The 144,179-nt window shown below is 42.6% G+C and overlaps 2 protein-coding genes and 4 long non-coding RNA genes across 7 annotated transcripts; 3 read left to right on the top strand and 3 right to left on the bottom strand.

Annotated features, from left to right (window-relative positions):
• Positions 1 to 22,749: 22,749 nt before the first annotated feature.
• LOC117559070 lies at positions 22,750 to 25,104 on the top strand. Its single transcript, XR_004570917.1, has 4 exons — positions 22,750 to 23,010; positions 23,460 to 23,522; positions 23,955 to 24,078; positions 24,920 to 25,104. It is a non-coding gene; the product is annotated as an uncharacterized LOC117559070 (long non-coding RNA).
• A 470-nt stretch (positions 25,105 to 25,574) lies between these two features.
• Positions 25,575 to 28,597, bottom strand: LOC117559074. Its single transcript, XR_004570922.1, has 2 exons — positions 28,356 to 28,597; positions 25,575 to 25,722 (listed from the first exon to the last, which is right to left on the bottom strand). It is a non-coding gene; the product is annotated as an uncharacterized LOC117559074 (long non-coding RNA).
• A 21,352-nt stretch (positions 28,598 to 49,949) lies between these two features.
• On the top strand, positions 49,950 to 122,342 carry hs2st1b (heparan sulfate 2-O-sulfotransferase 1b). The gene is made up of 7 exons (XM_034235704.1): positions 49,950 to 50,073; positions 97,655 to 97,893; positions 119,488 to 119,573; positions 119,917 to 120,055; positions 120,891 to 120,988; positions 121,653 to 121,810; positions 122,116 to 122,342. Exons 1-7 carry the CDS (start codon positions 49,950 to 49,952, stop codon positions 122,340 to 122,342), a joined length of 1,071 nt encoding a protein of 356 aa, XP_034091595.1.
• LOC117559071 lies at positions 58,906 to 60,304 on the bottom strand. Of its 2 annotated transcripts, XR_004570919.1 has the most exons (5): positions 60,232 to 60,304; positions 59,894 to 60,151; positions 59,571 to 59,676; positions 59,379 to 59,490; positions 58,906 to 59,291 (listed from the first exon to the last, which is right to left on the bottom strand). It is a non-coding gene; the product is annotated as an uncharacterized LOC117559071 (long non-coding RNA). The 2 variants fall into 2 exon arrangements; XR_004570918.1 differs by having other exon boundaries at positions 58,906 to 59,490.
• Positions 71,353 to 79,616, bottom strand: LOC117559073. The gene is made up of 3 exons (XR_004570921.1): positions 79,578 to 79,616; positions 71,525 to 71,694; positions 71,353 to 71,444 (listed from the first exon to the last, which is right to left on the bottom strand). It is a non-coding gene; the product is annotated as an uncharacterized LOC117559073 (long non-coding RNA).
• Positions 93,305 to 95,585, top strand: LOC117559067. The gene is made up of 3 exons (XM_034235713.1): positions 93,305 to 93,406; positions 93,942 to 94,832; positions 95,195 to 95,585. The coding sequence occupies exons 2-3, from the start codon at positions 94,542 to 94,544 to the stop codon at positions 95,540 to 95,542; spliced, it is 639 nt and encodes a 212-aa protein (XP_034091604.1). The 5' UTR covers positions 93,305 to 93,406; positions 93,942 to 94,541; the 3' UTR covers positions 95,543 to 95,585.
• Positions 122,343 to 144,179: the final 21,837 nt, after the last annotated feature.

Below are 144,179 nucleotides of genomic sequence, written 5' to 3'. Positions count from 1 at the left end.
AAGTCCCGCCTCCATAAGCCCCGCCCCTTCCACCGGAAGTCCCGCCCCCACTTCCGGTTTTTTCAAAATAAAATTAAAAAATATTTTAAAAATGAAAAAAATAAAAATGCTGCCCCTACCGGTCGCCCCCGCTTCCGGTTTTCAAAATAAAATTTAAAAAATATTTTTAAAATGATAAAAATAAAAATGCTGCCCCTACCGGTCGCCCCCGCTTCCAGTTTTCAAAATAAAATAACATGACATTTAACAACCATGAGAAAAATAAAATGCTGCCCCTGCCGGTTTTCAAAATAAAATTTGAAAATAATTTGAAAATGATAAAAATAAAAAATGCTGCCCCTACCGGTCGCCCCCGCTTCCGGCAAAATAACATGAAATGTAACAACCAAGAGAAAATAAAATGCTGCCCCCTACGGTTTTACAAAATAATAATTTTATAATGAATCACATATGCATAGGATCAATGTCCCTGCCACCTAGTCACTTCCTGTGCGCCTGTATACAGCAGTATTGACTGCAACTTACAAATACTTGCAAATAACATGAAATATACAACCATATATTTTAAAAGTAATGTCTCAGCTCTAAAGAGCAAGGTCCCGCCACCTAACCACTTCCTGTGCCCCTGTATACAGCAGTATTGACTGTAACTTACAAATACTTGCAAATAACAAGAAATATACAACCATATATTTTTAAAAGTACTGTCAATCTCACTAACTCTCTCTCTCTGCTATTCTCTGCCGTGAAAAGTTTGGTGAAACAGTCTGAAGACAAGCTAGGACACGTCATAAAACCCCCCGACATCCTCTGCAGGCAAATGGTAGGGCGATGGGGAGGGGGGGAACACACACACACACACACACATTTAAATTCAGAGGATGAAAAAGCAGAAAACATAACTTGTTTTGTAAAACGGTCAGCACGTCAGTTTCAAGAAAGACGTTTGCATACATAAAAAAGTGTATCTTACAGTTCCTTTTGTGAGAGAATTACACACAAATCTGCAGAGTGTCACTAAAAAGTTGTAACACAGGGACTGACATTCTGTATGGGGTTTCACACGGACACAAAGTCTACTTCATTATCTACTTTTGTCAGCTTGTATACACAAAAGTGTATCTTTCAGTAACTTTCTCAGAGAATTTAAGCATAAATCTGTCAAAGATTCTTAACGAAATCTACTTCATTATCTACTTTTCAGCTTTTATACACAAAAGTGTATCCTTCAGTAACTTTCTCAGAGAATTTAAGCACGTCAGTTTCAAGAAAGACGACAATAATTAGTAGTTAGACATTTTGGATATCGTGCGTTCTGGCAGTACTATTCCGGTCATTGGGAAACTTTTTGGGACCCATTTAAAAGAGAAATGTTCTCTGTCGTTCTTAATGCAAAAACAAATCATCTCTACTCCCTTTGGGTGAAGTCCAGGAATGTTCTCGGGGGGAGTGGACACTTGCTGTTACATGGCATAAAGCTTCTGCAGTGTGCCAATAAATGTATAGTTTCCCTAAAGCTCCATACATTTACACATATTGACTAATGACTCAGCACATGAGGGGTAAATACAAAACAAATCTAAATATCACCAATTATTCCAGAATGTGACTAGAATAGAGTCTAGAGAATGGACCCAGGCTTTGTCTTCAGCCATCAACTAAATAGGGGCGTGCTTTTTTTTTTGAATCACCAGTATGTTACTCACCATTGAAGACAGTGTTGAGGGGGCAAGCAAAGTGTACTCAGCGGCAGATTGCATGGAAGCAGAAAGGCCTGGCTCAGACACCATGTCTCCAAAGGTTGACGGGGAACTTCCAACCAGTTCCATCACCTGTTTAGCTTGAGGGAATTTAAACACCATTAAAAATATGGATTACAGAAAAACAATATATGTAGTAAATCGGGTAATCATTAATAAGGGGGAAAATGTGCAAGTCTAACCTGAGTCTGGCATGAGCACTTGATCAATAAGGTGGATGACGATGTCCTTCTTGAGCACCATCTTGATGCCATTGACTGTTAAACTCTCGCCATCACAGCCTTGAAATCAAAGTAACGCTTCTAAAAACATATATTTTAGAAAAGTAATGTTAGTCATGTCAAGTTATCAAGACTGCTGTGTTTCATCGAAACAGTGTACAGAGCAGAAAGGGGAACATTTGTCGCCACATTAACATACCGACTCCTCTATCAGTTTTTGCATACATAAAAAGTGTATCTTACAGTTCCTTTTGTGAGAGAATTACACACAAATCTGCAGAGTGTCACTAAAAAGTTTTACACAGGGACTGACATTCTGTATGAGGGTTTCACACCTGAGCTGCTGGGGGGAGGGCGTTGAAAAGGGGGTGAGTATGTTTTGGCTCTCTGGTGTGTTAAGAGTCACAGTCTTAAAGAAAAATCTGGTCAGAAAAAGTACTTAACTTTCTACCAGTTGTAAATTGTCTTACTAAATTGGTTTGAATCCTACTTAAAGGACAGAAACAACTTTGTTTCTATAGGTAAATACACATCTGAGTTGACAAATATGACATGTGGGGTTCCTCAAGGCTCCATCTTGGGGCCTCTTCTCTTTAACATCTACATGCTACCACTGGCTCAGATAATGAAGAACAACAAAATAAGTTACCATAGCTATGCAGATGACACACAAATTTACGTAACAATTTCACCAGGAGACTATGCTCCAATTCAAACACTGAGTAAGTGCATTGAACAAATCAATGACTGGATGTGTCAGAACTTTCTCCAATTAAACAAAGATAAAACTGAGGTAATGGTTTTTGGAGCCAAGTCAGAACGTATAAAAGTTAGCGCTGAGCTTCAGTGTGCAATGTTCAAAACAACAGATAAAGCCAGAAATCTAGGTGTAGTCATGGACTCTGACCTGAGTTTCAACAGTCACATTAAAACTGTTACTAAATCAGCCTACTATCACCTAAAGAACATATCTAGGATTAAAAGACTAATGTCACAGCAGGATTTGGAAAAAACTTGTCCATGCTTTTATCTTCAGTAGACTCGACTACTGCAATGGTGTCTTCACAGGTCTCACTAAAAAATCTATTAGGAAGCTGCAGCTAATTCAGAACGCTGCTGCTCGAGTCCTCACTAACACTAAGAAAGTGGATCACATCACTCCAGTTCTGAAGTCTTTACACTGGCTTCCTGTGTGTCAAAGAATAGATTTCAAAATACTGCTGCTGGTTTATAAAGCACTGAATGGTTTAGGCCCAAAATACATTTCTGACCTCCTGCTAAATTATGAACCATCCAGATCTCTCAGGTCTTCAGGGACTGGTCAGCTTTCTGTCCCCAGAGTCAGAACTAAACATGGAGAAGCAGCGTTCAGTTATTATGCTCCAAATATCTGGAACAAACTCCCAGAAACCTGCAGGTCCGCTGCAACTCTGACTACTTTTAAATCCAGGCTGAAGACTTTTCTTTTTGTCGCTGCTTTTAATTGAACTATTCATATCTTAGACTGCACTGTAACTTTTATCCATGTACTTTTTCTTTTAATGTTTAATTGCACTGTAACTTTTATCCATGTATTTTTTCTTTTAATGTTTATTTTATTAGCTTTTCTTTTTAATGACTGATTTTAAATGCCATTTTCTTAATCTCTTTCATTTTTTGTAAAGCACTTTGAATTGCCTTGTGTTGGAAAGTGCTATATAAATAAACTTGCCTTGCCTTGCCTTGCCTTACATATAAAAAAAGTAAGAGACTTACTGTTTCCTTTGTGAGAGAATTACACATAAATCTGCAGAGTGTCTGTAAAAAGTCTCAAAATCACAAACTGCAGACGCCTCAAGGAGAGACCTGAAAAGATCCATGCCGAGTGGGGGGAGAAGAAGAAGACTAATAACCAGCAGTTGACTGAAGCCAGGGACTTTTTTCTTTAAAGTAAAATAAAAATGGGAAACTACTATGCAAAACGCTCTGTATATATTGATCAGAATGTAGTCAATACCCTTTTAATAAGTGTGGTGATGAGGACGATTGAAAACAGAACGAGTAGTGACCCCTGTGTAAACAGAATGGCTGAAGTTTGTAAACTAGAAGACATTTTGGCTATCGTGCGTTCTGGCAGTACTATCCCCGGTCATTGGGAAACGATTGTAAACGAAACATTTAAAGTGGTCCTGGAATCTTCATTTTCCGAAACATTCTGTAACATTATCTCAGAAATGAAACAAACATCAAAAGTGTATCATGTGCTCTCAGTGTATGCTCTGTTTGTAGATGTAATGCATCTATGTGCAGAAAGCAGCATACACATGAATATTCTGACTGAAGTGAAAAAACTCCATCACGATATCTCCAGTCATATGGGGAATTCTAAGCTGGAGACGGTCCTGCGGATGTTGCAATCAGTATAACTATTTGATTTTGGGTGTGAAAAATAAAAAAGTGTTTTTTACATTTAAAAACTGTTGTCTTCATTATAGCAAGGGGGAGCGTGTCTCATACATGTGTATTACAGTCCTTCTTTTTGTGTTTTTCAGTGTTTTTCTGTGTGTCTGTGTGACAAAGCACAAATCATTTCAAACAAACCCTGAATCAAATTTAGAGAGGACCATTAAGAGTCAGATTCTTAACAAAATCTACGGACACAAAGTACTTCATTATCTACTTTTCAGCTTTTATACACAAAAGTGTATCTTTCAGTATATTTTTGAGAGAATTTAAGCATAAATCTGCCAAATGTTTCAAAAACAGCCTTGTTTCACTGAAATAGCCTCAAAATCACAAACTGCCATTAAGAGTCAGATGCTTTTACGGAATCTAATAAAACAGAGTATTTTCTACAGATGACTCCTCCCACTCAACGCAATAAGTCCCATCCCATTCAGCAAATCATATAAAACTAAGGACCCCCACTAAGACGACCGTTGAAAGTAGCCATGAATCTGAGAAAAACCAAGTCTGATATAGCCTTCCCTTATTATCACCAGGATAACGGATATGGGCTTAATGACTGGATGTTACAAAGTAAGGGGGAGGATGTTCCCGAAGAAGAGCCCTCCTCTATATCATATCCATGTAAGGTCTTTAGGACAAAAGAGGACCACGATAACATGACATATGAAGAATATCTTTCTTTAAAAGATGGTATTATAGATAACCTTGATAGAAACAGTATATCTCATACCACTCGCCAAGATCGCAAACGACAATTAGCAGAAAAGAAAAAGTAAAGAAAAAACGAAGAAAAATGAAAAGGAGAAGAAAAATGAAAAGCAAACGCAGAATGCGAATGAAAAGAAAAGGACGGAAAACCAAAAAGACAAAACGAAGGAAGGTGAAAAGAAAAAGGAACAAAGTGAAGAAATGTAATGGTGGTGTTGTTGAGTCATTACCGGATCATAATAATATTATAGATCATCTACCGCTAACCGACTGCTGCGAATGTGTTGAACAAATACCAAAAGCAATGGCAGAGCTTTGCTTCAATATAATGAGAGAAAAAGCACGATACTGTGGAATTGCCCAAATTGGTGACAGTGCCAGAACATGCATTAAAAGAATGTTGGAGGATTTCTATTCTAGTATCGGTTGTCATTACATCGAAGGATATGCCAAAACGTGTGACGACATAGACAAAGCTTTTGAAGACAATTATATGGTACCTGTCCTTACAGCTAAACAAATCCTACGCCAGGTATTCAACAGACCACAAGAAGCACAAGAAGCCCCAGAAAGGATTACATTCAGAGCTAATAACGGTGAAACCGAAGAAGAAGCAAAGCAGATTATAATCGTTGCGGGTGAAAGGATAGAGAATTTGCATGTGATGTTAATGCATTTATCTGATATAAAAAATGCATTTGTTTACTTCCAAGAGACCCCTAAACATCTACTTGGGCAATGTGAATTGAACGATAAACCGATCACTGTCAATGAAACGCGGAGAGAAGCAGCAGTGCAAATCGTTAAGTCTATTACCTTGTATGCACTACGGCATTAACTTGGTCAAATGTAATGTGTTTTTTATGAAAGTGTGTTGAATGTTGTGTTTTCAATTAAACAACCATTACAAAATGAAAATGTGTTTTTTTTTTTTTTTGCTCTCATATATAGTAATAGTATTGTAAACGAAACATTTATAATAAATCTTCGACAGGCTGCCACACAGCCTGCAGTCCGTCACCCCGACCCTCAGTATGTGCACTAAAGAATGGGCAAAGATTACGGCTTTTTCGGTTTTCTAACCACCATTAGGCGTCTAAAAAAGAGTTGGTTTTACTGAGGCACCATTTTTTTTGCACGTAATGGATGTCCTGTGGTGCTGGTCAGTCAGAGTTGAATAGGCCTGCGTCAGGGGTTCACACCAAAAGCCATAAAGGAGTCTTTTGTCATTGATGAGCGAGGTCATCTCTCTCCTCCACTGGCCAATAAACTTTCACATTCTCCACTTTTTTATGATTTTGTTTAGCTCACGGACCCCAAACAAAAGTGCAAAGAATTGAATTAATCACAGGGAAATGAATAAAGGATTAATTTGCATTGATTTTTGCTCCACCACAAATGGAGTCATTTTCTTGACCATAAGGACCTGAGATGTGCACCAACCTGGTGACCAAATACAAGAAGCATCTGACCTCTGTGCTGTCCAACAAGGGTTTCTCCACCAAGTACTAAGACATGTTTTGCAAGGGGATCAAATACTTATTTCCTCCACTATATTTGACTCTTCACTTGCTGTAACAAATATGCATTTCCTCTCTGTGGGACGAATAAGGGTATTCTGATAATTCCTCATACATACTCCTTTAAACCATTTTTTAAAAGTTAAGACATTCAATGGTAACCTTGTTAACAGAAGTGGCAATAACAGAGTGATATTGACTTTTAGTGATTTATTTATTATGCACTTTTTTCCTACAGGTGTGGCTTGAGGAAGGAACACAGCGGCGGAGGAAAATGCCACAATGTCAATGGGGGTACATGAGCCAACCACCTTAGGTATAAAGGCAGGGTTGGGCTTCAGCAACACTCTCGTTTGCCCCGGGGCAAACTGAGTGCACGAAGGATGTACAGGCAATAAGGCTGTAAAACTCCTGAGCTCTGTGAAGTGTTTTTACTTATCTTTTTTATGTCTTGAGTATATTGTATGTTGCATTATTGGAGAAGCTTAGGACCCAGGGTTAGGTTTAGGATTTTCATTGCCTAAACAACGCTGTTGTGCATACATTATGTCAATACAACTTGGTATGTTGAATTGAAACTTGTGTCCAACAGTATAATCAACCAGTGCTGCTATAAACTGCCATCACGTCTCCCCCTGCCATGGAGCTTATAGCAGCACTGGTTGATTATACTGTTGGACACAGGCCTTATTGCCTGTACATCCTTCGTGCACTCAGTTTGCCCCGGGGCAAACGAGAGTGTTGCTGAAGCCCAACCCTGCCTTTATACCTAAGGTGGTTGGCTCATGTACCCCCATTGACATTGTGGCATTTTCCTCCGCCGCTGTGTTCCTTCCTCAAGCCACACCTGCAGGAAAAAAGTGCATAATAAATAAATCACTAAAAGTCAATATCACTCTGTTATTGCCACTTCTGTTAACAAGGTTACCATTGAATGTCTTAACTTTTAAAAAATGGTTTAAAGGAGTATGTATGAGGAATTATCAGAATACCCTTATTCGTCCCACAGAGAGGAAATGCATATTTGTTACAGCAAGTGAAGAGTCAAATATAGTGGAGGAAATAAGTATTTGATCCCCTTGCAAAACATGTCTTAGTACTTGGTGGAGAAACCCTTGTTGGACAGCACAGAGGTCAGATGCTTCTTGTATTTGGTCACCAGGTTGGTGCACATCTCAGGTCCTTATGGTCAAGAAAATGACTCCATTTGTGGTGGAGCAAAAATCAATGCAAATTAATCCTTTATTCATTTCCCTGTGATTAATTCAATTCTTTGCACTTTTGTTTGGGGTCCGTGAGCTAAACAAAATCATAAAAAAGTGGAGAATGTGAAAGTTTATTGGCCAGTGGAGGAGAGAGATGACCTCGCTCATCAATGACAAAAGACTCCTTTATGGCTTTTGGTGTGAACCCCTGACGCAGGCCTATTCAACTCTGACTGACCAGCACCACAGGACATCCATTACGTGCAAAAAAAATGGTGCCTCAGTAAAACCAACTCTTTTTTAGACGCCTAATGGAGGTTAGAAAACCGAAAAAGCCGTAATCTTTGCCCATTCTTTAGTGCACATACTGAGGGTCGGGGTGACGGACTGTAGGCTGTGTGGCAGCCTGTCGAAGATTTATTATAAATGTTTCGTTTACAATACTATTACTATATATGAGAGCAAAAAAAAAAAAACACATTTTCATTTTGTAATGGTTGTTTAATTGAAAACACAACATTCAACACACTTTCATAAAAAACACATTACATTTGACCAAGTTAATGCCGTAGTGCATACAAGGTAATAGACTTAACGATTTGCACTGCTGCTTCTCTCCGCGTTTCATTGACAGTGATCGGTTTATCGTTCAATTCACATTGCCCAAGTAGATGTTTAGGGGTCTCTTGGAAGTAAACAAATGCATTTTTTATATCAGATAAATGCATTAACATCACATGCAAATTCTCTATCCTTTCACCCGCAACGATTATAATCTGCTTTGCTTCTTCTTCGGTTTCACCGTTATTAGCTCTGAATGTAGTCCTTTCTGGGGCTTCTTGTGCTTCTTGTGGTCTGTTGAATACCTGGCGTAGGATTTGTTTAGCTGTAAGGACAGGTACCATATAATTGTCTTCAAAAGCTTTGTCTATGTCGTCACACGTTTTGGCATATCCTTCGATGTAATGACAACCGATACTAGAATAGAAATCCTCCAACATTCTTTTAATGCATGTTCTGGCACTGTCACCAATTTGGGCAATTCCACAGTATCGTGCTTTTTCTCTCATTATATTGAAGCAAAGCTCTGCCATTGCTTTTGGTATTTGTTCAACACATTCGCAGCAGTCGGTTAGCGGTAGATGATCTATAAGATTATTATGATCCGGTAATGACTCAACAACACCATTACATTTCTTCACTTTGTTCCTTTTTCTTTTCACCTTCCTTCGTTTTGTCTTTTTGGTTTTCCGTCCTTTTCTTTTCATTCGCATTCTGCGTTTGCTTTTCATTTTTCTTCTCCTTTTCATTTTTCTTCGTTTTTTCTTTACTTTTTCTTTTCTTTTCTGCTAATTGTCGTTTGCGATCTTGGCGAGTGGTATGAGATATACTGTTTCTATCAAGGTTATCTATAATACCATCTTTTAAAGAAAGATATTCTTCATATGTCATGTTATCGTGGTCCTCTTTTGTCCTAAAGACCTTACATGGATATGATATAGAGGAGGGCTCTTCTTCGGGAACATCCTCCCCCTTACTTTGTAACATCCAGTCATTAAGCCCATATCCGTTATCCTGGTGATAATAAGGGGAGGCTATATCAGACTTGGTTTTTCTCAGATTCATGGCTACTTTCAACGGTCGTCTTAGTGGGGGTCCTTAGTTTTATATGATTTGCTGAATGGGATGGGACTTATTGCGTTGAGTGGGAGGAGTCATCTGTAGAAAATACTCTGTTTTATTAGATTCCGTAAAAGCATCTGACTCTTAATGGCAGTTTGTGATTTTGAGGCTATTTCAGTGAAACAAGGCTGTTTTTGAAACATTTGGCAGATTTATGCTTAAATTCTCTCAAAAATATACTGAAAGATACACTTTTGTGTATAAAAGCTGAAAAGTAGATAATGAAGTACTTTGTGTCCGTAGATTTTGTTAAGAATCTGACTCTTAATGGTCCTCTCTAAATTTGATTCAGGGTTTGTTTGAAATGATTTGTGCTTTGTCACACAGACACACAGAAAAACACTGAAAAACACAAAAAGAAGGACTGTAATACACATGTATGAGACACGCTCCCCCTTGCTATAATGAAGACAACAGTTTTTAAATGTAAAAAACACTTTTTTATTTTTCACACCCAAAATCAAATAGTTATACTGATTGCAACATCCGCAGGACCGTCTCCAGCTTAGAATTCCCCATATGACTGGAGATATCGTGATGGAGTTTTTTCACTTCAGTCAGAATATTCATGTGTATGCTGCTTTCTGCACAGAGATGCATTACATCTACAAACAGAGCATACACTGAGAGCACATGATACACTTTTGATGTTTGTTTCATTTCTGAGATAATGTTACAGAATGTTTCGGAAAATGAAGATTCCAGGACCACTTTAAATGTTTCGTTTACAATCGTTTCCCAATGACCGGGGATAGTACTGCCAGAACGCACGATAGCCAAAATGTCTTCTAGTTTACAAACTTCAGCCATTCTGTTTACACAGGGGTCACTACTCGTTCTGTTTTCAATCGTCCTCATCACCACACTTATTAAAAGGGTATTGACTACATTCTGATCAATATATACAGAGCGTTTTGCATAGTAGTTTCCCATTTTTATTTTACTTTAAAGAAAAAAGTCCCTGGCTTCAGTCAACTGCTGGTTATTAGTCTTCTTCTTCTCCCCCCACTCGGCATGGATCTTTTCAGGTCTCTCCTTGAGGCGTCTGCAGTTTGTGATTTTGAGACTTTTTACAGACACTCTGCAGATTTATGTGTAATTCTCTCACAAAGGAAACAGTAAGTCTCTTACTTTTTTTATATGTAAGACAATTTACAACTGGTAGAAAGTTAAGTACTTTTTCTGACCAGATTTTTCTTTAAGACTGTGACTCTTAACACACCAGAGAGCCAAAACATACTCACCTCCTTTTCAACGCCCTCCCCCCAGCAGCTCAGGTGTGAAACCCTCATACAGAATGTCAGTCCCTGTGTAAAACTTTTTAGTGACACTCTGCAGATTTGTGTGTAATTCTCTCACAAAAGGAACTGTAAGATACACTTTTTATGTATGCAAAAACTGATAGAGGAGTCGGTATGTTAATGTGGCGACAAATGTTCCCCTTTCTGCTCTGTACACTGTTTCGATGAAACACAGCAGTCTTGATAACTTGACATGAGTAACATTACTTTTCTAAAATATATGTTTTTAGAAGCGTTACTTTGATTTCAAGGCTGTGATGGCGAGAGTTTAACAGTCAATGGCATCAAGATGGTGCTCAAGAAGGACATTGTCATCCACCTTATTGATCAAGTGCTCATGCCAGACTCAGGTTAGACTTGCACATTTTCCCCCTTATTAATGATTACCCGATTTACTACATATATTGTTTTTCTGTAATCCATATTTTTAATGGTGTTTAAATTCCCTCAAGCGAAACAGGTGATGGAACTGGTTGGAAGTTCCCCGTCAACCTTTGGAGACATGGTGTCTGAGCCAGGCCTTTCTGCTTCCATGCAATCTGCCGCTGAGTACACTTTGCTTGCCCCCTCAACACTGTCTTCAATGGTGAGTAACATACTGGTGATTCAAAAAAAAAAGCACGCCCCTATTTAGTTGATGGCTGAAGACAAAGCCTGGGTCCATTCTCTAGACTCTATTCTAGTCACATTCTGGAATAATTGGTGATATTTAGATTTGTTTTGTATTTACCCCTCATGTGCTGAGTCATTAGTCAATATGTGTAAATGTATGGAGCTTTAGGGAAACTATACATTTATTGGCACACTGCAGAAGCTTTATGCCATGTAACAGCAAGTGTCCACTCCCCCCGAGAACATTCCTGGACTTCACCCAAAGGGAGTAGAGATGATTTGTTTTTGCATTAAGAACGACAGAGAACATTTCTCTTTTAAATGGGTCCCAAAAAGTTTCCCAATGACCGGAATAGTACTGCCAGAACGCACGATATCCAAAATGTCTAACTACTAATTATTGTCGTCTTTCTTGAAACTGACGTGCTTAAATTCTCTGAGAAAGTTACTGAAGGATACACTTTTAATAAAAAGTGAAAAATAAAAAAAAATAAAAGCTGAAAAGTAGATAATGAAGTAGATTTCGTTAAGAATCTTTGACAGATTTATGCTTAAATTCTCTGAGAAAGTTACTGAAAGATACACTTTTGTGTATACAAGCTGACAAAAGTAGATAATGAAGTAGACTTTGTGTCCGTGTGAAACCCCATACAGAATGTCAGTCCCTGTGTTACAACTTTTTAGTGACACTCTGCAGATTTGTGTGTAATTCTCTCACAAAAGGAACTGTAAGATACACTTTTTTATGTATGCAAACGTCTTTCTTGAAACTGACGTGCTGACCGTTTTACAAAACAAGTTATGTTTTCTGCTTTTTCATCCTCTGAATTTAAATGTGTGTGTGTGTGTGTGTGTTCCCCCCTCCCCATCGCCCTACCATTTGCCTGCAGAGGATGTCGGGGGGTTTTATGACGTGTCCTAGCTTGTCTTCAGACTGTTTCACCAAACTTTTCACGGCAGAGAATAGCAGAGAGAGAGAGTTAGTGAGATTGACAGTACTTTTAAAATATATGGTTGTATATTTCTTGTTATTTGCAAGTATTTGTAAGTTACAGTCAATACTGCTGTATACAGGGGCACAGGAAGTGGTTAGGTGGCGGGACCTTGCTCTTTAGAGCTGAGACATTACTTTTAAAATATATGGTTGTATATTCATGTTATTTGCAAGTATTTGTAAGTTGCAGTCAATACTGCTGTATACAGGCGCACAGGAAGTGACTAGGTGGCAGGGACATTGATCCTATGCATATGTGATTCATTATAAAATTATTATTTTGTAAAACCGTAGGGGGGCAGCATTTTATTTTCTCCTTGTTATTTGCAAGTATTTGTAAGTTACAGTCAATACTGCTGTATACAGGGGCACAGGAAGTGGTTAGGTGGCGGGACCTTGCTCTTTAGAGCTGAGACATTACTTTTAAAATATATGGTTGTATATTTCATGTTATTTGCAAGTATTTGTAAGTTGCAGTCAATACTGCTGTATACAGGCACACAGGAAGTGACTAGGTGGCGGTGTCTCGCAGATTACACCCATATCAAGACGTCTCTTGGCCATTTCTCTCGACTTGAGAAAATATTGAAGAGTGAGAAAGACGTATGGCTCTTATTTATCTAACCCTAACGGATGAGGGGTGAGTGGTGGGGGATGTGTGTGTGTGTGTGTGTGTGTGTGTGTGTGTGTGTGTGTTCCCACCATTTGCCTGCAGAGGATGTCTGGGGGTTTTATGGTCCCCACACCTGTCTTGACTGTTCACCAAACTTTTCACGGCAGAGAATAGCAGAGAGCGAGAGAGAGTTAGTGAGATTGACAGTACTTTTAAAAATATATGGTTGTATATTTCTTGTTATTTGCAAGTATTTGTAAGTTACAGTCAATACTGCTGTATACAGGGGCACAGGAAGTGGTTAGGTGGCGGGACCTTGCTCTTTAGAGCTGAGACATTACTTTTAAAATATATGGTTGTATATTTCATGTTATTTGCAAGTATTTGTAAGTTGCAGTCAATACTGCTGTATACAGGCGCACAGGAAGTGACTAGGTGGCAGGGACATTGATCCTATGCATATGTGATTCATTATAAAATTATTATTTTGTAAAACCGTAGGGGGCAGCATTTTATTTTCTCCTGGTTGTTACATTTCATGTTATTTTGCCGGAAGCGGGGGCGACCGGTAGGGGCAGCATTTTTTATTTTTATCATTTTCAAATTATTTTCAAATTTTATTTTGAAAACCGGCAGGGGGCAGCATTTTATTTTTCTCATGGTTGTTAAATGTCATGTTATTTTATTTTGAAAACCGGAAGCGGGGGCGACCGGTAGGGGCAGCATTTTTATTTTTATCATTTTAAAAATATTTTTAAATTTTATTTTGAAAACCGGAAGCGGGGGCGACCGGTAGGGGCAGCATTTTTATTTTTTTCATTTTTAAAATATTTTTTAAAGTGGGGGCGGGGCTTATGGAGGGGCGTGACTTCCGGTGGAAGTGGGCGGGGCTTAGGGAGGCGGGACTTCCGGCGGAAGGGGCCGGGGCTTAATAAGTAGGGAGAGGTGTGACCTGTCACACCACCTGTCACTTTCTATGCATACTAATGAGATTGAAGTGGTATGTGTATAACTACTCCTGCGTGAGAATGGTAGGCTTGTACAGATTCATGCTGGTCAGTTTTTCCGCAGTATGGTAGAGAATCTGAGACACAGAATGACTTCCACAACCTCCTCTCATGTCAGCACAAGAGAAATCCCATTACATGGCCGGGAGGCCCGGGACAATCAGCTAATCCAGGACATGAAAGTTATCCATCCTGGAAGTTGGCCTGAAGAGGAGTTAGACGTACAGTATGGGGACGTAGAGGTGCTACGTTTGTGCGAAGTGCTGAAAGTGGACAGAAGAGAGACTGTTCAGGGCTTTCGCGAATACAAGGAAACCAGGGCATCCCGTACACCTGCTGCCATGGAGCCTCTACTGAAAGCAGTCCGAACCATCGCTGTCTCCACTAGTGAGTGTGAGCGGGCATTCAGCTGCATGAACGATATCCTTACTGCAAAAAGGAATGCTCTCTCTGTCAGCCGACTGTCCAGCCTGGTTTTCATTAAATGTAATGGACCATCACTAGGACAGTTCAATCCGGAACAGTATGTGAGGTCCTGGCTGGCAAAGGGAAGGAGAAGTGCTGATGAAAGAGCCTGTCCAGCTCCAGCCCCTGATACTGATGTCCCCAAGGCCTTCTGGAGCCTTTTCTAACAATGTGAAGTATATTGCAAAGCAGCTCACCCAGTGAGAAGACTTTTGGCATAATGTGCCGATTTGTACAGATCCTGGAGATAGAAGGACTTCAGACCAACCAGGGAGTTATCTGATCAGCTTGGTGTTCAATGTAACTCTTTACCATGGCTCAGACTTTGTTACTTGCAGTTACAGTTTCTCATTTTAGATTGTGCAAATTTTGCATTTGTTTTTACATGTTCTTTGTTCATGCTCTTTATCATTTTTCTGAGTTGGAAAGTTAGATTGCATCATAGTTTACTTTATACATATTTGTATTCTTCAGTGGTGAAGTATATTGCAAAGCAGCTCAGCCATGTGAGAAGACTTTTGGCACTTTTTCGTTTTTCGTTTTCTGAGTTGGAAAGTTAGATTGCATTCAAAATGTACAGAAATACTTAATTTTGTTAAAGCTTTTTATAAAAAATGCTTCTGACCAGAGCTTTGTTTCCTTGTCATTAATGTTGAACACCACCAGAGGGGCTCTCACCTGAAAGGTCTGCTTCATGTGTCTTCAGCAGAAGATCTAGACTTTGATTGCTATATTTTCAGTTAATATTGACCTTACTGAGCTTTAGCCATATCCGCTGCCTATCATAAAAAATGTTAAGTACAGTGAACCTTTCTAAAATATACAGTAGTAAAGAGACAAACCCACCAGCATTATAGTAGCCAAATTCTTGTTTGTGGGCTGTATATATAAAATTGACTTGAAAAAGTTGCTGATTTTAGAGTACTGGCACCTTTTTCATTCCAATTCAAGCACTGGTATTGACAATATAGTAATGTTACTGGCAGGACTGTTGATACTGATCCATAACTGAAACTAATGCGCAAGTATCAGCCGTATCTCACGTTACCTAATGCAACTCCACACTACGTCTTACGGTGCTGTGTACCGGAGGGGAGAGAGAGAGGAGCGAAGAGGGGGAGAGAGAGAGGAACGAATGGGGGAGAGAGAGAGAGCAGCGAAGGGGGGAGAGCAAGCCCCCAGGAAGTGCGCCGGACTCTGAGGAAAATATTCGTTGTGGCCAAACTGCGGTACTGCACTTCCGTTAGGTTGCTGGGCCCGGAAACACTTTTTCCCATTGACTTACATTGGGAAAGAGTGATCTGTAAATCGTTGGATAATTTCTTTTTGAACTAAATAAACTACCCAGTATGAACACTTGTATAGCCCTTATTAAAAACATTCGGTCCTCAAGTTGTAAAATGTGCTAATAACGTTATTCTGAGAGTTATTTTCCTCTGCATTATGAACGTGCATAAAACATGCGTTTTACCTTTACCCATGGATGCACAATAAGAACGGACCCATATCGCCTTACCGTTCGGGTGTTCAGAGCAGAGCTCCCTGTCGGAGCGACAGAGAGTGATGTGAACAGAATTGTTTTTCTGTCGCAATATTATTTAAGGAATCGTTGAGCTAGCTAACTAGCATACATTGTCACTATCTGCTAACGTTAGCTTTAGCCTTTGTTTTCTAATAGTTTTTTTCATAGGCTATAAACAGAGGTGGTATAAGTATAGATATTGTACTTGATTAAAAGTAGAAGTACTCAGATCTTGTACTACAGTAAAAGTAGAAGTACTCAGATCTTGTACTAGAGTAAAAGTAGAAGTCCTCAAATCTGGTACTTTAGTAAAAGTAGAAGTACTTAGATATTGTACTTGAGTATTTATATATATAGCCTGTGTTGTATATTTATACACGCAAATGAACAACCTTTGTTGTCAAAAAACAAATAACAAGTTGTAGTGTTTATTTTAGTGTTGTTTTATGCTTATCCACATTTTGATTTCAGAGCACATGGACAGGAGAATGCTGGTCACAACATAAAGCTCAACAGTGAAGCTGGCAATGCTGAACAAAACCATATAGAGTTATAATATGTATTCAGCTGAAAAAGTCAAAGCTCTACGAAAATATAATTAATAATATATTGCACATGGTTGGTATTTAACAACAAGGGGTGTTATAGTCTGTGTTGTAGTGTGTGATATTGGTATTTATGGTAACATTTTACACCTTTCCTTCAAGTACTATACGTTTTAGTTACTTGAGGGGTACTTAACATGAATAATCACAGTTACTATCCTTTTACTCCATCACATTTCAAAGAGAAATAAGCTATTGTTATTTTAACCCCCCCACAGTAATCCATCATCAGCTTTACTTTTTAGATAAAGATTTAAATCACAATTGATCATAACTCAAAATACATATATATTTGTATATTACCAAGTGGTTTCATGTACAACCCACAAAAGTATCATGTTAAATGAAGCTCTGTTGCTTGGATATCACTAGATCCTGTTATCCGCGTAATATAAAAGTACATAACGATTTAAATGTGTACATTAGCATAATTACTAGCTAGCCGCTAGCTGCATGCTAACTGCCGCAGCCGCCTCGTTCATATCAAATCCATCATAACAATCCAGTACCATGCTGTCATGAACGTGCGGTGCTTGATGTGAACGAGCCTTTGGGGGGCGTGGTTAAAGTTGCGCATGCTCTATGAGCGCACATACGGGTACTTCTCAGGCCAACACACTCTCACTCCATAATCGTCCAGGAGCGACGTTTGGTCAGGGTCCCGTGGTGTGCAGTTGTGATGCTCCTAGGCTCCTTCAGCTTCATAAAGGGACGCAAATAGCTTTCAACTGATTGCAATGTATTCCCATCTGCGGCGGGATTTGACGCTCATGGAAGCACGGCATTCGTTTGGGTCGGCTGCCCTTAAAAGGCAATGTGAGCGTCCATTCCCATTGGATAACGGAGAATTGTACACCCGGAAGTAAGTATTCCCCTTACTGTCGATTGATTTTACAGTGATATCTGCACTACTCATCGACTAAAAAACACCAGATTATCCTTGTTAATTACACAACATTGATTGGTTTAAATTGTGTGCAATGCTTTTGTATTTTTCCCCTTCGATTCGGAGAAACAAATATTTTTTCGGAGTAAAGGATGGCTACACTACCCAGAATCCCCAGCTATCGTTTAGGACTACACCATGTGCTCTGTTTGACAAACCCCGTTTTTTTCACCATTCATTCCAATGGCTGGCGTCTATGTCACGTGATCTTCAAATTTCTCCCTGCAGAAAAAAAAAACATGGCCGAACTTCGTTTTATTCTCAGTGGAAAATGCCTATTTTAAAGTTAGTTTGGCCATTAAAATGCGTTGATGTCATTTGATGCGAGAAATATGAGTTGTTATTTCAGATTATGTGTGCAGTGGATTACGAAGATTACTTCAGGAAATTGCGTCCATAGAACGTTTTCATTGTTACCAAGGTGGTTGCTAGGGACGCTGCTATCGATATTATTTCTGTTATGTTGTGTAACTGTTTAATGGTGTTATCTTTATTGCTACCCCCTTCCCCGTCAATGTATAGCGCAAACGTATTAGTTTAACAAAATCCGCATCTAAAGATACGTTATTTTCCCCTGTGCAATTCCAGTCTCACATCTCACAGCACATCGTCATTAACAAATACCGGAAACAGACCGAAAACATTTAAAAAAAATAAATAATAATACTTTATTCCGAGTGTGCTTGCTTTTCTCTTTGAAAGTCATCACATAACGGCATTTTAATACACGGTTCGGCTGCATTAAATATTAAATATCTGCCGTAGTTCTGTATTTATAGAGCCCTGATGAGAAGACTTCTAGACAAACATGAGGAACTGAAAACGTGACGTGGATCATACATATATCAGCAATTAAACAACATCTTACATTTCTTTTCACACAATACGTCTCCTTGCAGTATCAACACTAATTCGGCTGACTTTTATATTTGATCCAATTGGTAGATAGGCTGTATTTACACCATAAAGGTGCACATCTGATATATAGGGACACCTAGTGGTTAAAGCATGTTATTGAAATGTATTATTTTTATTATTAGATATTAATAGGATCCCTATGAAGTATATTCATTACTCGTTATTCTCTACTAATAGATTATTAAAGACTGTATATAATGACTATTTTGCACATCCCTTTCAAGATTTCAAGATTTTCTAAGGTTTATTGACATATCATATTCACAAACGGTGTAGTTATGCATTGAATGAAAAACTTGGGTCGCAGGTTCCTCAATAGTGCATTATAAGACATCTATCAATATTTGTGCATACCTCCAGCAATGTTAACTATGTTGAAGCACTTATTTGAACTGATATTATACATATGTATTATACTCTTATAAGATGTATGTCGATATTTCATCTCCGGCCTTGTCAGGTATTGAACAATCAATAAATAAAGAACACAGAATTGTTAAATATAAAACACAGAATTTGTGTGATTATACTAAATGATTTACAAATAAACATCACTGCATATTTACAACTGTTACACATGCTGATGTAACGCAAATGTTTCCAACTTGGGATCAATAAAGTATATCTTATCTTAAAACTGATCGATGGCTACTGCCATATTTGCAAAATGTGCCTCTGAACCTTGACAAGTGCATGTTTCAGGCTTATCAATTAATGTAATGTAATGTTATCAATTAACAACAGGAGGGGTCACAAACATAAGACCAGCTGTTAATTAAAGCTCTTCTGACCTTAGCTGGCATGTGGGTATACATATTAATGCTGCCCATTATGGGCAGAAGCAATTTTCACCCATTTATTAATTATATGTTTTAAATTTGAGTGTTTCCTATCCCCTAAACCTCCAGGGATGTACACAGTTTAATACTGGCAACTTCTTATTATGGGAAATATGAAAACGTCTTTTAAAACTACAACACCCAGTAGAGACGTGCCATAGATGGAGAACATGTTGCGAAACACAATAGCCAGCATGTGTAGTTCTGGGGACGGGGTGGGGGAGGGGGGGACGCGGTGCACCCGTTCAAATCCAGTTTTGGACAGTCTGCCGTGGTTCCATCCCATTTCAAGTGCTGTTCGACGCTCGGCGTAACCCTCGGAGCACACTCTCCAATCACAGAGCTTGAGGACTATCACGGGGTTTGTCAAGCGAAGCAGAGAGAATACTTACTTCCCGGTATAATATTCTCTAAAGCAAATGAGCTGCTCCGACCCTCGGTCCTGACGGACTCCAACTTGTGTTTATTAATCAAACAAATAAATAAACACAAGGATAATTATGTGTTATAGTTGAGTAAATGGAGAATTGCACAGGGGAAAATAACGTAGGCTATCTATGCCACAATTTTAGATGCGGATTTTGTTAAACTAATAAGTTTGCGCTGTGGACCAACACATTGACGGGGGTAGCAATAAAGACAACACCATTAAACAGTTACACAACATAACAGAAATAATATCGATAGCAGCGTCCCTAGCAACAAGTTAATAATAATAAAAGACATTAAGAAAAAGGCATTTTAAACAGTCATTAAAAAGCAACACAATCTACCTGCATTGCATTACTCTAAACGTGTAATAACGTGCTTTAACCAGTAGGTGGTTTGGGTTAAAAAGCTGTCAAGTTTACAGTGTTAACAAAATAAAATATACTGCTGTTTCTGGTTTAGTTTACGACGGATATATTTAGTTATTGTTTTGATATTTGTAACACAAAAGCGATGTAAAAAACCCACAGCAACACAGAAAATATGGTCTTAACATGACCCAGCGGTCTAGTAGTTAATAAAAAACAATAATATCAAAAGAAAATATTACTACTAACTTTATTGTGAAATTCAAACTGAACGGTAAAATAATAGTTTCCGGTCTATTCTGAGCCCGATCTCTGTAGATAAATAAAAATAAAGAACTACGACAGATGTGTAATGTAAGGGAAACTTCTGTGTAGCAATGCAGTGGGAGTCACCGACTCAGGAAGGAGACACGGTAGAGCAGGAGCTTTGATGTCAAACACTGATGATTTATTTGGAGTTTCGGCCGGAGGATTCACATCACAAGTCACAGCAGTCACGGTGAGACTGCACGGGTTGGTTGCCACGTCAATTCTGGAGCGCCCCTCTCTCGTTAGCCTATTTAACTGGTTTCACAGAGAGTAATCAACATATTTTTATAAAATAGCTTAGACAGTTGGGCACACTGTCACTTATGGCCTCGAAGATTTCATACCTTGGAGTCCACAAACAACAAAGAAGGAAGTGTCCCAGTGCACCCACAACAATAGACCATCTGTGACCTAGTGTTGCCCGGTCACAGAATGGGAACAATAACATTATGGCTGAAGCAGCCTATCTCCTTAAAGGAGATAACAGACGTCAGGGTTGGTCATGTACCTCATATCTAGGAGTCTAGGACAATTATTTCCCTAACATGTAATATATTTAATGCAGCCGAACCATTTATCACAATGCATTCGTGTGATGACTTTCAAAGAGTAAAGCAAGCACTGCTGAATAAAGTATGATTTTATCTTTTACGAAACGTTTTTTTTTCCATAATGGAATGCAGTTGGGGGTCAACCAATCACAGAGCTTGAGAACTAATCACGGGGTTTGTCAAACAGAGCACATGGTGTAGTCCTAAACGATAGCTGGGGATTCTGGGTAGTGTAGTGTTTTCTGCCATCCTTTACTCCGAAAAAATATGTGTTTCTCCGAATCGAAGGAGAAAAATACAAAAGCATTGCACACAATTTAAACCAATCAATGTTGTGTAATTAACAAGGATAATCTGGTGTTTTTTAGTCGATGAGTAGTGCAGATATCACTGTAAAATCAATCGACAGTAAGGGGAATACTTACTTCCGGGTGTACAATTCTCCGTTATCCAATGGGAATGGACGCTCACATTGCCTTTAAGGGCAGCCGACACAAACGAATGCCATGCTTCCATGAGCGTCAAATCCCGCCGCAGATGGGAATATATTGCAATCAGTTGAAAGCTATTTGCGTCCCTTTATGAAGCTGAAGGAGCCTAGGAGCGTCACAACTGCACGCCACGGGACCCTGACCAAACGTCGCTCCTGGGCGAGTATGGAGTGGGAGTGTGTTGCTCAGGCATGACGGGTAATCTGTGACGTTTCGCACTTTTAAAAGTTGGGCCATTTTATCTTCATGCGCCAATGAGCAACTCTCATAGGAATGCATGAGGCCCTGCCTCCCACGCTGTATCCAGTTCTTATTATACATCCATGGGGGCGAGAGATGTAATACGGTTTCCTGATAAACATTTTGTTTGATAGGCCTCAGCTGTGGAGAGTATGTGCTGCAGGGAGGTGGAAGCACCTCGCACAACGCACCCAGGAACGAAATTTAGCTCCGGTCCTTTTCCTGTTATAGGGAAACTGTGGACTCGATGTCCTGTGTAAGAAATTAAAATCAATGTTTATATGGCGTAATTTAGATTAAATATATTCTTATAATTAAAGCTGTTTTATTCTGAAAAATTGGAAGTTCACACACACTTTTAACTTCAAACTTTTATTCTGAAAATTCTTCATTTCCGGTTAGCATTAGGATGTGGCTAATGTTACGTTTTGAAAACGTGAATTGAAGGTGAAATGACATGTGGTGTTGTACACTAAACACACTGTCTTTAACACTCATTTATTGACGCCGCAATACTGTTATAGGGAATGTTTAAATACATTAGAATGCTGTAATTAACAACAGAAAAACGACAGGAATTGCCTCGGACCCGCCCCCGTCGACGCCGGCCAATAGGAGAAGACTACAGTTGATCACCCGTGATGGACAGGGAGAATCGATAGGCTTGTTTGAGACGAGCAGCAGCTCGCCTCGAAAGTAGACGAGAATAGCCGATCACAGCCGGGGGAGGTCTCAAAAAGCCAGTAGCGTGGGGAAAACATGAGGGGAAGCCCATAATACGTCCTTTCTTTTGGGTCGGGGGCAAGCCCCCAGGAAGTGCGCCGGAGTCTGATGAGAATATTCGTAGTGGCCAAACGGCGGTACTACACTTCCGTTTGGTTGCTGGGCCTGGAAACACTTTTTCCCATTGACTTACATGGGGAAAGAGTGGTCTGTAACTCGTTGGATAATTTTTTTAAAACTAAATAAACAACCCAGTATGAAGACTTGTATAGCCCTTAGTAAAAACATTCGTTCCTCAAGTTTTAAAAATGTGCTAATAACGTTATTCTGAGTTATTTCCCTCGGCATTATGAACGCGCATCTAACCCACGGGACCACGCTGCCCGGCACGTTCATGTGATGTGACGTGTTCAGCACCTTCCCCTTCACACGCGGTCACGTTCAGTGTTCACTGTCACGTCACTGAGGCTAAAGAGACAACGCTTTATATATACAGTCTATGCTAACAACCGACAACAGTTTGCTCCAAAAGGTAAGATACGAAAACATATTTATTTTCTAACCTGCCTAATGTCGCTGTATGTAATGTAACATGTTCTCATATAAAAGAGTAAATAAGCCAAACCACTCATCAGCAACCGCTACTAATGTTGGGTGTTTGCACAGTAATTTTCCATACTTTTCATAGTTAACCAAAATGCTAGAAATGTATGCATGCCAGCAGTTCTGCAATGTTAACTCTGTATGCATTAGCTAACTTTCTAGAAACCAGACTTTGCATTTATAATTCGTTTTATATATATATATATATTTAAAATCTATAAATGTGAGATGAAAAAACAAAAAATGACATATCTTTTTCACAACTAATTTCCAATGCAATGTCCCTACCATTGTAAACGACGATGCATACAGAATCTTCAAGAACACATATTATTTTAAAGAGGCGTGAAGAGCTAATCATTTGTACTTTATTTATAGATGGCAGAAATAGCCGGATCGACATCCAGAAGGAAAGTGGGCCTCCCGCCATACTTGGACAAGGTGCTGTATAGTTTTTATAAGAATTTTTATTCATTTTGTTTCAGTAATTTTTTGATTGCATACCCTTTACTTTCATATGGCAAAAACAAATATATTGTACCTTATTTTTACATCTGATAAGTGAAATCAGTTGATTGTGACCTTATCACAAAAAGTCAGTGACTTGATACATCCTGCTTCGTAATAATGCATGAAATCGTCATGCATTATTTAATGTAATATTAATATATAATCTTAATCCTTATAAAGTTTCATCATGATTCTATATACAAGTATAGAGTTATATGTAATATAATATACAAATTAAACTTGTGTAGTCTTAAAAATATGATGAAAATGATATGACAACTCAGGCTACATGTACCGCCTTTTTCTAAAAGATGATCACCAGTAACCACTTTTTCCTTTTTCAATATATTTTATTCTATCTAGGTCCCAATGTGTGGATAATAGGGAGCAGCTACGTTAGACGTGGGGAAGAAAGAGCCAGACACACCATGGGAAGCAACCTGGGTCTCAATTGCCGTGTGTGGTGGTTTGGCAAGGGTGGTCTGAGGTGGAGGAACCTTCTTCCCTTTTTCTATTAGTCCTTGAGAGGAAGAACATTCCCGGATGTCCTGCTCATCCACTGTGGCGGCAACGACCTTAGCAACATCAAAGGTGTGGAGCTTGTCACAGCGATGAAGCAGGACCTGCTTTCCCTCAGTGACAACTTCTCAGAGATGAAGATAATTCTATCTTCTATCAATGAGAGATGTCACTGGAGGAAAGCCAATCCGGGAAAGCTGAACAAGGCCAGAATGTGGGTGAACAGAGAGATGGGTAAATGTGTTAGTGGTTTGGGTAGAGTGTAAGGCATCCTTGCATTAAGTTTGACTGCCCTGGCATATTTCTAAGAGATGGAGTTCATTTCACCAATTTGGGAAATGATATGTTTTTAAGTAACCTTAAACAGTCCCTTGAGGCTACAATCTAAAGTGGTTCTGCATTTTGGATTATAGCCTCAACAGGATATGTATATTTAACAAGAATAACTTTTAAATTTGACAGGGCAGTCCTCCTTGTAAGGATGTCTTCACTTACTCACACTATTTGTTTTAAATGTGTAATTTAATTTAATTGTTCACTCACATTCTGTGTTCTTCCTCTCTCTTAAACTTTAGTCCCCTTGTCTTTTTCTCTCTTTCCCTCACTCATCTTAGTCCCCTTGTCTTTTTCTCTCTTTCCCTCACTCATCTTAGTCCCCTTGTCTTTTTCTTTCTTTCCCTCACTCATCTTAGTCCCCTTGTCTTTTTCTCTCTTTCCCTCACTCATCTTAGTCCCCTTGTCTTTTTCTTTCTTTCCCTCACTCATTTTAGTCCCCTTGTCTTTTTCTCTCTTTCCCTCACTCATTTTAGTCCCCCTGTTTTGTTTCTCTCTTTCCCTCACTCATCTTCCCCAGCCTCACCCAGACGACGAGACGGTGTACAGAGAGGAGGTCGAAAACCTGACATCTTGGTGCCAGGATAACAACCTCCATCTCAACGTCAGCAAAACCAAGGAGCTGATTGTGGATTGCAGGAAGCAGCAAAGAGAGGGACACGCCCCCATCGCCATCAATGGGACTACGGTAGAGAGAGTCAGCAGCTTCAGGTTCCTCAGTGTCCATCATGGACACGGCTGCATCACGGCCTGGTACGGCAGCTGCACCGCCCTCAATCGTAAGGCTTTCCAAAGGGTGGTGAAAACTGCACAGAACATCACCAGGGCGGAGCTGCCATCCATGGAGGACCTTTACTCCCAGCGGCTCAGGAAGAAAGCCCTCAGTTTGTTTATTTTAGAAATGTTTTGGCACATTTGTTCCAATTCTGCTAATGGTATATTGCAGGATATTTAAGTCTCCCATGTACTTTTTAAATTAATAATAGTATGTTCATCTTGATGTTTAACTTGTAATATTGTAATCATCTTAGTTAGAAATGCTGTTTCCACCCCATCCTCTGCTGCTGAATGATTTTATATATTGTTACTTAAAGTGCTTGTCTTTGATATTATAATGATTACACCAGAAAGTCACTCTTTGTGAGATTTATTTGTTCACATTTTTCCCAGCCACAAGATGATGTTCATTCATTGGAGGCCTCAAAGCTGGGTGAAGGTATTGATGCACTGCAATGCAATGCAATCCTTTACAATAGCATTCCACTATGGTTGGGGATGTCTGTAAAAAAAGGAGAAATAATCTTAAACCAAATAAGTGTCGCAATATAGGGAAACAAACTGACAAAAACATCAATTAGATCAGAATACATTTACATTGTTACAGCAGAAAAGAGCCAAAGACAGCCTAATGTTACTTAGAGTATGCATAAAAGTATTAAAGATTCAAAACAAGAAATTATCATTTAAAAAAAATACACATTTCACAAAATACACATCCAGCAACAACAGTTTGGAGGATTTAGCAGCCTGGTATATTACAGTTTTAGCGGCATATTTATATATTTATTTATATATATATATATACACATGGTTGGTATTTAACAACAAGGGGTGTTGTACTGTGATATTGGTATGTATGGGAACATTTTACACCTTTCCTTCAAGTATTATACGTTTTAGTTACTTGTGGGCTACTTAACATGAATAATCACAGTTACTATCCTTTTACTCCATCACATTTCAAAAAGAAATAGGATATTGTTATTTTAACTCCACCACAGTAATCCATCATCAGCTTTACTTTTTAGATAAAGTTTTAACTCACAATTGTTCATAACAGGCTTCAACATATACATTTGTATATATTACCAAGTGGTTTCATGTACAACCCACACAAGTATCATGCTAAATGAAGCTCTGTTGCTTGGATATCACTAGATCCTGATGTCAGCGTAATATAAAAGTACATAACGATTGAAGTGTAAGTTAGCATCATTTACTAGCTAGCCGCTAGCTGCTAACTGCCGCCTCGTTAATATAAATCCAGTACCATGCTGTCATGAACGCGCGGTGCTGTTACGTGTACGCAAATTCACGTGCTTAATGTGAACGAGCCTTTTGGGCGGCGTGGTTAAAGTTGCGCATGCGCTATGAGTGCACATACGGGTACTTCTCAGGCATGCCGGGTAATCTGTGACGTTTCGCTCTCTCAAAAGTTGGGCCATTTTGTCATCATGCGCTAATGAGCAACTCTCATAGGAATGAATGAGGCCCCGCCTCCCACACTGTATCCAGTTCTTATTATACATCCATGGTCAGGGGTGTGGTGGTCAATGTAATAATGTAACCAGATCAGTGGCGCCTCCAGAAATTATTCATAGGGGTGGCCAAATGGGGCCACTGAAAATCTTGGGGTGGCCCACCAAAACCAAGCATTTAATTGTTGTAAAAGTATAGACTAGATGAAAACAATGGCAAAGAGAATCAACTACTGATATACTTTGGTTTCTTATTTTACATTTTCTGATACTATTCATCTGAAGTGAATATAATACGGAGAGTTAACATTTTACTTCAAACAACATTTAAAAGAACCTTGTTTTGTGTTATGTATACATGTGTTGGTGATTTATTGTTTTGTTTTTTATATATGCTAGATGTTCTTTCCTTTTAAAAAGACAAATACAGCTTAATTTAAATAAGTTCCTTTATTGTAAGGTGCAAAAATGTTCAGCATTCTCAACACATACAATACACAACAGCAACACAACATGTTCTTCAGTTATATTATGTCTAGGTTATAAATTGTTTTAGACTGAACAAAGCTGTTTGTGTCACACTGGGATCAAAGGTGATTGACATGACTTTATTAAATCAAGTTTTAAAACATGACTATTTTATTTCAACAGGACCCAAAAACACAAGGGGTATAAAATGGTAAATACATACTGTGATTGAACACAAAAACACCATCTATTATTGACCTTATATATATATATATATTATATATATATAGCAAATTCAAAACATTATAAATGATACAAAACACCACCTTTTAGTATTAGACAGAAAATAGGTGACGAGACATATTTGTATTTTTTTTAGATGAGGCCACTGTGGTGAGAGTAATACATATAGCTTGTATTCCATTTGTTTTGAAAATGTATATTTATACTTTATAAACAAACTGGTTACCCTTTTTTAAAATTAGTATACAGAACATTATGAAAACAAACTTGACTAATGGTCGGCTCATAACCTCAGAACACAGAAGAGGAAAAACTGCATAGATTCTCGTTTCATTTTGAAGGAGCTGCAGACCTAAAGTGTGTAGAAGACTTAAATGATTAAAAAGGTCACAATCACATTAATAAAACTGTATTTAGGTTTTAGTTTCACTTTTACAACACAGAGTTCCACATGTACTTTCTAGCATGTATGGCCATCTCCTCACTAGCCCTATGCTGCTGCTCCCCTGCCAGCTCTGTCTCTCCTTTACTCATCTTCTTCTTAAAATAAGAAGATATGTCTGTTGACTTTCTCTTCATTTTCTGCAAATTGACATTACACACAGCAGTGATTAATAGTAGCCTACGCATTACACCAGCCCAGCATTCCGACATCAGCTAACGTTAGCTTAGCAAGCTAAACTAACGCTAACTAGGATAGTCGCCTAAGTGTGTTTACAGACGAATTATACCTGAAGTCAAGCAAGCCTTTACTGAGCCCCGAGCCTGTTTTCCAGGTCTTCCAGCGTTTTTCTCGTTTGAATGCCATTGAACACACATTTTGATCAGAATAGCAGCTAAAGCTAAGCATATCTCCGTTTTTTGCTACCAAAAGCTAACACACTAACACACTAAAGCCTAAAGTGTTGTGGGGCTTAACAGGCAACGAACAAATATGACTTACCTTCTAGAAGTCTGGTGGATTTTTGTTAACTCCAGTCCAGTCAGTAGAAAGAAACGTTTTGCTGCAACCTGCTGCTGTCTGTGTGAATCTCAGAGTGGTACGCGCGAGTATCAGAGTGGGGCGAGCGAGTATCAGAGTGGTGCGCCCAGTATCAGAGTGTTACCATGGTAGCAGAGGGAGAGGGAGGGGCTGCAGTATGAGCGTTGGAAGCTCAAATCAAGCGACTCGCTGGCTGTGTATTTGTTGTTAAATATCAGATAAACTACTGCGCATACGTGACTGGCGAGGCCGAGGCGGTGTGTGTGGTGGGGGGGCCATCAAATATATCAGGGTGGCCATGGCCCCCCCTGCTGGCGCCACTGAACCAGATGAGTGATTACAGCACCCGGTATCATTTTACACACATTTGTATCATACAGATGCAGGACTTACACACGCCTGTTATCTAACCGACAGGTCCGCACGCACGCACTCTCCAGCCAAAACTCTAATAAGCATTCATTCACAAACTATACATCAGGAGACCTTTAACGTTTTACGTCCGATTCGCTCCTTTTTTCCTCGCTGTACACAGCTCCAGTTTGGGCATTGGCCTGTCATCAGATTTTATTTGTTGTTGCTGCTGTAGCGGAAGTTTAATACAATTATTTTTGATTAAATAGACACTAAAGGGAAGGAAGACATCGTATGGAAACTTTGATTCTTTTGAATATGTGGCCATTCAGCTGAAATGCTCCTCTCGAGCTCTGTTCCTAAATATCTATAGACCACCCAAATACTGTGCAAGCTTTTTTGATGACTTTACTGAACTGCTGTCTATAGTGTGTATTGACTTTGACGTCTAGTCATTGTTGGTGATTTTAACATCCATGTTGACAACCCCCAGGACAGAGGGGCTAAAGAACTGTTTTGTGTTCTTGATAGCTATGGACTGACTCAGCATGTGACGGAGCTCACGCACAATAAGGGGCACACTCTGGACTTAATTATCTCAAAGGGTCTGAATATCTCTAAGGTTGTGGTGACTGATGTTGCACTCTCTGACCATTCCTGTGTTTTCTTTGAGAGCAATATTTCTGTTCACAAAAATGTTCAAAAAGAGGTAACCACAAAGCGATATTTAACTGAAAATACTAGGGAAATGTTTACTCAGAATTTCTCTTCCACACTTGCCCCTGCTAACATCTCAGTAAATGAGGTAGTAGATCATTTTAATACAAAAATTAAAAATGTTATAGATGCCATTGCTCCAACTAAGGTAAAGGAAGTGTCTGGCAATAAAATATCTCCATGGAGAAAAGCCATGACCGTGAAAACAGAAGACAAAAAATCTCGAAAAGCTGAACGCAGGTGGCGAAAAACAAATCTCCAGGTTCACTTTGAAATCTATAAAGAGAGACTTGGCCTTTATCATTTGGAATTGAAAAACGCACGACAATCGTTCTTCTCTGACATCATTACCAAAACCAAAAACAACGCACGTGCCTTGTTTGCTACCGTCGACAGACTAACTAACCCCCCAGTGTCAGTAGCCTCTGAATTTCTATCCACCAGGGCTGTGAAGGTAAACTTCTGTTGTTGCAATGTTGAGGTAGAATGAAGGAGTCTGGAACCGTTGTTAGCCAAAAGCACTGAAGAGTTTATTGATCACAGTACATTAATTACATACGGCCGGGGAGATCATCTAAGTTTCACACATGCCCAGTGCTCCACCAGCGATCTCTGAACCCAAAAGACACAAAACATCTAACCTACACGAGGAGAGGCGGGCTTCCAGAAAGCCCGCGTATAATCAATTAGCCGATAAAAGACAATGATCTGCTTGTCTCAAAGAGATCCTGCCAGGTCAACCCTCGGACATAGGAGACGCGTTTGACCTGTGACCTCAACCTACAGAGAAGTCTCTGACTGACTACAAGCAGATGTTTGCAGTATCACAGACTCTAAGGAACCATAAAAGACTCTATAAACAGATCAGATGAAAATATTCTCTTACAGATTCACTCTTTTTATCAATCTATTGATAACCAATTAACATTAGTCTAAGAATATTTCAGTCAATACTTAAAATCAATAGGCGTCCTCAGAGTTGGGTGGGCTCAGATACATTCATTACATTAAAAATAGAACAAGATTGAAAAACACTTCAATCACCATGATTGAACACAGTCAATCATAATAAAAATCATCTCTCTTCAGTGCTTGGCATTTTTGTCAAAAGGTACAATAATAAACACATGGGGTACAAAATATTATAGCAAAATATATGTTTCAAAAATAAGATCTTTTATCATTTATCACTCAGTTAATCTCATTCATCAAACACAGATTCTAAATCAGCTTACATCTTAAAGATTTACTTTAAGGCAATTACTTATTAAAAACACAATTAGGATTATAAGAAATCAAATGAGGTATAATTTAGGATTATGAGAAATCCAATTGAGGTATAAATCAGAATCATGAGAGATCCAGCTAAGGTTCCTAGTTTAAGGTATAAATTCGCAGTGATGAATCGATCAATCTGTAAACTGTAAAGTTACAGTGTCCTCAATCTTTAACATTACTTTACGTTTACTTCATTACGCTTTATTCAAGAGTAAGGCACTTAGTAATACATTTATTTCATTCAAATACACTTGTTCAAAATCTGAAAAGGAAAATCAGACATTTTATTTGTATCACAACCTGCAAAGGAAAAATCAGACATTTGTCCTTTAATCCAGTGTATCAACTGTAATCAATTATCAAAACATCTGTTCTTTATTCAGAATATCAACTTTAAACAACATCTCAATCGCTGAATGGAGGTACCCACGGGTCGGAGATCACGATGGAGACCCAGGGGTCCGGAAGCTCGGCATTGTACATTAATATTGTGTCCTGTACAGTCGAATGTCCAACTAGCCTTTGTGGGGCCTGGAGGGCAGTCTTGGCAACCCTTCGTATGGCTAATTTAACCACAGTGATCAAACAGATCACTAGGATTAGCACAACCAAGATAAACACTGAAACAGTAACAACAAATTTAACCAGCCCCGCTCCCCAAGATCCAAAAGTTCCACTTAATTCCCCAAATGTAAACCCATGAGTTTCATGCAATTCTTTTATTCCCCTGGCAGTATCATGAGCCATGTCCATAACTTCAGGTGTGGCATCAGATATGAAAGAACAGCACTCACTTCCTATCACCTTGCATGTTCCTCCTTGGGCCGCTAAGAGGAGGTCAAGCGCCATACGATTCTGTAGTGCTACTGTCCTAACTTCCTGCAATTCTTTGTGTTCAGCTAACATCGCTGTGTTGGATACATTTAAATGATGTTCCACCACTTTAGACAATGCGACAATTTCCTGCTGAGTAACATAAATACCGTACCAAGGCAAGAATAGGCTAGCTATCTGTTGTCCTTGTGTAATTGACCTGCTGTTCCTGTGTAGAGAGGGAAGTATTGCTGCAATCTCAGTAGCCTCTACTTTACGGATTAAAGGGATTAGGTAGGCTAGATAACAGGTACCATAAAAAACATCATATGGCACACATCCATAGGCCCGGTCCCCACAAACTAAGTAAACTCTCTGTGGGAGGGGAATTTTGGCTATATGTACTCTCACTATGGCATTACAGTCGCTGTGTCCCACATCAGGAGAGGTGTGAGATCCTACTGCATTCTGGAAACAGATGGACACATTCTTCCATTCATGCACAACAATTGGGGGGACATATACTGAGCAGTCACGTGTAGGGGGCTTGCCTAAGGGTATTGGCTGCGTACAGTCATGTATTTTAACCTCAACGGAGTCCACTGTCCTAGAGCCGAACCAGGGCACCACTGTTACCAACGCTTCCACTAACAAAGCGGGTGTGTGTGGTTGCATTGTACATGTTGGACTTGTAAAGTTAGCTGAACAATTAGTCTGAGCTAGAGCTAACTGGAATCTATATTCAAAAGCTAGGTTAACGTATTTCTTCATATATATTAATTTTAAAAACATCAAACGTTTGAAACCGTCAGGCAGGTAATCTTTATTTACTGTATCAACAATGAGAGAGACTAAGCCCTTGTACTGTAAAGGTTTTTCAGAGTCTATTGGGTAGGAAGGAGTGTAACAATCCCCAGCCTCATCGCTAATTCTAGATGCTATGTCATTCCAGTTTACTAAACCGTAATCAGCTTTTGTGAAAGGAATTGGGCTAAACATAGGAGAATGCATTGATTCTGGCATATTTTGGCACAACCAACAGTTGCTAACATTACGTTCATGTGCATAGTCTAACATTAAACTTACTGCAGAATTAGTTTTAGTTTGTTTATAAGGAGTAATTAAGGCCTTTTTTGAAGAATCTACCTCGCCTCCTGATTGTTTAAGTGGAGTAGATGGAACATTTGTTTTGCTATTTGGTCCAGTAACTGTGCATGCAGTATCACCTAGATTGGGAATGCGGTAATCTGGCTTCCGCACTGTACATTTTACCTCCTTCCTTATCAGTGCCTCGAACTGTTCTATCGTGCTACACCACAGTTCTGGGGGCATTTCTTCGATGGTGTTAAGAACCATCCTTACCCCCTCTGGTGCGACCCTGAACCAAGAGTACTGGTTTTCTGGATATAACTCCCATGTTGAGTAAACTGAGAACACAGGAAACACAATAATACAGTTAGATGAGTCACATATTGAACTTGGGCAGTTAACGGCAATAGTCTCTGACTTATGATCAGGGAGGGAGACAATCCTCCTTATTCTCCCTCCTTTTCTCTCTCTTTGTGTCTCTTGCACCATACTGAGTGTCTGTGTGGTGTTTGGATACAACCTGTCCTTGTCGCTAGGCACTTCTTTGCCCGTTGGTGTTGTTTTGCCCTCAGGGTCTGGACCCTGAGTGGTCAAGTCGTCTGCGCTCTTAGATAAGAGCACCTTATTTTCTCCCTCAGATGGGCGAGGTCCCTCGCCACCTGTCGTTGGGATTGTCACAGCTTCATCTAGCAGGGCGTTCTTGGCCAGGTACAGTAAACCCAGAATGACGATGATGGTGACTGCCTTCACACGCCAGCATCCGGTAGAGGAGAGAGACGACATCTTGAAGCGTGAATCCACTCCGCTCTACCTTGTACTCTCAGGGCTGTTCTGGTCACTATTAATACCTGGAAAGGACCTTTCCACCTGGGAGACAAAGAATCTTTTTCAAGCGATTTGATTAGTACATTATCACCAATCTGAAAAGGGTGGGTGGGCTCCTCACCAGGCTGGGGGAGCCTGTCAGCCACCTGCCTGTGAAACTTTCTCAACATGTCAGTTAGATATTTGACATAGTTAGTCATGTAATCCTCTGTCCACAAAAGAGTGAGTCTGTGGGGCATTACTGGAGGACTAGATCCTGTGAACATTGGCCTTCCCATCAATACTTCGTGTGGGCTAAGCCCTGTCGTTGCATTTGGTGAGTTTCTGATTGAGCACAGAACTAGCGGCAGCGCGTCTACCCATTTTAGTCCTGTGGTCAACATTGTTTTAGTGAGTTTTTCCTTTATAGTCAAGTTCATTCTCTCAACCTGGCCTGAGCTCTGTGGATGATAGGGAACATGCAATTGCCATTTGAACCCTAACACTGTAGCTAGACTCTGGGTTATCTTAGAAATGAATGCTGGACCTCTGTCACTGTTAATCCCTGCTGGAACACCACATCTAGGGACAACATCTTTGAGAAGACACTTTACAACTGTTCTGGCGTCTTCTTTTCTGGTAGGGTAGGCCTCTACCCATTTGGAGAACTGGCACACTATTACCAAAAGATATTTGAATCCTTGGCATGGTGGCATGTGCGAAAAGTCAATTTGCATATTTACAAAGGGCCCCGAGGGGGGCGGTAAATGTTCATGCTGAACTGGACCTTTTCTTCTTCTTGTCTGCTGGCATATCATGCATCTATCTACAAGGGTCTGTGTAGCTAGTGTAATGCGTGGAGCAAACCATTGTGACTTTATAATCCCATTCATCCCTCCTTTTCCTACATGTGATTTGCCATGTGCAACATGTGCCAAAACATGGAGGAATGAACGGGGACAGACCATCCGGCCGTCTGGGTGGAGCCACAAGCTGGACTCAGCGTCAAGTGTACAACCTCGTCTTAGCCATAAATCTTTCTCCCTAACATCAGCGCGGGCTTGCATGTCCGCGACATCATTAAAGGAAGGCAAACAAATGGTTTCTGCGGGTTGTGTCGAGGGGCATTGGAGCACCATAGAAGAGGAGGAAACTGCTGCTTGTTTAGCCGCGGTGTCGGCTAACGCATTTCCACGCGAAATAGGATCATTAGAATTTGTGTGAGCAGCACATTTAACTACTGCTAGCTGTGCAGGGAGCAGGATAGCGTCTAATAGCTCAGCTACTAACGCATGATGTTGAATAGGCTTACCGGCCGATGTTAAGAAACCGCGCATTTTCCACAAGACACCAAAATCATGGCACACACCAAATGCATACCTGGAGTCTGTGAAAATGGTTGCAACTCTACCTTCAGCCAAAATACACGCCCTAAGCAGAGCATACAACTCTGCAGCCTGAGCTGACGTGCCATTTGGCAAGGCCCGGCTTTCTAAGACTTCCCAGTCATTCACAACAGCGTAGCCTGCTAAGTGTACTGTGTCAGACGGCCTGCTCGCAGACCCGTCTGTGTACAGAATCATATCTGAATTAGGGATAGGGGTTTGCAACATATCAGCTCTGGGGGAGGAAGACATGTCAATCGTTGTGACGCAGTCATGTGTTATTTCAAAATCTGGAATTGGCACCAGTGTAGCTGGGTTTAGGGGGGGGGAACGTTTAAGAGTGATGTGTGGACTTGAAAGAATTACAGCTTCATAACCAGATCGCCTTGCTGCCGTCATATGCTGAGTAGCAGAGGTGTTCAGAATATGCAAAACTGCATGTGGGACATGTACTACACAGTCACTGGCCAGTACAATGGGAGAGGATTGTTTTACCACTATCGCCACTGCGGCCACAGCCCGCAGGCATGAAGGCATACCAAGCACCACAGGGGAGAGTCGAGATGAGTAGTATGCAACAGGCCGGAAATTAGAGCCATGCTTCTGCACCAAGATGCCCGTTGCGAAGCCCCCTTTCTCATGGACGTGCAGGTGAAACGGCTGATGGTAGTCAGGGAGCCCCAGGGCAGGAGCAGATGTGAGGGCCTGCTTTAAGTCCTGAAAGGCAGTGTGCATGTCCTCAGACCACTGAACAATGTTAGGGGCAGCCTGCAGAGTGGCAGCACGCAGGACAGAATCCATCGCAGCATACTCAAAAATCCAGTGTCTGCAATAATTTGCCATGCCCAAGAAGGAAAGCATGTCCTTCTTTGTGCGAGGTGGTGGTACTTTGTTCAACAGACAAATCCTTGCTGGCGAGAGGAGACGGTGTCCATCCCTCAGAATGTGACCCAAATACGTGACCTCAGTCTGGCAGTATTGCAACTTGGCCAGGGATGCTCTGTGTCCGCATTCAGAAAGTCTTTTCATGAGCAGAATGGAGTCGATGCGACAGGCGTCTTTATTGGGAGAAGCTAACAACAGGTCATCTGCGTACTGAAGCAAGGTACTACCTCCTGTCAGGACCAAAGTGTCCAGATCTCTCCTCACAGCTGCTGCGTACACAGTAGGCGACTCAACAAACCCCTGTGGGAGGCGCGTGTATGTGATTTGTTTACCTTTAAAAGTAAATGCAAACAGATACTGGCTGTCTGGATGCAGAGGAACAGAGAAAAATGCTGAACATAAATCAATCACTGTGTAGTACTTAGAGTCCGGGGGCAGAGAAGCTAAAATCGAATTGGTGTCCGGCACAATTGGAGCTGTCGGAATGACAATAGCATTAATAGCTTGCAAATCTTGGACAAAGCGCCACTCATCAGGGCGATTGTGTTTAGGTATGGGTAGAATTGGAGTATTACAGGGACTAGTTGTGTAAATTAACACGCCCTGATCAAGCAAAGATTGGATGACTCCTTCAATCCCCAAAATGGCTCTATGGGGCAAATTGTACTGTCTGATAGCTGGCAATCTGGCATTGGCTTTAAGTGTTACTCGATGTGGAGGCGCTGAGGCAACAAAACCAACATGGTTCTTGTGTTTTGCCCATAATGCAGCCGGTACTTCTGAAAAATCTGAGGGGGGGGCCATACTCTGTGGGGGGGTTTGGTTGTAAATGAAGGAAAGTGCATTGTGGAAGAGCAATTGGCTCCGCGAGACGCAGCAGGAAATGGTCCCCTCCAAAGTTAATTACGTTAGGCGTGTGTGTGTGTGTGTGTGAAAAAAGTGAGGCTTCTAGCTGGGCCTGGCAGCGGGCTGCCATGGCCCCCACCTCTTTTGGGTTACTGCCTGGCGTAACAGCCACTGTGACGTAGGGGAGGCTTTCTTCAACATGGAGAACCTGCTGGGGTGTTGTGAGTCTGATGGGTAAAACACATCCTTGTCGGGAAATGAACAAATATTGTTCACTTGTCAACCGATCTGATTTGTTGCAAAAACCTCTTACTGATTGCGCGTAGTCATCTGACGGATTAAAGGCTGCTGTGCAATGACAATTCAACACAGGTCGCATAAGAGACATTAAAGACGCACAAACCGGAGAAATGCTAGCAATCTTCTGAATCCCTGTTGTGGAGAAAACAGAAATCATGTTGAAATCTGGAAATGACCAACAATAAAGGTTGTCTCGCGATGATTGAATGAATTGGACAGCCTGATAGACCTTACTGTCAGGAATTGTCAAAAACAATCCGTCTGAAGTGCAATGTATTGTTGCCTGTAATTTACATAGTAAGTCCCTGCCCATTAAATTAATAGGACTTCCATCTGAAATAATGAAAGAGTGTTCCACGTTTGATCCATTAATTGAAACATTAGTGTTCTCTGAAATGGGTTCGGACATAGAAATTCCAGCAACACCGATGGTTGTGACAAATGTATTGGTTGCTTCACACACTTTCTCCTTAGTACGCACGGCAGACAAGGTGGCTCCGCTGTCAATCAAAATATCTACAGCCGTACCACTAAAATCAACGGGCATAATTGGATCTTCACGCGGGTTATTGGAAAGGCGAATTGTTGCTGCTTGAATTTGGAAATGCTGTGATTCTGACCCTATATCTTCTTGGCACCACTATCTTTTATTAAATCCACTTTGTTGAGCGTTCTGCCCCTGGTTCTGTCCGTCATAACGTGGAGACTGCATTAATGCCAGATGTCCGGACTGCTGGGGAAGGTTGGGGGGAAGTGCGGGCTGGGAGAAGGGGGGCTGGGTGAGGGGGGACTGTGTGTGCTGCTGGACCCCCCACCGCTTACCACATTGTCCTGCCCAGTGATCGGTTTCTCCGCAAACATGACATGGCATCAACTTTTTGGGATTTTTGTTCTGTCTGCTCTTATTATGATAATCCTGTGATCTCCCCTGATTTTGATACTGCTGTGTGTGGTTTTGTCCCTGCGTTTGATAAGCCTGGGTGTTTTGAGGCAATTGTTGAAGCAGTTGTGAAATTCTGGGAGTAAGAAATATTTGGCTCCTATGCAACGCACGCATTGTGGCGATAGTCGCTTTCCAAGATTTAATTTGCCATTCGGGAGTCGACATCATGTAGGCCTGAGCCGTTTCTGGGATTAAATTATGTAACAAGGTCTGTATGGCAAACAAATCATTACCGTCTCTTTTAATTCCCGCATTATTATCCCACACTGTCATGAAACGCTGGATAAATTCTGGGACATTTTCCGCTGGGTCTTGTACACATGCCGTCACTTGTGAGAAATCTGTGTGAGTTTTAGCGCATGATTTGATAGCCAATGCGGCGACGTTTTGTATCCACATGTCTCGCGTCTGTGTCGTGGGCCAGTCCCCTGCGGCTGTACTCAGGAAATTTAAACTCGTCTCTGCACGTGGGCCAATCTGCCTTGTATGTTAAGATTATCAGCTGTTTAACATCATGAACCAAACAGTTATAAACTGAACCAATATTAGTCAACCATGACAGATACTCATCTGGACTTTTAGTGGGACTGGGAGCGTGGTTAGTGACATCAATGACCTCAGCGGGTGTCCAGGGTTTGCAAACTGGAACATCTCCTATCAGAATTTTCGGGGCGGTCACACTTTCTTCAGAATTATTATCCTGAGATGTTTGCTTTGTCGTGTACATTTTACGCTGGACATTACTTGGAAAACTGCTGCCGTACGGCGAAACTGGGTAATCTCGTAAAAGGAGTGGCTGAGTGCGATGAGTGGGGGTCAATCGCGGACTGCCATGTGAAACATTCCCCTCCCCCGCTGCTGCCCTCTGCTCGGCGTGTGCCGATTCTAATTCTCCATGTTGTTCTATCTGATATCTCAACTTATTTTCATTCATGATAGCTGCAGCTGTTATTAACAGATCATCATCGGAGTTTCTCGCAACGGGATTTGAGAGTTCTGTCGCGGGAATTATTTTCGTACAGAGAGATACAGCCTGCTCTCCGTCCAACAGCCCTGCGTCTGTCAAAATACAAATGAGCTGAGATGGGGTTGGAGTTTTACCTTGTCTTTTAATCCAATCATAAATTATGGATTTTGCAATGTCTGGAACATTCTCACCGTGTCTTTCCCTGAATCTGGACATGTTTTCTGATCTCACATCAAAAACAGCCTCTAGGCTAAGCAAATGAAAACTTTTTGCACATTGAGAAACTTTATCAATAAGCGCCTTGAGCTCAATGGAGCCTCGCTCGCTGCCAACAGATTTTGCATTTTTCCTTTCTTCATAACCCCGCTTTTCTGCCAAAGTCATCCAGGCTTTCACACATTCTGTCATGTATCCTTGATCCCATGAACAATTTGAATTATCTTCCACCAGTTTAAATGCTTGCCACAACACGGCCATATCAAAACTACCTGTCAGAGGCCAATCAAATCGAATCAATCCTTTCTGATTAATCTGTTGTGAGTGTTCGCAAAGTAACGATGTAAACGGCATAACTTTAGACCAATCCAAAGTTCTTCCGACAATTCCAGACGGCATGTTTGGAGAAAACAAATGCGTGTAGTGGTTTTCTGCAATCGGGTTTTTTTTAAGTGTCTTTGTGCGTGAAATGGTTTTCCTCTTACCAACTGAATCGTTTGTGGAGGCAGTATTACCCATGTTTAACGGTTAGTACAATAAAAACAAACACTGCAATTAGACAAACAAACATGTACTCGCAACAAAATCAGTGCCCTGGCCAAAAAATCATCCAGTTTAATTTAGTCCGAGAATTACGGAAAACGTCAACGGGAGCACTGAAATATCTGTTTAATATGGGCTCTTCTCAGCCATATTCAATCTGTTGATGAGCAATAAACGACCTTATTCTCAATCAAAACCACTATGCAAATGTAGTGGTAAAACTGCTCAACCGACCGAGAGCAGCGATTGTTTTAATTAATTCAGTGCTTTTTTTTTTTTTGTTTGTTTTTTTTAAACAACAGCCAATTCAATAATCCGTTAGTTTATTAAACACAGTGTGAACGTAATATTCTGCCACGACCCTTCCCATTTAATAGCTCAATTTAGTTCTTGAGCTTATGGTGTGATTAACAGAAAATACAAGTCTGTGTTCTTAAACATTACTCTTGTGCCGCTCACCACAGGGGGGAAGGGGAATTCGCCCTCCCTCGTGCAGCCTGAGCAGACACCCGAAAACGGATTGGTCTGATTTAAACCCGTTGAAATCTCCAGAATTCGGCAATTTGTTTCAATTACAAATCCTCACATTGCTTTTTTTTTTAAAAACAGAGGTTCCACCTTGCTGATGCTTTCCTTAAGGTCTCTCCGAATATTTGCAGTGTGTGATTGTCCAGTAATTTAATTCTAGAAACCACACACAGCGGAAATCGTTAAAAGTCGATGTTCCGAGGTTATTTATTAGCCCCAAATATTCTTATTGTTTATACATGAGCTGTGCTTGCTTTTGTTGGCACTTGCCCCAGCAGCATTCACAGGAAGAACCGGCCAAGATAGAAATCTCCTTTTGACACCGATTCCTCAGGTTATAATTAAGCCTTCAAATGTACAGTGGAGAGACCAAAACAAATTGCACTCGCGCAGTTTCACAGATAATTTTGATACCGTCAATCACAGAGTCTGGTAAGGCAGTTGTTCAAATAGATTTGAAAAAAAGCACTTACCAGCCTTCTGAAGAAATCTCGGCATCCTGTTCGTGACGCCAAAATGTGAAGGTAAACTAATGTTGAGGTAGAATGAAGGAGTCTGGAACCGTTGTTAGCCAAAAGCACTGAAGAGTTTATTGATCACAGTACATTAATTACATACGGCCGGGGAGATCATCTAAGTTTCACACATGCCCAGTGCTCCACCAGCGATCTCTGAACCCAAAAGACACAAAACATCTAACCAACACGAGGAGAGGCGGGCTTCCAGAAAGCCCGCGTATAATCAATTAGCCGATAAAAGACAATGATCTGCTTGTCTCAAAGAGATCCTGCCAGGTCAACCCTCGGACATAGGAGACGCGTTTGACCTGTGACCTCAACCTACAGAGAAGTCTCTGACTGACTACAAGCAGATGTTTGCAGTATCACAGACTCTAAGGAACCATAAAAGACTCTATAAACAGATCAGATGAAAATATTCTCTTACAAGGGCGTGCAATGATTTTGCCTCCTTTTTCACTGACACAATTCAGAAAATCAGACAAGCAGTCAGTGCCTCTGCATCAGGAACAGCAAATGTGTTGTCTCTGTGTCCACCTAACATCAATTCAAACACCATGACACAATTCCATCAGATTAATGATAAAAACCTAGAGGACATTATACAACTTCTGAAATCCTCCTCCTGCTGCCTTGATATTATTCCAACAGGATTTTTCAAAGATGTTTTGCCTTGCATGGCCTCAGATCTACTTCATATAGTAAAAAAATCTCCTCACACTATTTTTCCACAGGCCCTGAAAACTGCAGTCATTAAACCACTCTTAAAAAAGAATAATCTAGATGCTTCAGTAATGAACAATTACAGGCCCATATCAAACCTCCCATTTCTAGGTAAAATCACAGTTGAGTAATTTCTTGCATTTAAATAACTGTTTCGATGTGTTCCAGTCAGGCTTTCGTCCAAACCACAGCACTGAGACTGCTCTTGTAAAGGTCTTTAATGACATCCACTTAAACACAGACAGTGGCAGAACTTCAGTGTTAATATTATTAGATCTCAGTGCTGCGTTTGACACTGTTGACCACAGCATATTACTAGACCGACTGGAAAACTGGGTGGGACTTTCGGAAACAGTTCTAAATTGGTTTGAATCCTACTTAAAGGACAGAAACAACTTTGTTTCTATAGGTAAATACACATCTGAGTTGACAAATATGACATGTGGGGTTCCTCAAGGCTCCATCTTGGGGCCTCTTCTCTTTAACATCTACATGCTACCACTGGCTCAGATAATGAAAAACAACAAAATAAGTTACCATAGCTATGCAGATGACACACACATTTACGTAGCAATTTCACCAGGAGACTATGCTCCAATTCAAACACTGAGTAAGTGCATTGAACAAATCAATGACTGGATGTGTCAGAACTTTCTCCAATTAAGGCGAGACACGGCAGGCAAAAACATCGTTTTTCAAGTACTGGTCAACTTTGAGATTTTGTGCTATTTTGATTCCATAACATGTTTTCTTTCAGGCTTTTGGAAGGAAAACGTACAAAATACACATTTAAGTGTTTATTTTTACTATAGTTTGTCTATTTGCATCTGTAGATTTCTCCTAAATTCACCAAAAGTTAGCATTCTAACGTAACATAAAGTACCGCGACCGCTGTGTGCACCATGTCAACAGAGGTATCGCTGGAAAGCTGTGTCTCTCCTGCACAATCTCATCGGATCCAAATATGGTCATTTCCTTTGTATCAGCAACCAATCGTGAAAGTACGAAGGGGTCTTAAACCAAGAAACGAAATCTCATTGGCTGGTGTCAATTTCTGACAACGTGATTCGTTCAGATGCGTCACGTCGTGTGCTAAAACACTTCCTGGTTAGCTTTCAGCTAGAAATTGAAATCTCAAAATGCCAAAAGAACGGCGAAAAAAACGTTCACAGAGAAGACGACAACAATTGTCACTTGCACGAAGCAAGGTTATAAAAAAAAAAATGACCCTGAACATGAAATACCTTCACGGAGTGCGTCGATGCGCAAGCTGTCATCCAAAGAACAGGAGGGTTTAGCTAGCGCCTCACTGCAATCTTTAAAGGTCGTTTTCTCAAAATTAGTTTTTTCTCCTACTCTGAGTTCGAAATTTCAACTTCAGTAGCACGTACATACACCAAACCTTCCAGTTATATTCCTATCAATATTATGAAGGCTTTTACAGAAGGGTTTGTTCATATATAATTCATAGCCTGAATTATACAACATTGTATACCTAAAAACATGGCGAAAATTGATATTTTAGGGCTGTTGACAGTATTTTCTGATTTATGGAGTGATAAAAAGAGATATCCAATATCCCTTCTGTAAAAGCCTTAGATACTAATATGACTACAAAATGAAACAAGAATTTTGAATCTGGCTATATCCAAAGTTCAGATTTCGATTCCTGAAATGTGTTAAAATATGTGCATATTTAATGAGATAATGGATAATTTGCATATTTAAACATGCTATTTCAGAAAATGTGTAATACAAAAGACAATTGCCTTATTGTAAGTAATTAACTGGAGAAATTTCTAGCTGATACCTTTAAGTTAAAAAAATTACCCTATTCACCTGGGGTGTCTCGCCTTAAACAAAGATAAAACAGAGGTAATGGTTTTTGGAGCCAAGTCAGGACGTATAAAAGTTAGCGCTGAGCTTCAGTCTGCAATGTTCAAAACAACAGATAAAGCCAGAATGCAGTATGAGCGTTGGAAGCTCAAATCAAGCGACTCGCTGGCTGTGTATTTGTTGTTAAATATCAGATAAACTACTGCGCATACGTGACTGGCGAGGCGCAGACCCGGCGCCAGAACAAATCTAAAGGGAGGGCATATGATTTTCATGGGAGGGCACACAACACCGTCACGTGCTGCGGGCCTGTGGCACAATATATATATCAAACAGCAAGGCCAACAGCATTGCGCAAAGACGCACACTTATCGCAAATACATACACAAATAAAGGGCAACATAGAAATAAACGTAATAACGGTTCCGTGCCAGCTGATCTGCACCAAAGTACTAATTTCCTTATTTGTTTCCTCGCGTATCTGTCTCTCTCTCCGCAAACTCTCACAGACATGAAATGTGTTATTTTGATGCGGCATGTCTTAGCAGTCCTTTATCAGTCTGTAATGCGTGTTTCCAGTCGCAAAAACCTTTGACAGTAAAAGCCCTATCAGATGAAGACGTATTGACTTTAAACTGTCTACAGGGGAAACAAAAGGCTGCGTCTGCTTTTAACGAATATTCAAGCCATGGTCTGTTGTTGTACCATGCAGCGGCAAAAGTGCGCTTCTTTCCTGAAAACAATCTCCCTGGATAACGATCCAGTTTCACCTGGTTGGGTTTATTAACCCCAAGATCATCTGGGGCTGTTGGTCTTTGAGCGGTTGCTGGCCCAATAGTACCTGTTGATGTGCTGCAAGGTAGCGTCTATAGTGGAGGCACCGGCACGGAGCAGGAGGAGGATGCTGGCGGGTGTGGTACAGGGTGTGGCAACACAGGTGGTGATGATAGGGGCACAAGGAGCTGTGCCTCGGAGGACAGCGTTGGTGGCGGCCGCCTTGATGAGTCAAGGCTTGGGCTCGCTAACTCAGCCCCAGGGTTTGCCGAGGCAAGGCGTGCTGCTGCAACGGCATGGTGCAGGGTCGCCAGCAGCTGCATCGGCTGCAGTTCTTTCATCGCTATTTCGTTTTAATAAATCCTTAGACCTTTTGAGCCAATTTCTGATGTCCATTGTGTAATTCAAACATAAATGGGAGTCTACAGAATGCACAATAAACGAATCCAGAATAGGCGGCTGAGTGTGACGCTGTGATTGGTCTAAATGTGGACGAATTACAAATCACAACAGACGCATGAATTTATTTGACGTAGCCTGTGATTTCTTTGTTTTAGTTACTATCTGACATCACATACATCGTAGCATAAAAGTTCACAGTTTATTTATAACAAAAACAATTAAAAAAAATATTTTTTAATTTTTATAAATAATAAAATCGTGTGGCACGTTCATGTGATGTGACGTGTTCAGTACTACATGAGTTTTACCTTTACCCATGGATGCACAATAAGAACGGACCCATATCGCCTTACTGCCACGGAGCTGTAATAATGGATATATTGCACATGTTTGCTGTAATTCATCATTTGTAAAATATTATACTACATGGGCTGTATGATGTAAATCTTGTATTAAATAAAGTTAATATTACCGACGTAGATTAACGTCCCTGTAGCTTCTTATTGCACTTGCAATATACCATTAAAGGAGTTGAACGTTGCTGTTTGCTATTACTATAATACCATGGGATAAGCCAGAGTTTACAACCTTTGCATGTGGGCACAACACGTTTTGACCCAGATTAATTAGCTATACCATATGATATCGCCCAATATCATATGGTATGATAGCGGCTAGCTATCATACCATAGCTGGTATATATATAGCCGCGGCTAGCCGCTAACTGCCGCGGCCGCCTCGTTATTCGTTAATATCAAATCCATCATAACAATCCAGAACGCACGGTGCTGTTACGTGTACGTAAATTGACGTGCTTGATGTGAACGAGCCTTTTGGGGGGCGTGGTTAAAGTTGTGCATGCTCTATGAGCGCACATACGGATACTTCTCAGGCATGCTGGGTAATCTGTGACATTTCACTCTCTCAAAAGTTGGGCCTTTTTGTCATCATGCGCCAATGAGCCGCTCTCATAGGAATGAATGAGGCCCCGCCTCTCACGCTGTATCCAGTTCTTATTAGGCTTGTTTGAGACAAGCGAGACCTGCACAGATCTGCGCAGTTGCGATCAACGTCTTGCTAGTGCGTTGCATGATGGTTAGTCATTTTGTCTGACTTGAGACGTTGAAATCTCGCGGGACAAAGACACCCGCAGCCTTGAGAGCGAGGCGCGGTGAGGCGACGCAGTTCCTCTCCACGGGCTGCGGAAGCGAAATGCTTGATGGGAAACGACTCGCTGGTATCTCGAGCTGAGTGCCCATTGGTGGCTTTTACCCCGTGCTGCTGATGAAACTCTCCAATTGGCTCGGCAAAAGTTTGTTGTTGTTTTGTGTCAGTTTTACGTCGCCACTTCCATTCACATTTTTCATCATTGTTCCACAATGTTTATCATCATGAAATTAATATCTATATATTTTATACTATACTTGCACTGCTTACCGTTTTCATACTTTATATCCATCCATCCATCTTCTCCCGCTTATCCGTGGTCGGGTCGCGGGGGTAGCAGTTCCAGCAGAGAGCCCCAAACTTTCTTTTCCCTGGCGACATCAACCAGCTCTGACTGGGGGATCCCAAGGCGCTCCCAGGCCAGCGAAGAGATATAATCCCTCCACCTGGTCCTAGGTCTACCCCTTGGTCTCTTCCCAGCTGGACGTGCCTGGAACACCTCCCTAGGGAGGCGCCCAGGTGGCATCCTAACTAGGTGCCCGAACCACCTCAACTGGCTCCTTTCGACGCGAAGGAGGAGCGCTCAACTCCGAGTCCCTCCCGGTAATTTCGAGGCTGCACATGGGTAGACTTCGGCCGTTTCTCAATCTGGATGGATGCTGGCTTGGTAGTCACATTTTTCGTGATAACAAACAAATGTAACAAAGTAACACATTTACCAACACATGTTCTACGCCACTACATACTTACATTTAAATGTGTGCTGCGTCGGTTCAGCCATTCTCCGCAAGGGTTTTTGAAATTGGTCCGTGCGCAAAGTATTGTGGGGATTTTAGGGACGCGAAGTCTACCCATGTGCGGCCTCGAAATTTCCCCCAAACCAAGGACGCGGCCTTGGTGTAATTCCAAGTATGCTGGAGATTGGAACAGTCCTTCGGTGGCACTCGATGACGTAGCATCCTTGAAATATTAGCTTGGAGCCAAAATCCTCACGATTGAGAAAAGTCCTTAAAATCCCCACAATGCTTTGCGCACGGACCAATTTCAAAAACCCTTGCGGAGAATGGCTGAACCGACGCAGCACACATTTAAATGTAAGTATGTAGTGGCGTATAACATGTGTTGGTAAATATGTTACTTTGTTACATTTGTTTGTTATCACCAAAAATGTGTTCCGTGAATGTAAAGCAAGTTCATAATTAGATAGACATCGTGAGGTATTTATTTTCGGTACAGTTTATGTTGAAACCGTTAGAGAGAGTGGCACACTTGTTAGTCTGTTACATTCTTCTTCGTTTCCGAAGCCGTAGCTTGGAAGTATACTGGCTTCGTTTCTGAAGGAAGTGACTACCAAGCCAGCATCCTCGCGATTGAGAAACGGCGCTAGTCTCTTCTTCACTCTCCGCTGTCCCAACGCGAACCGGACCAACAGCTGTGAGGGGGGGAGCCACCAACTCGCAAATTTCATTGTATATCATGGCATTATTTGTTTAATTAAATGCTGTTAACTTTTATAAGCTTCATTGTACTCTTTTCAGTTTATCCTAGTCTCGAGGCTTAAGAAATCCTAACACCTGACAGGCTGGAGTTTGTGCAACCTGCACAAACTCAAACCCAGGGTCGGCCCTTGGCATTGGCAGTATAGGCGAATGCTAAGGGTGCATCAACCCATCGGGGGCGCCAAAAATTGGGGGGGGAAAAAAAAGTTAGAAATTAAAATACATTTTTTTTTTAAATGTCATAAGAGCACAATTTCCCGATTTTGGATCAACAAAGTACATCTTATTATCTTATACTAACATAACATACGCCTATATTGCGTACATCGCCCATAAACTATGGCCCCCAGTAAAAACCAGAGGTTTATGTGAAATAGTTATTTTTTGGAAATAATGGTTTTAGTGTGCAATTATAGGTTTTAATTTTGTATTAGTGTTAATTTAAAGAGGACCTATCATGCAAAATGCACTTTTGTACGTCTTTTATAATATGTGTCCCCGGTGTTCCAGGGAACTCACCAAGTGTACGAAAACACAACCCTCTCTATTTTCCTTCATACCAAAATCTCAAAAAAAGGGGCTGCAACGGATCTGATACAAACTGATCCAGATTTGAACACTTTACTGACGTCAGTAAAGTGGCGCTACGGCTATTGGTCAATTCTCCACCTATCAGGGGAATGAGAAGTTGGGCCACGGCCGGCCATTGCTGCTAGAAAGCGCTGCAGACGCTGTAGTACATATGCCAGGCCTGTAAGTGGCGCTGTAGTCTGCCACAAAAACAGCAAAGAAGACTTCCCTTGCATGGTTGCCCTTCTGTTTATTCTCTGCTGTGGCTCTTTTTCTCCCTCCACACGGCAAGCTTTTGCGCCTCCTGCTTTAAAACAAATGAATAATGACTATATATAATCATATGTAAGGGATAATGTGCAGCGACGCGTCATTATGGGGAAAAGAACACCGACAGGCTGATCAGGAGCCTGATGCGAAGCAGAGGGATCTAGATCGGCATGAAGGCACATTATGCAATGTGCACATTATCCCGCACATTATCCCGCTTATTACATGGCCATTCTCAACAAAGTAACGACATGACTCCCAATATTAATTGAAATGCTTTTATGGATTTAGAAAATTATTTTATTGATTTAAAAAATAGTTGTATGTATTGATTTAAATTGACATGCATCCGCTAAGAAAAATAATCCGTTGTTACTGTTTGAACAAACGTAGCAATGGCAGGAACTGCTTCAATAGTGTTTTTGAGGAGCTTTTTGATTACAGATTTGAAAACATCGTTGCTTGCTTTAAAAGTAGCACAATTCATTATGTCAAACCTTGGAAAGTATCTAGATATCCCTGCCCTAATGCATTTCGAGGCTGCACATGTGTAGACTCCGCGGTCTTAAAATCCCCACAATGCTTTGCGCACGGACCAATTTCCCCAAATCTGTGAGGGAAAATGTAAGGCGGGGCCTCTCATATGACACACACCTGCACACTTGCTAGCCTGTTCCACTCTTTGTTTTCCCAATGCCAGGAAGTATTCTTGCCTTGCTTCTGAAGCAAGACACTCGGAAGACATGTGCTACCAAGCAAGCGTACTCGAGATTGAGAAACACCCAAGGAGTCCGAGAAAGTTGCTCCCCCATGTGACGTAATATGACGCGTTTCACGTATGACGTTTAAAAAAAGCAGTTTTTAGTAGCAGAGCTCAAAACGGCTCCTTTCCCCTCTGAATTCCTGCCCTTATGTCTCGTAAAACATATCAAATCCTGCATTAACTTTTTTAATTGTAATTTTCAGGCAAGGTTAAGCATAAATCTAGTAAAAAAAAAAAAACCTGCAAGTTGCTCTTTACAATAAGTATATATTTAACTGGGGCCATGAACACAAATACAATATTTTAAAGTAAGATGTTTCATGACAGATTTAACTAATTTCTACCTATACTGTAGTTGCTGTGTAGGTAATGACATGCATCACCCTTAGTCTCTATGACACAGACAAATCTGCATACATCAACATAAATGCCAGTACAATCAATACAAATTGCAACCCTTAAATTACAATGTATTACATTTGAAGACCTGAACTTATGCCCGGTCAAATAATGTCGACATGAATGCTTGCTTAAAATCGGTTTTTTGCAACATGGGAAAAAAATGAATGTCTGTAAAAGTTTTAGGATAACAGTCCAATGGCTATAAATCAAAAAGCAGATTTAAATACATATAGAGATGGAGATGTGAGCAGGGGATAACTGGAGCTAAAAATACTGCAGTAGGCCTAAGCCAGAAATAAAAAGCAAGTACACACACAGCTAACAATGTAATCTATGTGAGGATAGAAGGTGTACAGTGTCATGGTTAACACACCTATGTTTCAAATTGTGTTTGTTGTTTTTGTTTTAAACATGTATTGCCGTAGTACACACTCTGGTCCAGTAGCTGACACATCCAACATTGGTTTGTGAGCTCCAGTTAACACGAAGAAGAAGAGCTAGCCTCTAGCAGTCCACCTACCTGCTGCAACAAGCCCCGTCTCCACCCCCCTACACGGCTGCACTACTTCACTCCGCTGGAGCCGCAGTTAAATGGAGCCTCATGAAGTCAGCATACTGTCCGCGAAGTTAAAAGAAACTTAGACAAACCCGAAGTAGAACATGGGCAGAAACTACCGTGTTGTTTTTTAAACCACACGTTAGCATGTTGTTTACGTGGCTTTATATTGAGAGTTAACGTTAGCGGGGAAGCTAGCTAATGTTAGTTAGTTTGTTTGGCTAATTATTCCCGTGGGACGGCTGTCGAGTATCAATTTATCGAGATAACAGCTAAATTCATTAGCTTGGATTAGGCACGTTGCTTTGTAGCATAATAAAGTAACTACTGGGCTTTATTGGCCGTTAGCAGTGGATCTGAGACTCATTGTTTACTCGTTTCCGCGGTATGGTTCTTCTGGTGGTTTGATGGGGTTTTCAAAGACCATGATGCCGTCTAAGCTCCAGCTGCTGGCTGTGTTGGCATTTGCGGTAGCGATGCTGCTCATCGAGAACCAGATCCAGAAACTGGAGGAGTCCAGAGCCAGACTCGGTAAGTCCAAACAAAGACTTAGTTCACTTTGTTACCGTATTATTGTGCTATGTTCTCCATCCATCTGTATAGTGTCTTCACAAAATTATGTAAATAATATCATACTTTTACATCTTGTTTGCTGTAATTGGCCCTTCGTCGTGATTACTTGATAGATCGTCTTCATATATATATCTCAATCAAAACATTGCAAACTTTAATAAATAATTTTAACAATATATTGTTGTCAGAGTTTCAGTTGTACATCGTTCTTAATGTGATGTATAGCAGCAGGGTTGCCAACTTTGGGTACCTGGCTGGAGTGACAATTACACATATGCGCACGAAATGACCGCTATCGTGTCAGCAGCGGGATATACAATATACAATATATACAAATACACAATATTGGACACAGACTATAAAGGGCACAAAGTTTCATTCAGTAATGAAAGTCAAACACATGTTTGTTTATCGCAATCATTTCCGGGAAAATGTATCTAACAAAATTAATTATCGTGAGAGGTATCTCACACACACACAAATAAATCTACAGACTTACTCCAAACTGCCAAATATATTAATTAACACACTCACTCTCATATACTCTTTGACTCTATTTTGGCCTAGTAGAACAATAAGCAGCAGACTTTTACTTTTTTTTATCATTTCTACTGGATCTGCGCATGCACAATACGGGTCGGCAGTTGCGGCTCCAGAGTATTTCTGTTGGGTAATCTATGGTAGGGCTAACCCATACAGTGGTGTTGCTCAAGTCAGTATTTGCATTGTAATTACATATACGCTCCCCTTGACAGTGAAACGCCACGCGAGAGGTTTAGATTATTTCCCTGTCTCAATCCAAATTGAACTGTATGAAATAAAAAGGCACATTTGTCTTGTAGTAAATAAAAAGGGCGACCTGGAGATTTTTTGAAATACTAACATAAAATACACATTCTGGTAGTCTCTTGAGAAGAAAAATAAATAAATCTATTACTACACGACATATTGAAAAAAATGAATGCCATTTTAGTTTTTGGCCGAGGCTATATACAGGACGGTCCTGTACACAACGCCAAATGGCTATATACAGGACTGTCCTGTACACAGCTCTCTGAAATGGCTATATACAGGATGGTCCTGCACAGAAGCCCTGAAATGGCTATATACAGGACGGTCCTGTATATAAGGTCTCTGAAATGGCTATATACAGGACCGTCCTGTATATAGCCATTTCAGAGAGCTGTTTACAGGACGGTCCTGTATATAGCCATTTCGGAGCTTGTATACAGGACGGTCCTGTATATAGCCATTTCAGAGACCTTATATACAGGACCGTCCTGTATATAGCCATTTCAGAGACCTTATATACAGGACCGTCCTGTATATAGCCATTTCAGAGGGTTGTGTACAGGACGGTCCTGTATATAGTCATTTGGCGTTGTGTACAGGACGGTCCTGTATATAGTCATTTGGCGTTGTGTACAGGACGGTCCTGTATATAGTCATTTGGCGTTGTGTACAGGACGGTCCTGTATATAGCCACTCCCTTAGTTTTTTGTTACTTTGTTCTGAAAGCTGAACCTGCTGCTCCTCACTGAAGAGGGAAGAGGCTGTGAATGACTTTACATGGTGGATAAGGGTGGATAGCCCCCATTGTTCTGTGTGTCAAAATGAAAGACAGCCCACACACCTATCAATCATCAAACCGTGGGGTCTTATTTCGTTACGTGTTGATTTCTATCAACACGTAATGTTGTATCGATGTATATAGAGATGTACTACAGCAAAAGTATTCTCCGTCGGGACTTCCTGCAACAACACCACGCCGTTATCTTGATTCTGATTGGCCAGAAGACATTATCAAAGATGTTCTATTGAGAAGACGATCACTACGTGACAAAAGTTTTCAAAACCGTTTCTAGTCTTCGGTATTCTTGTTTTTGGCGTGAGAATAGTTTGGGCAGCGTGAGATTGAGAGTGAAAGCGTGTGTCACACGCCAGATGCGTGAGAGTTGGCAACCCTGTGTATAGTAGCTTTGATAGCTGTCCATACCTTCAGACCGCCTCTATGTGAAACACAAGTTGTTTACTCACAGCCTGGAGATGACTGTCATCTGTGGCAAGCTGTGATCCGCTCCGTATAAATGGTGATACAACTTCTCCAGCCATTCTCAAGCGATCAATGTTTTTATTAAATACCTGTATCCTTCTCATCACAACACAACTCTACACTGTGCATCAGAGATGTGTCTTTATTACAATTGAATGTAAATTGTCAATTTGAAAATATAGCAACATAAAACGAACAACTATGCACTGGGTTGTTTGTGAAACAGTAGGACCTCTGGAATTGTATTATCACTGGCCCCACCATTGTAACCACTGGCCCGGAGCATTCGTCCAAAACATCGACTAATAATGAGGAAAATGAACACATTTGTCGCAATAGTAATTTATGCACTAACTACATTACTACTATTACTACAACATTTGAATCATCAGTTCTTCCTCATTTCCCTCAATTGTTCATATTTGGTGTATTAAAATAATGATATTGTGGTCATTGTTAAAAAATGTCTGCTATTATTATTTGTATAATGCACTTTCTGCCTTCCTGTCATTAGGAGTTAGACATGTAATGGCTATGTAATTGATTTGATTAGAACCTTCATTATCCTAAACTGCTGGGACATTTCCCTATAGCCAATACCTTTTATATTTTTCTACTCTTCACTTACTTGTCAGCATAGGTCGGCATTGATGTACAGAGCAGACAGAAGACCTTGTTTATATTGGCATCATATTGAGAGGTGCAGCCAGTGACGCATCCTAAAACCAGGAAGTAAGCTGCTGGTTCCCTCGACAAAAAGCAATAGGATTTCTCCACAGGGTTTTGGAAAATAGCTGGAAATAAGGTCTGTGGAAAACAAACCTGTTTGATAAATGCACGTTTTGTTCAGCCGGATAATATCCACATGTCTACCCTACGTTTATTATTTTCGAATCATAAATCTAATCGATAGATTATAAAAGGGTTTTAGGATGCGTCACTGCACCACTAGAAGCCAACTCCATCGATCAAGCTGGCTGAAACTTTCTCTCCCTCTTCTTCTCATGCTCCCTGTCACTCTCCTTTCTCCGGTGACTTTCTTTTATTTGAAGATTGTTTTTTGCACGGCGCTTGGCCGGTTACCGCTGGTATTAAAAACATGTTGGCGAATGGTTAGGTGGCGCGATAGTCTGTAGTGAAGGAGCGCGCTCCCCTCACGGGAGCCTGCTCGCGCTGAGCACCGCAGCAAACAGCCATTTGCTTTTCACCCAACAATGACAATCGACTCACGCAACGCTATGTTGTAGCGTTAACAAACGAAACAATTTAACAAAATTGCTTATCAAAATACCAATACCACAGGACAATATTTTTTTTTTAAGCAATATTTTTAGTGGCCTGAGCGGGCAAGTGGAAAGTACGTTATGCTGGCCCGGGGTGTCTAAATAGTGCTTCCGGGCCAGCGGGCCATTTATAATGTCGAGCCCTGGAATACAGTTGTTCCATCATGACTTCTAGCCTATACATGTAAGCAATTATGTCTACCTTCCCACTCTTGCATTATTAACACCCAATGATATCAAATGCTTAACTGCCTAGGTTGCAACATTCACTTTTTGTTTCCCAAATGTCAGTTTAGTTTACATAATGCACTTTTTGTTTTAACCTACATTACTGTTAAAGAAGGAAAAACAACAGTGAAAGTTATATTTCAGAAACAACTTTATTGGAAACGTTTTTTCAACATTCAAACATTTATTGTCATTACATGACATTTCCTTTAGCTGACGCTTTTATCCAAAGCGACTTACAATAAGTGCATTCGACCAAGAAGATACAAACTTGAAGAACACAGAATCATATCAGTACATCAGGTTTCATAGAGCTAAAACATTTCAAGTGCTACTCAACTGGCTTTAGATAAGCCAGTCCTTTGTTAGTATACAAGTGCTTTGTTAGTAATTCTATCGCTCGAAGTGGAGTCGAAAGAGTTTTCAGCTGTCCTGATTTCAATGGGGAGCACATTCCACCATTTGTCATGTCAGTATGTTAAATTCCATTCCAAATGATATAACAGTGGGTGTACAGGTGTGTATGTATGACACACAAATATATGTACATTTCTTTAAATATATAAAAGTTGCCTTTGAAAACGTAATACTTTAGCTTTAAAGAGCCTGTGACAGCCTCCCAACAACTGTTGTGCAGTGAAATATTGGGCTACTAGTAATCTCGAACCGTCAGCTTAAAAAAGAAGGTGCGATACCGTTCTGATAAATATCAATAATTTCGAACATCGCGGGGAAATTCCTTCGACTCATTTTGGGGGAAGCCGGAAGTGACGTCAATGCGGGAATGCTTCACTGTGCAGCGAGAGAGCCAAACACGGACAAAGTGTGTTGTCATGCGTAGAAATGGTGAATTACTGAGTTTAGGCACGTTAATAACGTTTTAATGAAGTTGACTACAGTATATTCATATTTGTCAGTGCTTTCATGTCAATTAGGCGAACATAAACATAAATTATCGTGGAGCTGCTGAATTTCCTGCCGTCGGATGTGATATAAAAACAAATCGATTATTTTTGTAGTTGTAAACTCAAGTGGATTAAACTACATTTATTAGTGCTTTCATGTCAATTTGGCGAACATATGATACATTAAATGATCGTGAGGATGATGATTTAAAAATCGTTTGTTTGAGCCGGTCTGCATTTCCTGTTAGGGTTAGGCATGTGTTGGTTATGGTTAAGGTTAGGATTAGGGATGGGTATCGTTTGAAATTTATCGATTCCGATTTCAATTCCGGTTCTGCTTATCCATTCCGGTTCTTATCGATTCCCCGTTTCGATTCCAAAATTGTAAAATAAAGAGGTCAAACGTTTAGATAACAAAAATATATTTATTCTTAAAAGCTTTAACTGAAATTGTTACTAAAAAATATACATGCAATACAAATGTATTGCACAATAGCTGTGCTTTATTTTAACTGAGCTATGCCTGTGGCAAGCTATTAACAGGCATTACACTTTGCCTTTTCTTTTTCTTTTTTAGTGTAGTGGAGCCTCACTTCAGAGTGTTTACCGCGACCTATCTTTGGTGTTATGAAGTGACTGAGCTCGTGAAATGTCTACGGGAGGGCGGGGGGGCATCGCTGCGGGGCAACTGTGGACCTCTGTCGCCTGTCAGCGCAATTTATATGATGCCGTTTAAAAAAATGAAGGGCGGTGCCGGCCGTCAGCGTACCGAGCCGGCCGTCAACGGCCCGCTGACGACCGGCCGTTCTGTGATTCTCCAGGTCCGCCCTGTATTCCACCGGGTCACCGCAGCACCGCGGTGCAGACGGACCCGCTGGAATACAGGGTCTACCGCGTTTAGGAACCGTTAAGCAGAACCGAAATTGTGTATTTTGTATGGGTACCCGGTACCCGGCATTTTCTTATCGGTTCTCATCTGGAACCGAGTTTCGGTTCCCAACCCTAGTTAGGATAAGTCTCCAGGAAATGTGTGTGTGTGTGTGTGTGTGTGTGTGTGTGTGTCAGAGATGTTCACAAGTCTTTTTTTGCAAGTCCAAGTCAAGTCTCAAGTCTTTGGTCACGAGTCCAAGTCAAGTCTCAAGTCTTTGTGGGGTGAGACTTGATCAAGTCTCAAGTCTTTGGTCACGAGTCCAAGTCAAGTCTCAAGTCTCTAAAAAATAAAAGTCTCATGTCTCTTCTGTTTGTAATAAGCCTTCTATTGTCTGCTGCTATCCAGTCTGTTAAGAATACTGCACAGCTATATCTAAGAAATTCAAAGCATTTACTGTATTATTATCACTCCTATATCTATTAGCATACAGTATCAGTACTGATTAGTTGTTTGTTATATGATCACTTTAAACAGGCTATTGCAATGCAATATGAGGAAAAACATCACACTTTAGCTAAATGCAAACAACTTATAAGCAAAACACTTCAGAATCAGAAATCAGTATCACAAATACTTTATTAATCCCCCACAGGGAAACTGTGTTAAAAGTACTTCAAAGTAAACATTTGTTCTGTGCCATTTGCAACTAAAAAACTATTGCTGCAATATTATCTGAAATATACTGAACTGGTGATATTAAAACATGACCTGTTCCAAAAGAGATATCTACCATTAACACAATTTACCAGCCAAATGCTGGTAAATCATGCAAATGGCTGGTACTGTATGTTGCACGCACCAGCCAAAAATAACAATGGCAATCTATTGAGTGGCTGGTAAAATTTCAACATTCACTAGGCTAGCCATTTGGCCAGTGGACAAAAATGTTAAAATTTGACCTCTGCAACCGTATTGTTTAATTACACTGGGTCTCTAATTACATCTTTTAAGTCTACTATAAATAAACATATTCCTCTATCCTCTCACTCAAACCCAGTGATAAACCTGTAACATTAACGTTACGTGGTCAACAATAAACCTGTAACCTGCCTATAAACCGACAGATGTATTTATGTATGTAACTATGTATTTTTCTACGTTTAACGTTAGCCAGTAGATGGTGGCAGCGGAACGTAATGATTAACGTTACCGACCTTTTTTATGTCATGTCAAGAGTTGGATGTCAACGCCACTCAACGCAAACAAGTGTGACAAGCAAACATTCACTCATCTTTTCAAATATTCAGTTACAAAGCTAGTAGCAAGCTAAGTTAACATTACATAGCTGATGCTGAGCTAAACATGTTTGCTAACCGTCCATATGCGTTAATGTGACTGACCTCTCCGGGTGAGTTTTCAAGTGCCTGATGAAATTTGACGTTGTTGCACCAGCATCCTTGATTTTAATATTGCAGACTTTGCAGTGTGCGCTCCTTTTGTTGGTGCCGCCGGCGTTTTGTTCGAAGTTGTTATAGTTGAACCTAATTACAAGCGGTACAGCTGCAGGTGTGCCGCCGGTCGCCATGGTGTTACAGTTACCATGATGTTAATGTTAATGTTAAAGGTGGGGTAGGTAAGTTTGAGAAACCGGCTCGAGATACACTTTTTGTTATATTCCATGGAATGCTCTTAACATCCCGATAGCCGGCCCGGCTAAAGTAACTGGATGGCCTACCTGCCTGTCAGCCTCCCATCGGGGCACAAACTTATCTCGTGCCCTCATTGGTCATGTGCGCGTTCGTGTGTGTTGGAGGAGGGGCTTGGTGAGGAAGTGGCCGATTTTCTCCGGTTGTGTATTTTCAAATTCTAGCGATCTCGAGCCGGTTTCTCAAACTTACCTACCCCACCTTTAATACGCCAAAAAATAGAAAACACAATGATTGTTCACGAGTCCCAAAACACGAGTCCAAGTCGAGTCCGAAGTCTTTTGAGCAGGAGTCCAAGTCAAGTCTGAAGTCTCTGTGTTTACATTACATTACATTGCATTTAGCTGACGCTTTTATCCAAAGCGACTTACAATAAGTACATTCGACCAGGAAGACACAACCTTGAAGAAAACAGAATCATATAAGTACATCAGGTTTCATAGAGCTAAACATTTCAAGTGCTACTCAACTGGCTTTAGGTAAGCCAGTCCTTTATTAGTATAAAAGTGCTTCGTTAATAGTTCTAACGCTCGAAGTGGAGTCGAAAGAGATGAGTTTTCAGTTTGCGCCGAAAGATGTGCAAGCTATCTGCCGTCCTGATGTCAATGGGGAGCTCATTCCACCATCTTGGAGCCAGGACAGCAAACCCACGTGTTTTCGCCGATGGGAACTTGGGTCCCCCTCGCAGCGAGGGCGCAACGAGTCGTTTGGCTGATGCAGAGCGTAGTGCACGCGCTGGGGTGTACGGTTTAACCATGTCCTGGATGTAGGAAGGGCCAGATCCATTCGCAGCATGGTAAGCAAGTACCAGTGTCTTGAAGTGGATTCTAGCAGTTACCGGAAGCCAGTGAAGGGAGCGGAGGAGCGGAGTGGTGTGGGAGAATTTAGGAAGGTTGAAGACCAGACGAGCCGCTGCATTCTGGATGAGCTGCAGAGGTCGGATGGCACATGCAGGTAGACCAGCCAGGAGGGAGTTGCAGTAGTCTAGGCGTGAGATGACGAGAGCCTGGACCAGAACCTGAGTCGCTTTCTGAGTCAGCTGGGGACGTATCTTCCTGATGTTGTAAAGCGTGTATCTGCAGCAACGAGTTGTAGCAGCGATGTTTGCAGTGAAGGACAGGTTGTTATCTAGGGTCACACCCAGATTCCTTGCAGTCTGAGTCGGGGAAACAACTGAGGTGCCGATGTTGATTGTTAGGTCAAGAGTGGGACAATCTTTTCCCGGGAGGAAGAGCAGCTCAGTCTTGTCAAGGTTGAGCTTGAGGTGGTGAGCAGACATCCACTGAGAGATGTCAGCTAGACAAGCAGAGATGCGTGCAACGACCTGGGTCTCTGAGCGGGGAAAGGACAGAATTAATTGGGTGTCGTCAGCGTAGCAGTGGTAAGAAAAACCATGCGGGCTAATGACTGATCCGAGCGAGTTTGTGTACAGGGAAAAGAGGAGGGGACCAAGAACAGAGCCCTGAGGGACCCCCGTAATTAATTGACAAGGGTCGGACTCAGTCCCTCTCCAAGTCACCCTGTAGGTACGGTCTTTCAGGTATGAGGTGAGGAGGGAAAGTGCAGAGCCTGAAACTCCAAGTTTTTGGAGAGTGCGAAGGAGGATCTGATGATTCACCGTGTGTGTGTGCGACTTAAGTGCGACTCGAGTCCGAGTCACAAACTCGAGTCCCCATCTCGTGTGTGTGTGGTGTGTGTGTGTGTGTGTGTGTGTGTGTGTGTGTGTGTGTGTGTGTGTGTGTGTGTGTGTGTGTACATTTTTTAGGTTAACATCACTCATCCAGAGTACGCTTTACAATCACGCTGTTAACATTTAACTAAGCAAGCAATGTATAGGTTGGGATCTTATCTGTGGTCCTTTCTGTGTAGAGTCCGTGCTCAGAAGTTCCTTCCACTACACCAATGTTCTCCCATAGTGCAAATACATGCAAGTTTGGTGAATTAAAGTAGAAATGTTCAATATCTGTTATAGTGTTCACCCGGTGAGGTTGAGGTAACCTATCCAGGGTGTATCCCAGTCTTCCAGCCAAATGGTGGTCAGGGAATTAATACAACGTCTTACCCATTGGTCAACCTTGGTGAACCCTGAACTAAGTTCCCCACAGGCCCGACACAGCTGGGATAGGTCATCTGTAAAAAACAAATACCGGCATAAATGTAGTGAAATGCCAAAAAATACAGAATATTTTTTTGTTTCTCTGGTTTAGTCCTGTATACCGGAATTTTTCACCAGGGACATTGCCATGTCGAACCTCATTGAGGCCACACCCGCCTGGTCAACAAGGTATTGGACCTTCTGCTTCTGGTCCAATATTATTTTCTCTGCAAGCTAACAAAGTCTGAGATAAGTATCTTCATATTATTGTTTAGTGACAGATGGTTATATATACACACATTCATAAATGTTACCTTGCAAATCAACACACCGCATGATGCTGTGTCCTGCTGTTTGGGATGATCCATGCTGTCACATGCCCATCTCACAACAGCTGGGTTTGTCTTGCGGACCAGCGATCTACACAGGGAACACATACATTATGTTTTGGACATACAATCCTTTTTAAGTCAAGAACAGCTGAATGTTCACACAGGACAATCTTATGTTATTGAAGTAAAACAGCAGTAATCAGGAACATCATTGATGTGGCTTTGTGTTGCTCCCTTAATATAATCCCACATCCTGAATGCATGAATATATCTAGTAAAGACATTACAGCTGATATTTGATTTACCGTGTTAGGTCTTTGCAGCGGCTTATCTGTTCTTTGATGGCCCCAAATGGGTCCAAAAAGGGACCTGTTTCCCCTCAGATACATGATCTGTGGAAGTGCAACAAATTAAACAGTGTCAAGTGTTATAAAGTAGGCTTACCTCTCCCTCCAACTGCTGTCCTGGGGCCAAGACCATGAGGTTCTCGCTGTAAACTTTGTATGGGCCATACTTGGCCCATAGCGTCTCCTTCCTCCTCCCTGCCCATATGTCTCGGATTACTGTAAAAAAAAAAAGATAACGCATGTTAGTTATTAAGGAAATGCATACTTTGAGGTGTACTTTGTGTCAGTTTACTTACAAGTCTCCACCTCAGAAGATGCTCCTTCTGCCTGACTTGATGGAGCCAGGGTTTGGGAGGATGTGGGGGTGGAGGTGGGTGTGGAGGTGGGTGTGGAGGTCAGTGGACCAGCCAGAGGAGAAGGATCCAACATCCATCCATCTTCTCCCGCTTATCTGTGGTCGGGTCGCAGGGGTAGCAGTTCCAGCAGAGAGCCCCAAACTTTCTTTTCCCTGGCCACATCAACCATCTCTGACTGGGGGATCCCAAGGCGCTCCCAGGCCAGCGAAGAGATATAATCCCTCCACCTGGTCCTAGGTATATCCCTTGGTCTCTTCCCAGCTGGACGTGCCTGGAACACCTCCCTAGGCAGGCGCCCAGGTGGCATCCTAACTAGGTGTCCGAACCACCTCAACTGGCTCCTTTCGACGCGAAGGAGGAGGGGTTCAACTCTGAGTCCCTCCCTGATGACCGAACTTCTCACCTTATCCCTAAGGGAGACACCAGCCACCCTGCGGAGAAAACCCATCTCGGCCGCTTGTATCCGCGATCTCGTTCTTTCGGTCATGACACATCCTTCATGACCATAGGTGAGGGTAGGAATGAAAATGGCCCGTAAGACAGAGAGCTTTGCCTTCTGGCTCAGCTCCCTTTTCGTCACAACGGTGCGGTAAAGCGACTACAGTACCGCTCCCGCTGCTCCGATTCTCGGCCCATCTCACGCTCCATTGTTCCCTCACTCGAGAACAAGACCCTGAGATACTTGAATTCCTTCACTTGGGGTAAGGACTCATTCCCTACTTGGAGTGGATAGTCCATCGGTTTCCTGCTGAGAACCATGGCCTCAGATTTGGAGGTGCTGATCCTCATCCCAGCCGCTTCACAGTCGGTTGCGAACCGATCCAGTGAGTGCTGAAGGTCGCAGACCGATGAAGCCATTAGAACCACATCATCTGCAAAAAGCAGTGGTGCAATCCTTAGTCCACCAAACTGCAGACCCCCTCCCCCACGACTACGCCTGGAAATCTGATCCATGTATATTACAAACAGGATTGGTGACAAAGCGCAGCCCTGGCGGAGGCCAACCCTCACCGGAAATGGGTCCGACTTACTGCCGAGGACCCGGACACAGCTCTCGCTTTGGGAGTACAGAGATTGGATGGCCCTGAGTAGAGACCCCCTCACCCCATACTCCCGCAGCACCTCCCACAGTAACTCCCTGGGAACTCGGTCATACGCCTTCTCCAAGTCTACAAAACACATGTAGACCGGATAAGCGTACTCCCAGGCGGCCTCCAGGATCCTTGCGAGAGTAAAAAGCTGATCCGTCGTTCCACGACCAGGACGGAATCCGCATTGTTCCTCCTCAATCTGAGGTTCGACAATCGGCCTGACCCTCCTTTCGAGTACCTTAGAGTAAACTTTCCCGGGGAGGCTGAGTAGTGTGATGCCTCTGTAATTGGCACACACCCTCTGATCCCCCTTTTTGAAAAGGGGAACCACCACCCCGGTCTGCCACTCCTTCAGTACTTTTTCCGACTTCCACGCAACGTTGATGAGAAGGATCCAACCATTTTTTCAATTTAGCAGGGATCCTCTCCTCTGGCTGGACATAGTGTGCGAGGTGGTCAATGTAGACTTTCATCTTATTGTTTCCCTTTTCTGAAACTATTTCAGCAACTTTCCCCTCAATGTCCACAACCCGGTAAGGTCCCTGCATTTCCACCTCTAGTTTTCTGCCTTTTCTTTGCTCCAACCTTTTTGTTTCTTTTTAAAACCAAGTTGTCCGCTTGGAAGTTGTCCGCTTGCCCTTTCTCCAGTTTCCTCTTGCGGACCCTCTCTTGGCTTCTTTTCATGTTTTTCTTGACAAGCGTGAAAACGGCCTCCTGTTTTTGAAATGCCTTCCAGACATCTTCCCTTTCCACCATCCTTTTGACTTTGTCTTCGGTTATCTGCCACAGAAAACAGTTAGAATGTAGAGGACATACATGTTTGAAATAAAAATAATGCTACAGGATAAGAGATTAACCGGATCTTACTTTGTACTCCTTGGGCACCTCTGATGGGTACCTCGCCTCCCTCCCAAACATCAGAAAGTATGGACTGAACTTTGTAGTCACCTGAAACTTTGTTCTCAGACTGAACATGGTGGGCTGCAGGAATTTGTCCCAACTCACCCGCCACCAGTTTGTTCAGGGACCTAAATTCAGGTAAAGTACAGACACAAGCAGGTAGAAAACAAAATGGTTTCGAATATATGATAAAGCAACCCCTTTATTTACTCTTGTTTTATTTAGGTATAATTTGTGATTACTGTTAATGTAGGAAAAATAATGTTATTTATATGAATTAACATACCTCTGTATTATTCCATTTCATTTTTCCACGAGCCCATTTGTCTGTGGATGATACGGGGAACGCAGGCTTCTTTCGATTCCCAGCCTCACAAAGGTTATAGTTCACCTTGAAGGAAACATTGGGACAAAAATGAAACCACAGTTCACATGTTCCAAAGCTGAAACTGGCTGGAATTGTTTCCTTGTACCTCAATAGGAGTGTACTCCCTCTTTTCTTTGATGCTTGACCTCTTTGATTGGCACTGGGGATACTCAGCAATCTGGAAAAGAAAAAAAAACACACCATAAACTTTTCTGTGCTCCACTTTTGTACCATAATGTGTAATTTACCTCATTATTTTTATAACTCACCCACTTGCGGATGTCATCCACCATGCCAGGCCAATACAATCGTTTCATGATGGCGCCATGTGTTTTCTCTACAGCAAAATGTCCTCCCAATTGGCTGCAGTGAAACTTTAAACAGCTTGTCAGCTTCTTCTAAGGATAACACCATTTTGGCGAGGTGCTCAGCCATGTCCTTTTTTCTTCTGCATATGTAATGCAGTTCTCCATCTGGTATTGAAATGGGGAGATTCCCAGTCGATCGCGAGATGTGTCTGAAAATAGAACAACAATATTCAGTTTTATCGTTCATGTCCTATAACATAATCTTCCTGTGCCAGAATAATGCACTTGAACGCATCAAAGCTTTGTGATTGGCCGGCGTGACCCCATGTGTCGGGGCGTGGCTGGTGGGCAGTGGGCACTATTTCGCTGACGTTGTCCGTGTCAACAGGAGTGACAGTCCGCACACACACAAGACCGCAATTATGGCAGAAGCAAAAGAGCCCAAAATATATAATTTTCACTCCGAGTGGGAGGATGATTATTTTTATCGATTCCAATTCAAAGTCCATCTGTCTCATCTGCAATGCGAGCGTGGCTTTATCGAAGAAGAGTGATTTTAGGAGCGGCATTTCAAAACCGTGCATAAACGCTACGAGACGGAATTCCCTCCTAATTCTGCCCTACGCTCCCAAAAGGGGAGGGACCTGAAAGGACAGCTAAATGCACAGCAATCCCCGCGTCCGGGAGGAAGCACCACAGGGGCCGAGGAGGGCGGGGCCGGGGCAGGGTTGCCCCAACGAGGGCGAGGGGATGCCCTTGCATCCAGGACACCTGTCCCCGTGTCGCATGACCCTGAACAGGCCGTCGGAAGGGGGCCGCAGGAGAGGGCAGGGGCCCCAACGAGGGCATCCCCACCGGGGGGGTGGGGGGCGAGCCATGGAACGGGCCGTCCATAAGGGGGCCGCGGTAAGCGTAGAGGCGAATGAAGATAACATCCGCCCACCGTAGAAAGCTGGGTCGCTGTGCTGCGACGTGGGGACGGGCATGAATGTCTCGGTGGTCCCCAGCAGGGAGGAGCGCTGTCCGGCCGCAGGCGAGGGCACAGCGGCGGCGGGCACTAAGTCCCCGGGAGGCAGGAGCAGTATCCCCGGGAGGCAGGAGCAGTATCCCCGGGAGGCAGGAGCAGTATCCCCGGGAGGCAGGAGCAGTATCCCCGGGAGGAAGGAGCCGTGGACAGGGAAGAGGCCAGATGGGGTCCAGAAGTGCGCCACCCAGGCGCCGATGAAAGCATGGGCGACGTCCGAAACTGTTGGCGAGGGGAGAGGCCAGACAGGGTCCCGAAGCGCGCCACCCATGGGCGGATGAAAGCATGGGCGACATCCGAAACCGTCAAGGCGAAGGGAGACGGGGTCCAGAAGTACGCCACCCAGGCGCCTCTGATAACCACATGTTGTGTACGCAATTTCGTCCCTCTGCGAACGCTGTGCCACACAAGACCCGTTAGCTGTTAGTCGTCGTCGTTAGCCGGTAGCTGCCAGTCGTCGTCGTTAGCTTTTAGCCGTTAGCCGCTAGTCGTTGTCGACGGCCGTTAGCTGTTAGCCGTCAGTCGCTGTCGTCGGCCCCGGAGACTCTGGTAGAGGGCGTGCCTCTACCAGGGAAGGTGCCGCTGCGTGACGGGTCCAGCACCTCAGGGGTAAAACGCCGGGCGGCCAGGAAAAACCGGTCAGCTTCTTCGGCTAAAGCGTGGGGCTCAACACTAGCCGTGTTAGCGAGCGCTGTCTGGACATGCGGCTGCATGTCCCGAAGAAACAGTTCCATGAACAAGAAACCTGGTTCTTCCGTACCTAGCAGGTCAATCAATCAATCAATCAATGTTTATTTATATAGCCCAATATCACAAATGTTACATTTGTCTCAGTGGACTTCACAGTTTGTACAGAATATCAGTATGACAATGCATACTGTCGTGTATCATCTCCATGTGGTCGGAAGGCTTGCTGTTTCCCAGTGCCGAAACGATGTGGAAATAGCGTGCATCCTCATCGGTCATTCCGCGGAGGACGAAACGAGCCTCAGTCGGTGCGAACGATGCAGCCGCAGACGTCTCCCAAAAACTTCGGCAGTTTGAGAAAAACAGCGTCTTCTGCCATGTTCGGTTCAGTCTCGGATACTTCTGCGAGACTTATGTCGGGGTCACCAATGTAGTTCTGAGAGACGGGAGTCGGAGGTGGTGCATCGAAGGTACAAAGTTAGCTTTAATGAGCATCAGAAACACACATGTTGTCGGCTTGAAGCCCGGGAAGAGAAGGGAACACTAGAAAGGAGTGCACACAGTAGGTACTAGAGATATCCCGATCCCTGGATCGGCCCCCGATACTGGGTTTTAAGGTGGATCGGGATCGGCAGATCCAATTAAATGTCATTGCCGATCCATATTTAATATTTCCCATGATTCCATTGTTTGTCGTTGTTGTTCTATTGCATCAGCCGCCATTATCGAGTTGGAAAAGTGGAACGGACACATATCGTTAGCTAGTTAAAATGTCTGCAGTTTGGCATCATTTTAAAAATAACTACAAGTGAGTCGCCGACTGCGACATGCAAAGTCTGTGGTGTGGAAGTCTCACGAGGTGGTGCTAACAGGGTCTCCTACAACACCACAAACCTAATAAAATATCTTAAAAAGCACCACCCCGACGAACACGCCGCCTACTGTAAAGCGACAGCGTCTGCGACTGATGGTATCCATCAACAAACACTGCGGGACAGCTTGAAACGAAAGGATTTACTTCCTCGAGACTCCGAGAGATTTCGCAAGATTACTGAGCTGATTGTGGAGTGCATAGCAGAGGACGACCAGCCAATTTCACTTGTGGAAAACTCCGGTTTTTGTCGTCTAATAAATTATTTGGAGCCGCGCTATGGGATGCCATCCCGCCATTACATTGCTGAAAAAGGTATCCCAGCCCTGCACACCAAGGTGCGTGAACAAGTGCAGCGGCACCTAAAGGAGGCTACCTCAATCGCCCTCACCACAGACCTGTGGAATTCAGGTGTAGCCCCGATGTCGCTCCTCAGTCAGCCCACTGGATAGACTCCAGTTTTACTTTGCACAACGTGGTGCTACATGCAAGTGAGCTGCGTGGCTCTCACACTTCAATGCGTATCCGGAATGCTATAGAAGAGATGCTGGCCAAGTGGGACATCGATAATGACAAGGTGCATGTTGTTATGAGGGACAACGCCGCCAACATGAAGAAGGTAAGCCTTCTTGTTATTGACCACTGATGTTTAGCTACGCATTACCCACGTCAGTAAAGTGCATGCTAATTCCGTCAACAGCATCTTTTAATGAATGGTCATGGGGTAAACTTCCATTTGATGATTTTGACATGATATACTGGATGTATATTAAATGTTCCCTATTCCCAATTATAATTACGTGTGCCCTGGATTTATTTAAAATGATGTCTAGATAACGTGTCTTTTAGACGGCAACCACGTCAACAGGCTAGCAGAAAAGTTAGCCTAGCTTGTTGTCAGCTAACTCACGTCAGCTTAGCCACTAGCACTAGTTGTTATTGGGACAGCAAATAATTAAAACGAAACATTAATATCCTGTTTTATGTCTTATCTAACACTACAGGCTTTCAATACGTTTGTTAGACTTGGAAGTAGCCTACCATATTAATGACAAAACAGCTAGTTTTGAGAGGCTACCTATCAGCAGGAAAAATATTCAGTGCAACTTTTGAAATGTTAAAATCTCAAAAGTCTCATCAGATCATAATGGTTTGGAGGTATCATGCAGATGGTGGACCATAGTGTATAAATTACTCACAAATGTTATGGAAATTTCCCGAGGTTTGTTTAATAAGTTAAGGAAAGTCCAGAAATGTATGTAAGTCAATGAGAGGTAAAGACGTTACCTCTCATTGACTTACATACACTGCTATCCGTTTTGCAACCAGCAGATGGCTGCGCTCTATTTGATACTATTGTGACATCGACTGCTTATTTTCCTCACTGACCAGTATCAATAGGCTATTGATATTCATCTATCTATCTCTCGCCATCATCCTCTCTCCCAATCTCTCGACTGTAGGCATTTGCAGACATGGGGGTGCAGAGCCTGGGCTGTTTCGCACACACACTCCAACTCGAGGTCATCCAAGGCCTTCTCGCCCAGCGAAGCATCATCGATGCAGTCGCCAACGCACGGAAGCTTGTGGGTCATTTTAAGCATTCCCCAAAGGCCTACTCCATCCTCGAAGACATTCAGGTGGTTATCATTTTATTATTATTATTATTAGTAGTAGTAGTAGTACTATGTTATCTTTTTAGTAATTGCACTTTCCCCCCTCCCTGTCATGTCATTGTAAAGCAATCCATCATTAGGCTACACTAGTGTTGAAAGGATGTTAGCCAACAAATAATTAACCTAAATATAGAAGCATTTTGAGTGGCCTACTAGAAAAGCGATACACACAGCTGATTTATTTTAATTATTATCATTATTATTACTTTACAGAAAGACCTGTACATGCCAACACAACGACTCCAGCAGGACGTGTCAGTCAGATGGAACAGCACTCAGTACATGATGCTGGTAGGCTATATGGATGGAAGGAATGAATGCAAAGAATGAATAGATTTTATTTTTTTTACATGTGAATCAGCCTAAATAAATACATTTAGATGTGAGGTATATAGTTCTACTTGTGTTTTACACATGAATGTTAAACTAAGATTTATTTACTTATTTTGCAGAGCCTTCTTCAGCAAAAGAGGCCGCTCAGTGTCTATGCAGCGGACCACGACCTTCCATGCATGCCCTCTGCCAACCAATGGGCGCTTATGGAGAAGGCAGTGGTCTTGAGTCCATTTGAAGAATTGACGAGGGCAGTGAGTGCTGCGACTGCGATCCCTGCAATAACTGTCCTCAAGCGTCATCTTTCCCGTGAAGAGAGCACAGATGCTGGAATCAAGACTATGAAGAGAACACTTCTTTAGGCTGTCACTGAGCGCTTCGACTACGCTGAGACTGAACCAATCTACTCCGTTGCTACATTGGTTGACCCAAGATACAAAGAAAGGCAAGTCCTGTTTGATTCAAAACTTATTTTGCGATATATAATTGCTCAGGCCTAATCAATTCACCACTTGATTATTAATTATCAAATAACATCAAAATAAATGTTCCAAATGTTGTTCTATGACATTGACAACAATAACTTTGATATGCTAAGGGAACGACAACATATGTTAGGAAACAAATAATCCTTTTTAACTAAATGAAATTCTATCCATTTTCAGATTCTTCACAAGTCCAGACCACCAGGAGCTTGCCAAGGAGGCTCTCATTAGAGAGGTGGAGATCATGGAGAGAAAGAGGAAGGCTGGCAGTGAGGTGTCTGCAGAAGAGCCTCCAAGAAAGTCACCACGTCGAGGCGGTGTAGGCTGTGCAGCTGCAAACAGCAGCTTTGTCAGTCTATATGACGAGATCTTGGAGGGGAATGTGGTGGAGTCGAGGCCTGTGAGTACGTCAGCAGTCGTCACTCAGGTGGAGGCCTACCTGGCTGAACAAACCATCCCAAGGTCAGAGAATCCTCTACACTACTGGCGAGCACATGCTACACAGCGACCCGCACTGGCTGATACAGCCATGAAGTTTCTTTGTGCACCTTGTACATCGGTGGACAGTGAGAGACTGTTTAGATGAAAAAAGGTGCAGGTGTTGGTTTTCATTAAAAAAAACCTGCACTACACTTTGAAGAAGTCAGTGCAGTAGATTAAGATGGAGGAAATAAGGAACTATATTACACTGTAAAAATGTTTGTTTAAGTTTAGTGAGTACATGTCTCTGAGATCCCTTAATTACCCACTGTGAAAAATAATAAGTTCAGTTTACGTCTCAAATAAGTAACCAACACTTTGTGTATGTTATGTTTACTTTATGTGTACAATTAATGCAAAGATTTTTAAGTTATGGTTACTTACTTCCAAGAAGTAAAGTTTAGTGAAGCTTACTTGTATTTACTGCTTTTAAATGAGTAACCTTTTGAGTTGTAAAGGGTACTTTATGTTGGATAGTAAAGTTTACCTGCAGAATATTCATACTATAGTTTCTAACTACTGGCAACTTGAACAACCAAAGTCCTATTTAACAGAATAAAGGGAACTGAAAGATTAGATTTTTTTAATTAATATTTCCAAAAAAATGCTCTTATTTGTGATAGTGAGAGGATAAAATCTATTGAGCACAGCTTGGGTGCCTGTTTATTTCTTAATGTATACAAAATTAAATGCTGTTTGCCAACACAAAAAGTGATATCGGAAATCGGTATCGGAAAACCGGTATCGGGAAATATCGGGATCGGAACCTATATGAAAATATCGGGATCGGAAGCTAAAAAATGAGATCGGGACATCCCTAGTAGGTACAGTCAACATGTGCAGTGTTTCCCACAGAATTTGATTATATTTGTGGGGGCGCCCCCCCCCGCGTTGTAAATAAGTGAGCCACACCGGAGTTGAGGGTCTGTGGGGTTTATTCTCCAAAAAATGTAATTAGCAGACGCCTTATTCTAAAGCAATTTACATTAGATTACAGACATTTACATTTAATTACATTCTCCCTGGAGTAACTGAGGGCTAAGTGCCGAGTTCAAATCCCACCTGGAACACCACCACTAGGATGTCTAACAAACTAAATTAAATTTGGCTCGGCTACACAACGCTTCAGATGTTGTGCAAAGTTGGCAGCCTACTTGTTGCAAAGTTTGCACCGTTTGTCTTGACATCCGATTTTACGGGGCTTTCTGAAAAAATATTCTAATGCCCTATCATATGGGAAGGCCTCAGGACAGGGAGGAGATCTTCAAGCAGGCAGCCAGGTGTTCTCCTTGGAGCTGGTTTCGGAGGTCTGTTTTCACCTGAGGATGAAGCAAAATGGAATACCACAAACTGCACTAATAAAGATGCATAATAATTTGTTGTGCTTTTCATCGCCGAGAAATTGCGTTCACAGTTGACACTAGAAACGGGGATAACTAGTCCTATGCCCGCAAGGAGGCTCAGGCAGGGGTAGAGCTCAGCCCATTCATCACATTTGCTTGCCAGCAGACTTATGATCTCATCCTGTGTGTTGTTCTTGAAACAAACAATTGGTTTACCATCATGGCATTGTTGTGTGTGTGTTGTGAACCATAGTTGATTGTAGTCATAATCAGCTTAATTCACCCACCTTGAATGTCCCAGTAAGGTGATTCTTGAAGGATAACCACTCCTGGAGGACGTCATTCCCATGTTGAGGGAGACATTTCCGGGCAAGAGTCTGCAGATAAGAGACTATTGTATCATCTTGTAGAGCAGCTGATTGCGGTCCCAAGACACTAAAGGCCCCAAGGATGTCGAGATCATGGAACCTCCTGTCCAGGTGTATTTCCAGGCCCGTGATGTAAGGGTGGATGACCTACAACAGATCAATATATTTTTTAGGAAGAGCCTACACCCCCTTTACTACAGTCATTAAGGGCCAGGCCAGAGTTTGTTCAGGACTACAAATAATAATAGTAATACAAATAAACATTTTCTTTGAAGAGGAAGGGGGAAATTCATTCATTTTAAACTTAGGCATTTACCTCTCGCTGGAATCTGGCCCACTGCTCCTCCCTAGGCACTTCTTGGACCATCTCACACCCTCTCCTTTTCCTCCTCCTCCTCGTGCTGTATATTGAAGGCTCCAAGTCCTTGGGGATCATCGAGGTCCTGATGGAGGCGGGACAGGAATGATCCAGGGAGTGGAGTCTGTCCAGCCTCTTTGATGCTCCTCAGAGTCTGGATTGTGGCAGGAACCTACATTTAAAAAGGAATAGCTGCTGTTTTGTATTGGTCAGACATGCAAACAACCCTCATTTCAATGTATCAAATCAAACAGATTTTAATAAATAGAAGTGCACATTTAGCATACCTGCAGCTTGATGTGTAGAAAGTTGACCTGTGGCTTCTGAAAGGTTTTGGACAGGCGTGTGAGATGGGGCAAAACATCAGCCTGAAGGTAAACCGCTGCCACAAATCTGTACGTAGCACAGAATGTGTAGAGTCCCTTTGCCCCTGGACATCTCCTCACTTCTGCCTCCTCTGCCAAGGCTCCAAGGACTGCACTCAGGTTCCTCTGTAGGGTCTCGATGGCCTTGTGCTGAGAGAGCCAGCGTGTGTCCTTCACTTCCTGGAAATGTTGCAATTAAAGACATAATTAGTTATGAATAGACAGACAATAACTACTGTGGTATCAAATTACTATTACCTTCATTTTCAAGTCACTGACACCCAGGGTGGTGGATGCTGCCTTGAGTGTTGCGGTACGGTTGGCACTGTTTCGGAAGTAGAGATGGAGATCTTGAAGGTGGTCTCTGAAAGTGGCCATGTACCTGACATTATTCGATGAGTCCTTGCAGACAAGGGCCAATCTGTGAGCAGCACAAGCCACAGCCACAATCTTGGGGAAGCTGTCTGCAAGTTGCTTTGCAACCCCATTCAAACGCCCTGAATTTAAATAAAATGATTTAGTGACAAACATGGGATACAACAAACAACATAATCTCACATGGGCATACAATTATTACCTGTCATAACGGCTGCCCCGTCTGTCCCGAGTCCATAAAGTTTCTCTGTTGGGAGGTCCTTCTTCAGCATGACATCCTTGATGGCGTTCACGACAGTGTTTGCTTTGCCATCGGCAATAGCGACCAGGTCCAGGAATTGATTTAACACATGTCCCTCCTTATCCAGGTATCTGAGAAAAAGCATAGGCAAGTATTTAGTATTCACAGTTCAGGACCCAGGATTAATGGCATTCTGACTTCTAACCAAATAAATGTTCCCATACCGGACATGCACATCTGCACAGTTGACTGATAATTGACACATCTGTGCTCTCATCGACTTCCAGGCTAATTGCCTGCGATGATTTCATCTCGATGAGAATGGGCTCCTCAACGACTTGTGCTAGGATCTCAAGCATCTCGTCGATGATACGATGAGACCTATAATTATTCCTCTGGTCAATCTTGATTTAGGGAAAAGGGAGGAAAATAAGGACTTTGTAATTTGGTAAACATTTTCATTAAAGGAGCAGGAGGCGGCCGCCGATTTATGGCAGAATATTTAATTTCTCATTATATCATGACAATAATCGATAGTAATCAAACAAATAAAGACGTTATAGAAATGAAAAACATCCGTAGTCTGTGGAAGGGGCAGGAGCGAAAACAAAACATCCAATCAATCGCATCACCAAGTTGATTGGAATGGCCTAGCTGTCTGTCAAACTGCCTAATGAACACGCATTGTTAATGGGCTTTGGAGGCATTCTGATTTGAAACAAAGTCTAAGTTCATCCAAAAATCAACGGCCATCTCCTGCTCCTTTAATGTAAAGATTGAATGTAATCTTAAATAATGGCTAGGTGACCTTTACCTTTAATTTCCTGAAATAGTCACACCCTAGAAGCTCAGCCAGGCTCAAAAGCTTGGGGTAGTTTGTGTGGAGGGCCAGTTCATTCTTTATGAGCCAGTAAAGACACTTGAACCCACCAATGATTGCCTCATGCTCCAAAACAATAGTGGGCTCAAAGGAGTTCATCACTGAGATGCCTGTAAATTACAAAATATTAAAATAATTAAAAAAGTATTACTCAAGTTATGTTATTATTAGGGCTGTCAAGTTAACGCGTTAATAACAAAAAAAAATTAACGCCACTAATTATTTTAACGCGATTAACGCATGTGTATTTTTTTTCCTCGGCCGCCTCGTAGTTTCAGAGCGCATCGAGTTTAAAATACCATCTACAAGCTGATGCTGACAGCCCCGCTCCTGCCGCCCGCTTGTGGCAGACCACACTTCCACGCTCACCGGCAGGCACTGACTGGCTGTTGGGAGGACCGGGAGGGTGTGTGTATGTGTGGCCCGAGCGAGCGAGAGAGAGACCTTACGTGCATTGTTGTTGTTAGCATCTGGTGCTAGCTAGCTGCGCTAACGGATATGGAGCTGTTTAAATGAAAACAGAGGAGCGACATTTCGCCACAACTGCGCCGAGCACTTGACTTTATGCAGGAAGCCAGACAGTGGGACATTGTACAAAAAGTCAGCACACTCAGCACGGATAGTGCGCAACATGATTGCAGCGTCCAGGCAGCTCCCGTTCGAGCATATGCCTTGAGTTGCACATAGCTCCAATGATCCATCACACACACACACACACTCACGCGTGTGTGCGCGCACACACACACACACACACACACACACACACACACACACACACACACACACACACACACACACACACACACACACACACACACACCCATTTGTGTATTGTATTATTGTATGAGAAAGGTTCCAGGTTGAATTGAGGCGAATATTTGTAATGTTCAGAGGTTGTTGTGTTTAATATTCATGAGAATATTTGTCATTGTTCAAATGATAATAAACATTAGCATAAAGCATATTTGTCCACTCATATGTTGATAAGAGTATTAAAAACTTGAAAAATATTCCTCTAAGGTACATTTAGAACAGATAAAAAATGTGCGATTAATCGCGATTAACTATGGACAATCATGCGATTAATCGCGATTAAATATTTTAATCGACTGACAGCCCTAGTTATTATATACCTGCTGTTGAAATTGGAACATACCAGATGCAAGAGATGCCTGACATCTGATGCTCTCCTAATGGTGCTCTGTAGCAATGTGCCAGTCCAAGTAATCTTTTCCAAACGACACAGCTCCAACCTCAACAAAAGGCCTCTTTCCCCCGCCACGTCCTTTCTTAATTGCAGGCTTGTGGTGCCTGCACAGTCGACAGAACATCCCTAATAAGTAGAGCAATCATTTATCATACTTGCTAAATAGCCACACATATACCTGATCATGTATTATTTGTTGATATGTATATATTTTTAATCTTTAAATAATATAGGCAAGAAGAAGACAAGAAAGAAAACGAGAAATAAAAACATGTCTGATTATTTATTCATGAATCATAGCCCAAATTATGCAGATATTAAATGTACCATGCTGTGTGTGGTCAAATCCAGTGCGTCTATGCTTGCTGCTTGCTGATGTCTTGTCTGCAAGGCACACAATTACAGAAATGAGGCACAGAAGAATAGAAATGATGCCTCAAAAATCTGGTTCTCTGAACACCTGACCTGCTTATATATCTCTCTGTTTTTGCTGTCAATCTCACCTGCTGCTTTTGAGCTAGCTGGCTCTGCCACGGCTCCCTGACCCTCTCTTGCTGCTACACTAGCACTGGTTGAAGCCTGGAAATATTTCAAACAAATTAATTGGATAGCTAATCACACTGGTCGGACTGTTCAGCTTTCCCGCGTGTCCCACCAACGCAGGGCCGCCCCTCCCTGTAGGCCAATCACGCAGGCTGCATTGGGCCCTGCCCAGAGGGCCTCAGCTGCTGTGCGCAGTTCCCCCCCCCCCCCCCCCCCCGCGAGAGTGAGAGGTGACAAGGGGAGCACGTCTGTAACCCGACACCGTTGCAATGAATCGACATCTGACCAATCACGGCTTTGATACGGCCACTAGTGCAGGTGAAGAGATGTCGGTGAAAAGACACTTTCAGTCCGGAGCAAGCAAGAGGGAAAAAAACTAAAACATGAAGAAACTAGAGCATCACTCGAAGGTGGGTTATTGTATGAGTCAAATGTACAACTTGCAAATGTTGTATAAGTCAAATTGCCAATTGCCATATTAAAACATCAGCTGCAATTCACGACATGAAGAAGGCAGTCTCTGCATAGCATATATATAGGCTAATGGAGATGCAGTTATTTCCAGCATTCTTTATTTACCATTCATTCAAGTATGTTATGCCTTTTATCTGCTAATGTACAGGAGGAAGAGTGATACACTGTCTGTCTAGTTGGCTTACATAACAGTTAAAGTTTACAGCTTAAAAAACATGGCGCATTTGTTCCCCTCTTATTCATTTTTATGTCAATTTGCACAGTTCATGGTGATGCTCAGCCTCTCCCCTTAACTCCTAACAGTCATCATCATGTCAACCACAACACAGAGAAATACTGATAGAAATGTGTGTGTAGTTGTTGATACATTGCTGACAGAGGGAACTAGAATACAGATTTAAGAAATATCAGTTTTTGAGCATGTCATAAGCATGTTTTGTCTTGACTATATTACAACTATATTATAATAAAATAATATAGTATTTATATTATTGAATTGATTATGATTATTAGTAGAAGTAGTTTATTTGCATTCATTATATTTTAATCTTTTTGAGGCTAGTTTTTGGCAGAAATGCAGACGTATTCACCGGTAAACGCATACTGAACGACATACATGCACATTTACCATTGACCTCACTGTATAAAAAAGTAACTGTGTTGATAATAATAATAAACAGGAATTATATTTGCAAAGTAGCCTACTTTGTTTCCAAAAAAAATGTTTTCACTCCTGTCAGTTGGGGGGGCCTCATCTCACAATGTCGCTTGGGGCCCCAAGTTGGCCAGGGGCGGCCCTGCACCAACGTGTGTTTCTAGCTAGGTACTCTTGCTAATACCTCTGTTCCAGGCTGTCTTTGCTCCTCTTCAGGATGAGCCCGTTTCTGCCTCTGAAAATATGTTTCTATATTCAACTGGATTGAGGGAGCAAACATCATTCAGCGTCAGAGTTAAAGAATTAAATGCAGTGGGTAGTTGACTAACGTTAGGAGCGCTATAATGCAGTGCTTGAATTGGAATGAAAAAGGTGCCAGTACTCTAAAATCAGCAACTTTTTCAAGTCAATTTTATATATATACAGCCCACAAACAAGAATTTGGCTACTATAATGCTGGTGGGTTTGTCTCTTTACTACTGTATATTTTAGAAAGGTTCACTGTACTTAACATTTTTTATGATAGGCAGCGGATATGGCTAAAGCTCAGTAAGGTCAATATTAACTGAAAATATAGCAATCAAAGTCTAGATCTTCTGCTGAAGACACATGAAGCAGAGACCTTTCAGGTGAGAGCCCCTCTGGTGGTGTTCAACATTAATGACAAGGAAACAAAGCTCTGGTCAGAAGCATTTTTTATAAAAAGCTTTAACAAAATTAAGTATTTCTGTACATTTTGAATGCAATCTAACTTTCCAACTCAGAAAACGAAAAACGAAAAAGTGCCAAAAGTCTTCTCACATGGCTGAGCTGCTTTGCAATATACTTCACCACTGAAGAATACAAATATGTATAAAGTAAACTATGATGCAATCTAACTTTCCAACTCAGAAAAATGATAAAGAGCATGAACAAAGAACATGTAAAAACAAATGCAAAATTTGCACAATCTAAAATGAGAAACTGTAACTGCAAGTAACAAAGTCTGAGCCATGGTAAAGAGTTACATTGAACACCAAGCTGATCAGATAACTCCCTGGTTGGTCTGAAGTCCTTCTATCTCCAGGATCTGTACAAATCGGCACATTATGCCAAAAGTCTTCTCACTGGGTGAGCTGCTTTGCAATATACTTCACATTGTTAGAAAAGGCTCCAGAAGGCCTTGGGGACATCAGTATCAGGGGCTGGAGCTGGACAGGCTCTTTCATCAGCACTTCTCCTTCCCTTTGCCAGCCAGGACCTCACATACTGTTCCGGATTGAACTGTCCTAGTGATGGTCCATTACATTTAATGAAAACCAGGCTGGACAGTCGGCTGACAGAGAGAGCATTCCTTTTTGCAGTAAGGATATCGTTCATGCAGCTGAATGCCCGCTCACACTCACTAGTGGAGACAGCGATGGTTCGGACTGCTTTCAGTAGAGGCTCCATGGCAGCAGGTGTACGGGATGCCCTGGTTTCCTTGTATTCGCGAAAGCCCTGAACAGTCTCTCTTCTGTCCACTTTCAGCACTTCGCACAAACGTAGCACCTCTACGTCCCCATACTGTACGTCTAACTCCTCTTCAGGCCAACTTCCAGGATGGATAACTTTCATGTCCTGGATTAGCTGATTGTCCCGGGCCTCCCGGCCATGTAATGGGATTTCTCTTGTGCTGACATGAGAGGAGGTTGTGGAAGTCATTCTGTGTCTCAGATTCTCTACCATACTGCGGAAAAAACTGACCTGCATGAATCTGTACAAGCCTGCCATTCTCACGCAGGGCAACACCCTTGAAGGACTTCTCAGCTAGAGCTGTATGAACTGTAGTCATGTGTGGGCCAGGCATGGTGACCATGGATTCAAAAACTCGTATTTCTCGAGTTAAGAGCCTATCTGCTGTAGGCAGTGCCATCTCTCTTTTTTGGAGTTGCCGAGAGAGGTCGCTGAGCTCTGTGAGCGCATCGTACATCAGTCCCAGATTGCTGACAAACGTTGCAGATGTGAGCACATCATCCAGGCCCTTGTACTTTGCTCTGTCTCTGGAATCCCTGCTCGTGTCGTTTGCAGCATTTGTGAAGTGATCATGAAGCACTCGGTAGTTTTCCCAGACTGCTCTGACGCTCCTTTCACTTGAAGCCACCCAGCGGATGGACAAAACACGCCCTATCACCAGGAGACGCTGTCCGACTGCTTGCGCACACTGCGCTAACTGCCTCTGATTTTTGGGGGAGGCATGGAACAAGGAATAGAGTTTGTCAAAAAAGATCTGGAAATGATTGAGCCCTGAGACCTCCTTGACCACATCCCCAACTGCCAGCTCTAGACGATGATTGGAGCAGTGCCACACAAACAGGCTTGGGAATTTACTACACAACTGGGTAGCAACGCCTGTTCTCTTCCCTAGCATGACTGAAGCCCCATCACATGCAAAAGAAACGAAACACTGACCTAAAAAGTCCTCGTTAAAATCTCTTCCAAGACACTCCATTAACGCCTTTGTGATGTCATTAGCCGTTGTTCCATCCAACTCGATCAGCTCCCAAAAAAAACGTTTCGGGCTCAGCATCAGCTAATGCTGAGCGTAGACACACAACAAGCACCGTTTTACCACTAATAGTGGTAGATTCATCGACCAAAACACAGTTTTCTTTGGTTTTCTGTAATGTCTTTTGCCATTTTTTTCTTCAGCTCATGAGCTATGTGGTCGATGATTTCGCCACAGGTTTTATTGGAGTGCAAAACCCTGCCCACGTTCAGCCCATTCAGTTTCTGTACATTCAAATCAATTGGCATGTCTGTGAATGGCCGGCTATGTTTGCCAATTTTATATGCCGTTCGAAAAACTCTGATAGTGGTGTCTAATTCAGATTTATGCATAGACTGCACTTGATGTTGAATAGTTTCACGTGAAGCAGATGTAAGGATGTCAGCAGCTTTTACATGGGCTTGTGATTCTTTATGTTCTTTGATTTTTTTTCTCAGGCTAACTTGTTGTTTGCCCTTGTCAACACCGAAATGAGACACTGCACACTCACCCCATTCAGTTGACAGTTTCAGTCCTTGTCCAGTGTGTATTCCCAAAGATTTGACATCTCTGCATATCCGACATCCTAGCTTCTTATCTTTAAGAAGGAGCCATGCATTGGTCTTGCAAAAATATTGCACCTGGTCCGTTGTCCAGCAGTCAGGTGCATCGCTTTGCCCGGTGTTGGTGGTGGCAGTTGCGCCAGCAGCAGCTAACTTTAGAGGCTCTGGAGGAGGCGGCGGAGCTAGTGCTAATGCTAATGCACTAGAACTTGGAGCAGGAGGATCAACCAAAGAAAGCTCCCCATCAGACACAATTTACAACACAGGCACAGCATTCTCTGTATTTGAAGTTTCTTCCGGCGACAACCGCTGTCTTTTTGCACTTTTATTAATCCACGCTAACATTTTAGAAATGCTAATTTGTGACGTGACTTGCTTCCTTCTCTCGGGGGGCGTGCCTGCTCTGTTCTATCACTCTACATAGCCACCCACTGGGTGGGAGTTGCACTGCATAAACACAACACACGTGCATCTAGGTATGTAAATTGTAAAGCATTAAAACATGGTTTTACTAACAGTTTTCAGTATGTTGTTACTTCGGCATTATTATTATTATTATTATTTTGAAACGTGTATTACTATTAAATCACGGTCAAATAGGTTAATTTTGACAGTCGTTTCCACCACAGTATTTACATGGAGAAGATAAGCCCCGCCCCCTCTCCAGCACGTTCTGTTTGAATGACAGGAGTAAACAGCTGACAGCCGCTGTGAAACTCCAGCGGTTAGAGCGATGAGAATGTCCGTTCGGCACCTCATGACGCATCTACTGAGTACCGGGCGGCTGTATATATATATATATGGATGTATAATAAGAACGGCGGGAGAGTGTTGAGTACTGGCACGGTGCATGAGTACCGGAGTACCGCCAGCATGCCGGTACTGAGCAAGAAGTGCCGGTACTCCATGGGTCAGAACCAGAAGTGCCGGTACTGCGTACCGGTGAGTACCGGCCCAATTCCAGCACTGCTATAATGTTATAATGCGTGCTAACCTCGACAACCCAGCTAGCAACTAGCTAGCTAGGCTCCTTTCATGCTTGCTAGCTAATAACTTATTTGAAGAGCTGGGTCTCCGCGATTTACAGCGTGATACGAACAGAGAGACTAACTTATCAGAAACTTAGAAACTTAACTTATCTTGAATACATCCATTTTGGACAAATGTATGCATATAGCCTACCAACCATTCGTGAAGTGATTCTCCGGCACGCAGCATCTGGTTTCCAACTTCAGAAATGTCTTGCAGAGAGGAGGGGGCGGGGCTCAGGGGCCGTTGAGAACAAAGAGCGAGCAAAGAGGGGCTGAGTGGGTAACTGTGCTCTTCAATGAAATATATATTTTATTCAAAAATTATTTTTATTTTTTTGGAAAAAAAATATTTTTTACGAGATCTATTTGTGGCGGACGATATTTAATTGTGGCGGCCCGCCACAAATAAATCAATATATGGGAAACACTGATGTGTCCGTGCTGAACAATACCCCCAACCCGTAGTTCCATGAGTGAATTATGTCAATCAATGATCACTACAATACTCTTTATATAGCTACTTACTTTAAAACGTATTTCTACGACAGTAAATGTGATAAATTGATTCAACATCATCACCTGGGCGCCTCCCTAGGGAGGTGTTCCAGGCACGTCCAGCTGGGAAGAGACCAAGGGGTAGACCTAGGACCAGGTGGAGGGATTATATCTCTTCGCTGGCCTGGGAGCGCCTTGGGATCCCCCAGTCAGAGCTGGTTGATGTCGCCAGAGAAAAGAAAGTTTGGGGCTCTCTGCTGGAACTGCTACCCCCGCGACCCGACCACGGATAAGCGGGAGAAGATGGATGGATGGATCATCAATAACCCCCAAAATTGGCCAAGCCATTTTTAAACTATTGTCCATATTGGCTATATTGCAATTTAATGCTAATAAACACAATTTATGCTAATTGTGCCTATTGCCCAACATATGCAAGTTGGCATCGGGCAGTTTCTATGTGCTGGGGACCCGTACTATACATTTCTAACATAAAGCTTTGTTATACTCAACATTTCAGGGTTCACAATGCTGGTAACTATATTACTACTGTATAGAGAGGCGAAGTCGCGCCCATCTACTTCCGACCCATGGGACCTTATTTCGGAAAGATTATGTTTTGAAGTCAATGGGGAGAGAAAGATTATCTTTCGATCCCGTTTGAATTGTGCCAGGAATTACACATGATGTTTGTTACGACCCGTCCCCCAACCAAGCGGTAGTGGCTCGTGGGAAGACCCGTAACATAAAAACAAACCACGCCAAACACAGAATATCGTTAACGACGGGCATTTATTGTCAGCACAGCCGTAATTTACATGCCTACCGGCAAAAAGGAACCAAGTCTGGAGGACGGCAAAAAAACAAACAAAAAGGAAGAAGGGGGCCTGGGCCAGCCACACCATGGGCCGTAGGACCCAGACTTCCCTCCTCTACCCAGAGATCTAACACAACCATACTGGGAAAAAAACAAAGCTGTGAAAAATCATACACTAACATCCTCCAGAGTTCACACAATATAAGACAGCAAAAGAATAATGGATCCACACGTGGGGTGAGAGGAAATCCACGGATATAATCCCTCGGCATCAGAGCAGGAAAAGAGAGCCTTCTTCTCCTCCAGCTTCTCCTTTTAACGTCCCCAGCTGAATGTCATTAGGACACTTGGGGGAGGCGGAGCCAGGGGCGGACCAGGTGTACCTGTGCAGCAGAGAGACAGAGAAAAGCAACACAAGCACGTAACACCCCCACCATGAGTTATTTTGTATTTAAAAAAAACAATCACAACAATCGACTTTAAGTCGACAGAAGTGCTCAACCACTCAGTCCACACACCGAACAGGGTACATATCAGTCAAAACACAAAAAAAAAACTTGCAACCACTGCGACATTTTAAGAACAGTAACACCTCCATGTGGTTTAGAGCCAGAACCATAGCCAGTGCTTCCTTTTCGACTGTGGAACCAACGATGGAACACACCCGCTGGTGGGGATTGAATTTCCCGGAGCGGTACGACACAGGGCGCTCCACCTCACGATCAGCTCCAATACATCTGCACGCTGCGCATCAGGCAAGTGTGCCAAATGAGACTCCATATTGACCAGAGTCTCCGCAGCGATCGGGGCCTCCAAGGTGAAGGGGTGTCACTTTTAGCACTGGACAGCACCTCCACACAGGCAGCGACAGGGTTATGAACAGCCCCAGGGCTTATCGTACCTGATTTCCCACCCTCACGCCATGATGGAGGATCCCTGACCGGTCTGTCCAATCCTGTAGCCGTAAAACTGTCGCGGGTGACTGCCACCGCATTCACTCCCGGCTTAACGAGCACTCTGCCACCGGCTAAATCATTCCCCAAGACCAAATCTACCCCTTCAATGGGAAGACATGGCCGAACCCCGACAGTTACCGGACCTGTGACCAGATCTGACTCAAGATGAATATTATGCAATGGCGAACCCACACACTGCATACCAAACCCCTCACGAGAACACCCGAACCCACAGCAGACTCCTCAGAGAGGGGCAACACACCCCTCATCATAAAGGATTGTGAAGCTGCTGTATGCCTCAAAATGGTCACTGGAACCCTGTTGTTCTTCCCTGGTAAAGACACCATCCCCTCCATGAAAAACGGAGCAAATACTTCCAGTTCAGATTTGAAAGACCCTGGCTTTGAAGTACTCACCAAAGCGATCGTCTTTACAGGCTTCTTCTCATCCCGCAAAGCATAACAATTCGCAACAATATGACCTATTTTCTTGCAGAAATAACACACTGGGCTATCTCTGGTTCCCCAATTCACCTCCCTCGCCTTTTCCTCCACAGCTCTCGGCATGCTGCCCTGTAACGGCATGTTAGCGGAGCTTTCCCTGACCTTGTTGTCACCAAACCGGGCCTGCGCTCTATCCCTCTCACCGAAGACAGACTTGTGGGTGAGGACATACTCGTCAGCCAAAACCGCAGCATCAGACAGTTTCATAGGTTTTTGCTCATTTATATATGTGGCTACTCTGTCAGGCAAACAGTTTTTAAATTCCTCCATGAGCATCAACGTCGACGAGCACCACCAATCAAACAGTCCCTCTTTCTCACGGGCGAACTCCACATAAGCTTGAGAATCCCTTTTTCTAAAACTGCGAAACCTCTGACGATACACCTCTGGCACCAGCTCATAGGTGCGCAGAATTGCTGCTTTTACCTGCCCATAATCCCGGCTGATCTCGTCAGACAATGCAACATATACCTCCTGAGCTTTTCCTGTGAGAACGCACTGCAGCATCACAATCCACACATTCCTAGGCCACCTCAAGGTTGTTGCAACCCGTTCAAAAAGAATAAAAAAATTATCCACGTCCCTCTCACTGAATACTGGAATAAATCAGGTATATTTACCCACATCAAACTCATGAGGATGTGTGGAGCCCAACTGCTGAGTTTGGTGCGTTAATGTCGATAACTCCAGCTGCTTCAAACGAAGCATCCGATTAGACTCCTCCTCTAGTTTCCTGATTTCGAGATTACAGTCGAACTCCTTCTCTCTCAGTTTGTTGTCAATCTCCTTCTCTCTAATCATCAACTTTCGTAGCTCCAGCTGAAGCTGAAGCTCACTCATTGTCGGAGCGACCTCTGTTTCCTCGTCTTTAGATAAACAAGCAGCGCCCGCTTCCTCTGATAACACTTCCCGCTCTATCAGTGCAGCCAACAGCTGTTCCTTAATGACCTGCTTCTTGTGTTGTTTACTAATCGCAAATGTCAAATCTGCCTGCGATTACCCATAGTTGGGCTTTACTACAGGCGTTCAACTTCTCCCGAGTCGGACCACTAGCAAACCCCTCTAGATCAAACTCCATAACGCAAAATCCAACCTAAAGTCACTCCAAAGAAAAAAACAAAACTGAAACCAGCTAGGCTATCATTCTAGCCACCCTACACTGCACACACAAAGCAAAAATATATGCTGTCAATGGCCGTTCTAGAAATAAACACTCTCAGTACACCCCCATATGTTATGACCCGCCCCCCTACCAAGCGGTAGTGGCTCGTGGGAAGACCCGTAACATAAAAACAAACCACGCCAAACACAGAATATCGTTAACGACGGGCATTTATTGTCAGCACAGCCGTAACTTACATGCCTACAGGCAAAAAGGAACCAAGTCTGGAGGACGGCAAAAAATGTTTGTCAATCTTAAAAAATAATTTCCATGTCAAAAAAGTCACAGTTTGTCGTAAAACCTTTGAAATATACGACTAAGAAAGACTACAAATCCCAGAATCCCGGTCCTGTATGCTGGCTCTTACGGAACCGACTAACTCCCCTTGTGTGTTTGTACAGCTCTCAACATGCCCAGACTTGTAGTGATTTTCACCTCTTTTAATACTTTTCGCCTCATTCTGAAAGAAAGAAGTGAAATGTGCCAACGTGATGGCCGTCTTGGTGCGAGACGGGAGATGTAGTTCTTTGAGCGGTATCACACAAAAAAAAGTGTTACTTCACAGTTTTACGACACATTCTTTTTTTTTTTACTTGCAAAATTATCTTTTAAATTGACAAACATCATATGTGTAATTCATAGGGATGTAACGATATAGCGAATATCGCGGTATCGCGGTAAATAAACGTCCCAATACCGTCATGAGACTGACAAAATGTACCGCGATTTAAAAAAAAAAATGTTTTTTTTTTTTTTGAAAACACTTTTTTTTGTTTTAAACCTTTATTTAACCAGGTGGTACCATTGAGATCATCGATCTCTTTTTCAAGAGAGACCTGTCCAACATGGCAGCAAGTAGGTTACAACATGAACATAAAACAACAGAACACAAAAGGACATCGTATTTACAGGGCTACATTTACACACCTAGAGACATTGACAAGTACCAACAGTATATGTATATCTCGCCCTGTCAATAAGCCTCACCTTCTTGGCAAAAACTGTATTGTTTTTGAAGTGGTGGAGAGACAATGCACAGTTTGACCCACTGCTGTCACCCATGGCCAAAGCATATCTCTCCGTTCCACTGAGGTGGCGTTAGACTTTTTCGCTGTCCGTCATTTTGACAGACGGGATCGTAAAATGTCCGTCATAATCCCTTATTACCCGTCGGGTCTGAACAGTTCACGAGAGAGCACGCTCGTGAACTGTCAACGGGGGGGGCGGTGTTATGCCGTGTGTGCATGCACCTCGGGGGAGCGCGCACAGCGTAAAGCAAAACCTCCCAGACATGTATTGATCTGTACGGCAAAGTATGGTTTGGAAACGATATCATTTCCTTTTGGAGGGCATGCATAACACGGCATAACACCAGTATTGCTGCGGGGAAACGTTGGCGCTGTTCCGAGTTTGTTCTAATCTGTCAAAATGACAGACTGCTTTCAGGTTTTTTCGTCATCGTTAAATAAAATATTCGGTTAATGCGACAACTGCTGTCCCAGCAACATCAGTACCAAGCGAGAGAATTATTTATTCTTTTCCTTTGTTATTCAATATCGCGATAAATACCGTACCGTGGACTTGTTATCGCGATGTTATCGTACCGTGAGTTTTTGGTATCGTTACATCCCTAGTAATTCATGGCACAATTCAAACGGGATCGAAAGATAACGTTTCTCTCGCCATTAGCCGCTTTCACACCAAGTACTTTGCCGTACTTAGTGCCGGCACTTAGTACCTCAGGGCACTAAGTACCAATCACGTTCACACCGGAGTACTTTTCTGAGGGAATATTACACAAATGAGCTGCTGACCTCACTTCGTCTTCTTCTGCTTTGGGTTTACTGGCAGGCCGCAAACAACTTCACTGTGTATACTGCCACCCGAAGTCCCCGGAGTTGGGGACTGGCTTCAGTAGAAGCTGCTGGGACTCCCACCTTCCGAGTAAATCGCCAGAACGCAGACACCTCCTCATCACTCCACCCCTCCCATGTTTTTTTTTGTGTTGCCATAAGTTATTCTCTCTCTGTTGGTGCGCGGGGCTAATGTTAATAATGCTAATACCAGTAAATACAATGGCGGCTTCAAAACACTTTTCAGAGTTTTACGGGGCGTGGTTTGAAATTCGCTTAGCCAATATAAATTGGTACTTTTTTGGTACCACCTCCCTAGCAGGCACTAAAAATGGGGGTAAAAGTTCCCGGCACTTAATAATAATAATAATAATGCATTACATTTTTTTTATTAGAGCGCTTTTACAGGTGCTCAAAGCGCTTTACAAGTACACATTACACATATTAGACATGTAAGAGTCATTACTGTGGACATTACCCACAGACATTACCCACTTAGTACTCTTTTTGGTGTGAACGCGACATAAGGGGTACTAACGGAACTAAACGGGAAAAGTACGGGGAAAAGTACTCCGGTGTGAACGCGCCTACTGACTTCAATACATACTTTGTCCGAAATAAGGTCCCATGGAGATCCCCCGGAAAGGGAGTGACTTCGCCTCTCTATAATGCACTCAAGAAGTGCCAAATGCATCACAACAAACAGACTGTCACAAGGCTCCTCTGTCCTCTCAGTGTCAGACAGTGAAGTGCCGTCAGTACAAAATGCTACACAGCTGATCCAACAGACACTCACAAGGCCCTTTCAGTAATTGTGTTCAATTAACATTGCAGTGGAGACGGGGAGGCTCTTTTAATTATGCCTCCTCACAATATTATCATTGAAAGATGAATTACTTGTTTCTATGTTATTGTATTTGAAGTACTTTGATGCATTTCTTAATTATGACTAAATTCTACAACTACTTGTTCATTCACACAACAGATGTACCTTTTAATTTAATTGTTGTGTTTGTAGCCTGTCATCTGCTGTGTGTGCCGCTAAATGAATATAACAATAAGCATCAACTGACTTTTGGCTAATTTAAATCCCATCATATTGATTCAGGTTAGAAACACTTGCCACAAATGAACATGTTATATATTGGTCCTTTTTTAAAGGTTATAATCAATCATTTTAAATATCATAGTTTGACGGCTTGTTTAGGATACAGTATACTCATTATTAAGGGTGCACCGAATGGGAAATTCTTGGCCGAAACCGATACCGAAAATAGGAAACAGTTGGCCCGAAAACCGAATGCCGAAAGGCCGAAAATGATTAATATATATATATAATGTATACATTTTTTACCAATGTTGTTCAGCTACCTGATTATGGAAAAAGACATGATTATGGCAAAACTTAACTTAAATAATAATCACTATTATGGGTCCATAACACATGTATTCAGCACTTTTGAATGCATACAGTACATTAATTCCAAGTCAAGTGCATTTTATTTTATAACTACAACAAAGTGCATTCAGAACAAAGCCAAGGTGCTTTAAAACGGCATAAACATCTAGGCCAACAGGCCTACAACTAAATAGTGTAAATAAAGACTGTAACAGCCAGGCCTTCAACAACAACAAATGCACCTATAAGTGCATGCATACAAATGTGCAAACTGGATAAATCCACATGAATGTAACTATTTACAAATGAAATTACAATTGAATTTCAAGAATCTGTAAATAAGGCTGTCTGTCCTCATAAGCAAAGCAGTAAACATTGTATAAAGATACATAAAGTGAAAACTGGATACAAGATCCACAATCAATTACAAATTAAATTACAATTTCAAGAATCTGCAAATAAGGTGGTCTGTCCTCATGAGCAATGTAAACAACATTGTATCATTTAGATACAGAAAGTACAATATATTGAACACTGTGCTGCTGTCATTTCCCCCTAATGATAACCTGAGATGGTGAATTATAACTCACAATGAAAATTGTTCAGGAAAGTAGGTATATAGTAGACATGTAGAACTAGATAAGCTTATGATAAGCCAGCCTTGTCTACTCATTAAGGAAAAGTGGGAGGTTCTTTTTAATGAACAGTAGCTTCTCTGTCATGACCGAAAGAACGAGATCGCGGATACAAGCGGCCGAGATGGGTTTTCTCCGCAGGGTGGCTGGTGTCTCCCTTAGGGATAAGGTGAGAAGTTCGGTCATCAGGGAGGGACTCGGAGTTGAGCCGCTCCTCCTTCGCGTCGAAAGGAGCCAGTTGAGGTGGTTCGGGCACCTAGTTAGGATGCCACCTGGGCGCCTCCCTAGGGAGGTGTTCCAGGCACGTCCAGCTGGGAAGAGACCAAGGGGTAGACCTAGGACCAGGTGGAGGGATTATATCTCTTCGCTGGCCTGGGAGCGCCTTGGGATCCCCCAATCAGAGCTGGTTGATGTCGCCAGGGAAAAGAAAGTTTGGGGCTCTCTGCTGGAACTGCTACCCCCGCGACCCGACCACGGATAAGCGGGAGAAGATGGATGGATGGATGGAGTAGCTTCTCTGCTTTATCAGCCATAAGTATGTTCCTCTTCTCATCAAGCACATGAGAGGCAGCGCTGAACAGTCTCTCGCTGTCAGTGCTTGTGCATGGAGCACTCAAATACTTGCGTGCCACCTTGGCCAGGTCAGGAAAGCGGTCTTGTTTGTTTCTCCAGTATCCAATAGGGTTCTCGCTTCTGGGGATGGGTACTTCTGAGAGATAATCATCTAACTGTTGAGCGGTTGAGCTTGTCACCAGCCTGGCATTTGAGAGGTTTGAGAGAATAAGATTTTATTTAAAATAGGGACAGTGCATAATGAACATTTAGTCAAATTTATTTACGCATGCAGACAAATAAAATCATCTGACATGTCAAAAAAAATTACAAGATTAAGAGCATATTACATGGCAGCACATACAGTACTAATACATATCACATTCAGTAGCACATAGTACAGTAAGTAATAGTGCTGCGTACCGGTACGCCGAACCGGTACTGGACTTGTAAAACGTTTCGGTTCAAATCCGGTTAAAACCGGAACGTCGGGAACCGGTACTTGGACTCGCAAAAAAACTAGCACTTACGTTTATTCTGGTGTCTGTGGTTATTTAAACATTCCCTGATAAACATTATTCAGCGTCAATAAATGAGTGCTAATCCCAGTGTGCTCAGTGTACAACATCACATGTCATTTCACCTTCGATTCACGGTTTGAAAACGTAGCATTTCGTCACATGCTAATGCTAACCGGAAGTGAAGCGTTTTCAGAATAAAAGTATTAAGTTAATAGTGTGAATTTCCGGGTTTTTCAGAATAAAACTGATTTAAATTAAATAGTGTAGTGCCAAGAGATATGGAGTCAGAGGCGGTGCAAGGAAGGTGCAAGAATAGTAATGTATTCACAAGCTGTAAAGGACATGTTGTCGGGTCGCAGCCCGGGTCGACAAGAGAGAGCCAAGAGGGCACACACTATTTATAGGTAACCGATAACATGTCCGTGTGGGAACAATAACCGCAACTGTAGTTCCAAGTTTGAATTATGTCCCAGTGGTTAAATAGGTGGTCACCACAATAGTGTATTTAATTCAAAATTACGCCATATCAACATTGATTTTAATTTCTAACAGTAGGCCTATGTATGTACATCACTATGTATGTATTATGTACTGTATAATGTATACATGTAGAGTTGTAGAAAAGACATGGTGTACAGACAGTACAGTACACTTTGACTGTACAGTCAGTCACTACAGTGTAGCCTATACTGTATAGTAGGTGTGTAACAGTGTAATGCGTATAGTCTACTCTACACTCTACCTTTCAGCAACGTTTTAGGGATTTAGGCTCAGTCAGCGCAGGGACTGTTTTGGTTACTTTAGTTTGGTAAATGAAATAAATGTTTGAACTTTGTAGTAGTTCACTGTAGTTGCTGTCATAAGTCATTTGTAGACTAAGTGGCAAAAAGTGTTTTTTTTACATTTGTACTTTGTAGAGAAATGTAGACACAAGTTGGAAGGGACCACAATAAACCTCACGAGTTTGAATTTGAGTTGATTATGAGTTAATTTTCAATTGATAATTAGCTCACAATAAGTTCACTTTAGTTACTCACACAACTTGACACAAGCCATGGGTTCAGGTCCGGACTTATAAGTCCGGACCTGAACCTCTGGACTTGAGTCCGGACCTGAACCTGAATGTGAGTCCAGGTACGCAGCACTACCAAGTCAGAACAGAGTAGCCTACCTATTTGGGGTAGTATTCTCTTCCATGATCTCGTTGAACATATCAGACAAGGAGGGTGGTTGCCCCCTCTCCTCCTCCTCCTCCTCCTCCTCCTCCTCCTCCTCCTCCTCCTCCTCCTCCTCCTCCTCCTCCTCCTCCTCCTCCTCCTCCTCCTCCTCCTCCTCCTCCTCCTCCTCCTCCTCCTCCTCCTCCTCCTCCTCTGCTGTAGACAGACAAGCCCTTTTTTCTGTGGTCTGCGTCACGTCTCCTGTGCTGTGCGCAGCAGCCTCCTCTCGTGGGTTCTCCTTATCCAACACAGCCTGGATCATGTCTCGTGCGCTTTGCTTTTTCCCCGCATCAAAATAATGATCTTTCTATCGCGGGTCAATTACAGTCGCGACAGTACAGGAGATCAGAGTAGATATCAGCAAAACGTGTGTTGACAGACTCCAAGAGTGTACTTTTCATAGTTTTTACTCCACGGTCCGTTTCAACCTCTTTCCTTAGAAGACGCTTTAGAGCCGCATGTAAAGGGATGACGTCTGATGCGTCAGATGAGCTAATCTTTCTATAGTTAGCTGTTCAAATGGGGCAAGAATGGAGAGAATGTTCTCCATTAAGATCCACTGGTTTGGAGTGAATGATGCAGGGAGATCATGATCTGTGCTGTATGTAGCCAAGGTTCGCTTTTGAGCAAAGAGGCTTTCCAGCATATAATAAGTACTGTTCCACCGTGTACTCACATCTTGTTGGAACCGTTTCGTTGTTACTCCAAGCTCATCTTGTATTGGCTCTAAGCGAGAATAGGCCAGTTGAGAATGTTTGAAGTGACCAACAATCTTTCTGCTTACGGCCAACAGATCTTTTACGCTGTGTTGAGCCAACACTTCCTCGTTCACAGCTAATTGCAGAGTGTGGGCCATGCAGCATATTCCACTCAGATTGCCTTCTTCCATAGCTTTAGTCATATTTCTTGCGTTATCACTGACTATTGCGTGCACTTTAGGTCGGTCGATATGCCATGTGTCGAACATATTGGCGAATGCCAAGGAGATGGATTGTGCTGTATGAGACCCCCCAAACTCTTGTGAATGCAGCAGAATCTTTTGCAGTTTAAAATCCTTGTCGATCCATTGTGCAGTTAGACTGAGCATACTGGTGATGCTTACGTCTGAGCTCCATATGTCTGTCGTGAAGCTGATGGCTGTAATATCTGTAGCCAAGAGCTCATGGATATGATTAGCAACGACATTGTACAGTTCAGGTAAGCACACGTCTGCTAAGTGCCATCTGCTAGGCAAGGAATAACGTGGCTCAATGTGCTCAATAAGCCTACCAGGGCTCGAGCTTAAGGACGTCCCGTCGTCCCGGGGCCGAAAAAAATAGTGTCGGGGAGGATAAAAAAAAAATGTGGGACGAATTTGGGACGAGAGTTCAAATTAAAATACCCTGCTAACTCTACTACGAACGGCGATGGAAATGAAACTGACTGCACGTTTTGTGTAGAACACTGTTATTAAACCTCCTTGTCAACATAAACACACACGCACAAAGCATTTAGCAACCCGCAAAATACACACACACACACACACAGTACGTAGCTACAGATGTGCCGCTGGCTGTCAGCCACTCGCACAGCTGGCTGTGATGCCTCGAGCTCAAACACACTCAGAACGTAGCTAGACACGCGAATTCCTGTCCCGCGAATTTGCGGGTCTAGCTCAAGTGGCAAACTCTGGGGAACAGCCGGGAAGCCAAGACGGAAGTGCCACACACTGCAGTTCATACATGGGCCGCTAGAGACTGGCTGCAGAAAGGAGCAATTTCCATAGACCCCCATGTTAAAATGCCCAACTTTACAGCAGAAAAAAACATGTTTCTACCCATGGATGCAATAAATATTATTATCGATATAGTTAGATTCCACCTTCATGATTATGAATCTGTGAGTGAATTGTTTTCTAACACGACCCTTTTATTTATATTATGCCTCACTGTCAGCTAACAGCAACTTGTCCACTCTGCTAGGCTACAACCATAGAGGCTACAACGTTAGTTAGTCATAGTACTGCACTTGACCCTTTAGCTTTAGCCGTGTTCGTGGTGATTGTGCCTTTTAGGGAATATTGTTACAAATACCAGACAATTAAAATGTCGTGCTGTGCGCTTGAATGTACTAACAGAACTTCCAAGAAGTCTAAAATGATAATATTATACATGTTAACCCCGTTCACAGGTGTTTGTGTGCTTGGTAGCTTAGCTTGTTATAGTGATGGGAATTCCGATTCCCTTCGGGGACACAAATCTTTTGATTCAGTTCACTTGAAAGATTCGTTCACTGATTCGTTCACCGGTTCGCGAACGACTTCTGGTGATTTGCACGTTCGCGAACGATTTGTCTTTGTACTTAATTCGTTCAGTGAGTCTTCACTACTGCCGAAGTCCGTACAAGAAGTTTGCTGGCGTAACATTTATGATATTAAAACACATTTTACACCTCACCTTGTTGCCCCATGAATTATGCTCTGGGAATAGGCTACATATTATTTAAGAAATATAATTGGCCATTGTTAAATCTCTCATACATTTGTGCCTGACTATACGATGTATTACAGCAGGCTAGCACGTTATACTTTCAAACCCATGCACGTACTATGTGGCCTAATTAAAATCCCAAAGCATTAAACTCCATTTGGCCGAGTTCAAAGTGAATAAAACAATATATCCTCTACATCGGTGACGATTTATTCATATTCTATAGTATGTACCCATCTATGTTTACCTTTAGCTAGCGGCTAAGCTAGTGGGACGCTACTGAGCCCAGCTATCCACCCTCTGAAGCTTTTAGGGCCGACAGGGAGAGGAGAATGTCCCGCTAACGCTGTGTGTGTGTTTCACATTAGCGGGACGCTATGGAGCTCAGGTATCCGCCATCTGAAGCTTTTAGGGCCGACAGGGGGAGGAGAATACAACGCTGTGTGTATTTATCGCTAAGCTAGCTGGACGCTACGGTTCAGATATCCGTCCTCTTTATTGCGGACAGGTTGAGGAGGATGTCCCGCTCCTTTGTGTGTGTGTGTGTCGGAGCTCAGGTGAGAGGGCTCTGATTACAGTACACTGTAGGAAACAGTTCTGAACTGTTTCCGCCAGTTCTTTAAGTTCGTCGTTCGCGAACAGCTTCTCTTTAGCTTTTGGCGGAAGGCGGCGACTCAAACAAACAAATCGTTTTGTGGGAGGAATCAGTTCATCTCGTTCACTTCAAAGATTCGTTCAAAAAGAACGAATCGTTCGCGAACGACCCATCACTAGCTTGTTACTTATTAGCCAGCTAAGGACGTAACCCTTTATGCATACATATACATTTTAGTTTATGATTCAGCCTTGGGTAAGACTTTTATAGTCTATGGCTATGACGCCCATAATGCTAAACGGGAGCAAATGTTAATAGGGGACCCAATTATCCCAGTGGTGGCCGCCGGAGCTAACGGAGCCGCAGGGGGCTAGCTCCAGCCGGCGTCCCGGAGCTAGCCCACTGCGGCTCCATTAGGTCCGGGCGGTGGAGTCCGTCTTTTCTCAACGTGTGAATGACAAGCATTAAGAATAACAAAATATAGCTAATTCTCTTGCAGATTGTCTCATTTGATTATAAATGTAACGTTTATATAGGGGAACTACACTGTTAGCAGTAACTTAGTATGCATGTATTTCATGTTAGCTTAGCTTCTTAGCCAGCTCTGTTTACTTCCAGTTCGGAGGCAGCAGGTCCCGCCTCGGCTCCGCCTCTTTGCCCTCATTTGGAGCAGGCGGGATTAGACTCTGACGTCACAGTCGAGCCGTTAGTGGCCGACTCCGCCTACTAAGGGCTTCACGGCAACTCTGCAGAATCCTATGACCTAAGGACAACCACAGCTGTAACGGGGAATTCAACCCAAGTCAATAAGGTAAGCTTGCTCGTATTAATGTTAACGTTACCAGTTAGTTAACTAACGTTAGACTGATGTATTGTTAACACTAGCTAACCAGCCAGCAGCCGTTTTACAGTGAGTGAGATGACGATAACGTTACCTTAACTATGAGGAGTCAAAACTCCGCAACAGCTCAGATCATGTTACTAACTTTAACCACTTATTTATTTACTTACTCCTCTTCATCCCCTATGGGTAATAAGGCTGAGATGAGAACTCTCCATCGCATCCATCCTTATGCTGCACCTCTCCCCATGTACTAGGGATGGGTAGTGTGCGAGGGGGGGGGGGGGCAGTTTACACACTCGCGGCTGCTACATGCAACACACACACACACACACACACACACACACACACACACACACACACACACACACACAACACACACACACACACTATACAATTTTTTTTTTTAAATGTATGCAAGAAAAAAACAGCATGTATTTTCTGTAAATCCATGTGAGTATAGGCTGCACACTCTATTGTTCAACTTTTACATTTCTATTTGCAGGTTGCCTCAAATGCCTCGAGCTCAAACAAATATGAGGCAAAAAGAAAACGCAAATGGTTGCCGGAGTGGAAGAAAACCTTCCCATTTGCTGAATTTGATGCAGAGACAGGCATGATGTTCTGAAAAAGCTGTCGTGCTTTTCCCAGTCTTGCGAAAGGGAACAACCTTTTCGTTGGTGTGGGTGGTGGCAAAATCCGGATAAATCACTCCAAGAACACAGCAAAACGACATCACATTCTGACTGCGAAGGCGCTCAGGCTGCGAAAGTAAACCCAAGCGGAACATCCATGGCTTGTGTCCTACAAAAGATGTCAGAGAATGTCAGAGAAAAGATGACAAAGCTATTTAATATAGCTTACTTTGTGGCAAAAGAAGAAGCCCCCTTCACCATGTTTCCAAGCCTAGTTGACTGGAGCTGTCAGCGCTTGACAGCATAAAATCAGTGCCTCTGCTGGCTGAATTAAAGGAGACACTGAATGGTGTCTACAAGCACTACTCCCACTCTGCAAAAGCTTCCCGTGAGCTCCATGCACTTGGGAAAGTGATGGGCATAAATGTGGTAAAATCAGGTAACATTGATGGACAAGATGGCTTCCACATATGTCCAGGGCCCTTGAAGGTTTGGTGAAAAACTTCAAAGTTACCCTGGTTCACTTTGAGAACCATGCTAGTGATCCAAATGACAGGGAGGCAAGTGCCTTAATGAAAGGGAGAGCACGTGCCATTCATCGGTCCCTGACACAGTACAAGATGGTGATGTTCATTCACTTGGTGTTGGACATTCTTCAGGAGCTGAAGCAGCTCAGCCTGCTGTTTCAGAGGGATGGACTGACCTTGCAGATGGTCTCTGATGGACTTCAAACGACAACATTGTCACTTGTAGCCATGCAGGTCAGTAACATTTTTTTTGATTAATTGTTGAATATTAACAATTGAATATATAGGAATTGGTAAAACTGGTATTTATATAATCCCTATATATGAAAAACTGTAAAGATATTTTGTCATTTGTGATTATATTATTGAAAAACTGTGGAAGTATTTTGTGCTGTTATTATATAATAAGAAATATTTTAAATGTCAATAATGTACGCCTGGAAGTCTAGACATTATCAACATCATCAGAGTAAATATTCCATATTATACACATTTCAAATATTTATTATTATAGTCACAATATAACATACTTTAAAACGTTTTCATTTTATGGATTACAATGAGTAAAATGTTTTTTCTTTTTATTACAAACCTAGACAGACCCAGACCCAAGGCTCCAGAAGGTACTGGATGAGGTTGGACCTGGAAACACCTGGCAGAATGTCCAGCTCAACAGGAGGGAAACGGACAATTCCACCTTCAACTCACTAAAGCTCCGCCTCATTAACGACCTGTGCAGGTTTCTGTCAGCACGCTTTGGGAATCTGGAGACAGGGATTCTGAAGGCAACCTCCACCCTCTTTGATCTGTCTAACTGGCCAGAAGACACAGCTGAACTGGCGACATTTGGCAATGCTGAGCTCATGGAATTCAGGGAGCATTTCCAATCCATCCTTGCAGAATGCGGGGACTTTACTTCTGGAGAGGCAGCTAAGAGAGAGTGACTTGACCTGAAAGTCCTCGTACAGCGTCACTACAGGCACATTGAACCCCAGGTGCTGTGGCAGAGGCTACTTACGGGTGCTATTGGAAGGGAAGACCAGTTTAAGCAAATGAAGGTCATAGTGGAGATCACACAAGTGCTCCCCATGAGTTCATCTTGCTGCGAGCGTGGATTCTCCAGCATGAAGATAATTAAGTCAGACTGGAGGTCTTGCTTGTCTAACGAGATGCTTAGCTTCCTCCTGCACATCTCAGTTCATGGCCCTACTGCACAGCAATTCAATGCAGAGAAAGCGGTCACCAAGTGGTGGAGTAGTGGCTGCAGGACCAGAAGGCCCCAGTTCCAAGACTAATTAATATGTCAAGGTCTCCTGACTGTGTTACAGTCATCCTGGTTACTGGTTACTCTGGGTTCTGTCTTCAGAACAGCGTGTTGGATTTTTGTTAATTGGATGGGACTTGATAGGATTACATTTGGAGTAACTTTCTTGTTTGTGTGTTTTTAAAATATATTATTTGTTTATGTGTTTATCTGATTTACTCAAATAAAAAGGTTGATGAATTATCATCTAATGATTTGTATGTTGTAATTATGTTAAAGGTAACTTTGAATGATTTTAACTAATGATAATGTAGAAAAACTAATATTTTAAATTTGGGACGGTCCACATTAATTTCGGGACGGCTTAGATTGTATTTCGGGACGGTTCCGGGAGGATGGTGAAAAAAGTTAGTCGAGAGCCCTGAAGCCTACGAAATTCAACGTCCTGTACGACAGAAAACGGTTGATCATCCATGGCGATGCATTCCATTAACTTCCGAGTAATGCCCTTTGCCTTGGGACCATCACTGGGAAACTTTTTTACCTTTTCAAAAGGGGCCGCCACAGAAGGAGTCGGGGTGCTGGGAAGGACTTTTTTTTTTCTGTGCGCTAGTGATTTGATCATACTCCGCATATTTGTCCGGGTGTTTTGATTTCAAGTGGTGGAGTAATCCCGAAGTGGTGAAAGTATTTGCAATTACACCCCCTCGAGAAAGGTCAGCTGAACACATTTTAAAAATCGCAATCCGCGCCTCTTTCTCTGATATTTTGAAATATCCTTTCGGCCGAAAGCCGAAAGGGCCTTTTTAACCATTTTCGGCCGATAATTTTCGGTGGCCGAATATTCGGTGCATCCCTACTCATTATTGTATGTCATTGTGTTGTCCACCATATTTCTTTCCTGATGATGATACGCTGAATGCAACAAATCCATGTTGCAATCAGCAGGGGGAGAGTTAGCTAACATTAGCTGGACAGGGGTTCCATAGAGTTCAATTGTGGGGCCTTCAAGCTCAGTTCATTGATAATTACTATTGGGCAATTGTAAATTACAACGTTATCATGATGGTTTCAATTTAAATCCTGTGAGAAAGTTACATTAAATTACAATTTATTTAGCTGACACTATCCAAAGAGATATACACTTACATACTGTAGATATGCCTATAAGAGCAATTTAGGATTAAGGACACTTTGATATGTTGACTGCGTGGCTAGGGATCGAACCACTGACCAGTTTATTGGTAGACACTCATCTACCCCATGAGCCACAGCAGCACACAAATACAATAATCACAGTTGTTTGAGGAAGATGTTTTCAAAGCAATGTAAAATAAATATGAGAAGGGAAATTACGACCTGTTTAACTTCTGGACATCATGAACCAGTATACAATAAATAAGGGTTTTACCATGGTTTTGAATTGTAGAAGTTTTAATGGTAATGGTATGGAATAGGACTTGGCAATATGGCCTAAAAATAATATTGCAATAATTAAAGGCTATATCGCAATATTTTGAAATCCCTTTCCATAACTATCACACCAGTATGAGATTATTAAATGAAGACATTAAGGGCTATTTATGATGCTCCAGACTGACCCTACTCCTGTGTATCTGTATCAAATAAAGGAATTATATAATAGTTACATTAAACTGGAAATAATTTACATCTTACAATATTAACACATGATATACACATCTTTTCAGTCTGTGATACATCGAGTATATTCTGAATATCGCCCAGCCCTAGTATGGTACTTCATTTCAGTTTTTGTGACTTCCCTGTACAGAAAGGACCATTGCCAGACACCAGCTGGCAGAAGTGGAGCAGCGACACAGTGAAGACTTGGGGAGGGAATCCCCTCCACTGGCAGAAAAAGACGATATGGTCATCATCTACAACAGAGTGCCCAAGACGGCCAGCACCTCCTTCACCAACATCGCCTACGACCTGTGTGGGAAGAACCGCTTCCACGTGTTGCACATCAACACCACCAAGAACAACCCAGTCATGTCCATACAGGACCAGGTGAGAGATTCTGCACACCGCTGTATCTACAGTAAGTCAATCAAGCTGATCACATTCAAAACATGATGGCTCATAGTTATTACTGGACCAATTCTTGTATTTGTGATTTAAAGCCTACTGTTATCACCCTTCAATTACATTAAAACTTCTTCAAACACAATCTTCATTTTGAATAAAATGATTAAAAGTATTTTCAAGTAAAAGAAAACATTTGAATGAATACAAATGTTCAACACATAGCCTCCCTTTGTGTGGCAAGCAGGAGAGGAAAATAAATGTTATTCTTTCAATACTTTTTGAAGTTATTGGAAATCTTTGAAACAATCCTATGCAGCAACCATTATGAATCTCATTCTACAAATAGTATAAAAAGAATAGCATTTATATCTGTACTGTGCACAAACATATAACATTACACTTGTTAGACGCTTTTATCCAAAGTGACTTGCATACATTAAGTATGGGCAATCCCCAAAGGACCAATTTGGGGTGAAGTGTCTCCAGTGGGGATGGAACCAGTGGTCTCTTCATTTTTGCAGAGCTGTATCTGTAATTATACAAATATAATATATTATTATTATATAATATTTGACTTACTACAACAAAGAAACAAAGACAGAAGAGTTGTTTGTTATCAGAACAGAATGGAAGCTATAGCCTTTTCACGCTCTGTCTCCAAATTTCAAGTCATTTAAAGAACATTTCTTTGTTTGATTAAGAATTTGAGAATCAGTGTTATCAGAATTTCTTTGTTACAGCAGCATAGATGAAAAAATAAAATAACACACTTCTAGATAAAAAGGCATGCACATAGTATTCAAAATAAAAAATTACAATTTACAAATAAGTACCGTATGTAGCAGCAGTATTTATAAAATAAAATAAGTGTAACGTTATAGAATTAAGTGTGGTGGCAGGTAGAGAACAGTAGTACATTTTTTTTTTAATATAAATGTACATGTACATTATAGCATACAGATTCTTGTTGGAATGGAATAATTAAGAAGTAGCAGCCAGTAGTAATAATAATATTAGCTAGGAACATATTGCAAATATGTGTTAACGTAGCCTGACCGCCTGACTGCTGCAGGGAGGAAGGACCTGCGGATACAACTTTTAACTGTTTGGGACAGTCCTAGTTTGTTTTAGTTGATTTTTTTTGATAAAATATAACAAATACTTCAAAACTCACATATGGTGGCAGAAATGTAGGGATCCATTTTTGGTACATTTTCAGGCTGTTTTTGATTTTATAATGGGTGTCTATGGGAGGGACTCTTCAGGGGTGAGTGCGTGACATGGCGCGTTTCCACTGCAGGCCTCGCTCGGCCTCGCTCGGTTTGGTTAGGCCTTATTAGGCCCGGCTCACTTTAATGCTGCGCTTCCATTACAGTGTAGGAACTGGGGAAGTTACTATAGTAACGCAGTGTAGGCGGAGCCGTGACGTCATCTTCAATGAGCGCCCCAGAAAAACAACACAGCCGTTAGCTCTTAGCACTCAGAGCTCACAGCTCTTCATATCTGTTCAGAAACTAGACAAAAGTTAAACAAGTACAAACCACAGACTGCCTGTGTCATGGCGAATACAGTCGCTGGTTTATTTATGTCTGTATAGGCCGTTGTTGTGAGTGTGGACGGTCGGAGCATATATAACGTTAGCTTAGCCAAGCTCCATTTAGAAAACACCCATTTTAAAAGGGTGTTTCGCCTGCCGTCTGTCTGCATTAATTCATGGTTTTTACTAACCGGTATCAGTATGTTGTTACTTCAGCAACATTTTGAAACGTGTATTACAATTAAATCACGGTCAAATATGTTCATCTTGTTGTAGTTGTAGCCCCCTTGCCAGCGATTCTCTCTCTAGTTTAGCATACTCAGCCCGACTCAGCCTGGTTGTTCCTGGCCCTAGAACCACGATTTTATGGGACCAGAAAAACTGTGAATTAGGACCCGCTAGCCGGTACTAGGCCAAGTGGAAACGCAACCAAAAACGGGCCCCGCACGGCTCGGCACGCTTAAAGTGAGCTACCCGCTGCAGTGGAAACTCGCCATTAGAGTGTAGAGCAGGGGTGCCCAACCAGTCGATCGCGAGATGTGTCTAAAAATAGTTATAATATAATTATAGTAATGTGAAAGCCTTTACTCTGAAAATGTATGTCCTGTAGATCCACACATTCACCACAAACCCACATTCAGGACTGTGAATTTTAAATAATTTAACTCCTGAATATCTTAACACAAAACAATAAAAATAATTGTTATTTATCAAGATCTAGCCATTTATGAAATAGCTTTCTTAATAACTATGTTTTAGTGACGTTCAAGATCATTAAACATGACTTAAATTGTTAGTATAACCTTAAGAAATGAATTGCACATAATAATTCCCACGGAGCTGTGAGCACTTATACATTTATTTGATGCTTTTCCACTCATTCTTCCAGTTCTCCGTTTTCCTGTGTTGAAATCGACCAGCTGTGAAGGTGGGGGCGGGGCTTTTATACGCAAGTAGTGAAAACACTTCCGCGTAGTCTGCTCTCCTGTATCCTCCCTCACCCCTCCTTGACTCCCCCGTGTGCATTTCAAGTATTGGGACGTCCTTCAACATGGCGTGTCTTGATCGATTTCCGGGTCAAGTCCCGGAGGAGGGGAAGAGAGGAGTCGAGGAGGGGTATTGAGATGAACCTCGTGTCAACAGGAGTGACGCACACACAAAAGACCGCAATTATGGCAGAAGCAAAAAAGCCCAAAATATATAATTTTCACTCCGAGTGGGAGGATGATTATTTTTTTGTTTATTCCAATTCAAAGTCCGTCTCATCTGCAATGTGAGCGTGGCTTTACCAAAGAAGGGTAATTTAGAGCATTTTAAAACGGTGCACAAACGCTACAAGACGGAATTCCCTCCTAATTCTGCCCTACGCTCTTCTGTTTGTTGCGTGCATATACAGACTTAAACATGTGAATACATAATTATAGGTTTGTGAATGTTTAATTCATAATAAGTTGTGAATTTTAAGAGATGAGATTGTTTCATTTAATATTTTAAGTTTTGTATCCCGTGGGAACACCTTCCCGTTGGAGTATCACAGAACGGCCGGTCGTTAAGGGCCGGCTCAATTCGCTGACGGCCGTTTATGTTTTTAAATGGCATCATTTTCGCTAGCACCCCCCGTTGACAATTCACTAGTAACCCCCCCTCCCCCCTCTATTTGGACTGGTAGATCTCGGCAGACTGGCAACTTTAATAGTAGCTCTTGGTTTAAAAAAGGTTGGGCACCCCTAGTGTAGAGGGCCTTAAAAATCTTCGGGAAAAAATATTTTAAAACTGCAAAATATACACTCGGGAGATTTCGGGAGCATAATTAGTCTGGCCTGCTGAATTGCCTTCATCATATCAGACGGACCCACCGTTCTGGCCCAATAGTGATCTGAGTGACAAAAAGTCCACCTAGCTCCCATGTTAAATTTGTCCGGAACTTTCTTCAGAACAGAGAGAAGTAAACTTTAGACAACCTGCTCCTATCTTCACATTTTACACACAAAACCCCAACAAAAAACATATATCAGTTAATTGGGGTTCCCTGATGCTCACTTTCTGGTCATTTTTTATAGGAGCCATAGTCTTTGAACAGGTGGCAAAATTGTCAGATATAATCCTCAATGCATTCTTAACCTGTTGAACCCCATCGACCCGCCCCCGGGCGGAAAAAACGCATCATCTGCAGGAAACAGCGTCTGAGGGCTTCTTAATATTTAATAAACTATGAATGTTTTACATCCATGTAACGGGAAGAAACTCAGCTAACTGATGATATGAACCATTTCTAGCAAAGAAAAACACAAGACTAACGATGAGCCTCTGAATCTGCCCTGAGCGAAAAAAAATCGTAATGCCGTTATTACAGAACTCTAGCTATACCGATCGATATACTTATTGGATCTGCACAAACAAGTTTAGATAACATCCTGAGAGTCCACAGATTATAGAAATATAAGGATCATCACTGAGTGATCAGAACTCGTGACAGGGGCAGCAAATACAGACAACACACGGAGATATGCTCACTTTAGCTGTTATTCTGATCAAAAGTCGTGTTCAATGGCATTAAAACGAGAAAAAACGTGGCTGAAGGTTAATCCAATGTGTCTCTTGTCACATGTCTCCTTTGAAAAAATTATGGATAATCCATAATTCCATTTTTATGCAAAAATCGGAGAAAAAAAATTAGCTGCTAATGGTAGCCACCAGAGGTTGGCACAGCTTCCTGTTTTTCTACGCATCACTCTCACTCCTTATTTGGTAACCTGTGTGTGTATGTGGAACTTTCCCTCGATTCCATTGGCTCTTAAAAAGAGATGTCATTCATCAAAATCGACCAAGGGGGGCCAGAGATAGGTTAAATCCACCCAAATGACCCCAGAAGTGGTTTTTCTTTTGCTAAATCTCTCTAAAAAGATCACATTTCACTTGTTTTGCATCAATCTTGATACAGGGTACTTATTATATGTTGTACTTTGGATTCCTAAAGCTTGTAGTCTACCATCCCATCATTCAAGGGTGGTTTTCACTATAAGTAAAAAATATTTTTTGGACGGACACTATAATTTACAGTTTTTTACTATGTTCAATCTGAATTTTCTTTAAAATAAAAAACATCTATATTGATTCTGTGACTTTTCTACATCCAACTCACAGGTTTATCATTACTTTGAGAAAAAAAGATTATTAATTTTCCCCTTTTTAAAAGTGTAGTTATGGTAATTTGTTCTGGAAATCTCATTTTTTGAGCCTGAGACCTGAAAAACAGGCGTGGGGTTTAACAGGTTGATGGGACTCAGTGCTGCAGTTGGTAACCATGGTGTTGCTGGGCAGATTGAAACCTTTGATCTCTGGGCTCACACAGGTGTTATGATTATTTGTTATGATTGGGTGCTCAGCACAGAAACAAACACTGACAAACACACTGGACTTTAACAGACTGTCTCAGCCTATTATTTGTTATAGTCTGATGGAGACTTCATACTGACTTCAACATGTTCCACATATGTTATACATTATTGGTGTATGGTTTTAGTAGAAAAGTTTGCAGTCAAAATATTCTGCTGCTTTCCCAAGCCTTTTTACTTTATTTTCTCTTCTTAATACACATTAATTCACTACTTACATCTGATAACTCCTTCAGCCTACTTTCAGCTACAGAAACTATTACATTATTCAGCTATTTCAGGACATTGAGGCTATACATGTTGTTGTTTATACCTTTTTTAAACCTTATCTTTTGAATATTAAGCTTCTTCACTATTTTTCCTACTCTTCCAGTTTAACATTTCACTTTCAAGTTTTCAACAAAGTCATTGCAATGCATTTGAGCTGTAACAATTTTGATTCAAATCATTTCACTTTTCTGCATTTCTCCGCTAAGTTCAGAAACACACTTACTTGGTTTTTGTAGCTAAAAGCAGCTGCAGCAGGGTTGCCAACTCTCACGTATCTGGCGTGTGACACACGCTCTCAATCTCACACTCTCACGCTGCCCAAACTATTCTCACGCCAAAAACAAGATGAACCGGCGATCGTTTTTGGTTGGTTATTTACGATGTTGAATTGACAGCTGCTTTAGCTGTTGATCCGCTCCCTCCCCGCCCCCTCCCCGCCCCCACCACTCTTAACAACATTAACAGACAGCAGAGCAGTGGGAGACTGTGGGTATTTCTCAATCGCGAGTACGCTTGCTTGGTAGCACATGTCTGCCGAGCATCTTGCTTCAGAAGCGAGGCAAGAATACTTCCTGGCATTCGGAAAACAAAGAGTGGAACAGGCTAGCAAGTGTGCAGCATGGATGTATAATAAGAACTGGATACAGCGTGGGAGGCGGGGCCTCATTCATTCCTATGAGAATTGCTCAATGGCGCATGATGACAAAATGGCCCAACTTTTGAGAGAGCGAAACGTCACAGATTACCCAGCATGCCTGAGAAGTACCCGTATGTGCATTCATAGAGCATGCGCAACTTTAACCACGCCGCCCAAAAGGCTCGTTCACATTAAGCACGTGCATTTGCGTACACGTAACAGCACCGCGCGTTCATGACAGCATGGTACTGGATTTATATTAACGAGGCGGCAGTTAGCAGCTAGCGGCTAGCTAGTAAATGATGCTAAATTACACATCAATCGTTATGTACTTTTATATTACGCTGACATCAGGATCTAGTGATATCCAAGCAACAGAGCTTCATTTAGCATGATACTTGTGTGGGTTGTACATGAAACCACTTGGTAATATATAAAAATGTATATGTTGAAGCCTGTTATGAACAATTGTGAGTTAAAACTTTATCTAAAAAGTAAAGCTGATGATGGATTACTGTGGTGGAGTTAAAATAACAATATCATATTTCTTTTTGAAATGTGATGGAGTAAAAGGATAGTAACTGTGATTATTCATGTTAAGTAGCCCACAAGTAACTAAAACAATTGCAAGTGCAATAAGAAGCTACAGCTACAGGAACGTTAACCTACGTCGGTAATATTAACTTTATTTAATACAACATTTACATCATACAGCCCATGTAGTATAATATTTTACAAATGATGAATTACAGCAAACATGTGCAATATATCCATTATTACAGCTCCGTGGGATGACAGTAAGGCGATATGGGTCCGTTGTTATTGTGCATCCATGGATAAAGAGAAACTCATGTAGTAACACGTAACACGTAACATGAACGTGCAGGGCGGCGCGGTCCCGTGGGTTAGATGCGCGTTCATAATGCCGAGGGAAATACCTCTCAGAATAACGGTATTAGCAAATTTTTACAACTTGAGGAACAAATGTTTTTAATAAGGGCTATACAAACGTTCATACTGGGTAGTTTATTTAGTTTAAAAAAAATGATCCAACGAGTTACAGACCACTCTTTCCCAATGTAAGTCAATGGGAAAAAGTGTTTCCGGGCCCAGCAACCAAAAGGAAGTGTAGTACCGCCGTTTGACCAGCACGAATATTCTCATCAGACTCCGGCGCACTTCCTGGGGGCTTGGTGTGCAGGTGTGTTTCATATGAGAGGCCCCGCCACAGATTTGGGGAAATTGGTCCGTGCGCAAAGCATTGTGGGGATTTTAAGACCGGAGTCTACACATGTGCAGCCTCGAAATTTCTCCTAACGAAGTACGCCGGGCTCGGTAGAATTCCAAGTATGCTGGAGATTGGAACAGTACTTTGGCGGCACTCGATGACGTAGTATGCTAAGTTTGTTTGCCCCTGTTCTGCTTGAAAGCAAGTAACTGCGCTCTTGCAAACTGTTAAAACAAACGCTTCAACTTGTACAATTTTGAATCTGTATTTTTGAATATCGATCTTAAATTGGCGTGACGTTGAAGTCGTGCGACCCTGCTGTACTCGGCTGTAGTTCAAAATCTTCAGTGAAAGAGTGAAGCAGAATGAAGTGTTGAACAGTGTCGTGTAAAGTAAAAATGCTCCGTCAACTATACATAAAAGTCAGAGCCACCTGTCCTCGGTGAAACCTCCTGACTACAGAACGTCTCTCATTATATGTGTTATAATGATTTTTATTGCTCGTTGTCTGATTATATAATCATATGCGCCGTCTGCTAGAGTCTGGTGATATGCTCTCCAGATTAACAGCAGCATGTAACATGCAGTGCCGATGCTCCATGGCGGAAGCTCCGGTAGAAATTGCCGGGATTCGCGTTTTTACCCCCTTAATGTCTGACCAATGGTTGAACATAATTTCCGTTCACATGACTTGTGTTTAAAGTTTATAGTCCGTTTGAGTTTTGCCCGTGTGAACGCAAACCAAACATTCTGAAAAATGAAACAATGTAACAAACTGTCGTCTGGTGCGCACCAGAGAAGTGGACTATTAGGTGTGAATACGACCTAAATCAGTTTTTTTTAAAAACAACTAATATCCGAATAACGAATTTGAAAAAAGAATATTCGGGTACAGCCCTAATTAGCACTAAGCGAAAGAGTGCTAATGCACTTGGCACATAACCAGTGGCGTTTCTATATGTACAAAAGTGGTGGGGCACAACAAACGTAGATGTCTATATATAAGCTTCTGCAGTGAGGTTCATGGCTGGCGAGGCACTGGCATTCCACTGACTCTTCAGGTTTACAAATATTATATTTTGACCTAAATCAAAATATAATATTATTTTCAAAAGCCTCTTTAGTCTGATGCTTCAATTAATTTTAAACAGACAGTTCAACAGAAGGATACCCAAAAAATGTAATTTTATCATTTAAATATTGAATTGTTCTCTCTTAGTAAGATCCCATTTTCAATAAAATGGTGGTCTTACCGTGACTTGAAGATTAAGTCCATTTGCCTATCCTTCTGGACAAAAATCTCTATTACTTTTTTGTAAAAGTCCTCCTTATCTTCTTGTAGTTTCAAAAGTCGAATCATAAATCTAAATGATGGATTTATGATTCGAAAATGATAAAAGTAGGGTAGACATGAGGATATTATCCAGTTGAACAAAACATACATTTATCTAACAGCTACGTTTCCCACAGATCTTATTTGGAAATATTTTCTAAAATCCTATGGAGAAATCTCATTGCTTTTTTGTGGAGGGAAGCCTGGTTTTAGGACGCGTCTCTCTCCTCCTCTTCACCTGCTCTTCACACACCACACTTTTCGCGGCACACGTACTTACAGCCAATCAGCTCTGAATTATGTGAGATGACGTATGGTGGGGATGGCAGCACTATGCCCCTATGGTCATTATTTTTTGCCACACACATTAAATAGGAAAATACTCTGAGCATGCGCAGTGTAGTTTTTACAGTCACCGTTCACTTAGACAGTGAGAGGGAGGGGCAGGATCGGGTTTTGTCCCACATGGCTCTAAACTAGGGCTGTCAAGTTAACGCGTTAATAACGTGTTAACGCAAAAAAAGATTAACGCCACTAACTATTTTAACGCGATTAACGCATGTGTATTTTTTTTCCTTGGCCGCCCCGTAGTTTCAGAGCGCATCGAGTTTAAAATACCATCTACAAGCTGATGCTGACAGCCCCGCTCCTGCCGCCCGCTTGTGGCAGACCACACTTCCACGCTCACCGGCAAGCACCGACTGGCTATTGGGAGGACCGGGAGGGTGTGTGTATGTGTGGCACGAGCGAGCGAGAGAGAGACCTTACGTGCATTGTTGTTGTTAGCATCTGGTGCTAGCTAGCTGCGCTAATGGATAGAAGGAGCTGTTTAAATGAAAACAGAGGAGCGAAATTTCGCCACAACTGCGCCGAGCACTTGACTTTATGCAGGCAGCCAGACAGTGGGACATTGTACGAGAAGTCAGCACACTCAGCATGGATAGTGCGCAACATGATTGCAGCGTCCAGGCAGCTCCCGTTCGAGCATATGCCTTGAGTTGCACATAGCGCCAACGATCCATCACACACACACACACACACACACACACACACACACACACACACACACACACACACACACACACACACACACACACACACACACACACACACACACACACACACACACACACACACACACACACACACACACACACACACACACACACACACACACACATTTGTACCATTTGTATTGTATTATTGTATGAGAGAGGTTCCAGGTTGAATTGAGGCGAATATTTGTAATGTTCAGAGGTTGTTGTGTTTAATATCCATGAGAATATTTGTCATTGTTGAAATGATAATAAACATTAGCATAAAGCATATTTGTCCACTCATATGTTGATAACAGTATTAACAACTTGAAAAATATTCCTCTAAGGTACATTTAGAACAAATAAAAAATGTGCGATTCATTTGCGATTAATCGCGATTAACTATGGACAATCATGCGATTACATATTTTAATCGCGATTAAAGATTTTAATCGACTGACAGCCCTACTCTAAACAGCTCAATAGGCACACACTGTAGACACTAATTAGAAGAACACAGACTAAAACAGCAATGTACAGACAAATCAGATGATTAAACATGATCTTAAAATATATTTTATATATATTTTAATTTATTTTTTGCATTTTGTTGTAATCATTATTTTAATACTTTCTGCTGACACTAGGTGGGGCTGTGCCCCTAATGACCAGTCGCCACTGCACATAACTCACGGTAGCAATCTTTTATACTTCATCGGATCTACACAAACAAGATATCATATGAAAGCTGAGATTCCACATATTCCAATGGTATACGTATCATCACTGCGCAAAACTCAGGGCAGCGAAGGCAAGCAAAGACAACACACATCTTAGCTTTACGGAGCCAAAACGGCAAATACGTCTTATCTTTGCTGTTTTCTGATCAAAAGTTGTGTTCAAGGGCATTAAAACGCATATAAACGCTGCTGAAGGTTAATCAAATGTCTCTGTGTCACTTTGAAAGGATCACTGGTAATCCATCATAACATTTATGTCAATAAGAGTAGTTTTCATATAGTGTATGAAATCATAGGCGGCGCGTGAGGCTCATGGTTGGGAAGGCTAAATAACTTTTTTTACCTGACGCTGCCCGACTCCGGCGTCTATAGAAAAGAGATCAACTCAGTGTGCGGAGTTTAAATCTCTCAAGTCATATGACAGGATAAAGGAAATACAGTTTAAACTGCCGTATGCAGAGAAGACGCCGACGTGTCGCACTTATCATTCATATTACATCATCAATCAGATCATTGATCATATAATATCATAATATATCATATATTTCCTTATCTGAGTCAGCTTCTCCAGCCGTATCTGGCCGTGCAACACTTACAGTGTCACATACTGTATGCAGAAGTATTATTTTAAGCAACACATTATGTTGACGAAACACTCGAGTCAAATGTAATTAAAGTCAGATCCACTCGTGTCTTAGACGTGAACGCGCTCTCAGCTGGTGAGAGAAACCCTGGCTTGATTTACCAAGTTGATAACCAGCATCGTAGGACCGCTTAGCGAGATCTCGTTTGTTAGTTTGTTGTTGTTAGTTGGTTTGTTACTCAAACTTATCCAGGGTATGTTGAACTGGCTTCGTAGTACAGGGCACAGGTGGCTAGCAGCGCTAATGTCAAAGACACAGATATTATACATTATATTTGTATTTTACCAGGATGCAGTGACACAAATATTTGGGAAGGCTTAGCCTTCCCTAGCCTACAGCACCTGCCGCCCCTGTATGAGAGCTTCCGGTTTTGGGCATGCTGGCTGCGCATCACTCTCATTCACCAATAGTAATGTTTAGATGGATTTAGGAACTCCATCTCGATTCTATTGGCTCTAACGATTCAAAAGTGGTGTCAATCATCCAAATCGACCGATGGGTTCCAGAGATATGGTAAATACACCCAAATGACCCCAGAGGTGTTTTTTTCTTTCTAAACCTCTCTAAAAAGCTCAAATTTCACTTGTTTTGCATCAATCTTGATACAGGGTACTTATTATAGTTGGGATTCCTAAAGGTTTTTGGCTACTATCCCATCATTCAAGAGTGGTCTTCACTATAAGTAATGGTTTTTTTTAAAGACGGAAACTATAATTTACATTTTTTTACTATGTTCAATCTGAATTGATTTAAAAATAAAAACATCTATATTGATTCTGACACTTCTACAGCCAACTCACAGGTGTATCATTGCTTTTAGAAAAAAGATTATTCATTTAGCCCTTTTTAGAAGTGAAGATATAGTCAATTGTTCTGGGCAAGTCATTTTTTTCGAAACTGAGGCCTGAAAAACAGGCTCAGGGCTTAACAAGTTAAAAAGCAAAGATAATAAAATAAACATTAAAAGACAAAACACATGAATAAAAGTTACAGTGCAGTGTAAGATATTAATAGTTCAATTAAAAGCAGCTGCAAAAAGAAAAGTCTTCAGCCTGGATTTAAAAGTAGTCAGAGTTGCAGCGGACCTACAGGTTTCTGGTAGTTTGTTCCAGATATTTGGAGCATAATAACTGAACGCTGCTTCTCCATGTTTACTTCTGACTGGTGACAGATAGCAGACCAGACCTGGTCCTGGAGTAATCTGCGGCCGCGAGCTGTTATGTGCCATCATGATGCGCATGGTGTTATTTTGTATATATATATTATAATGAAGCGCGAGCTGTGTGCTCGAGTCTTCCTGTCTGTCGGCTGAACTCTGCTGCTCCGCGATGAGGGTCTAACTTCAGCAGCTACATTACCTACGGGTGCGTTCGTTAACAGTAACTGTGCGGAGTCACTGTGGCACAGACTGTGGTGGTGAACAGCTGTTAGAGCGGGCCGTTCAGGTGTTCAGAGCAGAGCTCCCTGTCTGAGCGGCAGAGCGTGATGTGAACTGAAACTTTTTTCTGTCGCAATATTATTAAAGGAATCGTTGAGCTAGCTAACTAGCATACATTTTCACTATCTGCTAACGTCAGCTTTCAATCAAGCCAATTGCCTCTAGGAGGTGCTACAACAGCAAAACCAAAAGGTACATGTAACGTGACACTCCCCGCCTGGTATTGAACACAATAGCTCTATTGGAGAACAAACTACTGGGAGGTAAGTAACAGTCTGTGTGACCCCTACGGGGACATAAGCGCCACCACCTCTGTGATGGGACGGATGAAGGTCTTTGAGGCCCCTCCTCTGTCAACTTTAAGTTCCAACTTCCGGACCTTACCACCGCTTGCAGGAAACATTGTTGTAACCAGTGCCATGGGCTCCGGAATCCGGTTCACTTCTAGCTCCAAAAAATTGTCGGTCTAGAGGCAAGAGCTTCGGAGCTAAGAGGCGGCGTCGCTTACGTCTCTCTTAAGTCGAGGCGGGGGCAGGGGCAGATTCGTCATTGAAGTAGATGCTGAAGACCACAAAGAAGTCTTGCATTTCGCATGTGATGTTTGTAAAGTTCCAAGTAAAGTCGTCCCTTGTAAAGTCGTCCCTGGTAAAGTCGTCCGATGCCTTCCATTTCGTTTCGTAAGAGGATAAGCAAAGCGAACAGCGCTTCAATACAATCGGCCATTGTTGTTGTTGTCGATGTGAGGGATATCCGCGCGGTTTGGATTTTATGAAGCAGGCACGTAAACGGTGACGTCATGACGCAGCAGCGGCAGCTCTGGGCGGTGTGAACAGAGCAGGAGCAGAAAAGGGAAACCGGAGCTGAACCAGAAAAGCTCCTGCTCGGAGCTAGAAAGGGAAAAGCGCTGGTGTGAAAGCTGCATTTGAGGGACTCTGAAGAGTTGAGGGATGAAGCCAAGTTGAAGACCTCTCAAATTGCTGAGAGCCTCGGTTTCTGTTGCTGCATTCTGTGAATTGAGTTTGAACTTCTGCGTCAGAGTCTGGCTCTATGAGGTCATAAGATATTTCCACAAAAACGTTGTCCTCTGTACGTTGGAAGATCTTACTACCCAGTGAGTCGTCTTCGGTGCGCCAAGCTGAACCACTAGCGAGCTGTGAACTTTCCCACGTCAAAAGAACTGCGGACCCCATGTTTATTCTCAGCTAGTTTCTCTTTCGGAGTAAGATGGTTCAGACAGGGCATGAAGTGAGAGTGATGCCCTATCTCGAGGATGTGAGTGCGGAACACACTTGCATCTTTGGATTTGTGAGCTGAGCCTAGACAAGTTCGCCAATGATGACCCAGCCAAGATCCAAACGTTGGGCATATGGTGCCTCATTGCGTCCATTGTGCTGGTCTCTCACCTTGTGGACTTGTAGGACGTCCCGCCCAAGGAGAAGAAGGATCTGAGCCTCTGGATCAAGTTGTGGAATGTGCTGAGCAATGGAGTGGAGGTGAGTGTGACATTCAGCCACCTCTGGTGTAGGTATCTCTGACCTGTCTTTCGGGATGTAGTTGCCTTCTCTGAGAGTCGGGAGATTAATGCTGAGACTTCCATCTAAAGGTTGTGCAATGAAGCTTGTGGCTCTCCTTTCAGAAATCTCAGTGAGACCAGCGCATGTCTGCAGTGTGTAGGGAGTATCTGTGCCTTCAACACCAAAGAGGTCAAAGAACTCTGATCTGGCGAGTGATCGATTGCTCTGGTCATCAAGGATAGCGTAGAGTCTCACTGACCTGTCAGGTCGTCCCTTAGGATGCACTGTGATGAGACAGATCTTTGAGCAGGAGCGTGGCCCGTTGTTTTCTCCACAGACCTCCGTACACTTGGAGTTCACTGTTTGAGATGACTCGATGTCATCCTCCCCGCCGTTCTCTGACTCAGGGTTCTGGTTATGCCATGGAGCTGGCCCAGGATGAAGAGCTGCTATATGCTTGTTGCTGTTGCACTCTTTACATTGAACTGCAATATTACAGTCTTTTGCAAGATGTTTGCTAGAAGAACAACATCTAAAACATATGCCACCCTCCCTAAGAAATGCCTTGTGCTCTTCTGGTGTCTTGGTCCTAAAGCCTCTGCAATATTTAAGAGGGTGAGGCTTTTTGTGAATAGGACATTGCTTTTCGACATCGGGCTTGGCACTGGAAGTCTCTGTATTGTCAGAGTCAGACATAGAAGAGACCTCCGTCATGTGTGAGGAGATGAAGTTCTTAGAGCTGTCCATCTTCTTAACTGTGTTGTCCTGCTTCACTATTGCAACAGTTGAAGAAGACAGAAAGAAACTTGGGTCGTTACGGATCTAGGCCTCTCTGCAGAAGAAGTCAGCAAAGTAGGTGAATGGGGGGAAATGCACATGGTTCTGCTCTTTGTACATACTCCCATGAGACATCCATTTATCCTGAAGGTTGAATGGCAACTTTTTCACAATAGGGTTCATGCCTCTTGAGGTGTCTAAGCAAGATAGCCCAGGTAGATTGCTTTCTTGCTGTGCTGATACTAGCTCGCCAAGCTCTCTGAGCTTCACAGGATCTCTGTTATTGATCTTAGGGAACTGCTCCACTCTGTCGAAGAGAGCCTTCTCGATCATTTCTGGTGACCCGTAACAGTCCTGAAGACGAGACCATGCCATAATTAAGCCTTGAGCTGAGTCGTTGACATGGACAGCTCGAATCCTCTTAGCGTGTGCTGAAGACTGGGGGCCAAGCCATTTTATTAGTAGATCAAGCTCTTCACTGCATGTAAGATCTGTACCTTTATTGCAGTTCAGGAAGCTTGACTTCCATGACCAGTAGCTTTCAGGTCAGTCGTCGAAAATGGTGAGACTGGAGGTAAGCAGTTCTCGTCGAGCGAGGAATCTAGCTACATCACCGAACCCTGAGTGGTCAACAGAGAGAGATTGTGGAGAGTGGACGAGAGTGGCTGATGTGAGCCCATGGGGTAGGAGCCATCAGGGTTAGCATCAGAGCCCGGCTTTATTAGCTGGGATGGTAACATATGTGTTATTTTCCTGTTAAGGGCACTCTCAGAGTGATCAAAAACAACATTATTGAGAGCAGTAGGATTGTGTGGCTGAGGCTGATGATGTGCAAGATCTACGAGTGCATGCTGCGAGGCAGCTTTAGAATTACACTGAACGTACTCGCTAGTTCTTTCGTGAGGAGATTGATGTGGAAGAGATCCAAGGTTTGAGCCTCTGGAGCCTCCGTCTATTTGTTCTGCTGCAGACTCGAGGGCATCAGCCTCTGCTTCTGCTGCTGCAATCTCTTTGTCTAGCTTTAGCGTAGCAAGAGCTGCATCTATCCAAGCCTTTTCCATTAAAAGCTCATTTTCTTTCCAAGCCTTTTCCATTAAAAGCTCATTTTCTTTCTGAACGAAAGCTGCACAGGCTCGTGCAGCTAGAACTTTAGCTCGTGCTTTAGCTGCAGCTAAGCTAGCTGATGATGTTTTGGAACTTGAGTTGGATCTACCAGCTGCAGACCTGATCTGAAAGCTCCTGTCTGATGATGGACCCGCCTGTTGCTCTTCTGTGTGAGGTGTAGCATCCATCATGTAGCTTTAAGGGAATTTCATTATGGCACAGTTGAAGTTGCTTTGAAGAAACCTCTCTTGTTTACGAAGGCGTCTGCTGTGTAGAACCCGCTGTGATGCTGTTTTTTCACTATTCTGGCCCCATGGCACGTAGCAATGATGTATACATCGCCAGATAGTTAAACATGTTATTGTAGTAATCTTGTGAAACTGAAAGTAAAAAGTACAAAGCTTTGCAATCAATATAATGACATGTTACAAAATATAAACATAAATGAAATCTATAAATATAGATGAATCATTAAACTTGCAAACAATGCCTCTCCAAAGTCTACATGAGCAGATGGAGCCGGATGTGAGGAGAGGAGCAGATATACAGGAGATACAACATGTGGCTCTCTTTGTTTGTTTGTAGCCTTTATTTAACCAGGTGAAGCCCCTTGAGATCAAAAGATCTCTTTTTCAAGGGTGACCTGCAGGACATTAGTTACACATGTAACATAAAAACAACAGAACAACAATAAGGATGACAAACAACATAATGTACAGGGTACAGTTTACAAACTCTATTTACAGAGACAGGTACCATGAGTATCAAACAGCATGTCACCCAGCTGAGTTTTAAAATGATGCAGGGGCACCAAAGTGCTCAGTTTTAAACATGTTTGCAGACTGTTCCAATTTAGTGGAGCTGCACAACTAAAAGCTTTCTTCCCTAAGACAGTCCTAGCACTTGGCACATTTAATAAAACAACATCATGAGATCTCAGGCAATATGTACTTTCAATTTGTCGAGAGATCAGAGAGCAGATATAAAAAGGTAGTTTACCCAACATGGCTTTATAGATGAACATGTACCAATGACTGAGCCTCCGTACAGTTAGTGAAGGCAGACCTGCCTTGGCATACAGGGTACAGTGATGAGTAAGTGCTTTACAGTTAGTAACAAATCTCAGGGCACTGTGATAGGCGGCATCTAACTTTTCCAGGCAATGGGCAGGTGCATTCATATAGATCAAATCACCATAGTCCCAGCACAGGTAAAAAGGTCACAGTGACTAGCCTTTTCCTGGCTTCAAAAGAGAAACAGGACTTGTTTCTGAAAAGAAACCTAGTCTAACCCTCAGCTTTTTAAGCAGGTTATTGACATGAAGTTTAAAAGTAAGACAATCATCAAGCCAGATACCTAGGTATTTATAACAGGTAACCACTTCAAGTACTTGTCCTTGCATAGTAACAATATCCAAAACAGGCTCTGGTGTCTTTTTAGCTTTTGAAAATAGCATTACCTTGGTTTTATCAACATTTAAAATAAGCTTAAGTTCAGCAAGCTGAGTCTGAATAATGTTAAAAACAGTCTGTAATTTAACACCAGCCTCCTTAATGGAGGGACCTGCACAATACATCACGGTATCATCAGCATAAAAATGTAAAGTAGCTTCATCCACATTTTCACCTAAACTGTTGATATATATGGAGAATAAAAGTGGACCTAAAACAGAACCTTGAGGAACACCATAAGCAATGTTTAACCACTCAGAAGACAGCCCATCAAAGTGAACACATTGGGACCTTTCAGAGAGGTAGTTCACAAACCAACCCACTGCATGGCTGGATATGCCGATACTGAGTAGCCTCTGCTTTAAGATGCGATGATCGACGGTATCAAACGCTTTGGAAAGGTCAATAAATAGAGCTGCACAACTCTGTTTATTGTCTAAAATACTCGTAATGTCATTCACCACTTTCATTGTGGTAGTGATGGTGCTATGTTGTTTTCTGAAGCCTGACTGATGTTTAGACAGGATAACATTTTTACATAAAAACTCCTTTACCTGTTCACTCACTAGGCGTTCGAGCACCTTCGCCAGAACTGACAATTTAGAGATTGGCCTATAGTTATTTAAAATAGTTGCCTCCCCTCCTTTTAGTAAAGGCAAGACATAAGCTGACTTCCATACTTTTGGAATTGCATTTGTGCTGAGGGAGAGGTTAAAAAGAGTAGTAAGAGGAAGAGCAATAACATCTGCAGCTATCTTTAAAAAGAAAGGTTCTACGTTGTCCGGGTCAGCCGGTTTCTTAGGATCTAGCTTAGATAAGGCTTCATGAACAACATTGACAGTAAAAGGAGTAAAACTGAAAGGGTTTTCCAGACCACATTGTTCAGAGTCACGGATTGGGGTTGTTCACAGAAGCAGAGTTAGTCACAGAATCAAACATAGAACCGCAGGACACAAAATGCTCATTATAAGCAATTTAACATAGTGGCCCTGTCCGATATAGTGCCAGATGCTGTGGTAAGGCACGGAGGTAGCTCATTACGGATCTCACCGGTGGATATCGATTTTATTGCTTTCCAAAATTTCCTAGGATTATTTAGGTTTTCTGTGGTAACTGACAAATAGTACTTCGACTTTGCACTTTTGACATTTGAAGTGAAGCTATTCCTTAGCTGCCTAAAACGCAGCCATTCTACCTCTGAGCCTGATTGCCTAGCCTTTGCCCAGGCCTTGTTTCTCTCATGAAGGAGACTAGACAGCTCAGCAGAAAACCAAGGATTGTCTCGTCCCTTTACTCTAAATGTACGCAGGGATGCATGTCTATCAATGATCTCCATAAAACCAAGATAAAAATAAGACCATGCGGTTTCCACATCAGCACACAGATCGATTTTACCCCAATCAAAATCAAACAGATCATGCACAAAACCCTGCTCAACAAAATGTTTTTTGTCTCTTAATGATAATGCGAGGTTTAACCTTTTGGACCTTAGTGTCCCTAATTGTGGCTACAACACAGTGATCACTCAGATCATTTGCAAATACTCCCACAGATGAATATTTATGGGGAACATTAGTTAAAATGAGATCAATTAGGGAGGATTTATTAGGGGACTTAATATTTGGGCGAGAAGGACTGTCAACAATCTGAGTAACATTCAAAGAGATACAAAGGTTTTTAAAATCCTCTGACACTGCAGTTAACCAGTCCCAGTTAAAATCTCCAAGTAGCACTAATTCCTTGTAGTCTAGTTGTGATAAAAGATTTGCTAGTGAAGACAAGGAGTCTTTGACAGCTGAGGGGGGTCTGTAACAACTCACTACCATGACCTGTTGACCCTTTGCCACTTCTATATTTATGGCTAAAAATTCAAATTGCTTACTGATCGATTTGGAAACTAATGTGGTTACACTGAACTTATTCTTAACATAAATGGCAACGCCACCACCTTTATTAGGCCGGTCGGTACGATACACATTAAAACCATTTAAGGCAATGTCAGAGGCCAAAATAGATTTGTTTAGCCATGTTTCTGATAAAACAATGACGTCAGCGTCAGTCGATTTTGCCCAGATACGGAGAAAATCTAGTTACCTAACAGACTGCGCACATTCAAGTGGATGAAACCCAACCCAGACCTAGCTTTAAAATCAGCAGGAGTAGCGATCTGACTACTACTACTGGGCGGACCAGGGTTAGGTTGTACATTTCCTGACAGTAATAACAACAACAAAAACAGGCATCTTTTCCTCTTAAACGACACAAATACATTGTCATCTAATTTAGAAACACCGGAAAAGTCTGCGAGAGTGTGATTAGAGCTTAAGAAGCAGTCCTGAAGAACCATCATCGCAGGAAAATAAAAAAGACAAACATATTTTGTCGAGCAGATTGACTGTGACAAGGCAACCGGTAATTGTTTGAGCAACACATCCGAACCTTTGCAGGGGATGCCCACTGCGGGTGGCAGAACAGACCTGAATCCAGTAGTCTTCTCAGAATGACTAGAGATCTTCTCACAGTCCAAAACAGTTAACAGGCACAGCAGAATCCCAATATGGGCCATTTTCCCAGACCAGCACACAGAATCTGCGATGTTCCTGGAGCAAAATCAGCACAGCAGCAAAGGACAGGCGAAAGCAGCAGCGTGGAAGCGCTCCGGTCCCTCCGTGGTATCCCCGGGGTGAAAGCATGCCTCTGCAACAGCAGAACCAGGACAGGTGGAAAGCAGGCCCCAGCGGTGGTAAAATCCTCCTCCGCACAGCAGCACACGCCCGGTGGAAGCAGGCCAAGCCCGAAGCGTGGATCCACTCCGTCTCTCCGCGACGACTCCGGGGTAAAAACCTCTCCAGTACAGCCGTATTCTACAGGTGGGAGCAGGCCTCCGTAGATCGCAGATCGCAGGCAGCAAACAGGTGGAGCCGCTCCGTCTCTTCGCGACGAGCAGGCCTCCGTAAATCGCAGATCGCATGCAGCAACAGGTGGAGCCGCTCCGTCTCTTTGCGACGTCTCCGGAGGAAAAACACCTCAGTACAGCCGCACTCGACAGGTGGGAGTAGGCCTCCACAGTTCGCAGACAACTAAAACTACTACTTGTATAAGCAGGGATGGCTAAAAGTTTGTAAGCAGGAGAGCTAGATGCTAACAGATGCTAACAGATGCTAACAGATGCCAGATGCTAACAGGTAAGTGCGAGCCTGTAGAAATTGCGACTGCCTCCAATGACATTACATTACGTCCTTTACGAAACTAACTAACTTACAAAGCTTAAGATGGAAACATTTAAGGTTAACTTCGACCTCAGGGGTGGCCTTACTATGGAGGAGTGGATTGAGCAGTGCCTATCTCCAGAAAAAAAAAGCACCTAAACGATGACATGCAGAGCTATGTGAAGAGCAGGTAGACCAACTGGAAAACAACCGAATCGAACCATTCAAAAGCTTTCTGATGCGGGTCTTGAAACAAAGCAGAGAAATGATGACCGTTAGTGGCCACAGGTGCGAAAGCTCTCTCCAGAGCTACAGGAAGCCAAAAGCTTCTAGCTTGTCTGTCAGAAAAACATGGCCGCTGACCTTTCAACTCAGTCATGTGACTATGTAATGTGACCTCTACTGGCCAATGAAAACACAAACAGCCAAAAATAGCATGAATATGCTGCAATCAAGCCAATTGCCTCTAGGAGGTGCTATAACAGCAAAACCAAACGTACATGTAACGTGACAAGTATGATCATCAAAATATAGGGAAAGTAGCGACAGCAAAAGTAGTCATTGTGCAGATTGGTCCATTTCAGAATAATATATATGATATGTTTTATAATGATTGATCAAGAAAGTGTTCTCAAAGCTGGTAAAGGTGCAGCTAGTTTGAATGACTGCAGGGTAGCTTGTGGATTTACTCCAGGTGTAACTAAAGTCTGATTTAACACTTGATTAGATTTGACATTATTCATCCACATCTGTGAAGTCACTAAAGGTATTAGATACATGTAGTGGAGGAAAAGTACACCATTTACCTCTCAAGTATCTCAAAATTGTACCCAAGTATAGTACTTGAATTTATGAACTTAGTTACTTTACACCTGTGGCTATAAAGATAGAAAGACTAAGCCTTGCATGAAAATACATTTTCAAAATGCTCAACAGTGCTGCCAAAATTATAAACTGACTGCTACACAATTAAAATAAATGCTTTTATATATTTCTATTAGATGTGACTCTTTGGCGTTTCTGTTATTATTAACACTGCTGCTTTAGTTGACTGCTAAAATCATCTGTTATTCCTAGCCGATATTCCGAGGGGGCGGGGGACTCGGATCATTGTCACCTTTTTCATACCTGATGAGTTTGCATCCCTGGTTCAGAACAGTCAGCCTTTTTTCCTGTCCCTGTGTTTGTGCTCTGTTCTTGCTGTTTTTATTAGCTTTTCTCCCTAATGCTCTGTAATTATTTCCCATTATCTTTGTGAACAGGTGCGCTTTGTCTGGAACGTCACCTCCTGGAGAGAGATGAAGCCGGGCTTCTACCACGGCCATGTAGCTTATCTGGACTTCTCCAAGTAAAGCCCTTCATTTCCTGTAATAGCATTAATATCCAGATTAGTGACAACAGTTTGCAGAGCAGATAAAAGGGAGGTCATGTATTGATTGCTAACGTGTGCTTTAGTGTTGATTAATAGCATTGTTGTCCTTATCTCCCTGACACTATCATTGCAGTGATCACAGGTAATTATCCTAATGGTGCAGGAGAGAGTCTGGTAGCTCCACTGATGGAAAAGCCTTTCTTCAGTGCAATAAGCAGAATAAATTAGGCGGCAGTTTCATGATGCAGTCTTTTAGGCTTGAAATCCTGAAGTGTCTGTTCAATACAAATAAAGTGTTAACCCCTTTATTTTTCTTTAGATATGGAGTGCAGGGTAAGCCAATGTATATTAATGTGGTGCGGGACCCCATCGAGCGCCTGGTGTCGTATTACTACTTTCTGCGCTTTGGAGACAACTACAGACCCGGGCTCCGACGAAGGAAACAAGGAGACAAAAAGGTGTTTATTTAGAGCTCTTCAGAGTTTGGCATGGGATTATTTCAGATTATTTGCGTTTCTTCATGCAGCTGGATGAATATATTTCAATACAGTACTTTGGATCCAAGATAAATATATTTTGTGCAATGGAATTTGCAATAAATTGATGAAAAAGATGCCGAAATAACTACTATTATGATGCATGTTTGTAAAAAACTCCTGAATCATGCTGCATAAGGTCTGTCTGCAAGACGACAACATTTTAAAATGCTCGTATTCTGAATTCAGTTAGGGCTATGCTTAAATTGTAGCTGTGCAATCAACACCCAAACTGAATCACCTTAAATTAGGCATAAATGCCGGAATTATTGTGAATGTTAGCGGTTTGACCCACGCGTCAGCAGTTTACAAAAAGTGACAAAGCAGCAACCTGAGTAAGTTATTCATAATTTACATAAACATTGAATGCAATAGTCTACCTTCTCTTTCAGTCTCTCTCACACAACACGAGCCACGATACATTCCACTTGTCTTGTCTCTTTGTCTCAGTCATGTCTCTGTCATTTACACATACTGTGTGTCTTTAAAATAATGTAAACTACATTTAGGATGTTTATTATTGATGACAGGTGTCCACGGACTGCTAAAATCAAACGTTCTTCCGTTTCTGATTCATTGACATTAGGCTGTCAAAGGCTTTCACGATGCAGCATCAGAAGAATGTTTTTACATTTTTACCCTGACAAAAACTGTGCTTGTTGGGTGTGCACACACACTTAAATAAGCTTGTTTTTCCCATGACCCTTTGCTAGACTGCACAGAATCATTGATAGAATGTGTTTGTGTTGTTTCTCAGACCTTTGATGAGTGTGTGTCATCGGGGAGGTCGGACTGTGCTCCTGAGAAGCTGTGGCTACAGATCCCCTTCTTCTGTGGACACCATTCAGAGTGCTGGTGAGTGACAGAATGTTAGTTTGATGCTGTGCATTACAGCGGAAAAAAGAATTGTCAACTTTATTGTTTGCTATTTTCCAAATGCAAGCCTGAGATTTAAAAATAAAACAATCAAGGTGTTTTTAACAACCTGCAAGTAAGTGTTTAGGTAAGAGGCTGTTAATTACCACTGCTATCTCTGTACATTCACAGTTGATGCAGGTACAGCATTATCATTCATTTAGAACGGTCAACAGCTGTTGGCCAAAAAAAAAAGTGAAAGTTGAAACTTATTATAAAGCTCTGTTAAGCTTCAGATCCAAGTTAGAGATCCCTCTAGCATTACGATAGTGGATGGTCTTTACACAAGTCTGCGCTCCCTTATAGTTCTCTTTAAAGTTCTTAAAATGAGCAACACCCATCACATTATTTCCATAGTGATTTAAAACACCATTATGAAATGAAGGTACAGCTGCTTTACTGAATGCAAATAAAGAGACGCTGAGCATCTGCATTACTATATTTGATTCAGTGAATGCATAATCAACGTAAGATTGTGATTTCTCTTATTACAATTTGGTTTAATGTAGACCACAAATATAGAAACAGAAATTGCAGTATTTCTCAGCAGCGAATCATTGACTTCTCCCTACAGAGTTAGAGATGTTTTATGCTGTTGTTGCAGGGATGCTGGCAGTAGATGGGCCCTGGAGCAGGCCAAGTACAACCTGGTGAACGAGTACCTGCTGGTGGGGGTCATGGAGGAGCTGGAGGACTTCATCATGATCCTGGAGGCTGCGCTGCCTCGCTTCTTCAAGGGAGCCACGGAGCTCTACAGAACAGGTAGTAGCTCACACACTTCACACACACCTCACAAACACACACCTCACACACACCCCACACACACCTCACACACACCCCCCCACACCCCACCCCATGCATCAGGGACGTAGCATTTATTGTGTGACACTCAGACAGTGAAAGACGGTAGACGAGCCTCCAGCGGGGGGGGGGGGGCGCACATCTGCTGAAGTGAAGCCGTGAAGCCGTGCTTCAGTTTACTCTGGCTTTGTAAGAATAAAAGCATATCTGCTTGGATGTTACTGATTTTTTTTAATCTGACATCAAACCTCCTCCTGTTCCTCCAGGCAAGAAGTCCCATCTGCGAAAGACCTCTGAAAAGAAGCCCCCCAGCAAAGAGACGATCGCCACGCTGCAGCAGTCGGACATCTGGAAAATGGAAAATGAGTTTTACGAGTTTGCACTGGAACAGTTTCAGTTTGTGCGCGCTCACGCCGTCAGGGAGAAAGACGGAGAGCTGTACGTCCTGGCTCAGAGCTTCTTCTACGAGAAGATCTACCCCAAAGTCAGCTAAGAGCCGGAGGAAGAGGGGGATGGGGGGGGGCCGCATGGGGGCTTTCCACTACCCCAAACAGCATTTCCGCCATTATTCAGCTCGGAACGCCCTGAACTCGAGCCGAGGGCATCCAAAACATTTTATAATTCGAGAGAAGATCGAGAGTTTTTATCGCTTGAAATGACGAAAAGGAAAAAGGACAAGGACATCCCTCTGTTGGAGGGGCAAAGGAGTCAACACGGAACGTGCACGATTTGGACGCGATGAGGGGGGGGGTGCTAGTGGAGCACGCGCGTGAGCTGCGAGTGCCGGAGCCTCGCAGCGGCCAAAACTGAGGCTCCGTGGTAAACTGTGGTAACATGAAGAGAGCCGAGTCAAATGATCCGACTTACTAACGTAAAGAGATAGTATCTATAAGGGACGGCTCAATTCAAAATCCCCCCCCACTCTCGTGGTGGACGCCCTCTCAGCCCTGGTCTGGCGGAAACACTGACCCCAAAGTCTTCACACTGGGAGGAGGTCTATCACATGATGCTGGTGGATGTGTCTCATTCAGTGGACTTGTATAAGGAATCCTATTTTGTATTGCTGCAGTTTGAGAGAACGTGGATACAAACTGCGTGTGAACGGTGAGAAAGAGTTTAAATCAAGAGCAGGGGAAATTATTACTGGATCTGATCATCTCCAAACCCAAACACTCATCAAGTTCATTTGGCTTTTTACAAGTGGAGCGTCAAGATAAAAGCAGCATTCCTCAACTAGTTTAAAACCACTTCTGACTGCTTTGAGAAAGAAACCGATCTGTATTAATTTTTGCAAACTTTTTCGGTGCACACATTGTAAAACTGTAAAAAATAAATAATCCAAGCTGCGGTTGTATATACATATATATATATATATATATATATATATATATATATATATATAGTATTAACATGCAGGAAACATGTTTTTGGACCAAATGGTGACAAATAAGACTGGACCATTGCATCCTTTGGTGCGTGACGAGTATTTCTCTTTATTCCTCTGAGATGTTCTCAATTTGAAGACACGTTGAACACATACCAGTCTTTTATTACACAGATGATGTCATCTCTGATATGGAGCCTGTGAGGAGCAGGAGACGGTAATAATGAGGAGAGGGTCTTCAGAATAATTTGAGTGCAGGGTTTACAGGGGAGGGGCAGAGCTGATAGTGCCTTTTTATTACAATGTTTTCTTACAATCGTTTTCAATTAAATCCCAAATCATGTTTTCTCTTTTTTTGTGTTTTCATATGAACCACAGTTCCTGTTTCTCTATTGTCACATTCCATTTACAAACTGAACATAAAAAGTGAACAGCACAGTTCTGACTCAAGGTCCAGTGGTTCCTAAGCTAAAGGAGGTTATAAAGGAAGTTTGAAACCTCCTTTCCTATCATCTAGAGCAGGGATGGGCAAATGGCGGCCCAGGGGCCGCATGCGGCCCCCACCTCCTCTTTTTGCGGCCCTCAGATTAATTTATAAACAACGTAATTAATTAAAAAAAATTAAAAAAGTGTTTTAAGGGGAAGCGGCGCTGAGGAACAGCAGGTTGACAGGTGTCTGTGTTGACATTCCCCTTATTGTGCGTCAGCTGAGACAGGCTACAAGTGTCTTAGCTAGGTTCAAGTTAGACAACTAATGTCTGGGTTACGGCCCGTCCACACAGCGGCGTGCGTTGAAGCTTTAACGCTTCTGCACATTCACTTTGAATGGGGTGACGTCACGCTTTGCCGAACTGCATTGTGGTTCCGTCCAGGGCTCTCGACTAACTTTTTTCCCCATCCTCCCGGAACCGTCCCGAAATACAATCTAAGCCGTCCCGAAATTAATGTGGACCGTCCCGAATTTAAAATGTTAGTTTTTCTACATTATCATTAGTTGAAATCATTCAAAGTGACCTTTAACATAAATAAAACATCATACAAATCATTAGATGATAATTCATCAACCTTTTTATTTGAGTAAATCATTCAATCACATAAACAAAGGCCAAATATATTTAAACAAACACACAAACGAGAAAATTACTCTAATATTGAATCCAATCAAGTCCCATCCAATTAACAAAAAAATCCAACACTCTGTCCTGAAGACAGAACCCAGAGTAACCACTAACGAGGATGACAGTCTGTAACACAGTCAGGAGACCTTTACAAACGGCCCCGCCCCCTCGCACACAGACGGGAGAGAGAGATCTCGTCTGGATTGGAAAGGTAGAAAATACATCATAGACGCATGTTGTAGTCTTATTGCATATTAGAAACGGAGTTGGTGAAACTAAAACTGCGATATAATGTGTATGTAGCAATAATACATATGACATATTTTAAATGTCTCCAGTACCGATAAAAAGTCCGATAACGTCGGAGTTTAACGTTACCACTGTCTTTAATAATTCCGACCCGTTTAATACCGGGGCTCGGTACCCATCCCTACATGGGGAGAGGCGCAGCATATTGCTAAGGACTAAATACGATGGAGGGTTCTCCTCTCAGCCTTACGCTGCGTCCACACTACAGCGTCGACAGCTTCAAAAACAGTTTCCAACGCGTCTGCCCATTCACTTTGAATGGGGTGACGTCACGTTGCCTCGCTTTTCGCCGAACTGAATTGTGGGTAGCATAGCGGTCCGTCTCCGCCGTCTCCGGCGTCGGAAGCGTCAGAAGTTGAACATTGTTCAACTTCTGACGCCGGAGACGCCGGAGTAGCCAGCGCCAGCCAATCAAATCCCGTTTCTGAAAATCTGACAGCTCAAGCGCTAGCCAATCAAACCGCGTCTAAGCTGGGAGAGATATCCCGCCGTTGATTTCTATATTTCAAAAAAAGATGGAGGAGAAACTATTTATCGCCGTAGCAAATCACCCGGTTTTGTATGACCAGACCCTCTTCACCTACCGGGATACAAACCGGAAGAACCAGTCATGGAGGGAGGTGGCAGAGACAGTGGGTGAAACTGGTAGGTTTTCGCCTGTTTGGGGAGTTTATATATATTGCTCGCATAAAATCCCCGGTTTTTTTTGCTTTGTATGTCGGGGGCGGGAGATTCATGTGATTGGTTGTTGGTCGCGTTGCTCGAATAAAATCCCCAAGCTTCAGACACGCCCAGCTCCAAGCTTTTTTTGAAGCTGTAGTGTGGACGCTCCGTTATTACCCATAGGGGATGAAGAGGAGTAAGTAAATAAAGAGGCCGGCGCTCCAGGGTCTGGTTCTGCTGTGCGTTTTTGTGATTAACGGTAAAACATTTCAGAATTCCTCCACGGGATGCCATTGTACATCACTCAACCCGCGAAATACACACACTCAGTACATAGCTAGACCCGCGAATTTGCGGGCCAGGAATTCGCGGGCACAGCCAGCTGGGCGGCTGGCTGACAGCCAGCGGCACAGCTGTAGCTACGTGTGTGTATTTTGCGGGTTTCTAAATGTACATGTGTGTTTATGTTGACAAGGAGGTTTAATTTGCTACACAAAACGTGCAGTCGGTTTCATTTTCATCGCCTTTTGTAGTAGAGTTAGCAGGGTATTTTTATTTGAACTCTCGTCCCAAATTCGTCCCAAAATTATTTTGTATCATCCCCGATACTATTTTTTTCGACGACGGGACGTCCTTAAGCTCGAGCCCTGGTTCCGTCGCTTCGCTTTGCTCGCGTTGCTCGCTTCAAAAGTTGAGCAATGTTCAACTTTTGAAGCTTCGACGGAAGCGACAGTCAATCAAATCATATGCCAGTACAAGCTCTAGACCAGCGGTCGCCAACCAGTCGAGTGTGGTGCGGGTAGATCGCGGACCGTTAAAAAAAAACTAACAAAAGAAAGAAAAAGAAAATAATAATGTTTGAAAATACGTTTTTAGATGTAACCCTATCATCCACCACCCCGTTAGCAGGTGCCACTTGATTGACGTATATTTGAGACACCTCAATAATATAATACATTAACCGTGCTTTACGTGAACCTCATCATGACACGAGAGGACAGCAGTAGTGCAATTTCCCGTGTTCAGTGAATGCAACAGAGGCAAGTCACCAGACCAATCAGAGAGTTGCATGGAAATACACATGTGCTTGTGTCATTCAAGCTCGGCTCTGTGTGTGTGTGGCAATAGAGTGGCGAAGTCACGCCCATCTACTTCCGGTCCATGGGACCTTATTTCGGAAAAATAATGTATTTAAGTCAATGGAGAGAGAAAACGTATCTTTCGATCCCGTTTGAATTGTGCCATGAATTACACATATAATGTTTGTCAATCTTAAAAAATAATTTCCATGTAAAAAAACTCAGTTTATCGTAAAACTGTTGAAATATAAAACTATTAAAAATATGCAACTAGAAAGACTACAAATCCCAGTCGCGTAAGTGATGTGACAATTGTTTTCCTCCACTAAGAGATAGCTAAGATCAGCGCTGTAACATCTTGGTGAATACAAGATCTTTGATTACAGAGATCACGTGGATGACGTAAGGTATGTGTGCATGTTACACGCCAGTGAAATAAAAGATGGACACTCGGATTGAAAGAAGTGGTCCGCTTCATCTGTTTATGTAAACACTTACATGTTCATAGAACATAATATTACATGGTGTCAGAGTTAGTTCATTTATCATCGACCTGACGACGGAAGATGGAGAACACAGGTGTTCCAACACCACGAATGGACTGGGACTCGTCTAATCTGCCGGACGCACGTAGAAAGTTTCGACAGCATGTGCAGCTAATGTTTTCAGGCCCGCTACATGCTAAAGACGAGGAGGAAAAATGTAGCTATCTACTCCTATGGATTGGGGAAAAAGGCAGAGATGTCTTTTACACATGGACTCTCACAGAAGACCAAAGTAAGGTACTAAAAACGTACTATGACGGTTTTTAAGCTTATGTAACTCCGAAAGCAAATCCCATATTTGCGCGCTATAAATTTCATGAAAAGATCCAAGGAGACAGTGAGAGTTTCGACCAGTTTGTAACGGAGCTAAAATTGCTAAGTAAAGACTGCAACTACCCAAACAGTGAGGAAATGATTAGAGACAGGATTGTCTTTGCTACAAACTCACAAAGAGTGTGCGAAAAACTGCTATATCACGGTCCAGACTTGACGCTCGAGGAAGCCATTGACATTGCACGTTCACATGAGCTATCACAGCAGCAGCTAAAGACAATGTTAACCCCCGCTGCTAGCCACGACAGTTAGCAGAAAACCTTTTACAGCAGACCAAGCATCCCATGGGCACAAGACGACATGGAATGATCGTAACAGCGCCGTGAGGAGCAAGGAATGTGGAGCATGCGGGAGGAAGCACAGTCGCACTGAGGAATGTCCAGCAAAGGGTCGCCAATGCAGCAAATGCAAGAAGCCACTTTGCTAAAGTGTGTAGGTCACAAACACAGCAGCCACAGACGAGATATAATCCCAGAAAATTGGATACCATCTCAAACAGTGCAGAACAGTCACTAGAATAACTCTATATTGATGCTATCATAAAAGAGCATGAAAACACAGAAAGAGAACAGGCATATGCAGAAGTAGAAATAGGAAAAGCGAGGAACAAACTGAAGTTTAAAATGGACACTGGTGCTCAGACTAGTATTATACCAGCAGACACATTCCGCAAGATATATGGAAGTGTAATACTAGGCCCCCCATCAAGCAAACTCTCAGATTATGGTGGGCACAGGATAGAAGCAGAAGGAACATGTAGACTGACATGTAAACACGATGAGAAAACAGCCATGGTAGGTTTTGACATAGTCCATACAAATGCTCCACCTCTGTTAGGCTTAAGAGCATGTCTATATTTAAACCTAGTCAAAATGATACATGTAGTTGATGCAAAGCCGATAATACACACAACCATGATGGAAGAGTTTGCTGATGTGTTTAAAGGCATCGGACTGTTTCCTGGAGAATGCAGTTTCCAACTCAAACCCTCTGTACCACCAGTGGTATGTCCACCTCGACGCATCCCATATGCTCTGCGTGACCGGCTCAAGGATGAGTTGGACGACATGGAAAAACTGGACGTTATCCAAAAAGTCACAGAGCCAACTGAATGGGTTAATGCACTAGTAGTGTTGGAAAAGCCAAAAACAAATAGGCTGAGAATATGCCTAGACCCCCGCGCCCTGAATAAAGCCATCCAAAGAGCCCACTATCCACTCCCTACTCTAGATGACGTCACACCAAAACTGTCTGGAGCACAGTATTTCAGTGTACTAGACGCCAGATCTGGATACTGGAATATAAAACTCACACACGACTCATCTCTGCTAACCACGTTCAACACGATCTACGGCAGGTGCCGTTTCAAGAGACTGCCTTTTGGAATCATATCTGCTCAAGATGAGTTCCAGAGGAAAGTGGATGAGGCCTATGAGGGGCTTCCAGGCGTTGCCGCCATCGTAGATGACATCATAGTCTACGGCCGCGCCAAAGAGGAGCACGACGCCAGCCTGCGTGCCATGCTGGAGAGAACCAGAGAAAAAGGCATAAAGCTGAATAAGGACAAGTGCGAAATCTGTGTGCCTGAGGTAAGCTATTTTGGGCACAAGCTGACATGAGAAGGCATCCGCCCTGACCCGAACAAGATTAAGGCCATCAAAGAAATGCCTAACCCACAAAGCAAGGCAGAGTTGGAGACCATACTGGGCATGGTCACTTACCTTTCCAGGTTCGCCCCGAGAATGTCAGAGGCAACAGCTCCACTCCGGCAACTGTTAAAGGACAACAGTGAGTTTGTGTGGGACTCAAATCATGATGCAGCCTTCCAACGAGTAAAAGACATCCTAACACAGGAGCCTGGCCCAGTACTCACCTACTTCGATCCCACAAAGGATGTGAAGTTACAAGTCGATGCTTCCAAACACGGCTTAGGAGCTGTCCTGCTCCAGGAAGAGAAACCAGTCGCATATGCATCAAAGACACTGACTGAAACTGAAGAGAACTATGCTCAGATCGAAAAGGAGCTATATGCAGTGCTCTTTGGATGTAGGCGGTTTCACCAATACCTGTACGGACGACAGGTGATCGTCGAGCAGTGGCGGCGCCAGAGATTCTCTCTAGGGGGTGCTGTGGGGTAGCTTGACGTTTCATAGAGGGTGCTCAAACATTAAGGGTTTCCCATTAATGCACCAGCGCTACAGTTGAATTTTCTACTGCAACACTCCCCACACGCACACACAGTGTACCCGCGACTGTTACAATGAAGGCTCGGTAATCAGCTCAATGCATATAGGTGTAAGCAGGGGTAAAGTGCTATTTTTATAAGTGGGGGGTGGACCTCACCTCCTCTAGGAGGGACCTCACCTCCTCTAGTGGGGTCCGGGGGCATGCTTCCCCTGGAAGATTTTTTTAAACATTGAAGTTAAAAGCATCAATCTGATGTTGTTTGAGAGCAACATTAAGAGATCTATGGATATACTGTATCTCTCAACACCCATATGAAACAGAACTGTAAACAGATTTTCTATTTCTTTATAGATATTTTACAAATCACTCCCCTTTTAAAACAAACCGTTTGAGACCCACTGAGATAACTAGACTAAAGTTAACTATCTAAACACTGAGAGTCCTTTACTTCACCTGAGCTGAGGTTATCTGAGACTCTCAGTCTGACAGGGGAGAGTTCTCCCTCCACCTTGTTGTTGAAAAAGCTCCTTATATCCGTTAGCTTGGCTAGCTAGCACCAGATGCTAACCACAACGATCTCCAGTAGATACCCACTGGTGCGCGAGCTCTCTCTCTCGCTCGCGCACGCACACAAAATGGCTCGTGCCACACACACACAGAGCAGAGCTTGAATTACACACATAGACCCAGAAGTAAGCTACTTGTACTCACGCTATTATGTGCAGAATCCCTCTCGCTTTCAGGTGGTTTTGATTGAGTGTCCACACGTGGACGTTTAAGGACTAAAAAACGATAAATGTTTCACTTTGCTGTTAGCAAATAATTTGGCACTCTAGCTAACAGGAAGTCACTCAAGTGTCACAAAGTAATTTAGCCTATGGGTAGGTCAAAAATCGAATGGGTGCTGGCCGGTGGCGGATTTAGGATTGTAGGAGATCCGGGGCTTAGCCCAGGAGTTGTTGGGGGGGGGGGGGGCAGGGGTACAGTGCTACCCCTGCCTGGGGGTGGACCGAACATCCTTTAGGGGGGTCGTCGCCTCCTCTTGGGGGGTCTGGTGGCATGCTCCCCCGGGAAGATTTGTTTTTAAATATTGAAGTTGAAAGCATCAATCTGGTGCACTTTGAGAGCAACATTAACCCTACCTTAATAACACCTTAAAGCGGACAAAAGGCACTGGAGAACACTCATTAACACCCTTTAATGAAGTAAACTAATGCCTTAACTCACTCAAATAGTCGTTTACTTATTAAGGTGAAACGAATGTGCGTAGAGTTTTAAAGGATGCGGATAGTCTCACCTTGATTCTGGCGCATTGCTTATCGTTTTATAGATCTATTCTCATCCACCATCTTTGTTTGTGACGTAAAAAATGTGTAAGAGTCACGTTTCTGAATCGGACACTCTGAGTGGATGCAGTCACAGCCAATCGGAGTCTGATTCAGAGGGTTGCCTGTCAGTTCCGTTGTTATGTGTATAATTCCACGCGCGAAAACAAAATAAAAAATGGAATACGTTATTTTAGTGTCTTAAAAGTTTTTTTTTTTAAATTGTTTACATTTATTTTCTTTTTTTAAGTGAAACATCCGGGGCTTGAGCCCAAGTAGCCATCCCCTAGCGCCGCCACTGGTGCTGGCCATTGGCCTAATCATATCACCTGTGTTGGCTTTATGTTTTTGGTCAAAAATGTGTTTCTTTCACATTTGCATTGATGTAATCAATAATTTTTCTAATTTAATAAAAATAATAAGAATAATTTTCGAAAAAAAACCACATATTTCTTGGGGGTGCTTAGGGGGTGCTTTGGCAATCCTGGGGAGAAGGTCCTCGCTGCTGAATGGGGCGGGGTCGGATAAAAGGCGGGGTTGGATGTCCGACCCCGCCCAGAGAAGAGTTACGACATCTCCGTTCACTCCAATGGACCAGTTTTTTACAGCAATGGCGGATCGTGGAGCCTCTCAATAATTCCCCGGAAGTTAGCTTGCTGCTAATCTCCGGGAAACTATTGAGAGGATCTGCGGCGAGCAGCGCAGTAGAGTTGTAGCATAATAGGCCGTTCGTGATGGACTTTTAAAGGTAAGAAGACGTTTAAAGATTTATATTGCGGATATTATCAGAACATCTGAATCAAATTAACTACACATGTGTATTAAAGGATGTTAGTGGATTATCCCTTCAATCAGTATATTTAACGTTTACAGATAACAGATTAGGCTAGGATGCCGGATAAAGTTAGCAACACACGTTAACCACGAACAGCCTATTAATCCTCATGTTATTTCCTCCAACGTTGTGGAATTAGAGAAAAGGGGCTTCTTAACGTGCTTTTATCCGGGGTGGAGGGAGTTACATATTAGTTCAATATAACATTGGGGCGTGTGATTGTAGTGGGTGGACGTGGTGAAATGAGGATATCCATTTTGGAGTTCAAGCTAGTATAATATAGTTAACGTTACACAATAATAAGGAAGAGAGCTATTTTTGTGATACATCGCTATTGATATGGATTTAGAGTGCATATTTGAGACTTCTAAACAGTAAACAAAAACATAACTTATGGGTGAGTGTTTTTATCAGTAATATTATGTCTTTGTGATTCTGTTGATTATTACCCGTCTGTATTATGTTGCAGGTCAGCTGATTTTGGATTGATGGCAAAGGGAGAGGGACTTAAGTGAGAGTGAAAACACAAGGTAAGTTTCAAATAGGTCAGCAATTTCCCATCCTCTAGTTTGCTAGATGTATCTAACCCTTTCTCCTGTCTCCCTCTTTCAGCACAAGAACCCCAGGGGGATTCAATGGAGCCTGAAGACCTGCAATGAGACCCTCACCCTGCACCTGAGTCTCAACTCCCAGAGCTTTGCAATCCTCTCCCTGTTCCTTATTTTGATTAAACAGACGTTAAGCTTCCCAATGGTGTGGTCTTCGTTTTGTGAAAAATATGATTACCTCACATATGTTGTTGCTGTTGTTGTCTTTTGTGATAGTTAAATTGCTCCTGCTGACTTGAGCCAGACATTCTTTCCTCCTCTCTGTGTCAGTGGGGAAACCTTACATTCATACTCCTTTCTCTGAGCTTTCTCTGATTACTAATAATAGTAATAGTATTAATATTTGTAAATGGCCATTGGTCACACCACCAGTTTGTTTTACTGTAAACTTGGAGGAAGTTAGTAATTATGATGCACACTAATTGAGTTTGATTCCTGGATTCCTACACTGTGTGTGTGTGTATATGTGTATATAATCTCACCTTCTTCATGAAATAGGGCATACCAAGACAACGGGCCTCCAACAACTGTGGGGTGTTTGTGCTCATGGTATGGCTCATCTGATGAATTTATCAATCTTTTCTTTACAGTTGTGACGTCCACCACCAAATAAAGCAGGTTAAAATAATTAAATTGCATACATGTTCTTTTAGTAAACACTGCAAAAGGGTCCCGCAGACCCAAACAGCACACAAAGGTTAAAGGTAGCATATAATAATGTTAAAATGTGCTAAATATATACAGTTTGAGAACCACTGCTGTAGGAGAAGCACCCCTTTATAAGTAGTGCTATGGCGGCATCTCAGTGGTGCTCTGCAAAGAATATGGGAGATAAAGTCATCCTGCCACAAATTATTTCCATGGCCCCACTGGACAGAGAAGCAGCTCTCCATAACCTTGGTGAAGCCAGCAACCTGCGGGACGAAGACAGCTGGGAAGACAGGATGGACCCATTTATGTTCAGGTTCAAATTTGAGTCGGACTATTTCATGTTTTTTGAGCAGTGCATTGACAAAGAAAACCTTAAGGTTCATGCCTGTTTTGAAGAGCGCGGTTGAATGTTTGCATCAGCAAAGCCTTTCACTGTGGTATAGATTTTTTTTTTGTATACTTGGTTTGGTTTTTATATTTACTGTATTTGCTTTTTCGGTTCTGTTATCTTAATGATTGTTCTGTTATATGATAAATGTTGTAAATAATAAATGCTTTTTCTATCATTCTATGAAATGCAGTGCAATGTATTATTTGAAATATATGGACTAGATATGAGTATGCACAGAACTGACTAAATGAATAATCAATTAAAACAAATATTAAATAATATACTTAAATACACTAATATATCAATTAAAACAAATATTAAATAATGAACTTAAATACACTAATATAGAAAATATGACTTTTTATACCACATATTTAAATACATTCATGCATTTAATTAGTATGAAGTTTTTATATTTAGTTTTTTAATTATATTTAGTCGAGTGCAGATTTGTAAATACATTCATGCATTTAATTAGTATGAAGTTTTTATATTTAGTTTTTAAATTATAGTTAGTCGAGTGCAGATTTGTATTTGTACTTATTGTAGTTGTCCAGCAGATGCTGTTTGTGTCATTAGGATATCCATACACCCCGCCCATCGGATGTCCAGCCCCGCCCACATCCGACCCTGCCGCGTTCCGTAGCCAGGGCCTATAGATCCTGGGGGGTGCTTCAGCACCCCCTAGCTCCCCCCTGGCACCGCCCCTGTCGTCGAGTCAGATCATAAGCCACTTGAGTCAATAATGCGTAAACCCTTAGCAGCTGCACCACCACGTCTGCAACGCATGATACTGCAGCTACAGAGATATGACATCACTATCGAGCACAAACCAGGAAAACAAATCCCTGTCGCAGACACTAGATGTTCTCAATTCTTAAATGTCCCCTCCTCGACTCCCCTCCTCGAGACTTAGTCCCGCCCACAGGAGATGCGAGCGGAGGACCGAGGAGGGGAACCGAGGAGAGAGGAGGGGAAGCAGCAGACGTTTAAAGAAATGAGAACTCCTCTCCTCTGAGCGGTCATTTTAAAGAGACGTCCGTTCATTATTACGTGGCAACAGCTGTATCAGCTGTCGAGTGTTTTGTCATAGCGCTGTATCTCTGTTCGATCAGCTGAACATTGTTCCCCCACATATTTACTTTTAATTAATTGAGAGTGCGGTATAATGAGACAATAACAGGCTACAGATGCGGACACACACACACAAATATATTTATATAAATATATACAATTTAAAGTATGAGAGCACTCTCATAATAACGTAACACAATCATAGACTGGATATATCCCCCCCCCCCCCCACCCCCTCTCTCTGGTCGCTGAAATGGGGAATTGAAATTACGGGCCAAAAGTTGTATTTACAAGTATTAAAAGTAAGCAGAGGACACCAAACCAACTGAGACCCGTCTGTCCGCCGCATTTACGCACTGTACAACACACACCTACAGCTCCTAAAGCATAAGCCGTTGTGTATTTTATTATGTGAAGCACTAAATGGTCTTAGAAAAATATCGACTCTTTGTTTGTAGATATCTACTAAACTAAAGCAAATAAAGAGTGTGCATCTGGACCCGGTGACGACATTACCTATTGACGCAGCAACCACTGTAAGTTATATTCTTGTTTAATTAGACTTCTCTGTTTCATTTATTCGACTCTGTATAATTGTTATTGTAGCTTAAACGGCTAAATCGCTTTTGAGAGATTTTAAATCTCAGATCTGCTCAGGCGAAACCTGCTTCACAGGTCTCAGCACTCAAGCCTGCATTAATATAGGCAGGGCCAGTCTATTGTCGCCCATCAGCTGTAGATAGTTAACTAATTAGTGGGGCGTGGCCCTACAGCTGTGAGAACTGAGCAATCAGGCGTCCATTTTAGGTAGCTCTTTCCAGGAGCGTCAGCTTCAGCGTCAGACAGGCTAAGACTGATAAAGACATTGGAGTGCTACGGGAGTCAAAGACTGACAAAGACATTGGAGTCCTACGGGAGTCACGAGGGAGGCAAAGAGGAGGCAAATCCTACTCTGATTGAGCTGGTGTCTTATTTCTCTTTTCTTTAGTTTTCTAGCCCCTCATGCTATAATCATGTGTATTTTCTCCATTCCTGTTCATGTGTCTTCTCGCAATTATCATTGGCCGCGTGTATCTCCTAATCGATATAACCGGCCTGCTCTCGTCTATCCCACGTGCTTCACTGAGATCCAACATCTAGTTTCTGGTTGCCTGTGGAATTGCCAGTCAGCTGTTCCTAAGGCTGACTTCATCTCTGGCTACGCCTCCCTGCAATCTCTGGATTTCCTTGCTCTCACTGAGACCTGGATTACTCCATCCAACACATCCACCCCAGCAGCTCTCTCCACTGCATATTCCTTCTCCCATACACCCAGACCTACTGGCAGAGGAGGTGGCACTGGTCTCCTGCTCTATCCCAAATGGAGCTTTTCCCTCTTCAAACTACCTAATTTCACTCCTTCCACCTTTGAATTCCATGCCGTCACAGTAACCCATCCTATACAGTTAACCATTGTTGTTCTCTACCGTCCACCAGGCGCCTTGGGGGACTTCTTGGAGGAATTAGATAATCTCCTCTCACACATCCCTGAAACTGGCCCTCCCGCTGTACTTCTCGGAGACTTCAACCTCCAGACGGGGAAGATAGACGAACTAACATCTCTGTTAACCGCCTTTGCTTTCTCACTGTCTCCGTCCCCACCGACTCATAAAGCTGGCAATGTCCTTGATCTCATATTCTCAAGGAACTGCGCTACTTCTAACCTCTCTGTAAACCCGCTCCACACATCCGATCACTTCTTCATTTCATTCTCTCTATCCCTTTCCAAACATAACAAACTAATCTCTTCTCATCCTGCACCTGTCCGCCGTAACCTTCGCTCCCTCTCCCCTTCTACCTTTGCCTCGTCGGTGCTCTCAGCCCTCCCTTCCTCTGACTCGTTCCAACTCCTGCCTCCAAACTCTGCTGCAGAAACTCTCCTCTCTACTCTCTCATCCACTCTGGACTCGCTCTGTCCTCTCACATATCGGTAGGCTCGTCAGTCCCCTCCTGCTCCCTGGCTAAATGATGCACTGCGTGCTAATAGAACCGTCCTTAGGGCAGTAGAGCGGAAATGGTGGAAATCCAAACACCGTGACGACCTCCTAACCTATCAAGCTCTCCTCTCCTCTTTCTCTGCTTCGATATCTCAGGCAAAAAGCACTTTCTTTCAAGATAAGATCCAATCTTCCTATTCCAATCCTAAAAAACTATTTTCCATCTTCTCCACTCTCTTGGACCCTCCAAAAGCTCCTCCCCCCTCCTCACTTCTGTCAAGCGACTTTGTTACCCACTTTGAAAAAAAGGTTGATGATATTCGCTCTTCTTTTTCTGACTCACCTTTACTCACCGCTGGGTCACCAGACCCTCTTTCCACCAACACACTTACCTCCTTTTCCCCTCTCTCTCCAAGTGAGGTTCTTACCCTCATTACCTCTGCCCGCCCTACCACCTGTCCTCTGGACCCTATCCCTTCAAACCTCCTTCAGACTATCGCTCCTGATATTCTACCGTTTCTCACCCATTTCATCAACACTTCTCTAACTTCTGGTCACTTTCCAAACAGTCTCAAGGAGGCAAGAGTAAACCCTCTCCTAAAGAAACCCACTCTCAACCCGTCTGATGTTATAAACTACAGGCCTGTCTCTCTCCTCCCGTTCCTGTCTAAATCACTTGAACGCGCTGTCTTTAAACAACTCTCCTGTTATCTCAATCAGAACAACCTTCTGGATCCGCACCAGTCTGGTTTCAAGGCAGGTCACTCCACAGAAACTGCTCTCATTGTTGTCACGGAGGAACTGCACACTGCCAAAACTGCATCCCTCTCCTCTGTCATCATCCTGTGGGACCTGTCTGCTGCATTCGACACGGTGAATCATCAGATCCTCCTTCACACTCTCCAAAAACTTGGAGTTTCAGGCTCTGCACTTTCCCTCCTCACCTCATACCTGAAAGACCGTACCTACAGGGTGACTTGGAGAGGGTCTGAGTCCGACCCTTGTCAATTAACTACAGGGGTCCCTCAGGGCTCTGTTCTTGGTCCCCTCCTCTTCTCCCTGTACACAAACTCGCTCGGATCAGTCATTAGCCCACATGGTTTTTCTTACCACTGCTACGCTGATGACACCCAATTAATTCTGTCCTTTCCCCGCTCAGAGACCCAGGTCGTCGCACGCATCTCTCCTTGTCTAGCTGACATCTCTCTGTGGATGTCTGCTCATCACCTCAAACTCAACCTTGACAAGACTGAGCTGCTCTTCCTTCCGGGAAAAGATTGTCCCACTCTTGACCTAACAATCAACATCGGCACCTCAGTTGTTTCCCCGACTCAGACTGCAAGGAATCTGGGTGTGACCCTAGATAACAACCTGTCCTTCACTGCAAACATCGCTGCTACAACCCGTTGCTGCAGATACACGCTTTACAACATCAGGAAGATACGTCCCCAGCTGACACAGAAAGCGACTCAGGTTCTGGTCCAGGCTCTCGTCATCTCACGCCTAGACTACTGCAACTCCCTCCTGGCTGGTCTACCTGCATGTGCCATCCGACCTCTGCAGCTCATCCAGAATGCAGCAGCTCGTCTGTTCTTCAACCTTCCTAAATTTTCCCACACTACTCCGCTCCTACGCTCGCTTCACTGGCTTCTGGTAACTGCTAGAATCCACTTCAAGACACTGGTACTTGCTTACCACGCTGCGAATGGATCTGGCCCTTCGTACATCCAGGACATGGTTAAACCGTACACCCCAGCGCGTGCACTACGCTCTGCATCAGCCGAACGACTCGCTGCGCCCTCGCTGCGCCCTCGCTGCGAGGAGGACCCAAGTTCCCAACGGCGAAAATACGTGGGTTTGATGTCCTGGCTCCAGGATGGTGGAATGAGCTCCCCATTGACATCAGGACGGCTAATAGCTTGCACATCTTCCGGCGCAAACTGAAAACTCATCTCTTTCGACTCCACTTCGAGTGATAGAACTATTAACGAAGCACTTTTATACTAATAAATATACTAAAGCACTTGAAATGTTTTTGCTCTATGAAACCTGATGTACTTTTATGATTCTGTTTTCTTCAAGTTGTATTTTGTTGGACGAACGCACTTATTGTAAGTCGCTTTGGATAAAAGCGTCAGCTAAATGCAATGTAATGTAATATCCAGGAGGAGGGACCGACTCGACTTTTTACCGTCGCTTGCCAGTCTAAATGAGTACTCACACAGCATATGAGTGTGTATGCATGCATTGGACAATAGATGGCGCTCTTTTCACCAGTGTTTACTTATACTGCATGGGGGGTGGCCCAAAGGCAATATGAGGGCCCACTTACCAAATATTACACAGTAACACATGTATTCACTTGCTGTGTACTTGTACTTATGGGGGTGGGGGGGGGGGTGTCCGTCAACCCAATATGGGTCCCACTTACCACATATTACACAGTAACACATGTATTCACTTGCTGTGTACTTGTACTTATGGGGGGGGTGTCCGTCAACCCAATATGGGGTCCTAATTTTTTATTCAGGGTCTTCTAAATAGTGCCCAGATCAGGAATCTGAAATATGGGAACCCTTACCCACCCAGAAATGTTTATTCAATTAAATGTCAAACTTTCTCACAAAATCCTCTCATAAGCTAAGGGTCTGACAGGCTTGTGGTGGGGAGGGGCAGAAAATGAAAACAATTGAAAGAATGTGGTTGGCGCTCCGAAACCTTGAGAGTGTGTTGGTTAACGTGTGTGGAACCCGCTTGCAAAATGTGGGGACCCTGCGACCTTCGACAAGGTCAAAACCGAAGTCAGAGGTCACGTTTTCATGCCGTACTGTGCCGTAAAGGGCAAAGAAGGTCCGACCGCTTTGAGCTTGCTCTCATTAGAACCGGCTCGAAAAGTACATGCAGATTGATGCCTCTGCTGCTCCTATTGTCAAAGGTTACGGCTTGAAATGTAACAAAGGTCAAAGGTCACGCTTCCATGCCGTACAGTGCCCTTTACAGCACAAATGAAGGTCCGACCGCTTTGAGCTTGATGTCCTTTTAACCGTCTCGGAGAGCAGATGCAAATGGATGCCTCTGGTGCAACAAAATGTCAAAGGTTACGGCTTAAAATGTAACAAAACTTTCCGTTAAGGCCTTTTGAGAAGCTGCAGTGCTGCATGAGTGTTTAAAGTACTTTGAAAAGGGCTAAAGAGATAATTTGTTCACAGGGCCCCTCTAAATAGGGCTCAGATCAGGAATCTGAAATATGGGAACCCTAACCCACCCAGAACTTTTTTTTCAATAAAATGTCAAACTTTCTCACATAATGCTGTCTGGAGCTTAGCATCACCCTTGTGGTGAGGGAAGAGGAGGAAATTGAAAAAATGTGGTTGGCGCTCTGAAACTTTGAGAGTGTGTTGCTTAACGTCTGTGGAACCCGCTTGCAAAATGTGGGGACCCTGCGACCTTCGACAAGGTCAAAACGGAGGTCAGAGGTCACATTCGCAATGCCGACAGTACCCTCGACGGCGCAAAGGAAGGTCCGACCGGTTTGAGGTTGCTGTCTGGAGCTTAGCATCTGACACCCTTGTGGTGAGGAAAGAGGAGGTAATTGAAAAAAATTGAAAATATGTGGTTGGCGCTCCGAAACTTTGAGATTGTGTTGCTTAACGTGTGTGGAACCCGCTTGCAAAATTTGGGGACCCTGCGACCTTGAACAAGGTCAAAACCGAGGTCAGAGGTCACGTTTCCATGCTGTACGGTGCCCTTTACGGCACAAAGGAAGGTCCGACTGGTTTGAGGTTGCTCTCATTAGAACCGGCTCGAAAAGTACATGCAGATTGATGCCTCTGCTGCTCCTAATGTCAAAGGTTACAGCTTCAAATGTAACAAAGCTCCAAAGGTCAAAGGTCACGTTTTAAAGCCGTACGGTGCTCTTTACGGCACAAAGGAAGGTCCGACCGCTTTGAGCTTGATGTCATTTTAACCGTGTCGGAGAGCAGATGCAGATGGATGCCTCTGGTGCAACTAAATGTCAAAGGTTACGGCTTAAAATGTAACAAAACCTTCCGTTAAGGCCTTTTGAGAAGCTGAGTGTTTGAAGTACTTTGAAAAGGGCTAAAGAGATAATTTTTTCACAGGGGGCCTCTAAATAGGGCATAGATCAATAATCTGAAGTATGGGAACCTTCACCCACCCAGAACTTTGTTTTCAATAAAATGTCAAACTTTCTCACATAATGCTGTCTGGAGCTTAGAATCTGAGAGGCTTGTGGTGGCAGAGGGGAAGAAAATGAAAAAAATTGAAAAAATGTGCTTGGCGCTCCGAGCCTTTGAGAGTGTGTTGTTGCACTTGTGTGGAACCCGCTTGCAAAATGTGGGGACCGTGTACAGTACTAAGAGCCATTTCATTTTATTCCCCTCCCCTACCACGAGCCTGTCAGATTCTAAGCAGTGCAGTTGCAGTGATATAAGGGTTGCTCATTGATGCGGATGGTCGCGAGTTCGAATCCATGCTATGGCATGCATGCAACATTTTTTATATTTAGTCAAGAGAGAATTATATGTGGAAAATAATAGGTTTATTCATTTTGTAACTATTAAATGTAAAACACACGTTTTTCACACGCTGGGAGTACTTCCATTCGCTTCGTCTTGGTCTGTAGATGTGATTTGATGTGTCGTTTGTACATTTTGATGGCGGAAAAGATAATGTCCCGTTGATATACATACTGAGAAATATATCTGTATATATTAGACTTTTTTCTCAGTAATCTCTGAGTGGCGGCCCTATGTCGCACTGAGATAAGCGTTGGTCTTTGCTGTGGGTGACCCGGGTACGATACCCGCCTTAGCTGTTTAATGAAAATGCGAAAGTTATTTAAAATTAGTTGAATTGAGAGAGGGAGAAAGGATCTTTACTTTTAGGTTAATTATTATAGGTTTATTTATTATGGAATTATTAAATATAAAACAATTGTGTTGAATTAAGAGAGGGATAATGGGTTACATTATAATTTATGTCAGGGTGAACAGTGAATGTGTGAAATACTAATATTATGCTAACCGCTAGTTGCTAAGCTAACGGGAGCTATTTCAATGTATATTTCCATTGAAAATGCTAACCGCTAGCAGCAAAGCTAGCATCACAGCCACTGCTCCGTTTGGGGATACTTTGCACACGTTTTTCACACGCTAGAAGTCTGAGAGTACTTCCGTTCGCTTCGTCTTGATCTGTAGATACCTATCGATGCATCGTTTGTCCATTTTGATGGTGTAAAAGACTACTGTCTGCACGAAATCGGAAACCGGAAATCGGTTTTTGAAAGGACTCACTGGCTGCCTCACTTCATGGAGGAATGACTCCCCGCTCCATGTGCACTCTTGCCCCGTTACATGTGTTGCCTGGAGACCCCCCAGTATGGTTCTTAAAAAACTCTAAGTTTTTGAACTGGTCTCTGGAGGAATGTAAGTGGAGTTGTCAGGGGACTCTACCTGCATTATGAGGCACTATTTTCGGATACATTTATCCATTTTCACCCCTTCCTCTGGTTCTTCCAAAAGTTAACATACTTTTTCTGACTCTGGAGGAATGTAAGGGGAGTTGTCAGGGACTCTACCCGCCTTATGGGACACTATTTTCGGATACTTTTTTTTCCCATTTTCACCCCTTTTCTATGGATCTAAAAAAAAGTTAACTCAGACTTTATTAAATTATGTTTTTATATATGACTTATGTCTCGATAAATTGCTCGTGTTACCGCCCGTCACACCGATAAGTTTAACCACACCTCGGAGCGCGTTATCTCTGCCATCTCCTCCCTGTGTGTGTGTGTTGCTGCATGTAGCAGCTGTGTGTGTGTAAACTGCCCCTCGCCCTCGCAAGCAGGCGGGGGAGAGAGATCTCACGTCTCGATTTACGCACACTAGGAGTTCGGGAGTAGGTCCATTCGATTCATCTTGATCTGTAGATGTCATTTAAGGCATCGTTTGTCCATTTTGATGGTGGAAAACGCAGGGAAATGTGCCGTTCGGAATGTTTATAAAAGACTATACAGCTATCAAGCTTTTTGATCCTATCAAGCGACCTGTGTTCGAAACCAGCCTCGGCAGTGTGAATGAATTATGTTGAATTAAGAGATGGAGGATGGATCTGTAGTGTATTCTATTATAATAATGAAATTATTTATTTATTTTGCTCATTGAAATTGTTACTTTTACCACGTTGTTAAAGTGAAGCTGAAAGTGACATCACTGTTGAGAAACGGAGGGAGAGAGATCTCTCATCTCGATGTTCACATGCTAGGAGTCTCGGAGTAGGTCCATTGGCTTCGTCTTCATCTGTAGATGTGATTTGATGTGTTTTTTTGTCAATTTTGATCACCAAAACGATAGAGAAATGTCTTTTTACTTTATAGTGGAGTCTATATATTATACTTTTGTTCAATGAGCTTTAGCGCCACTTGTGGGGCAATGGAATGAGAGTCGCTCCTTGGTGTGTTCTCCTCGGGGTTCGACTCCCGCCCTCCTTGGTGTGCTCTCCTCGGGGTTCGACTCCCGCCCTCCTTGGTGTGTTCTCCTCGGGGTTCGACTCCTGCCCTTGGCACTAAATCTTGAGTATATGTGACCCAAGTCAATAGGGTGCATATAGTTATATGCAATAGTTATAAAATCTATTATTATTATTTTGGAATTATTAATAATATTGAGAGTGGGCTTCCATATTCGTCTGTGGACACCCCTACATGGCAGGGAGCACACTCTCACTCCCTGAGCGTCCAGGAGTGAAATAGCCTGTTTGCTCATGACAGGGAGAGATGCTGGGGCTGCTGCGTCCGTGTTTTGGGGGTCTTGGAGCGGCCCCAAAGAGGTGCTTTTCGCGCTCTGTCTCCTTGCAGTGTGAAATAGCCTGTTTGCTCATGACAGGGAGAGATGCTGGGGCTGCTGCGTCCGTGTTTTGGGGGTCTTGGAGCGGCCCCAAAGAGGTGCTTTTCGTGCTCTGTCTCCTTGCAGGGTGAAATAGCCTGTTTGCTCATGACAGGGAGAGATGCTGGGGCTGCTGCGTCCGTGTTTTGGGGGTCTTGGAGCGGCCCCCAAAGAGGTGCTTTTCGTGCTCTGTCTCCTTGCAGTGTGAAATAGCCTGTTTGCTCATGACAGGGAGAGATGCTGGGGCTGCTGCGTCCGTGTTTTGGGGGTCTTGGAGCGGCCCCAAAGAGGTGCTTTTCGCGCTCTGTCTCCTTGCAGTGTGAAATAGCTTGTTTGCTCATGACAGGGAGAGATGCTGGGGCTGCTGCGTCCGTGTTTTGGGGGTCTTGGAGCGGCCCCAAAGAGGTGCTTTTCGCGCTCTGTCTCCTTGCAGTTTGAAATAGCCTGTTTGCTCATGACAGGGAGAGATGCTGGGGCTGCTGCGTCCGTGTTTTGGGTGTCTTGGAGCGGCCCCAAAGAGGTGCTTTTCGCGCTCTGTCTCCTTGCAGTGTGAAATAACCTGTTTGCTCATGACAGGGAGAGATGCTGGGGCTGCTGCGTCCGTGTTTTGGGGGTCTTGGAGCGGCCCCAAAGAGGTGCTTTTCGCGCTCTGTCTCCTTGCAGTGTGAAATAGCCTGTTTGCTCATGACAGGGAGAGATGCTGGGGCTGCTGCGTCCGTGTTTTGGGGGTCTTGGAGCGGCCCCAAAGAGGTGCTTTTCGCGCTCTGTCTCCTTGCAGGGTGAAATAGCCTGTTTGCTCATGACAGGGAGAGATGCTGGGGCTGCTGCGTCCGTGTTTTGGGGGTCTTGGAGCGGCCCCAAAGAGGGTGCTTTTCGCGCTCTGTCTCCTTGCAGTGTGAAATAGCCTGTTTACTCATGACAGGGAGAGATGCTGGGGCTGCTGCGTC

Source organism: Gymnodraco acuticeps, unplaced genomic scaffold, assembly GCF_902827175.1.
Source record: "Gymnodraco acuticeps unplaced genomic scaffold, fGymAcu1.1, whole genome shotgun sequence".
Lineage (NCBI taxonomy): Eukaryota > Metazoa > Chordata > Actinopteri > Perciformes > Bathydraconidae > Gymnodraco > Gymnodraco acuticeps.
Note: the sequence above shows the minus strand (reverse complement) of the source record. Positions and strands in the feature narration are given on the sequence as shown.

Bases quoted from the DNA above. Each gene is read 5' to 3' on its own strand.
- LOC117559067 (XM_034235713.1), top strand. From the start codon at position 94,542: ATGTCCAGGGCCCTTGAAGGTTTGGTGAAAAACTTCAAAGTTACCCTG. The intron at 94,833-95,194 runs GTCAGTAACATT...TTACAAACCTAG, and splicing joins TGTCACTTGTAGCCATGCAG to ACAGACCCAGACCCAAGGCT.
- hs2st1b (XM_034235704.1), top strand. From the start codon at position 49,950: ATGGGGTTTTCAAAGACCATGATGCCGTCTAAGCTCCAGCTGCTGGCT. The intron at 50,074-97,654 runs GTAAGTCCAAAC...TTCCCTGTACAG, and splicing joins GGAGTCCAGAGCCAGACTCG to AAAGGACCATTGCCAGACAC. The intron at 121,811-122,115 runs GTAGTAGCTCAC...CTGTTCCTCCAG, and splicing joins CACGGAGCTCTACAGAACAG to GCAAGAAGTCCCATCTGCGA.